This window comes from Spermophilus citellus, assembly GCF_964194105.1.
Source record: "Spermophilus citellus genome assembly, chromosome: 6".
Classification (NCBI taxonomy): Eukaryota; Metazoa; Chordata; class Mammalia; order Rodentia; family Sciuridae; genus Spermophilus; species Spermophilus citellus.
The window spans coordinates 7,542,715-7,677,636 of NC_138187.1; the positions used below are offsets into that span (position 1 = coordinate 7,542,715).

General features: G+C 51.7%; 12 protein-coding genes across 25 annotated transcripts in view; 7 read left to right on the forward strand and 5 right to left on the reverse strand.

Annotated features, from left to right (window-relative positions):
• The first annotated feature begins 2,023 nt into the window (after positions 1-2,023).
• On the forward strand, positions 2,024-14,383 carry ZNF598 (zinc finger protein 598, E3 ubiquitin ligase). Of its 2 annotated transcripts, none has more exons than XM_081299650.1 (12): positions 2,024-2,301; positions 8,708-8,820; positions 9,284-9,413; positions 9,711-9,922; positions 10,021-10,238; positions 10,711-10,819; positions 11,163-11,347; positions 11,525-11,603; positions 11,777-12,537; positions 12,973-13,129; positions 13,233-13,383; positions 13,476-14,383. In XM_081299650.1, exons 1-12 carry the CDS (start codon positions 2,080-2,082, stop codon positions 13,827-13,829), a joined length of 2,691 nt encoding a protein of 896 aa, XP_081155776.1. In that variant the 5' UTR covers positions 2,024-2,079; the 3' UTR covers positions 13,830-14,383. The 2 variants fall into 2 exon arrangements, with proteins under 2 accessions (XP_081155776.1, XP_081155777.1); XM_081299651.1 differs by having other exon boundaries at positions 2,065-2,301; positions 10,711-10,828.
• Positions 14,384-20,299: 5,916 nt separating this feature from the next.
• On the reverse strand, positions 20,300-25,481 carry SYNGR3 (synaptogyrin 3). Of its 2 annotated transcripts, XM_081299517.1 has the most exons (5): positions 25,118-25,481; positions 23,936-24,451; positions 22,049-22,286; positions 21,689-21,831; positions 20,300-21,603 (listed from the first exon to the last, which is right to left on the reverse strand). In XM_081299517.1, exons 2-5 carry the CDS (start codon positions 24,407-24,409, stop codon positions 21,394-21,396), a joined length of 1,065 nt encoding a protein of 354 aa, XP_081155643.1. In that variant the 5' UTR covers positions 24,410-24,451; positions 25,118-25,481; the 3' UTR covers positions 20,300-21,393. The 2 variants fall into 2 exon arrangements, with proteins under 2 accessions (XP_081155643.1, XP_081155644.1); XM_081299518.1 differs by lacking the exon at positions 25,118-25,481 and having other exon boundaries at positions 23,998-24,235.
• Positions 25,482-27,168: 1,687 nt separating this feature from the next.
• GFER (growth factor, augmenter of liver regeneration) lies at positions 27,169-29,659 on the reverse strand. Of its 4 annotated transcripts, none has more exons than XM_081299659.1 (3): positions 29,361-29,659; positions 28,775-28,938; positions 27,169-27,893 (listed from the first exon to the last, which is right to left on the reverse strand). In XM_081299659.1, the coding sequence occupies exons 1-3, from the start codon at positions 29,619-29,621 to the stop codon at positions 27,827-27,829; spliced, it is 492 nt and encodes a 163-aa protein (XP_081155785.1). In that variant the 5' UTR covers positions 29,622-29,659; the 3' UTR covers positions 27,169-27,826. The 4 variants fall into 4 exon arrangements, with proteins under 4 accessions (XP_081155785.1, XP_081155784.1, XP_081155783.1 ...); XM_081299658.1 differs by having other exon boundaries at positions 28,775-28,971; positions 29,361-29,654; XM_081299657.1 differs by having other exon boundaries at positions 27,169-27,898; positions 29,361-29,651.
• A 411-nt stretch (positions 29,660-30,070) lies between these two features.
• NOXO1 (NADPH oxidase organizer 1) lies at positions 30,071-35,532 on the forward strand. Of its 4 annotated transcripts, XM_081299655.1 has the most exons (11): positions 30,071-30,615; positions 31,550-31,660; positions 33,031-33,156; positions 33,297-33,597; positions 33,691-33,771; positions 33,921-33,996; positions 34,085-34,262; positions 34,399-34,580; positions 34,660-34,773; positions 34,927-35,044; positions 35,125-35,532. In XM_081299655.1, the coding sequence occupies exons 4-11, from the start codon at positions 33,532-33,534 to the stop codon at positions 35,348-35,350; spliced, it is 1,041 nt and encodes a 346-aa protein (XP_081155781.1). In that variant the 5' UTR covers positions 30,071-30,615; positions 31,550-31,660; positions 33,031-33,156; positions 33,297-33,531; the 3' UTR covers positions 35,351-35,532. The 4 variants fall into 4 exon arrangements, with proteins under 4 accessions (XP_081155781.1, XP_081155780.1, XP_081155779.1 ...); XM_081299654.1 differs by having other exon boundaries at positions 33,297-33,771; XM_081299653.1 differs by having other exon boundaries at positions 33,691-34,262.
• Positions 35,533-35,687: 155 nt separating this feature from the next.
• TBL3 (transducin beta like 3) lies at positions 35,688-42,061 on the reverse strand. 2 transcript variants are annotated; one of them, XM_081299229.1, is made up of 22 exons: positions 41,926-42,061; positions 40,143-40,194; positions 39,962-40,057; positions 39,829-39,876; positions 39,589-39,730; positions 39,417-39,501; positions 39,164-39,334; positions 38,990-39,065; positions 38,810-38,903; positions 38,546-38,727; positions 38,314-38,455; positions 38,167-38,225; positions 37,975-38,078; positions 37,420-37,567; positions 37,103-37,333; positions 36,961-37,031; positions 36,724-36,880; positions 36,592-36,650; positions 36,332-36,435; positions 36,166-36,237; positions 35,894-36,052; positions 35,688-35,818 (listed from the first exon to the last, which is right to left on the reverse strand). In XM_081299229.1, exons 1-22 carry the CDS (start codon positions 41,964-41,966, stop codon positions 35,700-35,702), a joined length of 2,412 nt encoding a protein of 803 aa, XP_081155355.1. In that variant the 5' UTR covers positions 41,967-42,061; the 3' UTR covers positions 35,688-35,699. The 2 variants fall into 2 exon arrangements, with proteins under 2 accessions (XP_081155355.1, XP_081155356.1); XM_081299230.1 differs by lacking the exons at positions 39,829-39,876; positions 39,962-40,057; positions 40,143-40,194; positions 41,926-42,061 and having other exon boundaries at positions 39,164-39,284; positions 39,589-39,728.
• Positions 42,062-42,164: 103 nt separating this feature from the next.
• RNF151 (ring finger protein 151) lies at positions 42,165-46,754 on the reverse strand. The gene is made up of 6 exons (XM_081299241.1): positions 46,457-46,754; positions 45,621-46,216; positions 45,232-45,469; positions 44,774-44,919; positions 44,397-44,493; positions 42,165-43,729 (listed from the first exon to the last, which is right to left on the reverse strand). Exons 3-6 carry the CDS (start codon positions 45,232-45,234, stop codon positions 43,247-43,249), a joined length of 729 nt encoding a protein of 242 aa, XP_081155367.1. The 5' UTR covers positions 45,235-45,469; positions 45,621-46,216; positions 46,457-46,754; the 3' UTR covers positions 42,165-43,246.
• A 146-nt stretch (positions 46,755-46,900) lies between these two features.
• RPS2 (ribosomal protein S2) lies at positions 46,901-48,838 on the forward strand. Its single transcript, XM_081299240.1, has 7 exons — positions 46,901-47,103; positions 47,183-47,272; positions 47,497-47,604; positions 47,838-48,011; positions 48,093-48,252; positions 48,483-48,574; positions 48,721-48,838. The coding sequence occupies exons 1-7, from the start codon at positions 46,927-46,929 to the stop codon at positions 48,799-48,801; spliced, it is 882 nt and encodes a 293-aa protein (XP_081155366.1). The 5' UTR covers positions 46,901-46,926; the 3' UTR covers positions 48,802-48,838.
• Positions 48,839-48,910: 72 nt separating this feature from the next.
• Positions 48,911-51,040, reverse strand: NDUFB10 (NADH:ubiquinone oxidoreductase subunit B10). The gene is made up of 4 exons (XM_081299242.1): positions 50,818-51,040; positions 49,459-49,597; positions 49,148-49,287; positions 48,911-49,064 (listed from the first exon to the last, which is right to left on the reverse strand). Exons 1-4 carry the CDS (start codon positions 50,963-50,965, stop codon positions 48,961-48,963), a joined length of 531 nt encoding a protein of 176 aa, XP_081155368.1. The 5' UTR covers positions 50,966-51,040; the 3' UTR covers positions 48,911-48,960.
• A 2,994-nt stretch (positions 51,041-54,034) lies between these two features.
• RPL3L (ribosomal protein L3 like) lies at positions 54,035-61,076 on the forward strand. 4 transcript variants are annotated; one of them, XM_081298571.1, is made up of 10 exons: positions 54,035-54,186; positions 54,520-54,712; positions 56,558-56,726; positions 57,728-57,863; positions 59,074-59,260; positions 59,350-59,510; positions 59,636-59,767; positions 60,318-60,413; positions 60,633-60,752; positions 60,951-61,076. In XM_081298571.1, the coding sequence occupies exons 1-10, from the start codon at positions 54,184-54,186 to the stop codon at positions 61,005-61,007; spliced, it is 1,254 nt and encodes a 417-aa protein (XP_081154697.1). In that variant the 5' UTR covers positions 54,035-54,183; the 3' UTR covers positions 61,008-61,076. The 4 variants fall into 4 exon arrangements, with proteins under 4 accessions (XP_081154697.1, XP_081154698.1, XP_081154699.1 ...); XM_081298572.1 differs by having other exon boundaries at positions 59,666-59,767; XM_081298573.1 differs by lacking the exon at positions 60,318-60,413.
• A 110-nt stretch (positions 61,077-61,186) lies between these two features.
• MSRB1 (methionine sulfoxide reductase B1) lies at positions 61,187-65,540 on the forward strand. Of its 2 annotated transcripts, none has more exons than XM_081298577.1 (4): positions 61,187-61,621; positions 62,990-63,138; positions 63,447-63,561; positions 64,679-65,540. In XM_081298577.1, exons 1-4 carry the CDS (start codon positions 61,567-61,569, stop codon positions 64,708-64,710), a joined length of 351 nt encoding a protein of 116 aa, XP_081154703.1. In that variant the 5' UTR covers positions 61,187-61,566; the 3' UTR covers positions 64,711-65,540. The 2 variants fall into 2 exon arrangements, with proteins under 2 accessions (XP_081154703.1, XP_081154704.1); XM_081298578.1 differs by having other exon boundaries at positions 61,215-61,945.
• A 9,862-nt stretch (positions 65,541-75,402) lies between these two features.
• On the forward strand, positions 75,403-81,321 carry HS3ST6 (heparan sulfate-glucosamine 3-sulfotransferase 6). Its single transcript, XM_081297228.1, has 2 exons — positions 75,403-75,960; positions 80,570-81,321. Exons 1-2 carry the CDS (start codon positions 75,548-75,550, stop codon positions 81,183-81,185), a joined length of 1,029 nt encoding a protein of 342 aa, XP_081153354.1. The 5' UTR covers positions 75,403-75,547; the 3' UTR covers positions 81,186-81,321.
• A 36,602-nt stretch (positions 81,322-117,923) lies between these two features.
• MEIOB (meiosis specific with OB-fold) overlaps positions 117,924-134,922 on the forward strand; it is a 34,322-nt gene continuing 17,323 nt past the window's right edge. Inside the window, exons 1-5 of the mRNA XM_081300133.1 lie at positions 117,924-118,039; positions 126,369-126,444; positions 128,165-128,222; positions 130,778-130,909; positions 132,395-132,467. Coding sequence (XP_081156259.1) covers positions 126,376-126,444; positions 128,165-128,222; positions 130,778-130,909; positions 132,395-132,467 — 332 coding nt within the window. The 5' untranslated portion in view covers positions 117,924-118,039; positions 126,369-126,375. The remainder of the gene's footprint in view (positions 118,040-126,368; positions 126,445-128,164; positions 128,223-130,777; positions 130,910-132,394; positions 132,468-134,922) is intronic.

Consider the following 134,922-nt stretch of genomic DNA (forward strand, 5'->3'; position numbering starts at 1 on the left):
CAAGTTTGAGGCAACCTCAGCAACTCAATGAGGCCCTCAACAACACAGTAAGACCCTGTCCCCCCCCCCCAAAAAAAAAGGCTGGGCATGGTGACACATGTCTGTAATCCCAGCAATTTTGAAGGCTGAAGTAGAAGGAATGCAAGTTCAAACTCAGCCTCAGCAACTTAGGGAGGCCCTGAGACCCTGTCTCTAATAAGACATGGCTTGCTGGCTAAGTGCCCCTGGGTTCAATTCCTGGTACCAAAAAAAAAAAAAAAAAAGGCAGGGATTGGAGATGTAGTTCAGTGTTAAAGTATATCTGGTGGGGGCTGGAGATGTGGCTCAAGCGGTAGCGCGCTCGCCTGGCATGCTTGCGACCTGGGTTCGATCCTCAGCACCACATACAAACAAAGATGTTGTGTCGGCCGAAAACTAAAAAATAAATATTAAAAAATTCTCTCTCTCAAAAAAAAATTCTTTCTTCTCTCTCTCTCTCTTAAAAATAAATAAATAAATAAATAAAGCACATCTGGGGTTCATTCCTTAGTACCAAAACAACACACACATTCTTTTGAGGGTTTCCTCTATCTCTTTAGGTCTGTCTGTTTTGGTAGTGTCTTCCACTCTGCACTCTGCTTTGCTTATGAGTCTGCAGGGCCTTGGCTCTACACTCGAGAAAACCCTACAATACTGAATGAAAGTACTTTTTGTGGGGACAGAACTTGCTGTCAGTAGATGGGTAGCAGGCAGCTTTTCTAATGGGGTGGAGCTGGTCCATTTCTCCAGCAGAAAATCCTCCCCTAATCCTAACCCTCTCCTACTGAGGGTAGGTGGATACAGAGAGAAGGTTGGGAGGAGGGCTCAGGTTCCCAGCTCAATGCATAGACTTCCATATACTCCTGCTTGCAGTCCCCCACTTCAGCCCACCTCCATAGTTCTGAATGAAACTTCTCATTAGGGCTCCCCAGGGGATGTTAGGATGCTCTGTAAAATAAGTCACTTTCCTTCATCTTTTGTCATTCCAAAAATGTGTTTATATCCTTCTCTGTGCTGGTAGAGTAATAGCTTTTTAGACTGTATCACTGTCCTTTTAGTGGGGTTTTGTGGAGGTGAGATGGTATCTGCATGCAGCCATTACTCCTGGTTTAATTGGTATGGTGACCTACTTTGCAAATGAGGAAGTTATTGGTCTCAGAGAGCCAACCAAGGTCACCAGAGGACCTCAGAAGTGGCAGAACTGGGGTTCAGAGACCATTTCCGTCTGATTCCGAGTTCATTCCCCCACAGCTGCTCTTTTCTTGACAGGTTTGGATCTAGACCTGCCTCCCTTCATTGCAAAGGCAGGGAGGAGGCCCCCCCCAAACAGATGCAGAAACCTGAAGCCCCGGACTTGCCACCATCCATTCAAACATTCCCTGCACTAGGCCCCAAGCCCTGCTAGGTGTGACGAGCTACCAAGAGGACATGAGATCCCTTCTCTAGTGGAATGGCTTTTTGAATAGGGATCTGCCTCTGCTTAGGAAGTTGGGGCGGGTGCCAAGTGAGAAGCTTGGGTGTGTTCCTGCTGGAGAGAGGTGGTGGGTTCCTGACAAGGTTACTAAATTAATTAATTTATTTATTTTGTGTTGCTGGGTATCTAACCCAGGGCCTGGGCATTCTAGGTAAGCGTTCGCCTCTGAGCCAGAGCTAAGCCCTGGTTCTTAGACTTAAATAAAAACACAGGACCCCCAATTAAATTTGGATTTCAAATAAACACAGGCTTTAATACTTTAGTACAAGTATGACCCATCAGTATTTGAGCGATACTTACACTAAAACACTCTTCGTGGTTGGTGTGAAACACGCTCGGCGTCCCTTGCATTGGGACCCTCGGTGGGGAAGACCGACGGGCAGAGGTCCTCCGAGCAGCCAGCGCTGGCTAGAGCGGCAGGCGCTGGAACGACGCTCTAGCGGGCGCCTGGCCTAGACGGAAGTTATGGAGCGCACTTCCGCCGGGCGGGGCGGTTGCCGGGCGGGGCGGTGACGTCGCCCGGAAGGGGCGGGCCCGCCGGGAGCCAGGCCGCGCCGCGCCGGCCGGGAGCGGGCCGGAGCCGGGCTATGGCGGCGGCGGCGGGCGCCGAGGGGCGGCGCGCGGCCCTGGAGGCGGCGGCGGCGGCGGCGCCCGAGCGGGGCGGCGGGAGCTGCGTGTTGTGCTGCGGGGATCTGGAGGCCACGGCGCTGGGCCGCTGCGACCATCCGGTGTGCTACCGCTGCTCCACCAAGATGCGGGTGCTGTGCGAGCAGCGCTACTGCGCCGTGTGCCGCGAGGAGCTGCGCCAGGTGCGCCGGGGACCGTGCGGCGAGGCGCGGCGGGAGGGGCGGCCCCAGGGCTCTGCCTTCCCGCTGTCCGCCGCTCCCCGAGGAGGCCTGGGTGCCGCCCGGGCGGGGTCGCGACCACCCGGCCGACTGTGGTGTCTGGTGGGAGGTAGGCGGAGGCCGAGGCGGGGATTAATAGCGATCCGCGTGGGGACCGACCCTGGGTACTTTCCCCCCGTACCCCGTCCGCAGGTTGGGGCAGGATCTGGTCGAGAGCGTCCTGACCCATCCGTCTATGGGAGTTAAGCCCTCTGCAGGTCTCAATGGAGTGAGGACAGTCAGGGGGAGCCTCCAGGGGTAGGCTCCTGCAAGCAGATGACCCTGGAAGCAGAGGCGTGAACTGTGGGCATTTAAAACCTCGCTGGGTTTATGGGCCCCATTGATGATCCGAAGCCAACTTCTAACACGGACGTTTTTCATTTGTAGAGTGGAGGTGACCTGACTCCTCCCGATGCTTGGCTGTTGGGGATAAAAGCGCTAGGAAGTTTTCCCCTTCTTGCCAGTTCCAGCTTTGAGGCTTTCTTTCAGAGTGGAGGGGAGATGTTTCTGACTATGTGCAGACTTGGAAGCCCTCTAGGGGTCAGAGGCCACAATCCCAGAAATGCCAGCTGCTGTCTGGGAGCATCCGGCTGGACCTCCCTTGGTTTGATGCCCTTAGAGATCTGTTTGCTTTCAGCATTGTGAAATTCCCCTGGTTTGTTCATGGAAGGCTTCAGTTGGTGACGTCTGCCAGGGAATCTGAGTTTCTTTTCCTTAAAAGTGACACAGACAGCAGTGTTGAGGATAGGTTCTTTTCTTTTTAAAAAAGGCATTTTCTCAGCCTGGTGGTGCATACCTGTAATCTCAGCTACTCAGGAGGCTGAGGCAGGAGGATTATAAGTTTGAAGCAGCTTGGTCAACTGAATGGGGCCTTGTCTCAAAATAAAAAGAACTGGAGTGTAGCTCAGTGATAGAGCACTTGCTAGCGTAGATGCGGCCCTGGGTTCAATCTCTACTACTACCAAAAAAAAAAAAAATACAACAAATGCATTTATGTGAAAGGAACCAAAGAGATGCTGGAATCCAGTGAGCAATTCCCTAGACACCTACTCTGCCCAACTGGAAAAAGCATTGGGGAATACTGTTAGTCTCTAATGTGGTGGAAAGAGACAGACACAGATGGGGAAAGATCTGGGGTGCGGGAAGAGTCAGGGAAACCCTTGTCCTGTGGCTTACTCAGAGGATACTTCCCAGTCTTGGCCAGGTTTTCCTGTAGCTTCCTTCCAGGAAAGAAGGCACTGTGCAGATCTTTATACATGAGGTCCTAGCCTTGCTTTGGTCTTTGGAAGTGAATGAACACCCACATATGGCCACTAAAGCCAGCATCTGTCCTCTCATTCCTATGGGCCCCACACCCTTCAAGAGATTTGTGGCAGGGGCTGTTGACATGAGCTGTCAGCAGGCCCTGGCTGGGTGTGGTTTGGCACAGGGTACCCCTCTGCAAGCCTGAGCTTCCTCTGGTCTGCCCCACATTGCTGGGGGTGGGGGAGGGTCCTGGGAACTTTGCTGCTTGATGCCACTGCCCAGCTTGCTTGGTCCTCTCTTCTCCATCCATCCTGTTTCCTACCTACTCGTGGACTAGAAGCTTCACCCTCACCTTTCCTTTTTCCTTGCTTATCCTCTGAGTATGTCCTGTGTCCTGGGCCTGCTCAGGAATCCCACAGTGACCCTAAACCCCTGAACTCTGCTCTTGATTGGCCCTCCCTTTTGGGACTAAGTCTGTGAAAACTGGGAAGAAAGCAAGCCTAACTGCTATGTGAAACCAGCAGGCTTGACTTTCTGGTTAATTCCGGGTATCTTTACCTTCTATGTACAGTCCCTGTTGTTGGAGGGGGCCTACTGGGAGCAGCAGGGAGCAGATGCAGCACAGCCTGTCAGCTACTGGTCATCTGGGTGTGTGGCAGGTGCTTGCAGTGGAAGCTGAGGTGGGTTGCTGTTTGATGAGACAGCAGAAGCCCAGCTTTTTGTGGGTGATGAAGCCCCTCCCTGAGTTCTTGTCCTTCCTTGGATGCACCTTTTTCATGGGCCATTTCCTGCAGTTGTGCCTCACTCTCCACCTTGTCCTGTCACTGGTGTTGTTACAGGAGTCCTAATGGCCCCTCTAGGCCACCAGTGCTGCCACACCCCCATCTCACAGGCTGGAAATGGGAGGGAAGGGCTAAAGGCCAGCCCAGGTTTACCCCAAGGCCCAGGTCAGCAGGCAGGACCTGATGACTCAGATTATACTTTTCAGTTGTTAGTGCTCCTCCTTGTAGTTCTGCATTCCTGGCCTCTCTGTAAGGTTAGCCCTGCTCTTGTCCCCAACTAGGCTCCTTGAGGATTTGAACTCTTCAGGTGGTCTCTGAAGTGATATCCAGCAGCCTCCACCTTTTCGTTCTTCTACACTTGGGGTTACCCTTTCCGGGGGCTGGTCCCTCATCATGCTTCTTCCTGTTTGTACTTGTATCATGTGTCCTTTTGTCCGCTCTTCACTTTTTTTTTTTTTTTTTTAGTAGTAAGGATTGAACCCAGGGGCGTTTAACCACTCCCCAGCCCTTTTTTATAGTTTATTTAGGTCTCACTAAGTTGTTTAGGGCCTTGCTAAATTGCCGAAGACGACTTTAAATTTGCAATCCTCCTGCCTCAGCCTCCTGAGGTGCTGGGATTATAGGCATGTGCCACCATGCCTAGGTTTCTCTTCATTCTTTAATGAATGCCCACTGCATTCTGGGAATGAGGAGTCACAAGGCCCCCAGGCAGACACTCTGATCCAGAAATCCCCGCTTCTCCTCAGTCATTTATTGCATAGCCCACCCAGAGCTCCCCAGAATGGCCCAGCCTCATCTCTAGGACTAGCCTGACCACTGTCCTCACACCCGTGACCCTCTCCCATGGGTGATCTAGAGCTGCCATCTCCCTGCCTTGTTTCCTTCCCTTTGAAGCCCCAGGCCAGTCATCTCCCACTAGTTTCCTTGTTTCTCCGACCCCAGCCTGGCCTCAGTCAAGTATCTGCAGGGATGGAGGGTCTTGCAGGTTAGATCCCTGGTATATTCCTGCCTCTCCCTGGCCTAGCCACTGTGCCCTTGTGCTTGTCCTTGTTCAGACACTTGCCGCCTCCTCCCCATCTGCTAGAGATGGGGATTCTGGCCACACCAGCTGCACTGTTGTGCCATCATTCACTCATCAGGTCTGTATGGCCAATCCTGATCTCCCTGCTTGTTGGGGTGGGGGCGTGGCAGGTCTTCCTATCTCTTTCCTATAGCCTTAACCACAGCTAGCTTTTCCTTGTGGCATTGTGGTTCCAGATCTGCTAGCCCTTATTCTCCAACCTTGGGCTCGAATTACCCATGGCCCCTTTCTCAAGCCTTTTCCTGTGGTTCCAGTCCATGAGCCAAACTAGTGCCCCCTTCCCCGTCTTTCAGCCTGGTCAGGAGAGCTGAACACTCTGGGATCTGCTGGACCTTTAGTGCTTGCCCCCACCTGCTCTGCAAATGGACCCTGCATGCAGACTTTGCTCAGGGGCCTCTTGACACCCACCACTCACTTTGTTGTGCTACTTGGTCCTGTCACCTGAGTGATATGAGGTGGTACGGGCCTGATATCCTTGTACATGCACTGCAGTCCCTCTACCCCAGAGACTTCACAAAGGGCACTGTTGGGCTCCTGGTCCCATCTTGTCCCAGGCTGCCATATGGTCTTTCTGCCTCTCCTGACCTGCACCTTCCCTGGCCTCAGAGGCTATCCACAGAGCTGTTTTATGGGTGTGCTGAGGGCCAGCATTTTAGGGCATGGATGCCACGGTGTGCACCATGGCAAGGATAGAGAAGTCAGTCCCCTCAGTGTGCCCTGGTGCCATCAGCACATAGGCAGTACCCTAACAGAACAGCAATAGAGACTGGCTGCCCAGAAAGGGTGCCCACAACCTCAGGGCAGATGGGGCTCTTCCATAGGAGCCTGAGATGCCATCAAGGACAGAACTGAATGCGTAACTGAGGAGGGTGCCAGAGTGGATGGGGGCGTCCTGGCGTGGCTCTCTGCTGGGGAAGGAAGTCATTTCTCTGCTATGTCTGTTGGGCGTGGATGCTTTTTGGCAGCCTCAGGGAGTTTCCTTGGGCTGCTCTTCTGGCTGCCTTGTTGAAGATAAAGACTTCTAGATCTGCCTTGTGTGCTGCCTCAAGAAGCTGAGGGGGTGTGACCCTGCCTGGTGTCCCGGAGTCCCCGCAGGCATTCACAGGAGCTCTTATTCTGTCTGAGCGGCATCTTGGGGGCCCATGGTCACCTGCACCTAGTGGGTACTTGTCTTGAGATGTAGCCTGGGAGCATTTAGAAGGCAGAGCAAGGCACCAGCTGCACCAAGGCAGATTGCAGGACACCAGCCAGCACAGGGCCTGGGGACCTTCCCACACAGAGCCTGAGGACCTGCCAAGGAATGAGAAAACTAGAGATATAAGGGGACCCTGCTGTGATTTCCAGCTTTTGTGATTTGGGCCTTTGGGATGGATCTGTGACTACCACTTAAAGATGGTTGCAAGAGGCTATCTGCAGAGAAGGCACCAACCTGGGCTCAGCACATGGCAGAGGACACATAATCAGGCTCCCACCCAGCCTTCCCCTGTGTAACAAGGAGAAGAAAAGCCTCCTGTTCCCCAGGATAGGTGGGGTAATGGGGCAGACCTGGTCTTGGTGTCCTCTCCTTTAAGTGTGTCATGGCAGAAGTGGAGTTGAGTTCTTCTGGCTATCCCCCAAACTTTCCAGGGAACCAGCTTGGTCACCCTAGTGCTGGTGGCAGTATATGGCCATGAGCCTGCATGGGGTTCATTCTCCCTGGCAATTCTGAGCTGCCTGGAGTTCATGTCCATTCTGGTCCCAAACATTTTCCTTAGTTAAACCCCAACATAACAGGGATGACCTTGATGTGGCCTTTCCCAAGATGAGGATGTCTCCCAGGTGCTGGTAAGGCCTCAGTGTTAACAGGGCTAGGCTGAGGTGCATAACCAGCACCTGGCTCAGGGAGCAGTGGCAGAGAGGAGACACTTAGAGAGTGTGATGGCAAGAGTCACTGTGGGGCTGGGCATGGTGGCGCACACTGTAATCCCAGTGACTCAGGAGGCTGAGATAGAAGGATTGCAAGTTCAAAGCCAGCCTCAGTAATTTATTGAAGTGCAAAGCAACTTAGTGAGACCCTGTCTCTAAGTAAAATACAAAAAGGGCTGGGGATGTGGCTCAGTGGTTAAGTGCTCCTGAGCTCAATCTCTGGTACCTCCCCCCCTAAAAAAAAAAAGTCACTATGGGAGTGGACCACTAAGGGTCCTCACCATAGGGATTTCATGAAGGAAACAGGGAGTCAGGGAGAGAGGCCTAAGGCTGTAGAGGACTGGGCCATGCTGGTTGAACTGGGATTAGGGTCTCACCATCTGGTTGTAGTCTGGTGCAGAAGGCCTGTGGAGCACCATAAGGCTAGTGACTTTGCCCCCAGCCCTTACAGGAAGGCTGGGGATGTGGCTCAGTGGTTAAGTGCTCCTGAGCTCAATCTCTGGTACCTCCCCCCCCAAAAAAAAAAAGTCACTATGGGAGTGGACCACTAAGGGTCCTCACCATAGGGATTTCATGAAGGAAACAGGGAGTCAGGGAGAGAGGCCTAAGGCTGTAGAGGACTGGGCCATGCTGGTTGAACTGGGATTAGGGTCTCACCATCTGGTTGTAGTCTGGTGCAGAAGGCCTGTGGAGCACCATAAGGCCAGTGACTTTGCCCCCAGCCCTTACAGGAAGGGAGAGGAGAGGAGTCCTCCAGCAGGTACTGGTGACCCCTGAGACTTGGCCTGATGCAGAGGTTCCACACCAACCTGCTGGCCATGCCCAGCTCTTCCCTGTTCCCAATTCAGCCCCTAATGACAGGCAGGTGCTTTGAGGCTGTGGCTAGGGTGGTGGGTTTGACATGTCAGTCCCCTGGGAGCCCTTTTCCCTTGATATTGAAACATGGGGGAGGGTTGCTGATGGAGGATGACCAGGCCTTGACACTGTTGCATCCTACTCCAGCAATTTTCATTATTTCCTTAGTTACTGTCTGGAACTTATTCTTCCCTGCTCCCTGTCACAGCTATTCAATGCTCAGCCTTCCTGAGTCCCTGTCCCTGTTGCTCTAGGGTGCTATTGTGCTGCCTCCTGGTGGAGAGTCTGGGTATTGTGTCGTTCCTGCAGCATCCTGAGTGGCTTGGGATGGGAGAAGAGGCTAGGACTAGCCTGGGAACCCAGGCTGCTACCTGCTTTGGGCCCTGAGGACTAGCCCCTGTCTGCTGCATCCACAGACATCCCATCCAGGTCCTGCTTAGCACTGTCTCACTTTTGTCTGTAGGTGGTCTTTGGGAAGAAGCTTCCTGCCTTTGCCACAATCCCCATCCACCAGCTGCAGCACGAGAAGAAATATGACATCTACTTTGCAGATGGAAAGGTGTTTGCATTGTACAGGTGAGGCATCCTTAGCCAGATGGTCTGCAGCTGCCCTGTGCCTGTGTGGCCCTTTGTGGTGGGGGTGGGTTTTTCCCTCCTGTTCTCTTCACATCCCTGAGGTGTAGCTGATGTCAGGGCCAGGTCCTCCAGGGGTCAGCTGAATGATGTTGGGTAGGCTGCTTCCCTTTCTGAAACTGTGAGAGGGAGCTCCCAAATCCCCCACCTAGTTTGGCAGTGGAGATGGCAGGGGTGGGCATAGCCTCTGCTGCCTGGGGGCCATAAGAGTGCATGCAAGTAAATTCCTAATCTATGGCACTAAAACTCATGAGAGTGGTCCCCTCCCTGGCCCAGGGCTGGAATTAAGCATTGTACTCCAGGCTCATTGTCTTTCTGACTGCTAGATGGGGGCCTGGTGAGTGGCCCTGCTCTGGGCAGCAACAATGAGTGCCTGGCATGGTGGGTGGCTCTGGTGTCTCCCTAGGCAGCTGTTGCAGCATGAGTGCCCGCAGTGCCCCCAGCTGCCGCCCTTCGGCCTCTTCGGGGACCTGGAGCAGCACATGCGGAAGCAGCATGAGCTTTTCTGCTGCAAGCTGTGTCTGAAGCACCTCAAGGTGTGCCTGCCCTGGGAATGGGGCTGTCCTGGTATGTGTGTGGGGCGGGTGGATGGAGGCCAGACAGCTATGCCGGATCCTCACTGGCTGCTGCAACCCAGGACAACTTGACCTCCCAGAGCATCAAGGCTGCCTGGGCAGGGAGGAGTGCCCATCGGGTCCTTGGATCTGCCAACCCCTGGTGCTTGGGACTTTGGGGCCATTGGGGCCTGCTCTTTGCCTTTGCTCCTCCACTGCTAGCCAGCAGGAAGAGGTAGGCCGAGCTACCACCCCATGCCCAGTCCCTGTTCTCTGCAGATCTTCACATATGAGCGCAAGTGGTACTCACGCAAGGACCTGGCTCGGCACCGCATGCAAGGGGACCCTGATGACACATCACACCGTGGACACCCACTCTGCAAGTTCTGTGATGAACGCTACCTGGACAATGATGAGCTGCTGAAGCACTTGCGCCGAGACCACTACTTCTGTCACTTCTGTGACTCGGATGGGGCCCAGGACTACTACAGGTGGGCACACAAAGGTGCCCCTGGGCCCAGCTGGGCATGGCTAGTGCCTTCAGCTACTGGAGTTCTTGCTGACTCCCCTTGCTCCCTGTCTCTGGCAGCGATTATGCATACCTGCGCGAGCACTTCCGGGAGAAGCATTTCCTGTGTGAGGAGGGCCGCTGCAGCACAGAGCAGTTCACCCATGCCTTCCGCACTGAGATTGACCTCAAGGCGCACCGGACTGCCTGCCACAGCCGCAGCCGTGCTGAGGCGCGCCAGAACCGCCAGATTGACCTGCAGTTCAGCTTTGCACCACGGCACTCACGACGGAGCGAGGGTGAGTCAGACGCCTGCAGGCTCCAGCTTGGCCTGGGTGCCCTAGGGTGATCCACAGGGCCTGGCACCTGCTCTGGAGGCCTCAGACCCAGGTTCCCATCTGACTCACCATGTTTCTGCTGGGGATGAGGGACATGCCCACTAAGCATCTATAGCCTCACTCACCCACAGTTCCTGAGCACCTGAGACCACTGTGACAGCTACTGCCCTTGGGGTCTCTAGGTCGCTATGGTTCAGTCCTACCCTCTGTGGATCTTGCCCTGGGGCTGTGGGGCATGGGCCTCTCGCTGTGCTGTTTGCATGACTTGGCACTGCATGCTGGAGGTGCCTATCCCCAGACTCATAACTGTGGGGGCTGGGGAAGCCTGTGCCATCTAGGCCAAAGCATTGGTCTCAGTGTGGCCTGGACAGCAGGTCTTTCAATCCTGCTGCCTGCCAGGGCCCCAGATACTGACAGGCTGTGCTGACCACAGGGGTCGTCAGTGGTGAAGACTACGAGGAGGTGGACAGGTACAACCGCCAGGGTCGAGCGGGCCGGGCCAGCGGGCGTGGAGCCCAGCAGAACCGCCGAGGAAGCTGGAGGTACAAGAGGTGGGAGGATTTGCGTGCCGCTGACTTTCTTCTGCCACCATCCCTAGGTGGTGGCCATGGCTGGCAGCCCAGATGGGAGTAGGCATGGGATCAGGGGACTCTAGCCAGAGGTCCTGGGGGTCCTGAATCTTTCAATAGGGTCCACTCAGCATCCTCAGTGAGCAGTTTCTTTCTCTTCCCTTCAGTGTTAGCCAGAGACACCCAGAACAGGTGTGGTGGAAGTGGTGAAAGGGCCTGTGTCACTGAGGAAGTCAGCACAGTTGGGCCAGGAGGGACCCTTACAACAGGCTGCCCCTGGGCCTCACCCAGCCTGAGGCCACCCTCGCCATCCTAGGGAAGAAGAGGACCGAGAAGTGGCAGCCGCCATCCGGGCCTCAGTGGCTGCACAGCAAGAGGAGATCCGCAGGAGCGAGGACCGGGAGGAGGTTGGCAGGCCTAAGAAAGAAGAGGCAGCAACGCGGGGGCCTGAGGAGCCCCGCGGCCCCCGACGCCTAACCCGGGCTCAGGGTGAAGGCCCAGGTAAGCCAGGCCAGCCTGTTGGCAGGCCCAGCCCTAGGAAGGGAACAGGTAGCTCCTGGCCAGCGTGGAGCCCAGGACTATGAGGGCCCTTCCCAGGGGGTGGGTAAATATTTTGTGTTCTCCATTCCTTCAGAGCCACCCCTACATCCTGACCTGGTGTCCTTTCCTGTCTCTTAGGCCCCAAGGAAGCCTCGACAAATGGTCCTGCGAGCCAAGAAGACTGCCCAGGCCCAGGCCCTGGGCCTACCCCTCCAAGGTGTATATGGGAACTGGGATCGGGGGACTCTAGCCAGAGGTCCTGGGGGTCCTGAATCTTTCAATAGGGTCCACTCAGCGGGGGGGGGGGGTGGAGCGGCACCTGTGGTGGGCAGTGCAGGGCCAGCCAGGACCTGCTGAGCCACTAACCACCGCTTCCCTCCCTGGACCTAGCACCCTCCTGCTATCTACTCCAAAGCTCAAGGATGAGGACTTCCCCAGTCTCTGTGCTTCTAGTTCCTCCTGCTGCACAGCGGCAGTCCCAGGTCCTGTGGGGCTAGCGCTGGTATACCCTGGTCCCGCCAGGGGCAGAAACACCTTCCAGGAGGAGGACTTCCCTGCCCTGGTATCCTCTGCATCCAAGCCCAGCACCGCCCCGCCAAGCCTCATTTCTGCCTGGAACAGCAGTTGCAGCAAGAAGGGGGCTCCACCCACTCCAGGGGCCCAGGCTGCTGGCGGGAGTAGCCAGACCTCTAGGAAGGCTGGGAAGGGGAGCAGGGGTGGACGAAAGGGTGGCCTGCCCGCTACAGAGGAGGAGGGCAGTGGCCTTGTTGCCCAGGAGCTGCGGAACATGCCCACTGGGGCAGCTGCCTCTCTGCTGGGGCCAGCCTCCACGCAGACTTCCACCAAGGTTGGCAAGAAAAAAAAGGTGGGCTCTGAGAAGCCTGGTGCCACACCATCCCCACCATTGCCCTCTGACCGTACTCCAAAGCCTCCTGGGGCTGAGCAGGTCCCTGAAGCTCCTGTGAGTAGAGCAGAAGGGCCAGTAGCTGTCATCGTCAATGGACACACAGAGGGGCCGGCCCCGGCACGGAGCACCCCCAAAGAACCCCCGGGGCTCCCAAGGCCCCTGGGGCCCCTTCCCTGCCCCACGCCCCAGGAAGACTTCCCAGCGCTGGGAGGCCCCTGTCCACCCAGGATGCCTCCTCCCCCAGGTATGAGCACCCAGCCCTGGCCAATCCCTTGGGTATCTGGGAGGGGCCAGGGTAGTAGCATCAGACTGGAGGCAAGGAACACAGTCAGGTGTGAAGTGTAGAGCAGATGTCCAATTGCCCAGTGTAGAGAGCCTGTGCGTTGCTGTCCAGCTGTCTGGGCCCAGTCTGGGTGTAGATGCACCATCCCTGACCCAGGTCACCTTGAGTTGCCACAAATCACTACTTAACCTCTTTGTCCCTTTTCTTCCTGTGAAATGGGCCTTGTCATGCTGAAAGCCCATGAGCCAGGGTTGCTACTCAGTGAGCCCACAATATGTGGGCCTGTTCTAGGGGGAGGTGTGGCCTGTGGACAGGGTGCTCAACCAGTGGGCTAGGCAGTCTGAGGGAAGTATGGCCAGCAAGGGCCATGTCCTGAGATCTTGTGCCACCTTGCAGGCTTCAACACTGTGGTGCTCCTGAAGGGCACACCACCCCCACCCCCACCGGGCCTGGCGCCTCCTGTCAGCAAGCCGCCCCCTGGCTTCTCCAGCCTCCTGCCCAGTCCCCACCCAGCCTCTGTCCCCAGCCCCACCACTACCACCACCACAAAAGCGTAAGTGTGCTGGGCTGCCTGGCCTTTTGCCACGGGGATGCTGGCAGAAGGTACCTCCCCCAGCCACCAGAAAAGCTGAAGCCTCCTCCTGTCTTGACCCCAGACCCAGGCTGACACCCACACCACGGGCCTATTTGGTCCCTGAGAACTTTCGGGAGAGGAACCTGCAGCTCATCCAGTCTATCAAGAATTTTGTGCAGAGCGACGAGGCCCGCTTCAGCAAGTTCAAGAGCCATTCGGGGGAGTTCAGACAGGTAAGGTGGGTGAGGGGGTGACAAGGCTAGGCTGTCTTCATCTGGACCTGGGCCTGGGTGGAAGCCACCAGCTGTTGCTCTCTGGGTGGCAGGGGATGATATCCGCAGCCCAATACTACAAGAGCTGCCGAGACCTGCTTGGGGAAAACTTCCAGAAGATCTTCAGTGAGCTGCTGGTGCTGCTGCCTGACACAGCCAAGCAGCAGGAGCTGCTGTCTGCACACACGGACTTCCGCAGCCGTGAGAAGCCACCAGGCACCAAATCTAAGAGGAACAAGAAGAGCGCGTGGCAGGCCAGCACCCAGCAGGTGGGCCTGGACTGCTGTGTGTGCCCCACCTGCCAGCAGGTGCTTGCACACGGCGACGTCAGTAGCCACCAGGCGCTGCACACTGCCCGGGACGATGACTTCCCCTCCCTTCAAGCCATTTCCAGGATAATCACGTAGCTCCTGCCAGTGTAAGCAGGAGCTGTCACACCTGTGCACCTCTTTCTCCTTCATTCTTCCTCCTGGCTGCTAGGCAGCCAGGTAAGGCCCTGGTGAGGCTGCTGCTCAGGCCTCTTGGTTGGCCAGGCCTGCCCAGGGGGTCACCAGGAAGGTCCACCCTGTGCTGTCAGCACACCATCATGCAGAAGTTCCATTCCCTGCTCAGCAGTGGGCTGTTCTTGGTTTGTATTCTTGTGCTTTTGGAAAGTGCCAGGGGAGGGAAGGGCTGGGATGTCAGGACCTGTGTTTATGGTCACAGCCAGAGGCCTTGGTGGCCCAGACTGGGCCCTGCTGAGCCTAAGCTGAAAGCTGTGGATCCCCGGTGCTGGAGCTGGATGTCGAGTGTGTCGTGTGAACAGTTCATAATTCAAGAGTGTTCGGGATTAAAAGCAGACAAAATTGTGCTATTTGAAGTTGAATCTTTGTATGAGACAAGCTGAATCTGGGATCTCAAGTTGCCTCTGACCTTTTATAAGACAGTTTATCTTCAAATAAATTTATTTTGCAGTACTGCACATGGCTGGTGTCCCAAGCTTCTCTGCCTTCTGAGCATACCCTGAGGCTGGGGCACTCAGACTCAGGCCAGCTACTGAGCACAGATGTAGAGGAAGGCCCACTGGGGAGAGCATGAAATCGGGATTTGCTGATAGGAAGATGCCACCAACCCCAGCTCTAATTTGGGGGTCCAGTATGGCCCACACCTTCCAGGACCAAACATGGTCATGCTTGATGGAACACTCGAATACCTAGTGAAACTGATCTTCAAGAATGGCTTGAGCTGTATTTGGTGGTCCACGCCTGTAATCCCAGCCACTCGGGAGGGTAAAACGGGGCTCATGAGTTCAAAGCCAGCCTCAGCAAAAGTGAGGCACTAAGCAACTCAGTGACACCCTGTCTCTAATAAAATACAAAATAGTGGTTGAATGCCCGAGTGAGTTCAATCCCTAGTATCCACCACCCCTCCGCACCCCCCCAAAAAAAGAATGGCTCCAACTGGGGAAGGTAGTTCAGTGGTAGAGTGCTTGCCTAGCATGCATGAGGCCCTAGGTTCTATGACCAGCACCAAAAAAGAAAAAAATCAAGGGCTTGAAGTTTACATCCACAGGCCAGTGCGAAAAAAAAAAAAAAAAACTATTAAAGGTAAACCTAAACAAGAAGACATATTTAGGCTGGGCATAGTGGCACATGCCTGTAATCCCAGCAACTTGGGAGTCTGAGGCAGGAGGATCAATAGTTCCAGGCAAGTCTCAGCAATTTAGCAAGACCCTGTCTCAAAATAAAATAGAGATGGGGATGTTGCTCAGTAGTTAAGTGCTCTCTGGTACCTTCCCCCTCAAAAAAAAAAAAAAAAAAAATTCCTACTCAAGATGGGTCTTAGCTGTGTTTCATTCAGCCAGAGGAATCTTTTTTTTTTTTTTTTTTTTTTTTAAAGAGAGAGAGAGGGGAACAGAGAGAGAATTTTAATATTTTATTTATTTTTTCTTAGTTCTCGGCAGACACAACATTTTTGTTGGTATGTGGTGCTGAGGATCGAATCCGGGCCGCACACACGCCAGGCGAGCACGCTACCGCTTGAGCCACATCCCCAGCCCCCAGAGGAATCTTTTTTGTGTGTGATGCTGGGGATTGAACCCAAGGCCTTGTGTATGTGAGGCAAGCACTCTACCAACTGAGCTATATCCCTGGCCCAGCAATTAGGAATCTTAATCTTAGAAAATAAATGTGTTTAAGACTAAAATTCCAAGAGATGGGTTCAGAAGCAAGCAGAACCAGTTGGGGAAGATCTCCCTAGGACGATATGGCAAAGGATGGAACCGAGGAGAAAGGAGAGCCCATGGAATGGGGCTCTGGAAGCTCAGCTCTAGGAAGAGTGATGAAAGGGAACTTTGGAGAGATCATGACAGCTTTCCCAACACTGAAGAAGGGGAAAAATAACCAAGCACTGAGCAGGATGAATACTTAAAATTCCACATCTGGATATATCAGGACTCCAATGATGATGATTAAAAAGAACACAGAGCCAAGCATGGTGGTGCGCAAAAAAAAAAAAAAAAAATTACGCACAAATGGATTTCATGGTCTAGAAGATATTAAGATAACAATGTACATTGGTCTATTTAGTATGATATTGCTATACCAACAAGGGAGGGACTGGGAGAACAGTGAGAATGCAGTCACAGATCCATGCATTTATAAAATCCTTCATTGGGGAAGGATGCTCTTTAAGTTACTGAGATTGAAATAACTGGACTTGGGCTGGGGTTACAGCTCAGCGGCAGAGCACTTGCCTTACACATGTGAGGCACTGGGTTTGGTCCTCAGCACCACATAAAAATAAATAAAGATATTGTGTCTGTATAAAAAAATCTTTTTTTTTAAAAAAGAGAAATAACTGGCCTTTCTTCAGTGGATAATAAATTTGTAATGATGGGCTGTGGCTATGGCTCAGTGGTAGAGCGCTTGTCTATCATGCATGAGACATTGGGTTTGACCCCAGCACCACATAAATAAATAAATAGGTAGATACATAGATAAAGGTATTATGTCCATCTACAACTAAAAAAATTTTTTTTTAATTATGATAAAAACAGCAGTTATAAGCTGAGTTAAAGGTAGATTAGAGTTCTAAATATGAAGATCCCAAATTTTAACATTTTAGGAAAAGGAATGTGCACACACACACCTGCTTTATATGCACAAGCTGTCCCTGGCAGGACACATGGGGCCCCCAAGACAGGGGAGCTGTTGTCGGGGATGGTGGGGACATATTTCATCCCTCTCCATTCAGACGCTGTGGCATGTACATGTATTAACATTCTAGAGGGAATTAAAGGACTGGGAATGTGGCTCAAGCAGTAGCGCGCTCACCTGGCATGCGTGCGGCCCGGGTTCAATCCTCAGCACCACATACAAAGATGTTGTGTCCGCCAAAAAATTTTTAAAAAAATAAATATTAAAAAAATTTTCTCTCTTTAAAAAAAAAAAGCTTAGAGGGAATTAAAGAAGCTGGAAAGTAGTTTTCCATTTTTTAAAACTAAACATGCACTTACTGTACAACCCAGCAATTGCACTTTGGGGCATATATCCCAGAGAAATAAAACATGCTCAATCATGCAAAACCTCGTCCCTGTCATAGCAGCATTCTCTGTAACTGCGCTAAAACTGGAACAAACCCAATTCACCCTTCAATGGGCGAATTGCTGAACTGTTGTGTACATCCTTGCCTTGTACATCCTTGTGTCCATCTATAATTAAATATATATATATATATTAAAAAAGAGAGCACTAAGTGCAGTGGCACATGCCTATAATCCCACTGACTCAGGAGGCTGAAGCAGGAGAATCCCGAGTTCAAAGCCAGCCTCAGCAATAGTGAGGCGCTAAGCAACTCAGTGAGACCCTGTCTATAAAATACAAAATAGGGCTGGGGAATGTGGCTCAGTGGTTGAGTGCCCTGAGTTCAATCCCTGGTATCAAAAGAAAAAAAAAAAAAAAAGGAGAGAGAGAGAGCAAGTGCTCAGAGCCCATGAACACTGGGATCCTGCTAGAATAAACCCTGGAGAAACAATGACCCTGAGCAAATCAGGAGCTCCATGCAGCACTGTCTTCAGACAACCAAAATGCTGGGAACACCTGGCAACCATCTGTGAGCAGACAGGGCGACAGGGCGAGGACCTATCATAGAGCTGGAGAACGATGGGCCACAGCTAAATGTGACAAAGCAGACACTCCCCAAAATACACGGGAGGTAAAAAAAAAAAAAAAAAAGTGCAACATGGTGTGCTGATAAAAACCCCAAATGGTATATTTTTTGTGAATGCACATACAAAGTATTAAAAAAGAAAGGCAGGTTTCAAAAGGGTAGCATCGCTGGGGATGTGGCTCAGTGACAGAGCACTTGCCTGGCATGTGCAAGAACTTGGGTTCAATCCCCAGCACTGCAATCAATCAATCAATCAATAAGCCCAATACTAAGATATTTTTTTTAAAGTGTACAATTGATCCAAAAGTTACCATATGACCCCATAATTCCACTCCTAGGTCTATACCCCAAAGAATTAAAAACAAAACTCAATGGATATGGATATGCTCACCAGCACTATTCACAACAGCCTAATCGCCTAAAGATGAAAATAACCTGAGTGAGCTCAACAAACAGATAAACAAAAGGGTCCATCCGTACAGCAGAATGTTACGCTGCCATAAAAAAGGAGCAAAGCACCAAAACCTGCTATAGCACAGGAACTTGAAACAACACTCAAGAAGCTGGACACAAAAAAAGACAAATATTATGGTCCCACCTAATGAGAATAAACTAGGTAAACTCATGGAGATGCAAAGCAAGCTAGAGGTTACCAGGGACTGCAGGGAAGGGGACTAGACAGTGACTTTTTGATGGGTACAGAGCTCCTGGTAAGGTAATGTAAAAGTTTGGAAACACACAGTGATGATGGGTGCACACACTGAGAGTTTAATTAATGCTATTGATCTGTACTCTTAAAAATAAAGCAGTGCCAGGTGTGCTGGCTCACGTCTATAATCCCAGCAACTCAGGAGGCTGATGTAGGAGGATCCAAGTTGGAGGCCAGACTCAGCAATTTAGTAAGGCCCTAAGCAACTTAGTGAGACCCTGTCTTAAAATTAAAAAAAACAAAAAGGGGGACTGGGGCTGTAGCTGAGTGGTACAGCACTTGCCTCACATGTGTGAGGCACTGGGTTCGATCCTCAGTACCAAATAAAAATAAAGAAATAAATAAAAATATTGTGTCCATCTACAACATATATATATATATATATATGTATATGTATGTATGTATATATATATATATATATATATATATATATATATAGAGAGAGAGAGAGAGAGAGAGAGAGAGAGAGCGCGGGGAGGGGTGTCAGGTGGGGCTGGGGTTGTGTCTCAGTGGCAGAGCTTGCCTGGCACATGTGAGGCACTAGTTTCAGAACAATTACACCTCAGCACCACATAAAAATAAATAAACAAAATAAAGATATTGTTTCCATGTAAAACTAATATATATATATATATATATATAAAAGGGTCAGGTACAGTGGTGCATGCTTATAATCCTAGCAATTCAGGAGGCTGAGGCAGGAGGACTGCAACTTAGTGAAGCCATAAGCAACTCATCAAGACTCTTTCTCTAATAAAATATAAAAAAGGGGGACTGGGGTTGTGGCTCAGTGGCAAAGTGCTTGCCCAGCATGCATGAAGCACTAGGTTCTATCCTCAACACCACATAAATACAGATAAAGGTATTGTGTCCACCTAAAACTAAAAAATAAATATTTAAAAAGGGGCTGGGGATGTTCCTCAGTAGTTAAACCCCTCTGGGTTCAATCCCTGATTAAAAAAACAAACAAACAAAAAAACAAAGCAGTGTGTGTGTGTGGTGTCAGGGGCGGGGGGGGGTGTGTGCTGGGGAATGTGGCTCATTGGTTAAGTGCCTCTGGGTTCAATACCCAGTACCAAAAATAAATAAATAAAATTTAGGCTATATTCTCTCTCTCTCTCTCTCTCTCACACACACACACACACACACACACACACACACGTGTACTCACACAGATGCACATGCAAATATAGGCCAAATTTCTTTTTTTTTTTTAAAGAGAGAGTGAGAGAGGAGAGAGAGAGAGAGAGAGAGAGAGAGAGAGAGAGAGAGAGAGAATTTTTAATATTTATTTTTTAGTTCTCGGCGGACACAACATCTTTGTTGGTATGTGGTGCTGAGGATCGAACCCGGTCCGCACGCATGCCAGGCGAGCGCGCTACCGCTTGAGCCACATCCCCAGCCCCTAGGCCAAATTTCTGAGGCATGGGGGAGAGAGACTGTGTGGAGAAGACATGGAAATGAACTTGAGCTTCAGCAGTAAAGTCCACTTTCAAAGAGGGACTTGTGTCCCAGGAAGTACTGCTTTTATAAGAAAGGATAAGGCAGGTGCAGTCCTGTAATCCCAGGGACTGGGGAGATTGAGGTAGGAGGATCCCAAGTTCAAAGCCAGCCCCAGCACTTAGCAACTTGGCAAGACCCGTCTCAAAAATAAAAAATAAAAAGGGCCACAATTGAACCCCTAGGTTCAATTCCTGGTTCAAAAAAAAAAAAAAAAAAAAGAAAAGGGGGAGTCTCCCTAGCACCCCAGCATTCCAGAAACTGCTGTGAACAGCAGGCTTCCACCCAGACCAGTGCGATCCACTGGAGGGGCATGGGCCTGAGACTCCAGAATCTGCTCCTCCTCCTGCTCCCTCCTAGCCTCTGAGTCCTGGTACCCCCCAGTCCTGGCACCAAGAGGAGCAGGGGCTAGAAACTTTGCCAGGAGTGTAATGATTCTAGGAGCAACCAGATCACGGTCAACGCATTTACAGTCTTTATTGTAAAGAAGTTGCACTCAGAACATGAGACACCGAAAATACACAACCATGGATTATTCTTTCATAAGAGGAAGGGAGAGATCCATATATACAAAAATTGTAAACATGTTCACTTAAATATTCACACATAATTTGGTCTATGCTACAATGTACAGGGTTGTCACTCAACTGCAACTCCCGAGGGAGGCATCTGTCTGTAAGAATGAAATATGGCAATGAGTGTGGTTTTGATTTAATGTGAAAAGCCAGCTTCAAGCAATGCATGAGTAGGCAGCTACACACAAGGACCCCCATCTGGGGCTGGGCCTTACATAGGGTGCAGGGTGGAAAGGAAGGGTCTGAACCAGGATGCAGGGTAAATCAGTTTGCAGGAATGGCTGTTTCCAGGGGGCACTGTGGGTATATGTGACCTCTAGGCCTCTCTCCTTGTGAGATGCTTTTCTTGCCCAGCACCCAGGTACCCTGTTCCTACCCCTGGGCTAAAGGGTTTGTACCCAGCTCCATACATAGCTTTCTTGTGCCTTCCTGACCAGAACTTCCTATACCTGGGCAGAGGCCACAGAGAGAGGTGCAGCTTGTGGAGCACTATGAGATGAAACCTGTAGAGTTGACCACAATCACAACACAGACAGGACTAGGCTGGTCAAGTGAGCCTGTGAGAGGAAATGAAGGGAGGCTCTGGACATGACAAACCACCACAATAGGAGCAAGAACAGTCACTACCCACAGGGACCTGGGATGCAGAACAATAGCCACCATCCCTGGACTCAGGATGGGCCAGTGTCCCTGGTCCTGTACAATCCCTGCACTGAGCTGTGGAGGGCAGCTGGACCTCTGAATTCAGAGTGGACAGTTGAGCTCCCGGTCAGTTGGTCCATGAAGGGAATACCTCTCTCCCAGGATAGTCCACTCCAGGCCACATTGTCTCCTTTTCAGGACCTTAGGCCTACAAGAACTTGATGGGGACAGCCCAGGCACTCCAGGGGTGCTATCCCCTCCTGGATCGCGAGGCCCACAGTGGCCACCCCTGCTGTCCCTGGTGCTGGGCCTCTAGGACTCCAGAGAGGCCCCAGGAGGACTTGGGACCTGTATTGGTGGGGTGGCCTTCGGGCCCTGGTCCGGGATTGTCAGACACTAGTAGGCGGGCACCTGGTACCCTTTGGGACTGGTTTCCAAGGTCTCGGTGAAGGGTGGGCTCTGGTAGGTCTCGGTGCCCTCCACACCGCTGCCCACCGGGTAGCCAGGGTAGGCTTGACCGGCCCCAGAGCCCAGCTGTTCTGTAGCGAAGAGTGACATGTCGGTACCCAGGCGGAACCGCTGCAGGGCCTTCACGGTGAGCGCCACCTGGGCGGGGAGCCGGGGTTGGCAGGGGTCAGCCGGGGCCTGCCGGGGCGACCCCCGCCCCGCAGCCCACGAGGCCCGCACTCACCCAGCTGAGGATGGAGAAGAAGCTGAAGGCGATAGCTGCTCGAGCCGCGTCCCCCGCCTGCACCGTGCCTGGCCCGGGTGCAGTGCGCTGCCACTGATTGGTGAGGAAGCAGAAACCCACGAACCACAGGAAGGCCCAGAGCCCTGCGGGCGGCCACTCGCGGTCAGGCGGCGCCTCGCCAGGCCTGCGCTGGGTCACAGGACCGCAGGTCCTGCCTCCACTCACCTGGGAACCGCCCCGCCCACCACCCGCCGCCGGCTCCGTCCCGGAGCAGCCAGCCTCGCTCTGGAGCAAGCCCCACCCCTCAGGGAGCGGCTCTCCCCGCCCCGGGCCACGCCCTTTCTGCCAGGCCATGCCCACCTGAGAAGCCCAGGTCCAGCAGTACTGCGCGGCGGCGGTCGCGGACGCTGCTGATCTGCTGGAAGCGCACGTCGAGCACCAGGAACGCGGCGCAGGCGAGGAAGGCCCCGAGACCCAGCGCGACGCCGAAGCGACAGGCACCCGCGTTCCCGTTGAAGACGCAGCGCAGTTCCGGGCCGCTGTCCGCGTTCACGTAGCCCTCGTTGACAATGGGGCCGAACACCGCGATAGAGAACACCTATAAGCAGCCGAAGGCTCTGAAGGCCCTGTGCCAGGCCCCTTCCTACAGCCCAGATCCTGGGCTTCCGCCACCCACCGCCAGCACCCACACCTCAAGGCCTGCTCCAGCATTCCCCCTGAAGCATGGGCGCATATTTCCCACCCCTCACGAATTTAGTAATTACTGGCTACAGGAACCATTAGTGAGCATCTAATAAGTCCTGGCACTGTGTTAAAAGTGCAACTTTATATACCTTTGCTCACTGAATTCTCTAACCCTACCGAGGTGTCATTATCCTTATCACTTTTATAGTTGGGGAAACTGAGCTCCAACAGGTGAAATGACTTATCTACTAGGGTCACATGGCTCATAAGAATCAGGGCTGAGACACAACCCGGCTTCTCTGTAAGGATGGGGCCCCCCAGAACCCATTTGAAAGTGTGGAAACAGGAGCCATTACTGGATAGTGATTCCAGGGCTGCATTTGTTAGAAGGGATAGGGAGGAGTGGAGCCAGGAGAGGGTGGTTGTGGCTAGAGGGGCAGCTGGCCCCACAGTGAGGCCTGCCCTCTAGCAGGCCATATGGGGTAAACAGGCTGGTGCCGAGTTCTGGTCTTGTTCAGTACCAGAACTCGGTTCCAGCAGTGGTGGGCACTTGAAAAAGAGAGGAAGGCCCCCATCTGTGATCATTAATTTTACTGATGAGTTTTTGAGCTCAAAGGGTGACCCCACTGACCTCTGGGGTTCAGTCCAACTTCAGGACCTCCTCCTGCCCACCAGTTGGGAGAGGAAGGTAGGAGGTGGACCATAATCATTTTTAAATCAGACACTGTTCTTGGGCTCTGGGCAGCCTGGGTTTTCGAGAAAAGATCTCCCTTCTCAACTTCATCATTTCACTCCTTTCCCGCCCCAGTTCTGAGGGACCTGATGAGGGGGTAAAGCCGGGGAGAAGCCTGGTTCTTGCTTCCTGGTCTGGTCAGTCTCTCCACCGGGAAGTCCAGGGGCCCCTGCCCCACCCCGGGCACCGCCTTCCTCAAAGACAGGCACGGAGGTGCGGCAGGCTCCAGCTGGACAAGACCAGAACTCGGCACCCACCTCCCATCTCTCTTCTCTTGAGGGCGAGAAGCAGCAAGGCATGCCCCAGTGGGCTAGACTGCCCCCAGTTGCTCCTCCCGCACCACCTCCAGGAAGCCCTCCAGGAGCAGAGCCCTTTCCGGTTGCCCCAGCCCTTAGTAACCCCTCCCTCAACTCACAGCTGGATCTGGGGCCTGAGAAGTGTCGGGTCCCTTCAAGGGGGCCTGGCGGATGTGTGTTGGGGGGAGAGGGAGGCTCCTGCAGCCCCTTCTTCCAGCCAACCCTGGGCTGAGCGCTCAAGCCCCTTGGCAAAGCTCGTTCCCACCCATGTGCCCACTTCCAGGTCGTGGGAACAAGAAAAACCAAGAGAAGGCTAAGGAAGGGAGTTGGAGTCAGACCACTGGAGAAATCGGGGGTGGGGGCAACCGGTGGTGACCTCTCAAGGTCCCTCAGTCCCTACCAGCCCCTCCCCCGCCCGCAGGTGGGCGCGCCCAGCCCGGTGACGTCACCCCAACCTGCGGCGGGGGGGGGAGGGGCCGGAGGCGGAGGAGGGTGAGGGGTGAGGGGCGAGGGGCAGAGTTTGGGTGGGGGTACCTCGGACGCGTGTAGAGGCGGGGCCCGAGACCAGAGCGGGAGGCTGGACAGGGGCCACTCACCCAGGACGCGACCCGCAGCAGGGTCTGGGGCCGCCGCGCAAAGCTCACGGGGTCCAGGGCGGCCCCCGCGCGGCCCGCGCCGAACGAGGCGCCCTCCATGGCTGGCCCCGGCGGCCCCGCGCCCCTGGCACCCTCTGTCCGTCTGTCCCGCGGGCCCAGCCCGAGGCCGCCCGCGGCTGCTGCCGAGGATGCTGATGCTACGGATGCTGCTGCTGCCGCCGCCGCCGCCGCTGCTGCCGCCTCCCGGGAGCGCGCGCCGGCCACGACGGGGGCGCGCGGGGCGGGGCCGAGCCAGCCCCCCCCACCGGGTCCACGCGCGAGGCCTGAGCTTCCGTCCGCCCCGCCCACCCTTACTTGCGTGACCGGGTCCGAATTGGAGACATTCTCTGGGGATTGACCGCCAGATTTCCATGGGGCAAGGGGAGGCTGGCACTGGTCTCAGATTTTGCAGTGGCTGGGAGGATGAGCCAAAGGACAAGGATTTGACCCTGGTCCTCTGAGCAGAGAGACCTTTGGTGAGTGCGAAAGGGGAACGGAAGCCCAGCATCTTACTCCCTGGCCCTGTTCCCAGAGGACCAGAGATAGTTAAATGGGGTCCTTTAGCGAGACACCTGCCCCCGCCATTGGCACCTAGCTTCTCTTTCTGAAGGTTCTAGCTTCCCTGACAGGGACTCCTGAAGAGAGCTTGTCTGGAGGACAGTGCTGACGGCCAGCATGCGGGGGTGTTGAACATCTCTGCTCCTGTCCTTCTGCAAGAGCCCTCCTGACACCTAAGTCTCCCTCATTGACCTGTCACTGAAGTACTTACTCGAGTTGAGGGCATGGAGAAGTAGCAGAAGGGGGGCTCAGGCCAGCTGGTGCCTCCTTGTCGTGCCCCTAGTAGGTCTCCCACAGATTCCCAGCTCAGTGACAGGGCTCCTTCCCTTGTGTTCCTTCCAGACCAGCCTGGCGGGAACCTGAATGACTCCTATGTTGCTGGCCTGAGTGGGTGCCTTTCCCTGGACAAACACCCCCTAATGGCAGAGGCCGTTCTTCCCTCCTGACCCTCCTGTTAGGGGGTCTAGAATCTTATGGAGAATCAAGTTTGCAGTGGGGGGTCATGGAAAAGCCTCCCAGTCACCTGTTTCTGGTCTTCTGGGACCAGGATCAGGAATAAGCAGTCTGTGCTGACTGAGCAGGTACAGTGCCAAGTGCTTCATTCATCCTGTGCAGGTAGGAGTATTAGTCCATTCTTCAGAGGGCAGTGTGGGCCACTGTGTCTGGATGTTACACTGTATCCAGACCTGTGGGAGACACCTGTGCTGAATGTTTGGCATCTGCATCCAGTCCCACTCTCCTGACTGGCAGGCAGCAAATAGTCCTGTGTTCTCTATTTCCCCATCTTCCTCCATTGCTTGTGTCAGCACCCAAACATGCTGTACTTTTTTGAAAAGAATCTACCCACTTCCTTGCCTTATCCCAGCCCAGCAGCCAGGACTTCAAAAGGCACATTACTCTATGCCATTTCTCAGCTCTTGTTCCCACTTCCCTCCAGTTGCTTCCTTTAGCAGTAACTTGAGTTGTCATCTTCTGCTTTCAATACCTGTCTTCCCTTTTCCTCTGAAACCGAATATAATCAAGCTTCCAACTACATCTGGACTGAAGGTGGCCCGTGACCTCCATCTGCCAATCCTAGGGGAAAGTTTGATTCTTCCAGTCCCTCCCTCCAGGGCACACTTCTTTTTTTCTTTTCAAAACAGATTCTCTCTAAATTGCTGAGACTTGGCCTTGAACTTGAGATCCTCCTGTTTCAGCCTCCTGAGTCACTGGGATTACAGGTCTGCACCACCACTACCTCCAGCCAGGAAGCACTTCTTAGTCACCCTCCTCTTATGCTCCTGTTACATCATGGGACCATTTCTTGGGGTGTTGGGGATAGAACCAAGGGCCACAGGCATGCCAGGCAAGCACTTTACTACTTAGTTACATCCCCACTATCACAGGCCCCTCTTGGCAGCCCTTTTTGGGCCCCTCCTCTTGCTGGACCTGTTACCTTTGAGCCTTAGGGACACAAGGTGTGTTCCTTGACTTTTCTCCCTCTGTACTGGCCCCTTTTCTGTAACAGCTCTCAAGTGCCATTAGAAGCCAGAACCTGCCCTTGCACAGGTTCCACTTGTCTTGGCCTGGATGCCCTTGAAAACAGTCTGAGGCAAACTGACATTTTATTAGGAGGTGAAATTCTAGGGAGGCCAGTTAGGGAAAAGGGGAAGTGAGGCAGGGAAGACTGGCACATAAGTGTCCTGAGCTGAACATAGTTTCAGCAGGAAACCTGAAACTGGTTCCCAGCACATGTGCATGTATCATTTCTCTGCTGCCTTGGCAAATGACAGAGAAGCTCCATGCCTGGCAGAGGAAGGAGGAGCAACATCTCCCACTTCCTTTGACACTTGGCCTTTGGGTAAGACCTTCAGAAGCCAGCTGCATCTCTTCCCCTAAAGGCACAGAAGATTATGCCACAGTTGGCCCTCAGGGGTGAAGTTGCCTGAGGCTTATGATTACTGGATCTGGTGTCTGGCTGTTCCAATTGGAAACCAAGGGTGGAGCTGAGCAGATCCAGGGAAGCCCAAAGCTGGGACCAGGTCCCGCAAGACTTGCCACACACTCTTAGCCATCTCCATTTTACTGACGTTGAGCATCTCCAGCTGACCTGGCCAAACCCTGAAGCCCATCTCCTCTAGCTCCTTTCTCACCCTGGGAATTCTCTGGCTCTACCTTCCAATATATCCAACATTCTCTTCCTCTCTAAGGAGCCTCCCTTCAGCTGTTTTCCTACCTACTTCCTTGCCTTATCCAGCCCAGCAGCCAGGACTTCAAAAGGCACATTACTCTATGCCATTTCTCATCTCTAAACCTTCCAAGAACTTTCGTCATAGGGGCTGGGAGCACATGCCACATCTTGACTGGGGCTCTTCAAGACTCTATGCCATCTGGCCTCACTGCTCCTCAGCTACTCTGGCTCCCTTCGCCCCTGCCACTGGGGCCTCCCTGCTATTCCTGTAATAACCCTGGCCTGCTGCCACCTCAGAACCTCTCCCTGCCAGTTAGGAGGGCCCACCTGAGCATGGGAGGCAACAGCAGGCCCTGTCCCCCCTGTAAACCCCAGCACAAAGCACATAGACACCAAGTCCTTAGTCAGTTCTCCAGCATTTTATTTTGGTCTTATTCTGAGGAAGCTGTCCCCAGGATCCCCAATGATGGAATCTGAGAAAAACTCTGCCTGGGCTCCTCCCTGTGGGGACTGAGCACAGAATTGAGCTCAGCCTCAAGCCTTTTCCTACAACAGCACAGCATCACTGAGGCCACAGCACTGAGGTGTCCACAGCACACAGTGGGAAGGCAACAGCCTGGCCTCCAAGAACAGGAAAAAGAACCCGTCAGACCCACCGCCCTCCTGTGTGGGGACTAGGTCCAGAACTTGGAGTGGATGGGAGGCTGTATCCTGAATGGCAAGGGGCAGTGTGGGCTGCTCCTGACTCCCTTACTTGCAGCTCCACGGGGCCTCAGGGGAAGGCCACGGGGTGCCTGCAGCAAGCACCTTGTATACTCAACTTGTCGGAGGAGCTGCATTCTGGGGACCACCCAACTGAAATACAACAAGCTCCGGCTCAGAGGCACTTTAATCAGCACTCCATCTCTAACCAGCCAGGCTGCGCCCATAGGCCCTGTCTGGCCACTCCATGGGCTCTGGCTGGCCATCCTCTAGTCACAAGAGCCATCTTTCCAGCCGTCACGCCAGCGTTCATCCACCTGCGAGCAGTCGAAGTCAGGCTTGCCCAGCTTGTGGTTCACTTCATTGTGCAGACGGCACAGCCACTGGGTGAAGGTTGCCCGGGTGCGAGTATCTGGCTGGTTCTTGCCTATCCTGCAAGAGGGAGCACAGGAAGGATGTAAGGAGGTAGTGGCTGTTCTGTGCTAAGGGAGAGGAGGTGGGGCACTGCTGTGAGCTACATTTGGGAGTGCCCTCATGCTCCAAGAGGTAGGAATTCTGAGAACAGAGCTGACCAAGAGGTTTCCTGAATGCAGTGGATTTCCAGGGCTGCTCCCACACCCACCCAAGGAGCTTGGCAAAGAGCCTAGAGGAAGACATTAAAGCACAGACCAGGTAATTTTACAATCTTATAATAATAATAAGGCCGCTTCACTGGTGTCTGACCCCAGGCAGTGTGTGGAAGGGCAGGGCAAGGCACAACCGCAAAACTGTTTGCAAAACTGTTTCTTAGCACCTGCGGCCTGGTACCCAAATCAGCAATACACCTTTTTAACTGTTTAGGTGTCAAACAGGAAGGACAGCTATGCCCCACACATCTAGCCTAGAAATGCCTACAGGGGAACAGGCTCAGACTCTTGGGGGCCTCAGTGAAGAAAATGTGACTCTTGGAAGCAAAAGCATTAGGCTCTCAAGGTCTTAAAAATAATAGCAATTCAGCTCCTGAAGTTAGGCAACCTAGCTAACCTGGGGGAGCATCCAGGAGTGTTGGGCAAGGGACAGGCCCTACGGAAGCCCTTCCCAGGAATCTGGCACAGCTGTATCCAGCAGTAGATCCTGGCAGTCTGGCTTTAGAGAAAGGAAATGTTCACATGACACATTCCTGCCCTGTTAGTAGCACCAGCTCCTAGGCAACCCTCTGCCACCTCTGCCCTGTTTTCCTAGGCCCCTCTCTATGACATCAGCCAGGGGGCCGGGGCCCAAGCTTCAGTCCTAAGGCACTGTTGCCTGTAGGCAGCTGTCGAAACTCACCTCTTCCTTATGTCTTCAGCACACTCCTCACACGGGTAAAACTTGGAAAATAAATGTATGAACTGGGCCATGTCTTGCTGCTGTTCTGGGGTGGGCAGGTCCGGGTAATAAGCAGCAAGGGTGTGGAGGACAGCCCAGCTGTGGCGACCCAGTTCCTCGCGATCCTGTGGACAATCCTCCCTAAACTTGCTGTCCCGCTGCAGAAGTAGGCCGACCATAGGTCAGTTCATTCTACCCCAACCAGAAGCCCATAAAGCTCCCCCTTCGATTCAGCTCAGCGGTGGTGCACTGGCATGGCATGCGCAAGGCCCTGGGTTCTTAACCCAGCAACGCAAAATAAAGAAATTAGCTCCCTCCTTTTCAGCACCAGCCAGCAGCCAGCAGCCCAGACTCCAGACAGAAGCCCTGTAGCTGATTCGGCCCTCCTGCTGCTGACAGCTCAAAGTTCAGGTCTACCTGGGGGTGGGGGCAAAGTTTGGGCACAGCCACGCCGCGGGCCCTGGGCCCTCGAGGTCTGGCAGAGGCACCCTAGAAAAAGGTGTGGGCCCAAAGGCCAGGGCTGGGAGGTCGCGCGGGGTATCTGCACCTTCTGCTGCGTCCGCATCCACGTCTTGAAGTCCACGCAGGCCCGGCACGGCTGCCTCCGCGAAGCGCCCTCCGCGTCCTGCGACTCCGGGTTGGGCGCCGCGGCCGGCGCTGGGGCCGAGGCGGCGGCGTCTCTGCGCCCCGCGCCGCGGCCCCGCGCGTCGGTCGCCAGGTCATCCGTCACCTCGGAGCGCGCGCCGCCGGGCAGGAAGGAGAAGAGGCTGCCGCGGCAGAAACGCGCCTGTTCCCCGGGCGCCGCCATCTTGCCCGCGCACAGCCTGCCGGGCCAACCCGGCCTCCAGATGGGCCTCCAATTCGGCCTCCAGGCCAGCGCGCGCGCCGCCGCGAGCGCGCGCCCGCAGGAGCTGGGGGTGGGGCTCGGGGAGGTGCCGGGGGCGGGCCCGGGGGCGGACCCCGAGGCGGGCGCAGGCGCCGGGGGAGGGGGGCAGGTGCTGGGCGCCGCGGAGCCGGGGGGCCGGGCGCCGGAGGGCTGGGCGGGGCTAGGCGTCTGCGCTCTGTTGGCGCCCTTGGGCCTCCCTCCCCGGCCCGGGACTGGCGTGCGCCTTCCGTGGCGGCGCTCGCGCTTCCTCCAGTAGAAGAGCAGTGTAGTGTGGAAGCCGCGCCGTGTCCGCGGCCGCGTTGAGCTTTCGGGCTGGGGCCCAGGCGAGGTCTGGGATGCGGCCCGCGTCGCCCCCATCGCTTCGCTCGGACCGCCCCGCGTGCCTGCGGCCAGGCTCTGTGCCCTCGGCCGAGCGGGACGCCCATCCGCCGGGCCTGGCGCCGGGCAACGCGTGGCGGGGCGTGACCGCACAGAGGTGGCGCGCTAGGGCCCGGGCCTCGGCCAGCGTCACGGCCACTAGGCCTCGGCGACGCGGTGTTGGGCCGCGGCCGCGAGTCCGGAAGCGCCTGCCTACTGTCCTCCGCATCCTATGGCCTGGTTAAAGGTTGCTTTGTTTTGCTGTACTGGATATTGAACACAGGCCCTCCTGCACGCCAGCGCTGAGCTGTACCCCTGCCCTTTTCATTTAGTGACAGGGTCTCCATAGATTGGCCAAGCCAGCCTCGAGCCTGCGATCCTCCCGAAATTTCAGGAGTGCACCACCGCGCAGGGCTTGCAAGAGGGATTGTTAAAACAACTTGGCAGCGGCCTCGGATATTCCCTTATCTCCATGCGTTCATTTGTTCATTCCACAAGTATCTGCAATACCTACTCTATCCCAAGCACTGATCCAGGAGCCGGCAGGATCCAGAACAAGGTGCTGTTCCTAACCTTCTTGGCTTACAGTTTAGTGACCAAGACAGGAAAAACTCAAAGAGTCACACCAATAAATGTTCACTTGCAAACTGTGTGGTGGGCCATGCATGTTGTGTGGGAAATATGGAAAACCTCCCTGAGGTGGGGACCCTTAGGCAGAGGCCTGACTGGTGAGAAATTAGCTGAGCAGCCTCTTCGAGGACAAGACTGGGATTTTGGCATTTTGCAGGAGAAGAAAGGCCAGCAGAATGGGCCTCTAGGGAGGAGGAGGTTGAGGGAAATCTGCTGGTGGGCCAGGGTCAACCAGGTTTCTTGTTGGCTGTGGTGGAATTGAGACTTATTTTAAAAACCAGTGGGAAGGTGCTGGGAAGGTGCTGGATGATTCGGCGCAGGGCACTTTGATCTGAACTCATGTCTGTTTGACAAAGATTGGATTTCCTTCCTCCTTTTCCTCATCATCCTCTTTTTTTTTTTTTTTTGGTGGTCCTGGGGATTGAACCTAGAGTCCTCTGTTCCTGGGCTACATCACCATCAGCCCCTTTTTATTTTACAATATGTCTTGCAGGATTGAAGGGCACTATGCTATTGAGCTGCATCCCCAGCCCTTTTTTATTTTTAGACAAGGTCTCACTAAGTTGCCCATGCTGGACTAGAACTTCAGTTCCTCTGCCTCAGTCTCATGAGTTGCTATGATTATAGGCATGAACTATGATGCCCAGAGGAGAATAGATTTCTTAGAAGTGATGAACCCCTTGCCATCCACAGTGATGGGAACTGTTATAGTTATCCAAATGAGAGAAGGTAGGGGCTATAGGGAAGAAAAAGGGGAGAGGGTCCAAAGTTGGTGGGAGTGTGCAGAAGGAGGGCCTCAGAATCCCTCAAGGTCAATGGCTGTGAATACTCTGCACTTCCCCAGCTTCTCTGTTGTGTTCCAGGATGTTTTTGAAAAATCTGGTTACTAAAGACAGAGTGCTGAGACTGAAGAAAGAAGCAGACAAATCTATGGCCGAACCACCATGAATGTACCTGATCTCCAATCTAGGAAGGTAAGTGGGGTCAGGCCTGCTTAGTTCTTGGATGGGAGAGAGACAAATCCAGGATTTCACAAAGTGAAGTTTGTTAGGGACTGACATAAAAAGCAAGACAGGAGGATTCCCGCACCCTCAGACAGAGGAAAGGGTTTAATATCCAAGACAGCAAAGATAACCCAAGGCCAATTTGAATGTATCTGGGCTGTCTCAAAAATTTTCAAGCATTTAAGAGATAGTCCAGGCCTAAGTGCCTGGCAGGAAACAGATTGTTTTTTTCCTGGTGCTGGGGATAGAACCCAGAGCCACTCTTATCACTGAGCTACATCCACAGGCTTTTAAATTTTTTTTGAGATAGGATCTCATTAAATTACCCAGACTGGCCTTGAATTATAATCCCAAAGATGGGATTACAGATGTGTGCCACCATGCCCAGTTTTGTCCATTTTAATGATTTCATTAATCCTGTAGGATTTGGAATATATGACAGTGTTGTGGGGGAGGAAAGATGGAGTTAATGACCAAGATGGCTGTAGTCACGTCAAGCTGGATTCCTACACAGGGGAGCAGGAGCTATCCTACCCTGGACCCCACTAGGCCAGCATGCCCTCAGCTGAGGTTGAAGGGAGGGTGACAGCCGAGCTGAAGGCACTCCGCCACTGTCACATATTCATTGCCTGGGCTAAGACTAGGAAAGTTTCCAGGGGTTCAAAAAGAGCCCTAGTGGGATGAACACACAAAGACCCTTTATTGAGGCCAAAATAGTTTCATAGAGGGATAACCCAGAAACTAAATCTCTGGAGGGCCTGGAGTAGGGGAATCCTGATGCCAGCACCAGGAAGAACCTCTGTGCTTCAGAGTGGGTCAGGCTCCGGAAATCTCCACAATAAGGAAGCAGCCCAGAGAGGTAAGGTTCCTGGGTGAGCCTTCTGTCCAGGGATTATAGGGCTTCCTCCACCCCAGCTGATAGGGAAATAGGCCTGATGACAGAGATGATATTTACAGTAAGTTGTGACATGGATTCAGAGATGGCTCTCAAAATAGTCCTGGTGGGCTGGGGATGTGGCTCAAGCGGTAGCGCGCCCGTCTGGCATGCGTGCGGCCCGGGTTCGATCCTCAGCACCACATACAAACAAAGATGTTGTGTCTGCCGAAAACTAAGAAATAAAATATTAAAAAATTCTCTCTCTCTCTCTCTCTTTAAAAAAAAAAAAACAGTCCTGGTGACCATTTCCCCAACACTCAAGTGAAGTCACCAAAAGATGGACTTTCTTTATCTTGCCCCAAGTCTCCCCACTGTAAGAGAACCCCTGGGCTTTGGCTTATGAGGTCTGTCCCTCCCTAAACCTATTCAGAGAAACTCATAGTAATTATCCATTTATCTTAAGTTTCCTCTTCTGACTTGGGAACATGGAGACCCTTCCTTCTGCCACATTAAAATTAAGCCAGAGAATGCACTTGAAGCCCTAAGCACCGGCTTTTTGATTCCAGACTACAACTGCAGAGCTCCACAGGTGACTCAAAGAGAGGGCTATTGGGTACACCCTGGGAGGGGAGAGGCCGAGTGGGCCAGGGGAGGCGGCACTTTGATGAGTCAGACTCAGGAGGGAGGGTGCCAGGTGGCGGTCCTAGCCCCTCCAACGCCCTTTTTCAGGTTTTGTCCCCTCCCCCGGCCACCCTCCTTCCCGCCTTGGGCTTGGGAGACAACCAGGAAAGCGGAAAGACCTGGGGAGAGGCGTGGCAGCTCTGCAGAGACCAGGCTGAGAGCACCTGCGGTAATTCCCCTCAAGCCAATCTTCCGGCTGCTGGAGCCCCTTGAAGGTCAGGTAGGCGGCGCGATCCTCTGCTCTCGCTCTCCACACTCCGGAATCACGCCAGGCGAGCCAGTAATGGCTAGCCCTCGGCACCCGTTGTCTGTGCGCGCGGTGGCTCTGGTGCAGGTGCAGCGGCTCCAGGTACGACCGCATTGGGTCTCCACTAGTCCTAAGGGGGAGGAGAAGCTGGGGGTGTCAGGCCCAGCTTCCGAGGTACCCACCTTTCCTCCCCAGACGTTCGCGTTTTCCGTTCGCTGGTCTGATGGCAGCAACACCTTTGTGCGCAGGAGCTGGGGCGAGTTCAGACAGCTCCAAGTAGGTGACCTGGGCAAGAGGCCTCTGGGCAACCACCAGAGACCCTTCCTGCTCGTTTTGGGCTTCCAGCCCTGTGATCCCCGAGAGGGACCCCCCCAACTTCCCAAAGACTGTGCTCTGGTAGTCTCATGTCTCCCTCTTCCTTGCAGAAGACCCTCAAGGACACCTTTCCGGTGGAGGCGGGCCTGCTGCGGAGATCTGACCGCATTCTTCCTAGGCTTCCTGGTCAGGCCGGCAAAGGTCCCAGGGGAGTGGGGAAGGCAGAGCCTGGTGCAGGACGGGACACCACAGCGCATACTTCTTGTGCCCACAGACACACCACTGCTAATGCGAGGGGGGCGCACGGGCCGCGGCCTAGCACGCCTGCGGCTGCTGGATACCTATGCACAAGCGCTGTTGGCCACTGCTGAGCGGGTATCTAGGAGCCTGGCACTCACCAACTTCTTTGCACCGCAACCCCTGGACCTGGAGCCCGTGCTGCCTCCTGGAAGGTGCCTAACCTACCCCCACCCCACCCCCACACACCCATGTTGGCAAGTCCTTGAAGAGGCAGGCCTGGAGGCTGTGTTGACTGGTTAGGGTGTCAGGCCCATTCCCACCACTCAACCTTTGGGCTACCTTTCTCAGCCTGGTGATCCTGCCTGCCCCAGAGGAGCCTTTATCACAACCCGCCAACAGTCTTGCCATCCACAGCCTGGAGGCTCAGAGGCTTTGCTGCCTGCAGCCCTTTCACACCCAGGATACACAGGGCAGGCCTTTCCTTGCAGGGGCCCAGGAAAGCCTGGATGTGCTGCTGCGACACCCCTCAGGTAGGGCCAACAGGAACCCGTGGCCTTCTGAATCTGAGTGGACATTAGGATCTGATCCCCTCCCTCACCTCTCATGCAGGTTGGTGGCTGGTGGAAAATGAGGACCTACAGACAGCCTGGTTTCCAGCTCCCTACCTGGAGGAGGTGGCCCTAGGCCAGGACAAAGAGGCAGGCCTGAACCTGGGAACCATCGGTATGAGCCCAGTTCTCTTCCCCCAGGCCCACCAATGATGGACCATGTGTGGCAAGGGCCCAGAGTGTGCCTGGTGCCCACAGCTAAGCCCACAGGAAGGTAGGACTCTGATTGCTGCAGCTTCAATGACCCATAAATAACACTCATCCCCAGGGACCCAGTTCTGTGCTTCCCGTGCCTATGAAGGCAGCCGTGATGATGAGCTCTCAGTGCCTGTGGGGGCACGAGTTCGTGTGCTACAAACTTCAGACCGTGGCTGGTGGCTCTGCAGGTGTGCAGGGGAAAGACTTTGGTGGGCCCAGAGTAGCAGGGACATCCCACTCCCTGACCAAGCCCTGTCTTCCTTTACAGATACAGTGGCAAGACCGGTCTGCTCCCAGCAGTGCTGCTGCAGCCTGAAGGGCTGGGTTCACTCCTGAGTGGGACAGGGATACTTGGTGAGGACACGGCAGAGAAGGCCATTACTACTCCCCCTGCTGTGCCCACCCGCCCACCATTGAGTGCCATCCAGAGCCGCTGCTGTACCATTACCCGCAGGGCACTAGGGAGGGCTCCAGGACCCCTGGGCCCTCCTTGAGTGTGTATATGACCCTGCCAGGAGACTTGCAATGTACTCTAATCACAGTCCTGGGCCAGATGATCCAGACCCAAAGAGTGGCTGACAGTAGTTCCCCAGCACTGGATAAGTAAGGGTGGATGAGGGTGGGACTCCCAATCTGGCAGGTCTAGAGAGTCCACTTTCCCATTTCCTTTGAGTAAAAACTTCTGAATGTCCTAATCCAGTCTCTGTTTGCTGAGGCAGTAGAGGATCTGGCTCAGGGTTGAGACCATCAGGGGCTAAAGTGCATCCCTGGTTAGTCAAGGTTATAACCAGGGACCTTGGAAATGACAACTCAGATCCACACGCAGGATAGAAAAGTACACCTTTATGTGTCTGAGAGGGCTGTGGGGGTAGCAGAGAGAGGGGATAGCTTCATGTTGTGCCACAGGAAGTCCAAGAAGGTGGCTGCCTGCAGAGTCCGGCTAAGCCTCTGAAAGTGCCGTTCTGGGGAGGACAGAAGGAGGTCAGAAGGTCCAGGCACCCACAAGACCTCCCCTGGCTCTGGCCATGCCCACATACCAGTGTAGGGCAGTAGGGCCTCCAGTGCAGCACGCACGCCCTGGTAGGCCAGCAGCTCTTCAGGAGGTTCGTGTTGCAGTAGCACACCCAACACAGCCTGGGCTTCATGGCAGTGCCGGGAGTTGGTGTTCCAGGTGACACAGAAGCGCAGCAGGGCCTCTGTGGGCATCAGGGACAGTCATACTCTGACTCCCAAGCCATTCCACCCTGCCCTGCTCCTGCCACTGCCCAGCAGGCCACCCCCAACTGGCCCTTTCCTGCCCGCTCAGGACCTTTCTGGTCTCGCCTCAATCTCAGCATGGTGGCTTCCAACTTCTCACAGGCCTCAGGGTCTCTGCGGATGGCTATGGGAGGAGGACACTCAAGTTCCAGAAAGGGAATCAATAGTCATTGGAGTCTCATTTCCCGCCCCCTGCCCTTGGAGCAGCAGGTACTGACCCTGGATAACAGTTAGCACAGTATGGGGCCGATCCAGGGAGATGGCCAGGCCTAGGGCCCGCAGATACCGCTTCTCATGGAGCAGGTTGTCCAGCTCTTGCTGCCTGGTGGTAGAGGGAAGGACAGGGCCACTCAGGGACCTTGGCTGGGACTGAAGGTGGAGTTAATAGGCATGGGCCTGAGTTCCCACTGGAGTGAACCCACCTAGCCTGTTTCTCTGTGCCACAGAGCAGGGGTGCTGGGACTGGGTCCCCACTTACTTAACCATGTGTTCCTCCCGCTTGGCTTGCTCCTCCGCCTGTTCTGCCTCAGTCACATCCTGGGATCAGATGAGGGTCAGACAAGCCCCCAAAATGGCCCCCAGCCCACCCTTGCCCCTCAGGGCCCACAACCTTCCACAGAATGACACAGGAGTCGCTGGCCCCAGTGAGGGCGCAGTCATCCAGCTGGCTGCAGTGCAACCCCCAGACCTTGTCTTCATGGGCATCCAGTGTCCGCACACACTCGTTATTCTTGATGGTCCAAAGCTTCACAAGCCCGTCAGAACCACTGGGTTTGGGATTGGGAAGGGCTGAGTGTAGGGGCCTGCCTACCACCCTGCCCCACCCCACCTGTGCCCAGTGTCTCACCTAGACAGCAGCTGTGTGCCACGGCTCACAAAGGCTACCTTCAGTACTGAAGCATCATGCCCCTCAAATGTCTGTGGGGAGGTGTGGGGAGGATGTGAGGTTGCAACAGATGGGAGGGTCCAGGCCAGGGGACGCTACTTACCTTGAGACAGCTAAAATCCTGCAATGCCCAGAGCTTGATGGTACCATCAGCTGAGGCTGTGGCCAGCACCTGGTCCATGGGTGAGAACTGGACACACCAGAGGCCACGCCGGTGGCCAGAGAAAACACCCAGTAGCTGGCACTGTGGCAGAGCCCATAGCTTGGCTGTGCGGTCCTGAGAGCCTGTGGCCAGCAGCTTGTCATTGGGGGCGACAGCCACGCTGTTAATGTCCTGGTGAGAGAGCAGGTGGCAGCAGCTCAGACCTCTACCATAGCAAGGGTTCAACCATGTCTCCACCCAGGGTCCAATGTGGTCACCTTGTCATGGCAGCGCTGGGTGGCCTGGGCCTGCAGGAGAATGGAGCTACCATCTGGGGCAGTGCTCTTGGATAGCAGAGCTTCTGAGAGGGGCCACAACTTCACGGTACAGTCCTGGCTGCCTGTCACTAGGAAGGATTCCTTTAGCCTAGAGCCCAGCAGGGGAGAGGAGAGACACCTAAGGCTGGACAGCACTGTCTGCCAGCACACCACACAGGTCTGGCCTGCCACACCAAGGCCCAGAGTAGAGGTGGTCCCAGGGCATTGCCCCAAATACCTCTAGTCCTCCCCCTTGCAAATGGACCCCAGTCTTAAATGCTGGATCCTTTTCTCCACTCACTCCCTCCTTGGTCCACTTTGTCCCAAGACTACTACTGAGGATTCCCTGCCCATAACAACCTGGGGTTCTCTGGACCTGATCTCTATTCCACTTCTGGCCTAGAATCTCAGAGTAAGGTCAAAGCCACCACCTTCCCCTCCCTGAAATGGAACCCCATTAGTAGGCCTGAGCTTCCATCTCCTCTAATATTCCTGGATCCAGCCCTGTCCCACTACCTGGAGCAGCAGATAGTGCCCACACTGTGTGTGTGCCCAGAGCCCTGGGCCACACAGGCCACCTGGCCAGCTTTGTTCATCCTCCAGACTCGGACACTTTGATCCTGGGATGGGAAGAGTTGAGGAAAGAAGCTGGGCTGTGGTCCTATTGCTTTGGCTTCCCCTGCACCTCCACATTTCAGGAGGCCTTACCTTGGCACAGCTGGCAAAGAGCCACCCCTTCCGGAAAACATCCAGGGCCAGGACAATGTCTAGTGGGAAGAGTGGTCAGAAGTCAACATGGCAAAAAGGCAGTAGAGTAAGGAGGCAATCAAACCCAGTATCATGAGCTCCACTTGCCTGTGTGGCCATGGAGGATCTGGCAGGCTGATGTCTGCAGCTCAAATACTTTTAGGCAAGGGCTATTGGAAGCCACAACAATGTGGGAGTCCTTGGGCCCAAGGAACCGGACATCCAAAACCTCCTCGCTGTAGCCAGCAAACTGTGGGAGGCAAGAACATAAGCTGGGACTTGTGTGGAGTGGAGAGCTGCTTGGTGTCTCCAGCCCTGGGCTCCAGGGGCAGGCACTCACCTGCTTCTGCAGCTGCAGGGACTGTGCCTCATAGAGTAGTAGGTTGTGGTCGGCAGTGACACTGAGGAGTAGGCCAGCAGTGCGGGCCAGGGCACAGTGGGTCAGTTCCTGCCCAGGGCCTGGCAGCTGTGGTTGGGTGTATACACACTGCCCAGAAGCTGCCTCCCACACGCGCAGTGTGCCTGTGCAGTGGGAGAGGGGCTGCTATCAGTTTTGCAGGTCTCCCCTAGCTCTTGTGGTCAGCCTGTGGCCAGCCCCACACACCTTGGTCACCAGCAGTCAGGAAATGCAGGCCTGAATTCTTCATACCCAGTGTAGGAACTGGCTCCTCAGGCAACAGCACAGCAGCCTCCACACTCTGGGGATGAGCTGGGTCAAAGACTGCTGCCATTCCCCCATCAATCCCCTGTCCAACTCACTGGCCCTCTCTACAGGTGCCCCCACCTCAAACACTGGCACAGTCCTTGTGGCCTGGTAGCTGTGAAGGTCCCAGAGAATGCAGATCTTGTCACGTCCAGAGCTGTGGAGAGAAAGCCCCTTTAGTTCCAGAGTCCATTCTCAGTTCCCACTGTCTTGAGCCCTCACTTCCTCCCAGGGCTTGCATGGTCTGCCACTGACCTGAGCATGGTATGGCCATCAGCACTAAAGGTCAGTGAGGTGACAGCACTGTAGTGGGCAGTTAGCACAGCCAGGCACGAGCGGTCCTGCAGTGACCACACGCGGATGGCAGCGTCTGTGGCTGAGGAGAAGAGCAGCAGGCGAGTGGGATCCGGGTGGAAGGCCACCAAACTGCAGGCAGGTGGGGGATGGGTGAGCTGTGCTGCCCAAAGGTGGTGCCTCTGTCCACCCACTCTGCACTGCCCCAACTCACTGCACAACTCCAGGAGAGCCCCGAAGGTGGTGTGTCCCATAGTGCCGTACAACATCCCAGACACGCACAGCCCCATCGCAACCACCTGCAGGAACATTTGAAGTAAGGGAGCTGGTGTGTCCAAAGCCTCTGCCCTGCGCCCTCCGGCCCACCTGCCCAGCTGAGGCCCTACCTGTGGCTAGCAGTGTGGAGGTGGGATCAAAGGCCATGGTTGCCACAGGAGCAGTGTGTACTGCCTTCCATAGGCGGGTAATGCTGCCCTCTCGCCAGGCCCACTGAGCCAGCAGCAGTGCCCGGCTGGCTGTCACCAGCACCTGGGGAATGTGCAGTTCAGCTGGCAGGTGAGCTTTCTGTCCACATGCAATGTGGGAGGGAGGCCACAGAGCTCACTTCCCACCCCTGCCCCACGTGCCTCATCATCCGGGCTGAGGTCAAAGGCAGTGATGTCTTCTTGGTCCTCCTGAGGGAAAGCACAAGAGCACACAGCACCATGAGAAAGGGCTGCCCCTCCTACCTCCCCCTCCCACCTGTTTACCTGCCCTTACCTGCTCCAGGCTCCTTAGTACAGCCCCTGAGGCCACATCCAGGATGTTGACTCTGGTACCACAGACGCAGAAGAGGTGCTGGCCAGGCTGGTCCAGCTGGACACAGGGGTCTCAATCAAGGCAATGCTGGGCACCTGCTGCCTGCCCCATCCACCACCCCACCTGTCCCTGGAGCTGGTACCTGTACTTTCCCGCCCTTGTAGAAAGGTTCCATCTTGCGCTCAATAGCATAGCTGGAAAGAGAACCAGGTGAGTAAAGAACTGCCACCCCCTTAGCCCCCAGTGCCTAGCCCTGTGCAGGGTGCTGTCCCAAACCCCTTCCCTTGTGAAACTCCTGGGCATCTTTCTATGGGTGGGTATTCCTACCCCTGTGTTATAGACAGGTTGAGACCCAGCACTTATTAGTGATCCATGTGGGGTCCTGCAGCATGGAGAGGTGAGCCTGACTCAGGTGAATGCAGCCAGGCAGCCCAGTCTCCTAAGTAGGGGCCTTGGGGGTCCCCTGCGGGTTGTAGGACCTAGGGTGCCATCTCTCCAGTCTTCATTCCTGAAGTTCAGCACACCCCTTCTCCATCCTGGATCCCTTCTGTAGGCCCAGCCTCACCTGATCTCACTCTCCAGGCAGGTATCACTTCTGTGACCTCGCTCATGCTGTCTTCTTCTTTCCCTCTCTATGGCCTCCACCCTGGTCCAGGGTATTGCAGTCTCCCCTGGATAGCAGTTCCAGTCTCTTTTCTGGGCACCCTACCTACTCTCTCAATCATGCTGCCAGTTATTCTCCCATCCCTGTAGCACTGGGAGAGCTGATCCCAGGGGCACTCTACCACTAAGCTACATTCCCAGCCCTTTTTATTGAGACAGGGTCTCCCTGAGTTACTTGTGATCCTCCTGCTTCAGCCTCCTGAATTGATGGCCACCATGCCCTGATGCCAGTTATTGTTGTCGTCGTCGTCTTCATCATCATCATCATCATTTTTCTTCTTCATCATCATCATCATTTTTCATCATCATCATCATCATTTTTGGTATTGGGGATTGAACCCAGAGTCCACCACTTTTTATTTTTGAGACAGGGTCTCATTAAGTTGCTCAGAACCTTGATAAGTTGCTGAAGCTGGCCTCAAACTTCCAATCCTCCTGTCTCAGCCTTCCAAGTCTACCACTGTGTCTGGTGATACCAGTTATTTTTTAGAACAACCGATTATGTCACAGCCCTACTTAAAACCTTCTTTTTCTTTACATGTTTCCAAACCTTGCTCCTGCAAACTTTTCCTCTCACAGTCCACACTGCTGCCTCATTCTCCTGGCCCAGCCCTTGGGACAGGTCCTCTGCTTCTTGCATATGACCAGGGTCCCCCCAGATTCCAACACGCAGCTAAATTCCCTTCTGGGAAGCCAGCTTGACAAGATGGAACCAATCCTATTCTCTGAACCCAGATATCCCCCAACAGAAGTGCTGACAGCACAGCCTTTCCCTTGCTGGTGCTTGTCACAACTCAATCCCCTGAGGCACGGATGGAAATGATCTGTGCCATGAAGCTGTGTGTCACAGGCACTGAGCTCTAGCTGTCGCTGTGCAGCACAAGCTGGGGAACTGAATGAAAACCGGACTCAGGGACCCACCTCCTGTCTTCCGGCTCCGGGGAGAAGCCGGATCACAGGTGGTTCCCGTCTCCCGTGACTACCCGGCCCTGCGCCGACAGGCGCTCAGCTCGCCCCTTCCCCGCGGGGCGCCTCGTCCCCACTCCATGCCCCTGAAACTGGCTCCTCTTTAGATACCCGACGCTCGCTGCGTCCGGTCTGCCGCCCTTCCCTATGGCAGGCGGTGCCGACCGTCCTGCTACCACCGCAGCCTGGCCCGCGACTCCACAGGCAGGGTGCCTCTCCGACCCGAACGCGCGCTCGGCCCGCCGCGGACGCTTCCGTTACTCCGGCAGCGAACCCGTCTCCCGCGCTGGGCTTACTTCGCCTTGAAGCGGCTCACTCCGGACGCCGCCTCAGCCATGTCGCCGCCGTCCCTGCCGCCAGGACCCGCCGCCGCCGCGTGAGGGAGACCGGCGCGCCACTCCTCACTTCCGTCGCGCTGCTGATGGTGTCACCGTCCGCGACTACTGTGACGCCATCAGCACAGCGCACCAGACGCCATCTTTGCCGTGGGCAGTAGCTGCTGCTGCTGCGTCCGGAAACGGAAGCCGGCGAATTTCCGGTCTAAAGGGTGGGGTGTGGAGGGGCGCAGCCCCGGCAAAGGAAATAGGTAGTGTGCTCCGGTTGCCCGTGACGTTGCCTATTTATGCAAGTTTATTTTTTGGTATTGAGGACTAAGAAACTTCCATGGCTGGGCTCGGTGGCACATGCTTGTAATCTCAGCGACTCAGGCAGAGGCAGGAGGATCGCAAGTTGGAGACCAGCCTGAGCAACTTAGCGAGTAGGGCAGGCATTTGAAAGTGTTTCCTCCCCTTTTTTTGGATAGAGCCAGTTTCTGCACGGTGGACTCAATCCATATAAGTGCACCGGATAAACGCACTAATTGGGTAATTCCAGAGACATTCAAATATTTATTGAGTACCTTCTGTATGCAAAACACTGCCTTAGGCCCTTGGAGACCCCAGGAAGAAAAATTTCCTGCCCTGGAGTAGCTCTCCAGTGGGCAGCAGTGGGGGCAAGGGCTGGTCTGGGAAGAAGGGGATTATTACACCAGTTTAAAGGCTAAGGTTTTGCAAATGTAGGTTAGCAAGGGATTAGGCAGAGGGCAGAAGTGCAGTTTTAAATGGGGGCAGTGCAGAAGGCTTCATTGAGAAGGGGGCACCAGAGCAATTGAAGTAAAGCAGTTTTTTTGGAGATCGTGTTTCTGACAGAGGGACAGCCACTGCTTAGGGGTGCAGAGGTCAGTGTGGCTAAGGGAGCCATTGCACAGGAGACTGTGGTGCTAGGGATTGAATCCAGGGCCTACCGGTGCTAGTTCACTGAGCTATATTATATCTCCAACCCCAGAGGATATTCTTAAAGGACAGGAGTGCAGAGAGGGTGCAGGTCCTCCTGAGCTATTGAGGAACTGGCTTTTACTGAGTTAACGATTTTGAGCCATTCATGCTACAGGCTACAAAACTGGTAAAACAAATTGATAGGAAGCAACTGGAATTGAGATTGGGAGAAGAGACATTGAGAAAAGAAATAGACAAATGAAGAGCAAGGGGGCCTGGGGATTGGGCACAGGGTATGAGGCTAGCAGGCACAGAGGCGGTGAGATAGGCCCGGCCTGGGCTCAGCATTTATTTGCCCTTGTATTTACAAGGCATGCTGGCCCTGTGACCCCCACACCTCAGCGTCAGTACTGCCCACTGGGGTGGCCTCAGTCTCCTGCACAGTGCCCAGGAGCAGGGCGTCATCCTCCTCCAGGAAGTTGCCTAGCTGAGCCAGTTGCCGCCGGATGAGGTTGGTGGTGCGGTGCACCCGGCGCACACGCCGCAGCAGACTTAGCAGCAGAGTCCGGCTGCGCTCCTGGCGCTCGCTCCAGGCCTCGCGTAGTTCTCGGTAGCAGTTGTGGCGTGCACGTTCAGCTGGGCCCAGGGTGGCCCCGCAGCCCAAGAGGCAAAGCTGCACACCACCTTGCTGGCAGTGCTGCTGGTGCTCAGCCAGGTCCCCACGTGGCACTCGCGCAGAGCAGCCCTCGTTGGGGCAGGCCATCAGCTCAAAGGGGCATGAGTCCTGATGCCCCTTGCGATGGGCCAGGGGGCATGTCACCAAACAGCCAGCCTCAGCGTTCTTGCACTGGGGGTGTGAGAGACCTCCATGTGAGCGAACCTAGCTGGGCCCTGCCAGACCAGGCCAGGCTGGGAATTTGCCAGCTGGCTCTTCCCTGGCCCCCACCCTTTCCTCCCATTCGGTATCTGACCATTGACCAAGAACCAGGAGACTAGGAACCTCCCAAGCTTTTCTGCTTCCAGAACAGATGGGTAGGTGGGAAGAACTTCTGTGCTTAGAGGAGGGCCATAGGCCATAGGGAGGTGTATAGCTGGGTTAGTCTGGTATGTTTGCCACACTTTTTGTTTTGTGTGGATGGTAGTGGTGCTGGGGTTTGAACCCAGGCTTTGCATATGCTGAGGAAGCACTCTAATACTGAGCTACATTCCCAACCCGGGGCATTTTTTTTTTTAAAACCTTGGTTTCCTCATCTGTAAAATCAGGGGTTGGAGACTAAAGCCCATACACCTGGCACTTCACTGAAAATTCTCTAGAATCCCCATTTTATAGTTGAGGCCCCAAGGGCTCAGAAAAGTTAAGTAAATTGCCCAAGGTCACACAGGTAAGTAGTATATGACTCAAACTTAGCCAGGTCTGCTGATGCCTGGGCTGCACTTGGTTTTCTTTGAAGATGGCATGCTTGGCCCTGGCTTTGCCCCACCCAAGGGTGATGGGAGTGGGTACTTTGAGCTACCTTGACTTCTAGGCGGCCAATGGTTTTCCGGAGTTTATTCACATGGACCATCTTTTTCCTTTTCACCTCTTTCCTGCAGCATGGACAGGTGTTTTGTCTGGAAGGAGGCAAGTGTGTGTGAGGTGAGAAGGAAGCAGAGTGACATGACCGTAGGGACAGATCTTCAAGGGGTGACCCAAATGGTCTCTAGCTGGAGGAGGTATAAGGGGGTCCCCAAGGCTGGGACCTGTTAACACTACAGGGTTAGGAGACCCACACATTTTAGCATCTTGTGGCTATTGGAACCCAGTGTTCAGCCGACTTAGGAAAGTCTGGGCTCTGGACCACAGGAGTGGCTTCACACCTGCCCTCCCAGTCCCTTGGGTTCCCAGTGGCACCTGGCTAGCCACCGGAGGATGCACTTTTTGCAGAAGATGTGGCTACATGGCAACCTTACTGGCCTCTTGAGAACCCCATGGCAGACGGAGCACAGGAAGTTGCAGTCGGGAGGGCTGGCAAAGAGGTTGAGATCATACCCGCCACTCTGCAAAGGTCAAACCAGTATCAGAGCCTGGCAGGCACCAGGTTCTGGCCCCCCACTCCACATACCCAAGTGTTTGGGTGGGGAGGTAGGCCACATGAGAACTCTCTTCATGTAGAAGATAGCCATGAGGGTCAAGGTTTCCCCAGGACCACCAATCCCTAGCAGAGATGGCTCTAAATTTGACCCAGAGGTTTCCTCATTCCTTGTAGGGGCTGTAACCCACTGCCAAGCATTTTTGATTGAGGAATTGGGTCAATCCCTGATAGCTTGGCATAAATCTTAGGGCTGGAAAAAGGAGGGCCTTAGGCTTACCATGATCTGTATCTGGACGGCAGCTCCACTGATGCCCGGGGCTCGGGAGCCTCCATTTCACAGGAGGTGTGGGTCGACATCACAGTGGCATTGTTCAGCTCAGGCCAATCAAAACTCTGGTCTAGAGCTGAGGCTGTGGCTCAGTGGTAGAGCTCTTGCCTAGCATGTGAGGCACTGCGTTTGAGTCTCAGCACCATATTATGAATAAGTAAGATAAAGGTACTGTGTCCATCTACAACTAAACATATATCAAAAAAAAAAAAAAAAAAAAAAAAAAAAAAAACCACAACTCTGGCCCAGGGCCTGCTGGGAAAGCAAGTAGCCCTGTACTGCCCAAAGTGAATGTAAACACTAGGGCAGCCCCAACTCAGGTGTGGACACCCACTGACCCTCTATGTTGGTCAAGGCTGACATCTGGTCCCAGAGCAGGTTTACACAGAGAACCTAGACTCTTAAGAGTTGTTTCCCCAAGGTCAGTAGGATCACAGGGACAGCTGCACCTTTCTCAGATGGTGTTGCCCAGGCACTGAGAACTCCAAAAGCTTAGGGTCTTCATATGTTGATCAATTGGTTCTCCATAGCAGAGAGAACTAAATCACCGGCAAACAGCTAGTTCCCTTCCAGTGTTTATCATCTGTGCAGACCTGAGAAAAGACCTAGAGATACATGCTCATGTAGGTTGAGCACCACTGTTAAGGACTGATAAATTCACTCCACTGCACAGGCAGACAGACCAGGGTCCCAATCTGGCTGACACTTAAGACACGTGCCTAAGCCCTACATTTGTGGTATCCGAAAGCAGTTTGGCTAGCCCGGGAAGAAACGCACTACTAGGGCTCGATTTTCCGGCAGGTAGGAGACCCCAAGAACGTCCACACATCCCGAGTTAAACATCTTTATTTGAAACGCTGGGACCACCGATCTCTGCCACGACCCCCCAAGGTCCTGACGGCGTTGGCCTCAAGTTCTCCGGGAGATCCGTGTCCTGCGGAGAGAGAAGATGGGGTCAGGGATGATTGGACAGGGATATAACCGCGCGAGTAGCCGCAGCGGGGATGTCGGGGCCTGGGTTTCGCCTTCCCACACCGGTAGTGGGCGGCGAGCTGAGGCCCCTGGAGGCTCTGGGCGCCGAATCTCACCCACGGCCACCGCCAGCGCCGAGGGTGATTTTCAACCAACGCCGGTCTCTCGGCTACCTGCGGACAGGCTAGCAGATAGGACCTACCAAAGCGAAGGAAAGCACGCTGTCCCAGCATCCGCGAAAGGCCGCGGGACGGAGGCGCGTGCGTTTATACGGATCCGCCCAGCCGCCCGCCGCGCAGGCCCGGGCCGTGGCAAGAGCCGATGCGCAGGCGCACGCAGAGTGCGGCGAGGGCGGGGCGCCGCGGAGCCAATCGTAGCCGCTCGAGGTGCTAGGGCCACTCGGGGCGAGGCTCCCGAGATCTCGCGGTTTTTGGCCTGTTATAAAAGCTCCTTCCGAGACGGATTCTTTCTTCTTCTCTGGAAAAACACGTGAGTAGTTTTATTAGCTATGGCGGGACGGGGCGCGTGCGGTGGCAATCCGCGGACATCGGATGGCCAGGGCCAACCCGCACGATCTCATCTTCAGACGCGGTGGACCGTGTCTGGATTTCCCACGCCGCTACAGAGGCAGCTCCCCGCTAATTGGCTGGTTCTTGTTTCTTGGTGCAGCAAATGGCGGATGACGCCGGTGCAGCGGGAGGTCCCGGAGGTCCCGGGGGCCCCGGAATGGGTGGCCGGGGCGGCTTCCGCGGAGGCTTCGGCAGCGGTCTCCGAGGCCGCGGCCGAGGCCGTGGACGGGGCCGGGGCCGTGGCCGCGGGGCTCGTGGAGGCAAGGCCGAAGACAAGGAGGTAGGCCCGGGCGCCGGGCGGGGCGCGTTTGGGGACGGCGCCGAGAAGGTATTCCTGTTGACTGGCACCTTCCCCGCAGTGGATCCCGGTCACCAAGCTGGGCCGCCTGGTCAAGGACATGAAGATCAAGTCCCTGGAGGAGATCTATCTCTTCTCTTTGCCCATCAAGGTATTGCGCTGAACGACCAGCCTCCCGGAGCTTAATTTGGTAGGGGCTGGGAGCGTTGCACTTTGAGCCTGTGGTTGCGCTTGTGTGGGTCCACCTTTGACATGGGTTGTGGCCGGAGGTGAGGTGGCTTCGCTTTTATAGAAAAGGATGCCATCTCGGACCTGGAGTCTAGGTGAATCAAGGGCTAAACACTCAACTTTTGCACACCGGTTCTTTTGTTGTAGGAGTCTGAGATCATTGACTTTTTCTTGGGGGCATCACTCAAGGATGAGGTTTTGAAGATCATGCCTGTACAGAAACAGACTCGTGCTGGTCAGCGGACCAGATTCAAGGTATTAGGGTTGTAATGCACTTGGCTGGTTGGGCAAAACTCTCCCCACTCTGCATGGTCACACTAAGTTTTGCCCGTGTGACTTTCGTACAGGGGAGAGAGAGGAAAGAGCCTCTCTGGACCTTGGATTGGCCTCACAGTAGCCTTTTCTTCCTTGAGAGGCACAACAGGAACTAGGTAGTGTGTATGGATGTTGTGGAGGATCACCAGCCGCCTAACATAGTTTTTTCCCAGGCATTTGTAGCTATTGGGGACTACAACGGTCACGTTGGACTGGGAGTAAAATGCTCCAAGGAGGTAGCAACTGCTATCCGAGGGGCCATCATCCTGGCCAAGCTCTCCATCGTTCCTGTGCGGAGAGGCTATTGGGGGAACAAGATTGGCAAGCCTCACACTGTCCCTTGCAAGGTAAGCTGTGATGGTTATTGATGGGCCTGGGGTGGAGCATATTTTCCCTCTGGCCCTGTTATGTGATTCTGCTTTTCTTAGGTGACAGGACGTTGTGGTTCTGTGCTGGTACGGCTCATCCCTGCCCCCAGAGGTACTGGCATCGTCTCAGCTCCTGTACCCAAGAAGCTACTGATGATGGCTGGTATTGATGATTGCTACACTTCTGCCAGGGGCTGCACTGCCACCTTGGGCAATTTTGGTAGGTGGCCCCTAAATGAATCACCAGTGAACCCTCTCTCAGCTCCGCTGAATCACACAGGTGCAGTGTGTGCTTGGCGTATTTTAAGGGAGAGAGAGGAGGGCCCTCCTAATGCACGGCAGATCTGCCCCTAAGTGGCCTCTCTGTTCCTAGGAGTGCAACAGCTTCTGTAGGGGTGGAGGGCTTCTCTGCTATTAGCCACTAACCCTCTCCTGTTGTTTGTTTTGAAGCCAAGGCCACCTTTGATGCCATCTCCAAGACATATAGCTATTTGACCCCTGATCTCTGGAAAGAGACTGTGTTCACCAAGTCTCCTTATCAGGTATTTCTGGTCTAGCTAGTGAGATTTTACTGTTCTTACATCATGGCCTATCTTATCAACAGGTTTTTTTTGGGGGGGGACAGAAACACCTTAATTTTGTAGGGGAATGGTGTTCCCACTATATAACTGTTGACTTTTCTTTGTAGGAATTCACTGACCATCTTGTGAAAACCCATACCAGAGTCTCTGTACAGAGGACCCAGGCTCCAGCTGTGGCTACAACATAGGGTTTTTATACAAAAATAATAAAGTGAATGAAACCCATTAGTAAATGATTCTGTCTTCCATATAAACTGGTAGCTGGAATTTCGGAGGGGTTAATGACACCACCAGAAGTAGAGTTAAATCACTTTATTTCAGCAATGCAGCAGGTTACTTAAGAGGCCTCAGGCTGCAGCAGCCTCCTTAGCAGCTTTTCTCTCTGCCAACATTCTCTGCTTCTGCTTTGCCAGGCACTTTCTGGCAGAATAATGGGCTCCCAGGTCATGATCTGAGAAGGAGATGGTGGATGGATTGGCTAATAAGTTGGGTAAGAAAAAACAAGCAAAAAAGGGTGGGCAGGGCTCAACTTACAGCGGTCCTGGTAGGCCTTGGCCACCTGGGCAAACTGTTCCAGTTCCATGGCACAGTTCTGCTTGTAGCTCTCTCCTTCCCTCTGCTGACAGGCCTTAAGCCTCTCCTGGATGATGTTGACAATTTCTTGATCAACTTTGCTAAAAAGGAGCAAGTACCCAAAGGATTGAGTGAAAGCCTTGTCTTCAAAATCTGAGCCAACCCCAAGAGATATACCCACTGGATGAGGCCATCCCAAGGAATCCCCAGGAAATAATGGGACAGTAGGAAGTGGTCTCGTACTTTCTCAACATTCCCTGCTATACACTTACTAGTCCCTTCTCCATTGCATTTCTGCCTCAAAAATGCACAGGATATCCTTCTCCTTGCACTCTGTGATGTCTGGCACTCGGCGGTATTGCCGGTGGTAGTAATAATATCTGTTCTTGGCATGCTGCTGCTCTATAAACTCTAGAAAGGAAACCAGATAATATACTTGTCAGTTTAGATAGATGGGTGGAGGTATTTCCTAAATGTTAGCTTTTACAGAAACAGCAAACTGGACTGAGTCTGTAAAGGACTAGGCTACAAGTGGTGATATCTCCAGTTGCATCATCACAGGTTGTGACCAGAACAACCCTTTGTCTTCACCAATGAGACTGAGCAAGGCAGGATTCAGAACCCAGTTCTACAAGTCCACCTGTCCCACAGCCCAGGAACAAATAAACTGGGGCTGGGGTTGTGGCTCAGCCTAGAGCACTTCCCTAGCACATGCAAAGCCCTGGGTTCGATCCTCAGCACCACATAAAAATTGTAGTTGTCCAACTACAATTAAAAAAAAATATATATATATATATAATTTAAAATTAAATAAATAAATAACTTGCTGGGAGTGGTGGTGCACACCTGTAATCCCAGGGATTTGGGAGGTGGAGGCAGTAGGATCACAAGTTCAAAACCAGCCTCATCAACTCAGCGAGGCCCCATGCAAGTTAGCAAGACTCTGTCTCAAAACAGGGGCTGGGAATGTGGCTCAGTGGTAAAATGCCCCTGGGTTAAATCCCCAGTGCCAAATAAACACATAACCCCCAAACCAGTAATCCCCAGAACTTGGAAGACCGTAATATAGGAAAAAAAGGAAAAAAAAAAACCCACTTGAGTATGCTATGTACCTCAAATGTCTTATGGTTGAACGAATGAGCTGCTTAATTGTAACAAGGCAGAGCAAGCGCTTGCTGCTGACCAGAAGGCTGGCAAATAGGACCACAAAGAGTTGCATGGAACATTTTCTAATTAGGACCAGAGACGGCGAATTTGGGCATTTCAGCCATTACACTACAACCAGTTGTCACTTGCATTGCAGGGGCCTGGGACATAACAGGCCCAAGGACTCAGTTGATTGCGAGAGCAAGCACCCCCCACACACACCCCGGTTTATGACGGAGACCAGAGACTAAGGGAGCCTCTCAAGCGGCAGAGACGGAGAGCAAAGAGGGGTCCTGGTATAGAAGGCACAGGGCGCAGCCAAGGGAGTGGCGTCCCGGGGAAAGGTGGAGCGACCCGGGGGGCGGGGGAGGTCCCGGGGAATGGTCCGCGAAGCAGTGGGGAAGCCAAAGGGGGCGGCGGAGCTCGGGGACCTCGGGTGTGGGGCACCGGGGTCCCCGCGAGCAGGCAGAACCCCGAGCTCGTACCTCTCACGAGGGTCACGGGTCGGTCCACCAGGAGGTCGAAGGCCTTCGTGAAGTAGGTGATGGGGTTGGGCAGCGAGGTTTGCGGGGAGGGCGCCGGCGTGCGGCGCGGGGGGTCGGGGTACACGTCCTTGTCCCAGGGGTCGGGCATGGCTCACAGGAGTCCGCTAGCTGGGTGCCGGGTACGGATAACCCTGCGGAGGTCGTCGGGGCAACTACGCCTGCGCGGGGCGCCGTGGAACGATGATGCGCCTGCGCGCAGGGCGATCACTGCGCCTGCGCGGGGCGAGCACCACATGCTGTGGTTGGCCGCGGGCGCCCCCACGTGGGGTCTGGAGCCATCGCACCCGAGGCAGGCAGAGAGCAACAAACTCAAAGAAATGATTCCTCCCGAACCTACTGCAGGCTAGACTTGGTGCTAAACGAGGTGAACACGACCTGGCTTTTATGGAGAACATCGACTGGTAGAACACACACAATAAGTCAAGAAATCGACAAAGAGTATAAGTCTTGATCCTCCAGGAATCTTTTCTGGATTGCCTAGTCCCTACAACCTTCTCTGGGCTCTGCTGTCTTTGTCCCTCAGGAATGGACTGGTGACAGTGAGTTTGGGGACCTCCCTGGGGCAGAGCAGGAGGAATGAGTTGTGCCCCAGCCCAACGCATAGAGATTGGGGCTCCCATCATGGGCACAGGGCACTCTGGCCTATGGCAGCTGGTTCCATCTCAGCTCTGAGCACTGTAGTGCCCCATGGCAGCCATTGACCAGAGCCACCATGGCCTTATATGTAATGTGCACACCTGGCTGGCTATCCAGGCAGGGTGCTAGTCATTTCCTGTCCAGAGGCAGGGGCCAGGGACATGGAGCCAGCAGCTAGGGACCCACAGAATCTAGAATTGGAAATGTTAAATCTTCAGATTATGAACTCTTCCAACCCAAAGACTGTATTTTTTTTAAAGAGAGAGAGAGAGAGAGAAGAGAATTTTATTTTTTTAAAAAGAGAGAGTGGAGAGAGATAGAATTTTTTTTTTAATATTTATTTTTTAGTTCTCAGCGGACACAACATCTTTGTTGGTATGTGGTGCTGAGGATCGAACCCGGGCCGCACGCACTCCAGGCGAGTGCGCTACCAGTTGAGCCACATCCCCAGCCCCAAAGACTGTATTTTGGTAGCATGCTAGAATTTTGGCATCTAGTGATGCAAAATTCACATTCTCTTAGGGACATCTTACACCTAGAGAACTTTGTGATTAAAGAACTTTATAACGATAGCCAGGCATGGTGGTGTGCATACCTGAAATCCCAGCAACTTGGGAGATTGAAGCAGGGGGATCACAAGTTCTAGGCCAATCTCATCAATTTAGTGAGATGCTATCTCATAATAAACAGTAGAAAAAATTGGGGATGTAGCTCAGGGATAAGGTACCCCTGGGTTCAATTCCCAGAAGAACTTTATAACCATAGAATCTTGAAATTGGAAAATAAGGTAGCCAGGTGCAATGGCACACACCTGTAGTCCCAACTACTTAGGAGTTAGGCTGGAGGATCACTTGACAGCATAGTGGAACCCTGTCTCAAAAAGGAAAAAAAAATACCTCCTCAAAAAAGAAATTATTTAAGTATCAACCTCTTTTCATTCAAAACTTTCTTTTTTCCCAGTACCCAAGGTGCTCTACCACTGAAGTATGTCCCAGCCCTTTCCATATTTTACCCAGGCTGGCCTCTAATTTATGATCCTCCTGCCTCAGCCTCCCTAGGATCACAGGTGTGCACCATCACCCCAAGCAGGAATCACTATCTTTTTTTTTAATAGACATATTTTATTTAAAAATACATATAATATTACTTGTTTGAAATTTTAATAAAATTGGTAAATAATTACTATGCTGTTTTTGGCTGTTTGGATCAATCACAGTTCTACAAATAAAAGCTAAACTGCTCATTAAAATAATGAAAAAAAAATGAATAGAATTTATGAAATAAACTAATCAGTTGGAGAATAAGGACTAAAACTGTATTTCCCCCCCATGTTATTTAATATAATGTTAAAGTCTGTAAGCTCTTGGGAACATTCATGTGGAATCATTCTATTCAAGGTGAAAGGGACAATAGATTTTGTCCAGGAACAAAAAGATTCAGATGGGGGCTGGGGAATGTGGCTCAAGCGGTAGCGTGCTCGCCTGGCATGTGTGCGGCCCAGGTTCAATCCTCAGCACCACATACAAACGAAGATGTTGTGTCCGCCAAAAATTGAAAAATAAATATTAAAAAGAAAAAGATTCAGATGGTGTAAAAGAGGAGAAAGGAAGTGGCAGAAAAGTATTTAAATACTTAAATATTAAATACTTCTTATGCACAAGGAATTAGGGATTTTCCATTCAGCTCTAAGGAAGTGATACTCAGCCTTAGTTTATATGATTAACTTTATGTGTCATTTTTGATTGGTTTAAGGGATGCCCAGATAGCTGGTAAGGAATCTCTATCTTGATGGGCATGTGGTCAACCCTCCCTGTCCACCTCTCGCACCCCTATGTGTGGAGAGCCATTCTGACACGTGATTGGGTGACTCCCGTTAAGGGCCTGAGGCGCTCTGGCTGTGTCGGAGCTATCCCGACCCTTTCCTGATGAGAGAGCCCATCCGTGTGGGGGTGTGCGTGACCACTGACCCCGGGGACCCAATCACTGACCCTGACCTTGGAGTGCAGCCCCCCCTCAACCTTCATTGGATGGAATTCTCCCCTGAATCTCTTGTCCCCCAAATAAAAGGCTGCTCCCAGGCGTGTTCACTCTCTCTCTCTCCTGCTAGCCCAGAGTAATCCTCGCTGCCCTGCTGGGCGGCTAGAGGCGGGAACCAGGGAGGCGAGCCGTCTCGGACCTAGCAATGTAAAATAAGGTACTGGCTTGTGTGTTTATTTTGATCTCTTCTAACTAACTTAATGCCTAGAACCTCATTAATGAAACCACTGCACAGGCCGCGTGGTAGACCTATGTCCAGCTCAGTCTTAATAGCCCTCAGGACAGGAAACCTAAAAACTCAACAATCTAGGCTCTTCTTAGAGGAGCCCCCAACTAGGGTATGTTGTTCCTGTCAAGCCAAGTTGGTCTTGTCCTGGGAGCGTCATGACTCAGTGCCAGGACATGGAGGAATGGGGTGCCAGCCCTGGCTCCAGGTATCCCCATCACAGGCTGCCTGTCTGATGCTCCGCCCCAGTCTGCTCCTGGCACAAGAGACCCTGCTGGCCACAGAGGAAGACCGAGCTAGTGCCAGGGGCTAAATCTGGGATCTGGTTGCTACGTGTCCTGGCCTTGCCACTCGACCTCTGGCGCCTGGTGGGGACGCCCCATCCTGGCCTTCCGGAATCGGCCACCATGGTCAGTGGGCTGGGGCTGGAGCCTGAACAAAGAATAAGCAGGCATTCCTGGGGAGGGGGGCAGGTGGGCGTCCCCCAGATCTCCCCCAAGCTTGGAGAGTTCTCTGGGCTGTAATGATGGGCAGTTGAGAAGGCAGCAAGGGGCCAAGGCTGGGCTCCTGGGCCTAGAAGGGGCAAGAGATGGGAGATGGCAGTATCCTCCTGTGCCCAGAGCACTCTGCCTCAGTGCTGCCCAGCCCTCCTGGATCCCAACAGGCTGAGCCCACCAGGGCGGGCAGATGAGGGTGTGGAGGTCCCATCCCTCAATCTCCACCCTTCACTCTGCTGCCCCTAGTCCCACCGGAAGTTCTCTGCCCCTCGGCATGGACACCTGGGCTTCCTGCCCCATAAGAGGAGTCGGCGGCACCGGGGCAGGGTGAAGACGTGGCCAAGGGATGACCCCAGTCAGCCTGTGCACCTCACTGCCTTCCTGGGCTACAAGGCGGGCATGACCCACACCCTGCGTGAGGTGCACCGGCCAGGCCTCAGTGAGTCACTTCAGGGGATGCGTGCGGGTGGGGGTCGGGGGGAACCTTCAGAGGCTGGGAGCCAGGGGTTGCTCCTACATCCCAGGAGTGGCTACAGTCTCAGAAAAGATGAGGCCCTGCTGAAGGGAGGCAGGGTCAGGACTGTGATGGGCTCACGCTGCCCCTCATCAGGCTCTGGCCACAGGCAGTGCTCAGGTGGGTGCTGCCATTGCCTCCAGTTACAGTGAGTACACTGAAGCACTGAGCCGCTAGAACCCAGTCCAGCCCAGCACAGTGGCGTAGGCTGTAGTCCCAGAGACCTGGGAGGCAGAGGCAGGAGGAGCACAAGCTCCAGGCCAGCCTGGGCTGGGGATGTAACTCAGTGGTTAAATACTCCTGAGTTCAATCCCCAGTAACCCCCCCAAAAAAAAGAAAGAAAGAAAGAAGCTGGTCCAATTAGTCTTCTTGAGATGAAGGAACTGGGACTCAAGGCCATGCCAGGACATCTGTACTTTTTTGGCCATGTGTGGACCATATTATCAACTGTTATTTAGTATATTCATATAGTTGTGTATATGTATACTTTGTTTTTTTTTTTTCCTTTTTGTACTGGGAATTGAACTTTGGGGCACTTCACTCCTGAGCCACAACTCTAGCCCCTTTTTAAAAAAATATTTATTTTTTATTTGTACACAATACATTTATTTTGTTTATTTATTTTTATGTGGTGCTGAGGATTGAACCCAGGACCTCCCACATGCTAGATGAGCGCTCTACCACTGAGCCACAACCCCACCTCCTAGCCCTTTTTATATCTTATTTTGAGACAGAGTCTCACTAAATCACTTAGGGCCTCACTGAGTTGCTTCAGCTGGGTTTGAACTTAGGATCCTCCTGCCTCAGCCTTCCCAGGTGCCAGGATTACAGGCGTGCACCACTGCACCCGACTGTTCTTTGTTTTGCTTTGAGATAATTGTAGATTCACAGGCAGTGGTAAGAAGTAACCATACTGACATGGATGTGATCACCCACAAACTAGGTTTCTCTGGTTATGCATGTGCTAGCACACTCAAACAGGTACACAGTATGCACTTTTGTTCCCTGGGTAAATTTGGGCACCCACCACTTAATCCTCCCCTGAGGGATCCTTGGGTGGCCTGTGCAGTCATATTCCTCCTGCCCCTTCCTGACAACACCCATCTGTTTTCCATCCCCCACCTTCTTATTTATTTATGTATTTATTTATTTATTTATTTTTGTACTAGGGATTGGACCCAGGGCAACTTACCACTGAGATAAGTCCTCAGCCCTTTTTAATCTTTTAAAAATTTTACACAGAATCTCACTAAATTCTTAGCTGAGGCTGGCCTTGAACTTGTAATCCTCTTGCCCCAGCCTCCTGAGCTGCTGGGGTTTCAGGCATGTGTGCTATCACACCTGGCCCTCTTTTATTTGTTATTGTGGCAAAGTATGCATAATACAAAATTTAGTACCTTAATCTTTTTAGGTGGCATTAAGTACCAATGCATGTTCCCCCCCACCACCATAGGTCTCTTCCTCACTCCCTCCATTCCTTCTTTCCTTTAAAATATTCTTAAAATGTATTTTTTTTTTTTTTTTTTTTTTGCACGGCAGCCTAGACAGTGGTATCTGTGCGATCATGGACTTTTCTAGGTCTTGCTGGAACTTATAAAAATACATTTAAATTATTAAAAATAAGAAGGCCCAACCCCACCTTGCAGGAAAGCTGCCCTAACCACTGGCTACATGCTGTCCTGGCCCACCCTGTGTGGCCATCTCTTCTGCTCCCTTCCCCATGGGCCTCAGGAAGTCTCCTTCATCATCCTGTCCCTGGGTCTCATCTAGAAATTTCCAAACGGGAGGAAGTGGAGGCAGTGACAATTGTGGAGACACCACCCCTGGTTGTGGTGGGCGTGGTAGGCTACGTGGCCACCCCTCGAGGCCTGCGGAGCTTCAAGACCATATTTGCAGAACACCTCAGTGATGAGTGCCGCCGCCGCTTCTACAAGGACTGGTGAGGGCCACACCCAGTTCTGTGCTGGAACAGTGAGGGTGGGTGGCTAAGAGGAGAGGTGTCAACATCGAGTAGAAGGTAGGAAACTGCAGGTGCTTCACTTCAGTAAGGGATGAATATGTTTTAAAGGTCTGGAGAGGAAATCAGGATTGAGGAAAACAAGGAAGCAAATATTATAATACCCAGGGTTAAATACAGGGCTAACTTGATGGAATATCAGAGTTGCTCTGAGCTTCGGAGCAGCCAAGGTGAAAAGGGATACAGCCAACCCAGAAGCTCCTGTGCATAAAAAGGTACTCTCAGGCTCAGATCTTCCATGCACTAAGTCCTGTGCACCAGAACTTAGAGACACAGGCACCGGCCAGCCCTGAGGCTCTGTGGGAGATGATGAGCTTGGGCCCCAGGGTCAGTGCAGGATGTGGGACCAGAGAGGCTTACCTCTGAGTTCCTCTGCTGTAAGATGGGGCTGGGTGGTCCCTGTGTTGATGGGGTGGCTGTGAGTTCAGGGCTAGTGAAATGTGCCCAGTGCTTAGCACAGAGCAAGTGGCCAGAAAGTGCTATTTGTCCTGTTTTCACTGTTTCCAGTAAAAATTTGCCCTAATCTGAGAGTTTTAACTCCTGTGAATCCCAGGTTCTTCCTCTATAGAATAGGGATGATAATTTCCACCTTCCAGAGTTCTGCTGAGGGTTAGAAGTGATGTCTGCCCAGGGCTAGGGTATGGTGCCTGATTTGGAAGTGGGATCAGCAGCACAGAAGTGGGGCAGCTGGGGTGGCGTCCAGGTGCCTGGACCACAGGGAGGCAGGGAGTTACCCCGCTTTACAGGGAGAGGAGGAAAGCCAGGCCGGGGGTGACAGCCTGTGTTAAATTCAGACCAACTGGACCCAGTGCAGGAGCTTCAGGGAAGAGATTTCCTACTTGGGGAGCTGCAGGTGGGGTAGGGGCAGGACTGCTGGGGCCACCCTGGCTGGAGCCTCTGAGCACCTCCTGTATGTGGCTCAGGCACAAAAGCAAGAAGAAAGCCTTCACCAAGGCCTGCAAGAGATGGCGGGATACTGACGGCAAGAAACAGCTCCAGAAGGACTTTGCCGCCATGAAGAAGTACTGCAGAGTCATTCGGGTCATTGTCCACTCCCAGGTCAGCCCCACCCCACCCAGCAAAGCTCACCCCTGGCCCCCCTCCCCTCCAGCTTTGAGGAGCTGTGACAAATGTCAGCCTAAAAATACCCAGAGTCTCAGGCACAAGGCCAAGGGCTGCCCAACTTCCTGGCTGGACACCTGCAGCCAGGGCTAGGGCACTGACTGTCAGTGCCCTCCCAGGGGCTGTGGGGGCATTGGCCATGCCCCAAAGTTCTCTGAAGGGCCTGAATGTTCCACCAAATGTCCAATTAGGAGGGCTGGCTGCCCGCTCTGGGTTCTGGTACTTCGTGTGTGATTAGTGCTCTTCCCTGGGCTCTGGCTTGGTGGCTGACAGGTAACCAGCACCCTCTGGCTTGTTCTGGAATAGTTCTTGGTGTTTTATCTTCAAGGAAGTTTCTTCTAGGCCTGAGAAAGGTTGCCCTTCCACTCCAGAGCCTCCCATAGCCTACTGAATACACGCTCTCCCCAGGTACTCTCACACCCACAGTTCATGGGTGAGTTGTTGGTTAATGCCCATCTCCATCAACAGACCTGAGCTCTTTTGGGCAGAGGCCATGGGGCAGGATCCTCACCTGCCTTATTCATTGTCAGGCCCCAGGGCCCACACAGAGCCTCATATGCAGTAGGTGCTTTACAAATATTTGTTGAACACTATGTTGTGATTTAACTGGTCTGTGTGTCCCCATAGTCTCTGGCTCACAAAGCATCAGCCGATGCTGCTGACTGATTGCGTCACTTGGAAGAAAGGCTGAGTTCCTTCCTATTCAACTTGTGTGGACCTGCCACTCTCCCTGTTTACCACCTTCTGGCCATATCCTTCTTTCTGTCCCACCAACTCTTGTTCCTGCCATAGGGCCTTTGCACATGATATTTTCTCTGCCCCAGAAACTTTCAGATCTTTGCCTAATGGAAAGATTATTGATATGATCTCCACAGAGAGGCCCTCCCTGACAACTCCTCCTGAAGTATGTCAGTCCATCCGAGCACCTATCCCTCTCCAATAGTTGACTTGGCTTATCTGTCTCCCAACTAGATGGTGGCTCCCTGGGTGTGGGACTCGGCCTCATTCCATGCTGTCCCCACAGTGTACAGCATATAACATATAGCCGGGCACAGAAAGACCTAGGGTCCCTGGCTGGCCATGCCTTGTCTGCAGGTGGGTAGGGAGTGTGCCTTTCTGGGAACTGAAGGCTGCACCATGCCTGCAGATGAAGCTGCTGCCCTTCCGGCAGAAGAAGGCCCATATCATGGAGATCCAGCTGAACGGCGGCACGGTGGCTGAAAAAGTGGCCTGGGCACAGGCTCGGCTGGAGAAGCAGGTGCCAGTGCACAGTGTTTTCAGCCAGAGTGAGATCATCGATGTCATTGCTGTCACCAAAGGCCGGGGTGTCAAAGGTAGGGCCAAAAGGGGATGTTGTCTCCAGGAAAGGCTGCGTGGTAGGGACCATACTGGCTTCTCAGCCACCAGCCCTTCCTATCTGCAGGGGTCACAAGCCGCTGGCATACCAAGAAACTGCCTCGGAAGACCCACAAGGGGCTACGCAAGGTGGCCTGCATTGGTGCCTGGCACCCTGCCCGCGTGGGCTGCTCCATTGCACGGGCTGGGCAGAAGGGCTATCACCACCGCACTGAGCTCAACAAGAAGGTATGTCCATGGCTTTGGGAAACCTCAGTGGGTGAGTGCGTGACCCAGACACTGCCTGCATGGTTAAATCCCCATCTGGGTCTGAGCACGTGTGCTGATGGATGTGGACATGCCCCTGGTTCTAGAGCCTGCCTCTTGCCCTCTTCTCCTGGCAGATCTACCGTATTGGCAGAGGGCTGCACATGGAAGACGGAAAGCTGGTCAAGAACAATGCATCCACCAGCTACGATGTGACTGACAAGTCCATCACACCCCTGGTGAGGTGGGAGGCCAGGCTGGCCAAGGAGCATGTAGGGGGCAGTCAGGAGCTCAGGTTTGTGCCCCACAGTGGGATGCACTGCCAGGTGGGCAGTAATGTGGGCCCAGTGAACTAGGGAGCAGCCATTTGGTGGCCCCCATCCCTGCAGTCTCCTTCATTCTCCAAGCCTCCTCTGAAGAGCTTGCACTTAGGCTGCTTCACAGGGATGAAGTGCAGCAGTGCTGTTGTGGACTGAAGCCGAGCCCAGCCCAGCCCAAGGGGCTGCAGCTAGAGCCTGCAGCAAGAGACTCCAACCTTCTGAGCTTCAGTTCTCCCCACAAAAATGCAGACCACTAAATGAGCTAAGACACAAAACAACTTAGCATATGCCTCAGATGCTGCCCTGATTAGTGATGCAGGATGAGGATGTCACCCCCTCGCCTGGGGGCTGGGCATGGGGCTCCTTCCATCACAGCCCTGTGTGTAGGAATTCCAGGTCTTCCAGCCACACCCACCTCCTAATACAGCACCCCTTCACTAGCCTGGCCTCTGACTTGCCTCCCCCACAGGGTGGTTTCCCCCACTATGGGGAAGTCAACAACGACTTTGTCATGCTGAAGGGTTGCATTGCTGGTACCAAGAAGCGGGTCATCACGCTGAGGAAGGTCAGCACAGCATGTGGACAGGCGGTCCTGTCCCCCATGGGCTGTCCCAGCTAGCCTGTTCCATCCTCCAGCCTGCTCAAAGTGGGGTAGGGGGGTGGGAGCTGAAAGCGGGGGTCTGACAGGAGTGGGGTGAGCAAGACCTTCCTGGTGTGCATTTAAGGTGAAGGGCGGGGATGGGAACCCTCTGGCCTTGACACCTCCTCTCCCACCCATTTCCAGTCCCTCCTCGTGCATCACAGCCGCAGGGCCCTGGAGAATATTGAGCTCAAGTTCATTGACACCACCTCTAAGTTTGGCCATGGCCGCTTTCAGACAGCCCAGGAGAAGAGGGCCTTCATGGTGAGCTCAGCCCTCATGTTCTCTGGGGGCTCAGACTCCATATTTCTCCTCCTCTGGGCCAGGGAAACTGGTGCAGAAGGAGCTGGCAGGGCATCTCCCTGCCTTACCCACAGGAGGGCTTTTAGGGTCAGCAGGGCAGCCATTGGACGGTATCCCTGGACAGACTCCTGTGACTAACAATCCTCCTGTCCTCCTCAGGGCCCTCAGAAGAAGCATCTGGAAAAGGAAAAGCCAGAGACCTCGGGAGACTTATAAGCTACGTGGGCCTGAGATGCACACACCCCACCTGCCTCTTCTGTCCAATAAAGACCGGGGTCAACTCTTCCCAGTGTTTCAGAGAGTTGAGGGCGCGAGAAAGGCCGGAAGGGCCGGTCGGTGGCTCAGGGCTTAGCTCTGGAGACAGGGCGAGGGGATGCGGGTCCGTGTGCATCGCCATCCCACTCTGGAGCCTGGTCGCAGGAGTCTCCAAGATCCCCTTGAATCCCCAAGATCCCGTTGAAGCCGTGTGACTCTGTGGCCTTAGGGACGGGACGGGGCGGGCCTTTGCGCGGCAGAGGCGGGGCTTCTGGGAAGCGGTTGGGAGTGGTCGGTAGGAGACACCGATGGGCGAGGCCTGCTGGAAGACAGGATCCAGCCAGTCTTCGAGAAGGGGCGGGGCATCGGGAGGCGGGCCGGGCGAAATTCTGGTGCCCCTCTGATTGGTCCTTTTTAGGGGCGGGGCTGGGGCAGCTGCAGAGTGAATGGTCCTCCGGAAGGGGAGGCGGGCGCGGGCCGGCTCCCTCCAGTCTGCTTTTTAGGCTGTCCCGGCGGTGCCATGTCGTTCTGCAGCTTCTTCGGGAACGAGGTTTTCCAGAACCACTTTGAGCCAGGTCCAGCCTGTCACCCCTGCCGGGAGGGAGTGGGGTGGAGGGCGTGCATAAGAAGGGGAGTCCCCTCACTCCGAGTGACGGTGGAGTCCGAGTCCGGGAATGGGACGTGTGTGGCAGCTGATGAGAAGCGATCGAAGGCAAAGGGGGTCGAGGAGGAGGAACACCGGAGGTCCTGGGAGTAGGAGGACCCCAGGGGAGAACTGGGAGAAGCCGTGGGTCCAGCTGTGTAGCGGGTGGTGAGGAGGCCGTGGTATACTGGTCTTCTGAACAGCGCGATGGAAAATCTATCTATCCCAAAGGCAGTTCGGGTTCCCTTTTCGGCTGGTGAGTGAGCAGGCACAGAATAAAAATGTGCCCGTCTGTGTCCTCCCCCACCTGCCCATGCCTTCCGGGTTGGGTATCCAGGGGTGCAGTTTTTGGCAGCTGTCCGTGAAATTTGACAAGTGACTAAATGGATGCGGTAGTTTGGGGCATACCCCAACCTCAGTCCTGGCCCCAGTCTGTGAGAGGCCCTGGTAAGTTCTCATCTAGCTGGTTGGACTCCTGATAATGGACTAATTTGGTAAAAACACATCCACAGGAAAGACTAGGGCACAGGCCTCCCTGGTATGGGATCTGTTGAGTGTTAATCCTCTAGGGGACTGGTTTATGACACTGAGCACTATGGGACCAGCTGTGACACAGGACCATGAGGGCAAAGCTGTTCCTTGAGACCCTCTGGCTATGCGACCCCGCTTGTCCTATGCCAAGGGAAACTCCATTCCATAGCATCTTCTAGTTCTTTGCTTCCTGCTTGAGTTCCTGGTAAAGGCTGAATAATTCACAGACTTCAGGGGAGGCTGTCCCCAGATAGGTGGGGAGTGATTCAGTACCCATGGAGTTTCCTGTTTTGAGTTCTTCAAATAATCTGCAAGTCGGTTTTGCAAACTTCTCTGCCCCTGCCCTCTCCACCACAAAGTGATCTTTTGGGGATGGGTTGAAATCTGTCCTCCGGGCCCCTGTCTTTCTGGGTTCCCTGTCTGCTGGAGGCCTGTTCTCTGGGACTATCTTCTTCCTCCCTGGAGAGCAGGCCAGTGGGTGGGTGTCCAGTTCAGGGCTTTGTTGGGTAGTAGGATAGCTGCCTGAAATGGGAGTGGGGCCAGGTGGTCATGTTGACCACTCAGGGCCTCTCTCTGTGGGTTCTGCAGGGTGTGGTGAGGTGAGTGCTCTGTCCCTATCAGATTGACTGGGCTTCTTCCTGGCCACATACCTCACTGGATGTCCACAGTACCAAGCCTCAACTTCCTCATCCGTAAAATGGAAATGTTAAAAGATTCCAAATCATGCGGCCATTGAGATTTCTCTGCCTTTACTTTCTCCACACTCCAGGCATCTATGTGTGTGCCAAGTGTGGCTATGAGCTCTTCTCCAGCCATGCGAAGTACGCACACTCATCCCCATGGCCAGCATTCACTGAGACCATCCACGCTGACAGTGTGGCCAAGCGTGCGGAGCACAATCGACCTCAGGCCTTGAAGGTGGGTGACAGTGACCAGAGTTGGGGGCTTGTTCAGGGAGAGCCCGAGAACCAGTCACATCTTCCTTCCTTGCTTCCCCCACAACTCTTGGAAATTCCAGGCTGACTATTTGAGGCTTCTGGCCTCAGCAAGGGGACTGCCACTCCATACCTGGGGAAAGCCTAGTGTCCTGGTGGAATGCGGGCATCAGGGCAGTTTCCCTACCTAGGTCCCCAGGATGAAGGTCAGCCTTCCACAGTAGGACTGGCTTGCACCAGGGCTGTCTGATGGGCCAGAACTGACATGACTACCTTGTGTGGGCTTCCCAGGTGTCCTGTGGCAGATGTGGCAATGGCCTGGGCCATGAATTCCTGAACGATGGCCCCAAGCCTGGGCAATCCCGATTCTGAATATTTAGCAGCTCGCTGAAGTTCATCCCTAAAGGTAAGCTGACCTTCTGCAGCTGGAGGACAACTACACACACTACAGAGGTCTGGGGCAAGGGAGGACACATCTGTGCTTATTCACTTTCTTTTTTCTTTTCTTCTTTCTTTCTTTCTTTCTTTTTTTTTTAAAGAGAGAGAGAGAGAATTTTTTTTAATATTTATCTTTTAGTTTTTTGGTGGACACAACATCTTTATTTTATTTTTATGTTGTGCTGAGGATCGAACCCAGCACCCCACACATGCCAGGCGAGCACATTATCGCTTGAGCTACATCCCCAGCCCCTGCTTGTTCACTTTCTATGGCAAAGTATCAGGGGCACCAAATCACACTGCCCACAACCTTCCCAGGGTCACCCCAAAAAGTGGCTGCAAATTTTAGCTCCCTCTGTGTGATCCAGAGGGGGCATCTGTGGGAGGGTATGACAAAGGGTTTTCTCTGGAGTCCTGGCCCTTCTTATAGCTATAGTCAGTAGTTGGGGCCAGCAAAGCTGAGGACCTGGGTCATGTGCTGCGTGTCCCTGTGGTCGTGATCTCAGGCTTGCTTCTCAGCCTCTAAGTTTGCCTCCTCCTCTGTTTAGTGCCTGTGATGGCAGAGCCTCCTTCCCAGGGCCGATAAGAACGGCTGCATGGGATGCAGAACCCTCGGGCCTGGTACCTGGTGCAGTTCAGGACACCTGTGCCACTGCTGGTGGTGTTCTTGGCTGTGCACTCTGCCAGCTCGGCTTCCTCTGTCTGCGGCTCACCTGCTCACAGGGAACCTTGTGCCTCAGCAGTCTGTCTGCAGATGCAGCTGCCTGTCTCCTTCCCACACTTTAGTTCTCATCTCAGTGTTCCCTGGCTGTCACCAGGACCCCAGCCATTCCCTTCATCTCTGTTTCATACCCTGTGGAATTGGGCTGTTGTCTTTAGCACATGCCACACCACAAGCACAGTGGGGTAAAACAAGCACCCTCTGAGGGCCTAGTGCATGATTAGCCTGAGTGGTGTTTCTGTCCTTTCATCATCTTTGTCCCCTGTCAAATAGACTCTCAGGGCCCAGGCCTCTGGGCCTTCCAGCTCAGCTGGTGTCTGAGGCACAGTTTCACAGTGGCTTTCTATCCTCTCCTTTCTTTCAGGCAAAGAAAGTGCTGCCTCTGAGGGGCACTAGGCGAGCTGCCACACCTACCCCAGATGTATGTGCGCCATGGGCACACTCTGGCATCCCACCTTGGCATTGGAATCCTGGAAATTCAACAGGGAGGTAGTGGCAGTGACTGAGACACCAGGAAGGCACCCACGGCCTGAGTTCTGGGCTGGACAGCCTTGGGCAAAGCACTTGTCTGCAATAGTCCAGTCTTCTGCCAGAAAGGGCCTTGGGGGTCGGGGCTGAGCTGCTGGCTGTCTTGGCCTCCAGCTCACAGTCTCTGGGCTTATCTTGTCTTTGAATGTCATTGTACCCCCCACCTTCTCTTCTTCTTGACCTTCTGCCCATTCCCTGGCTGTCTGGACCCATGTCTGTGGAGCCCTGGGTCCTCACCTAAGCTGTGCCCCTCTTCCCCAAGCTGTACTGGGAGGAAGAATGCAAACAAGGGCTGCCCTGGCCTGCAGCTCCAGCCCTGGTGACTCTATGATCTACTCTGGTAAAAGCCTTCTAAGCCATCCAGGGTGGTGATGATTTGTGACCCACTAGGAGCGCAGGCTGATGTGACAGACTCTTGACTCTTCATCTCCTGATGAGATGCCTGGACCCTGTTTCCCAATCTGTGGTAGAGCTTGCTTCACTGGTTCTTGGGAAAGGGGCTGCTGTTGCACTGCTTCACCCAGTGTAGCTGGGGCTCTGGGGTCAGTCCTTCCAGTTCAGACCCAAATGCGGTCACCTTACTGTATGAATTCAAAAGCTCTTGCCATCTAAGAGGGCAGATGATTCTTAAGCCCACCTCCTTATCTTCCTGGAGTAATCAGGAAGAAATCAATAAATAAATGACACCTGCCCTGCTGTCTCTTTTTTTTTTCCTTCAGCGCTCTACCACTGAGTTACATCCCCAGCCCACTGCTTTCGGTAACCACATCAAGGATGCAAGCACTTGGATGTCAGGCCTTTGCACAGTTTTTTTTTTTTTTTTTCATTTATTCCACAAATACTTAGTGCTTGGTGCTGGAGATGCAGCTGTGAGCAGGAGAAAACGGGGCCCTGCCCTCAAGGTCTCATGGGAAACCCAGGAGACAGACGGTAATAAGTTAATTGGCAGGTGCTCATGTGGGCAAGAAAAGCAGAGTAATGGGGCTGGGGATGTGGCTCAAGCGGTAGCGCGCTCGCCTGGCATGCGTGCGACCCGGGTTCGATCCTCAGCACCACATACCAACAAAGATGTTGTGTCCGCCAATAACTAAAAAATAAATAAAATTTAAAAAAAGAGCAGAGTAATGGCGCTAGAATGTGTGAAGGGGGCAACTAGGGGACTGCCTGCCCCTTTGCCCAGTGGTCAGGGAGAAGGACTGTGAGGAGGGGGTCATCTCAGCCAGCAGTGGCAGGTGAGAGAATCAAAGAGAGTTGCTTCCTGGGCAGTGAGCACAGCACATACAAAGGCCCTGAAACCTGTCCCAGGCTGAGGTACAAAATGCCCCCATGAGAGAGATGATATGCTCCATAAGAACTACACGGCTTTTCCAACTCATATTGTCAGGCGCCTGGGGTAATATGTGGGAATGGGTCGCTCTTCTCCGGGTCAGGTATTATGCCTAAGTTTCCAGACTGGGAAAGCTCAAGTGCAATGGCAGTCATTGGAACTGAGTAATGCCCCTCTGTCAATCAATCTCTAGGCTGGGGTCCACCACGTGGCCTGCGCAATGGTTTCATTAATGAGGTTCTAGGCATAAAGTTAGCTAGATGAGATCGAAATAAAACACACAGACTCAGTTACCTTATTTATATTGCTAGGTCCGAGACGGCTCCCCTCTCTGGTTCCGTCCTCTAACCGTCCAGCAGGTCAGCAAGGATTACTCAGGGCTAGCAGGAGAGAGAGAGTTTGAACACGCCTGGGAGTAGCCGTTTATTGGGGAACAAGAGATTCAGGGGAGAATTCCATCCAATGAAGGTTGAGGGGGGGCTGCACTCCAAGGTCAGGGTCAGTGATTGGGTCCCCGGAGTCAGTGGTCAGGCACACCCCCACACGGATGGGCTCTCTCATCAGGAAAGGGCCGGGAAAGCTTCGACACAGCCAAAGCGCCTCAGACCCTTAACGGGAGCCACCCAATCATGTGTCAGAAATGGCTTCCCACACTGGGGCCAGTTTATAGATGCAGAACCTCTCAGTTGAAGGGGAGCCTATGTCCCTTTGAGGAAGGACCCCCCCTCCCAAATTTATCCTGTTAATCTTTCTCTCAGCCTTCTCTAAGAGGATCCACAACTTTTTGTCTATGCACTTTGGAAAAGAAAGTATTCAGACCTTTTGAGAACCACTGAATACTGATGCTAATTCTGAACTGATGTGAATTCTAGGAGGCCCCAATGTCACTGCCAGTGTAGGGGCTCAGGAGGTTGGGTTTTCAGTGGAGTGTAAGCTGTGGTCTTTCTCACAGTGGGCCATCTGTGGTTATTTCACTAGTTCTGGAATGTATGATTGGAATAGACATAATCAGTAGAAGGCACATGCCCCCCCCCCCAGGGGAAGGGGCAGAATCAGCAGGTGCACACAGGTAGAAGAGGGAGAAGCCAGCCTACATTACTCACCTTTCCACCTGCTCAGCCCAGCCCGGGGGACCTGTCCTGAAGTCTCCTCCCTGTCCCAGGCCAGGGCTGTTTGCCCTAATGTGGAGTCAGTGTGTCATGCTAAGTAGCCTGTCAGGTCCTCTGGGGATACGTGGCCCCCCTCTCTACTTCACCCCATGTGAGAAATAGTGGCTCTAGGAAGGCTGTGACTGCCTGTTGTGCACAGCCTGAGGGCAGCAGGCATGTTGAAGGAGACTCCCGCAGGGATGAAGGCAGTGGGCTGAGTGGTTGGTAGGAATGCCCAGACCCCAGGGCCAGTGTGGATCTTGGGTTGTGCTCACTTTCCCCAGTACCCTCAGCTCTGCATTCTGGTGCATCATGTCCCTGAGACTGGACTTGGGCCCAAGAGCAGGTGGGTGTCCTCCTATAAGTTGGGTCAGTGAGTCCAGGCTGAGCTCCTAGGACTGTTTCCTTCTGCTCAGACTGGTGGCACACAGGCCTGTCAGCTGGGGATGGAGAGCTGAGGTGGGAGTTGCCTGCACCCCATGTGCCCCATGCTCATTTGCACAGCTATGTTAAGGGGGTTAGGGAGCAGGGAGATTGGACTGGGGAGGCCCAGTGGGGGCCGGCAAGTAAGATCCTTGGAAGGGAGGAGACACAAGAGTGAACCCGAGGACACCAGGACCCAGGACAGGGTTGACCATGGGCAGAGTGTGTCTGTAGAGTGGCTGGGCGAGGGAAGACAGCCTTTCTAGTTCTAGCATCCTGCAGGAATCACCAGTCACTCTTATACTGTCCCCCTCCTCCTCCTAGGTTGCACCACAACCTCTAGTCACCACAGTTCTGAAGAGACAAGAGCACAGGGCCCTCTTCCCCCACCTCTGCCCCTTCCTTGCCAGGCAGAGCCTGGGGGAACAGCCTTAGAGTCAGGGTGGGTGCTCTGCCAGCCACAGCAACTGCAGCTCGCAGGCCTGGGCCAGGTGGGTGAGTAGCCTGGGAGGGACAGTGGGAGCTGACCGGAGGAGGGCCCAGGCCGGCTCAGATGAGTATCAGTAGACATTTGCACAATGAGTGAGTGAAGTAATAGTGCTTAGGACTTTTGGACACCTCAGGTTTTCCTTCCCCGCCAAATGAGTGGGGTGTGGCCTGGGGCTGGTGGAAGGAAGCAGGAACCTCCTAACCATGGAGGGGGAGGGAAGGTAAGAAGAGGAACCCGGAAGTGTTTGCGAAGGTCACCGCCAAACCAGATAGGGCCATCATATCCCCCACTACCATCCAGCACAGGTCTACAGCCTACCGGCAGGGGGCGCGCTCGTTCCGTACGGCCCGTGAACTGGGCCTGGGCGCACAGGCGCTGGAGCTTGATCGGGCTGCAGTTCTCTCCAGCGCCGCTGGGGGCGCCGCGACTGGCTCCGATCACTTGCGGGGATTGCAGCGTCCAGCCCCAGCCAGGGACCCAGCGGCTGAGTGCCCAGAGGCACCCAGTGGTCGCTGCGCAAGTGTCTCGGCCCCTCGTCCACGCCCGCCCAATATGGCAGTGCCAGGGACGCAGGCCGAGACCTGTGCGTCTGAGGCTGGGCATCATCCAGGTGGTCCCACATCAGGCCACCGGGGCTCTATAGCCAGGTATGTCCCACTGTGCCCTTGGGATGATCCCCATGTACTGAAAGGCTACTGTGAACATGTCCACAAGGAGCAAGAAGCCTGGAGGCAGGCTTAGGAGCCCATGCTCTGAAGAGGACCCAGGAGCAGGTGTGCCTGTGTGTGTGTCTGTGCAAGTGCAGGTGGGCACAGGTAGGTGCAGGTGGGCACAATTGGAAAGCCTTGCAGCCAGGCCCCAGTCACCTTCCCCCAGAGTGGAAAGCCCCAACACTGACTTGCACCACATGCCAATGTCAGGGCTAGTGAGCCCATTCTGAAGGTCAAGCCCAGACTGGCCAAGGACAGGACCCTTAGGGAGTGCCCCACTCCATCCTCAATCTCCTGGGGAAGTACCTTCATGCTAACAGTCAGCCAGACAGGCATTGGGCCAATCATGTTCAGCTCTGTGCTTAGGAAGAACCCAGAACCCAGGCCAACCCCCACTACTTCCTGGCCCCTTCAAACTTGACCGTCACCCCCTTCTGAGAGAATGGTAGTACACACATGTGCTACACTGTCTTCTCTCTAACTCAGTGGTCCTACCCTCTCTAACTCTTCCCCAGGCACACAGGGGCTCCATGGGCCCAAGTTCCAGGGTCCCACAAAGAACCCCTGGACTAAGAGATTAGAAAGCCTCTGGACCCTGAGGTGGGGGAGCCCAGGGCCAACAGGCTGAGGCCACAGGGCCCTGGCACCCACTGGCTCTGTTCCTCTCTCCTCCCAGTGTCATCTGCCCCTCTTCTGCAAAGTGCCGCCAAGCCCTTTGAAACCAAGACTCGCAAATATCCTGGTTGGAGATGAAACATCATAAGATCAAAGCCAGGGTTCGAACCATGGACATCTCCCTAGTTTTACAAGGACACAGACACTGGGGGTTGTGAGGGATTATGTGCAGGTAACCCTCAGTACCCTCCCCTTTAGGCTCTTCACTGGTCACTCTTGGGGCCCCCAAGCTACATTAACCAGAGCCCTAGTACCCAGGGCCAGGAAAGGGGGGCTTCCAGCCAGCACCCTAGAGCCCTCACCACGCCTGCCGTTCCCACTGCCTGCCCATCCCCTATATCCCAGATGTGCCGTTCAGGCTGACTCAGGAAGGGGCACCTGGGCCTGGACTGCATAGGTCACTCTGCAAAGTCCAGCAGATGGGTCCCCACTTGACCTTCAGAATGGGCTCACTGGCCCTGACATTGGCATGTGGTGCAAGTCAGTGCTGGGGCTTTCAACCCTGGGGGAAGGTGACTGGGGCCTGGCTGCAGGGCTCTCCACTTGTGCCCACCTGCGCCCACCTATGTCCACCTGCACTTGCACAGACACACACAGGCATACCTGCTCCTGGGTCCTCTTCAGAGCATGGGCTCCTGAGCCTGCCTCCAGGCCTCTTGCTCCTGACATGTTCACAGTCACCTTTCAGTATAGGGGATCATCCCCAGAGCACAGCAGGACAGACCTGGCTATAGAGCCCCAGTGGCCTGATATGGGACCACTTGTTAAGTGCTCTACCGCTGAGCTACAGCCCCAGCCCATCCCCCTCCATAGTGCTGAAGGGCATACATGTCCAGAAGTCTGGCTTGGGGCTATGAACCTGGAGGAGGTGGGGATTGGGGGACAGGGAGAGCCCTGTCTCTATGGGACCCTCCTCTCATCCCCCTTGGGAACAAAGGCTGTTGCCAGCCTCCTCTCCTTAAGGTGGGACTGCCAGCCTGTAAGAAGGATGGCTATGGGCTGGGGCTGTAGCTCAGCGGTAGAGCACTTGCCTAGCATGTGTGAGGCACTAGGTTCCATCCTTAGCACCGCATATAATAAATAAAGTAAAGGCATTGTGTTCTTATACAACTAAAAAAAAAGTTGTTTTTTTTTTTTTTTAGATGGCTACATTGTTATAAATTGAGCTGGGCCAGGCTGGTGGGTATACAGCTATGAATTGTGGGCACCTGTTCCCTGCCCTAGAGATGCAGGGACCAGTAGCAAATGGCCCTCGATCTGTGATGCTTCCTCCAGGAAGACCCAGGGAAATCAGGGAGGATGGCTGGAAGCTGGCTGGAGCCAACCCTCTGAAGGAGTGGGGTCTGGTTCTTTCTGTCAAACCCTACAGCTATGGGTGGACTTCCTGTAGGCATGACCCCTGGCCGTGACTACTGAGATGGGGACCCCTCACTTCTCTCTACTCCTGCCCAAAGGACTTTTTTCCATATCTCCATCTGACACTGGGAATCATGACACTGGCATGACCCTTCTCTGTCACAGTGTCCTTGAGTCAGCAGGATCAAGACGCCAGGTTCTGGCAAGTAAGGCCAGGGAAGCCCTTCCCTTCTGGTCTGGTGCCTAAGAGAGACAGATGTGAAGTACTTAGGTCCCCTAGGGTGGGAGCAGCTCTGGGTGTTCTTTCTAGTGCTGTGGTCACTGTCACATGTCCTCAGCCCTCCGCATCCTTATCGCTAGGAGCTGGGCTCTCAGGGGTGGTGAGATCACCTGTTGAAAGGGGCAAAGAAGGCTCCTAAAGCCCTTGCTGTTAACAGTGCCCTGTCCCTGTCGGTTCCTGTCTGCCTTACCTGGCTTAGGCCACTAGGGTGAACCCAGAACAGTGAATCGAGAACACGGGGCTTTGGGATGGGTGGGATGGGGGATCATCCTGTCTTAGGGGCCTCTTCCCAGAAGGGAACCACATCCTCTATGTGCTCGGGCAATCCACCATCCAAAGTGGAAAAACCCCACACAAATCAAGGACAGCTGGGCCCACCCTCTGGCCACAGCCCCTTCCCTCCTTTCCCCTCACAGGCTCTGGTTGCGCAGGCAGCAGGAGTGGGTCTGGGGGGTGAAGGGTGTGGTTCTAGGGGAGGGAGTTCCTGGCGCTCCTGACTGTGTGCCCCCCCACGGCCCCCCACAGAGGGAGGCACAGTGACATTAATCCCATGCGGGAGTGGGGCAGATGCTTACATGTCTGGCCTGCTGATGTGGGGCCCCAGGCTGGGGTGTCCACCCTGGGGAGGGATAGACTGGGAAAGAGAAAGGTGTGGGAAAGGGACACAACCAGATTCAGACCAACAGATAGCCTCAAACATTCAATGGGTCTCTCAACAAGTGCTCATGATCCTGCCAGGGTCAGGTGTGGAGCCTCCAAAGGAGTCACCACCGAACCAATTGCTGCCCTTGTCGAGCTCATGGGTAGCTGGAGACACAAGAGGAGCAAAATCACCCATAAGAAATAAGTGGTCTGAAGGTGGCACAGGTACAGCTGGGCAGCTGGTGCCCACGGTCTGCAAGGCCGGTGGGGCCTCCCTCCAGCATGACTTTGCTCCCCAGGGCCCCTTCCTCCACTTCCCCCGACTTTCCATTTGGCTCTGACCCATGTCATCTCCCCCAGGGAAGGTGTTTGCTGGCTACAGCCTGAGCAGCTTGTCCCCTCGCCTTCCAAGTCCTCTCCTCCCAGCCACCACACCAGGCCTGACTACCTGCATGCTGTCCCTCCAGTGTCAGAGGGCCAGGGTATGGAGGGCGGACAGATCCACCATTTGCCTGGCCATTCTACCTTGACAGGGGGTCCATGAGTTTGGGCCATGAGGGACCCTTAAAGATCTCCCCCCAGGGAGATCAGCTGGGCAGAAGGAACTTGTTGATGAGCATTTCTGGGTAGAGGAGATACAGCCAGAGAGCAGGAGGTAAGCGATCCTCCCAGGGCCTTGTGCCTTAGAGAGGGGGACCCACCATCCCTAGGTCACACAGAAGTGAGCCAGCAGGGAGCAGGAGCTGGGCCTTGAGAGCAATGCAGGGAAGGAACAGAATGGAGAACCTGCTGAGAAGTCCTGGGGGAAGGGAGAGAGGGAGCCCTGTCTGAGGAACCCTGGGAGGAAGTTCCTGAAATTACCAATTTCACCTTCAAAGGAACTCTTCCTAAAGGGTTCAGCATAGGGTTCCCATAAGACCCAGGAATTCTACTCCTAGGCATATATACCCATGAGGAATGGGACCATGTCACACACAGCCTAGTCCATGACTATTTATACTAGCATTGTTCATTATAACCCCAAAGCAGAAACAACCCAAATGTCCTTTGACTTCTGAGCAGATTAACAAAATTTCATCCGTCTATACCAAGGAATAATATTTAGCCACAAAAAAGGAACAAAGCCCTGACCCTGCTACAACATGGATAAGCCTGCAAAACATTTATGCCCAGTGACAGAAGACAGGCATGGAAGAACAGATTTGGCAAAGAATGGGCAAATCATAGAGGCAGAAAGCACCTGGGTGGTTGCCAGGGGGTTTTGAGGAGGGGAAAATAGGGAGTGACTGCCAGAGGGTATGGGATTTCTTTGGGAGGTAATGAAAATGTTCTGAATGGACTGTGGTGGTGATTGCACAGCACTGAATGTACTGGAAGCCCTTGACTTCCATGCTTTAGGAGGCTGAATCCTCTGGCATGTGGATCACACCTCGATAAAGCTGTTACTAAAAACACTCTGCACTCAGTAAAGGCTCCATTCTACAAAGAAGGACCTGGAGGCTCAGGCTCCTGGGGCCACGCGGCTAGAGCAAGGCGGGCCGAGGCCAATGTCAGGTGGACTCTAGGCCTCTAAGGGAGGCTTGAGGCTCCCTCTCCTTCCTTTGCCTGCTCTCTCCTCTTCACCTGGTCACCATCTCCAGAAACCCTTCCCTGACCTCTCCCCATCTACCTGCCTATGGACTGCACTATTGAGTCCATGGGATGTGGGCTCTGGGTTGGTGCTGGGGATAGCTTGAACAAACGTGCCAGGGATGCCATCCTGGGCATCCCCAGATTTGTACCCACTCCTCACCAGAAAGCCAAGCAGGAGTGGGGAAAGAGAGGTCCGTTTCCAACCTCCTGGTGCCTGGACCTCCACCTCCTGGCTTCTGACCAAATGCCTCCTGGACGTCTCCGTCCTCAGCAGGTGAGGGGATTGAGGAAAAGCTATCCTGGCAGGGGGAGGGACAGAATCAAAGGCAGGAGTGGGGAAGGCTACCCAGTGCTGGGAAGGGAGATACGGGGTCACCAGAGAATAAATGTGGGAATCAAGTCCTGCGTGGTAACTGCTCAGATTAGGTGGGTGCTGCAGGGTGTGGTGCGGCCCTCTCAAGAGGGCTCTGAGGAGAACCAGTCAGTCTGGAACACATCCCGTTTTAAGCTAGACCAGAAGAAGAACTTCCTAGGATCATGCATGTGTTAACATGCTCCCCAGACAGGGCTGTGCCAACAACCCGCCCATGGAGCTGCTGGCCGAGGCTTGCCCTAACAAGCAAGTGCAGCCCTGGCATCTGGAACCTGAGTCGGGGGCCCAATCAGTGGTCTTCAGCCCATTGTTCCAGTGTGGTCCCCTTTACCAGGGCTGCCCTGGACATGTGTGTGGGTCATGGAGGCCTCTACCTCTCAGAGGCTACCTGGGCTACTAGGACCTATTCAGATGCTCATCAATGAGCAGAACCCAGGACAAGGGCCTTTCCAAAAGGACTGGAGAGAGCCTGGGCATCTGGGTGGTGGGGTGGAGATGGGGGCTAGCGCCCACCCTATGGCCAGGAAGGTTGGAGCAGAGGCAGGAGGAGGACCTAGGCCCAATTCCATTGCTACCCTGGGTGAGTTGCTCACCCTCTCTGAGCCTTGATCCTGTCCCCCACCTTCCTTGCATGCTGAGCCTGAGCTTGGTGAAGGTGGTGGTTGTGAAGCTCTGCAGCGTCTGGGCCAGCAGTTCTCATAGCTCTGAGAGCTCCCTGGATCACTCCACCCTCAGAGGGAGCTCCTTGGACAGGATTGGGCTTCCCCTTTACCCCTGTTGCAGGTCTTCTCAAATTCTTCATGCCTCCAGAGGGACCCAATCTGCCAGCTCTCCAGATGTGTTACTGACATCTGGGGACCACCAGGTGGATGAGGCTGGGCAGACAGACCTTGTGACTGGGTAGAAGAGACTGAGTCAGCTCACTAGGCTGCTGGAAAGAGCACATGACTTCTCTGAGCCTGTCTCCCCAACTCGACTTGTCTAGCCCTCTCAGGAAGGCAGGGTTCCAGCCCTGCTGGATGGCTAGGCCCACTGCCAGTTGCAAGTTCGAGGCGCATCGCAGGCTACTTGACCTCTTGGAAACCCCTCCGCGCACTAGACTGCCTGGCTGGCTTGTTTTCCTTCTGCAGGTGGGCTCCCAGGCTATCCACGCACTTCTTTGGTCCACATGGCCCAGTGATGAGGCTCCAGCTCCCGGAGCCCAGAGGTTAACTCATATACTTGCTGCCCCTGCCCGGGAGGGGCCAGGATGGGCCTTCTAAGAATGAGTCCTGAGCAGCTGAGAAGCCCTGTCACTACCTTGCGTCCCTCCCCTGCACCGCATCCTCCCCACCCCCAGTGCAGGAGTGAAGACACGAGCCAAGCTTGCTAGAGCCAGGATCTCCAAGCAGGCGCGTCGGGGTCGCCCCGGTGGCCACCGATCGCACCGGGAGTCCACCGGTGTCTGTGTGTCCCAGGCACAGCCCGGGCCGGGGGTAAGGGGAGGGGCGTCCCGGCCCCGCCCCAGGTCCCGCCCTGTGCCCGCGCCCCGGCTGTCCCGCGTCTGGACTCGGAGCAGAAGCCGGGCGCTCGCGGGCTGAGCGCTGCGCGGGCCGGGATGTGCGCCTGCCTGCGGCCCCGGCTCCCGGGCCTGGGTGTGGCGTGGCCTTATGGCAGGTAGCGGCGGCCTGGGCGGCGGGTCCGGGGACGGCAAGGGCACCGGGTCCGGGCAGGGGCCCCCACTGAGGGCGCCCCGCGCGCTGCTGGCGCTGGTGGCTCTGGTGCTCGGCGCCTACTGCCTCTGCGCCCTCCTCGGCCACTGCCCGCCAGCCGCCCGTGCCCCGGCCCTGGCCCCGGCGCGCATAGAGTTGACCAGTCCTGCCCGTCGCCCTGGAGCGCCAGGTCTGCCAGTGGCCAGCGGTTCGGGTCTCCGGCGCTTTCCGCAGGCGCTCATCGTGGGCGTGAAGAAGGGTGGCACGCGCGCACTGCTCGAGTTTCTGCGGCTGCACCCCGACGTCCGAGCTCTGGGCTCGGAGCCCCACTTCTTCGACAGGTGCTATGATCGCGGACTCGCTTGGTATCGGTGAGCTTCCTACCCATCTGCTTGTCAGCTTCTATGGGCGCCCCAGCTGGTGCCGTACAGGGAACGCAACAGGAGGAGTCCTGGGACATTGGGACTGAGACCAGCCTGTTGGGGGCTCCAGCTTGACCCCATGGATGTAGCTCCCAGAGAAAAGGTGGTACCTGGTCACGGGTCCCAGGAACTTAGAAAACTCTGGGAAAGCCCTGTTGGAGTCTGTGGAGGGGCTCCAATGATTGTGGTGGGGATGGGTGGGTGGGTGTATGATCCCACTCAGGAAGCAATTTCCAGGCAGTGGGATCTTAGAGTCCAGTGGCACCCTGTGCCCCAATCATTACTCTGGGTATGCATGGCCAATCATCTCCTGGCCAGTTACCTTAGAAAGGGCCTTCAAGTTCCCTCTGGCCTCCTAAAAAGTGCTCTCACCCTAGGGGGCTTTTTTGGTCTTTGGTCTGGAGAAAGTTAGGTCTGGGTGTAGGAAGGAGAGTGCTGCCCTCCAGTACCTGTCCAGGTGGGGGATTGGGACCCAGTCTCCTGCACAGGGCTCTGTAGCTGCCCTGCACCCCAATTGGGGTGCGGCAGTGGAATGTGGGGTGCTCCCTGCCTCAGCTGAAGCAGGCTGCTGAGCTTGGCACTGGAGGCTAGAGCTAGGCCCTGCCCTCTGCCTCCTGCAGCTGTGTCTGTGTCCAGAAGTCTCCCTGTCCTTTCCTGTGGGATAATGAAGATTCACAGAGGGCTCTCGCCTCTTCCCCAAGCGCAGGCCCAGTCTAGGTCACCTGGAGAATTAGTGGGGGATGGCAGCACCCAGTCTGGACCCACATATGCACACCAGTTTCTCTGTTCCTAGATCCTCCCCTCCAGCATGCATTTTCTGTTTGCCTTTTGCACTGAGATGACTGGTAGGTGGGGCGGGGTGGTGGTGGTGGTGGAGAACAGGGGAGCTGGCTCCTGACCTCTGAAGGGTAGTGCTGGCCTGGTGCTAGGGAAGTTGGGCATGGTGAGGGAAGGTATTCCATCTCTGGGCATCCTCCCAGGTCAGGCTCCAGGGAAAGACCACTGGCCCATTCCTGGTGCAGGGAGGGGAGGAAGAGCAGAAAGGAGAGAGGGGCCAGAGGTCAAGGGAGCATCTTTTAATGACACACAGACTTCATGTCCGCCACTGGCCCCATGAGCTTTGACAGGAGTTGAGGGGATCTGTGAGGTGAAGAGGAACTGAGGAGAAGCCAGGAGGGTGAGATGGGTAGGTGCTGAGAGGTTCTCAAGGTGCCAGGATCCCAAGGCCCACCCAGGTGTGCCCTGGCACTAGCTCTGCTTGGAGGGAAAGTTCTGGGGAGGGCGAGGGGTCTGAGAGGCAGCAGGGACCAGCCCCAGGGTGGGGGTCATACCCTCAGCCCTAGGGGGAATCTTAGGGAGACTGACATGTCCAGGAGAGAAGTGGGGGGCATTCAGGACAGTGTGACCCTGCTGAGAAGAGACTTTTTACTTCCTCGTTTTAAAAACCCACCTCCATTGAGGGTTGTGGAGGGGTCAGGTCCTGTGGCCACAGTCCCATTAATCCAGGACTGTCCCTTGGGGTTGGCCAGCACTGACCCCTCTGATTCAGAGCAAGCCACGTGTGAGCTTCTGGACGGTGTGTCCCAGTGTCTCAGGCATGGCCGTATGCTGAGGTGTGCAAATATGGCGCCGTTCTGCTCATGAGTGCCACAGCCTCTGTGCTGGTCTGTTCTTTGGACCATCATGAAGAGGCCCCCAAGCTCTGAAAATGCCCACTCTTGCCCCAGTGTTCCCAGACACAGGCCTGGGTGGAGCCCCCCAGTTCCCCCAGGGCCCTGTTCCAGGTGCAGGTTGGGGGAGGTAGGAGAAGCAGTTCCCTCAGCTGAATTTCTGGAACACTGCTCCACTGAGAACTGATCCACACTTACCCCCAACAGTGACCCTGGCCATTCCCTGGCCTTGGTAAATGGGTCCTGGGTTGCCCATGGTCACACTGTTTTCCCTTCCTGGATCTCCATTTGCTCATCTTTTGAATACTTGAGCACCATGGCCCCAGAGAGTCCCAAACTCAAACAGGATCTGCTTCCTGTTCACTCATCATTGAGCACCCACTGTTTGGCAGGTGCTGGAATCACACAGATACCCCAGGAACTCCATCTGGGGGCAGGTAGGAGCCAGAGGGATTCCAGGGAGAACCTCGTTAGTTCTCGGAATGCAAAAGCAGTGAATGCAGAGGGGGTATGTGTTTGTAGGGAGGAAGGGGCTTCTATGGGGCCAGTCCTCCCCATCCTGTGGCTGAGGACAAACCCCCCAGTACTTTCTGGCATCAGGTTAAGAACAATAACTGGTTTCCACTGGGTCCCAGACTCTGCTAGATCTCCCAGGCGAGGTATGGGACACAAAGGTGGGGGTGCTGAGAAGGGAGGAGGGAGAGTGGCCCAGGGCTGGGTGGAAGCCACAGGGAAATGCAGACCAGATGAGGTGGGCTCGGCGGGGAGGGAGGGTCCTCTGAACCGCCTGTCAGAAGTTTGCCATGGACAGTCAGAATTCTGCTCTGCACATCCTCCCCCACCCCGCAAAGTGCTCATCCCCCACCCCAACATGAGGCCCAGGGAGGCCTCAGAAATCATTGATCCCAAAGATCTCCCATCTCAGAGCTGACTTGTGGTGGGATGAGTCTAGGAAGTACTTGTCCCCAGTCCTCCTGCTCCCTTCCTTGACAGGGGGTCTGGGAGTTACTGCCCCCTTGGAAGTTCTGCTTCTCCAACTGCCTGGAAGAGAAAGCATGGAGGGAGAGCAGTCTTCCAGGCCTCCGCAGGAGAAGGGTCAGAGATGTTCAGAACCAGGTGTCTAGTCTGGGAAGGAAAAGGGCTGGGCCCCTGAAGTCACTTGATGTGGGGAATGGGGTGTGGTCAGGGCACATCAAAGATGGGAGGGGATGAGCTAGGGATGGGGCTCCAGACGGTGACTTCTGGTGAGGCCATGTGTCCTCCCTTCCCGGCAGTGAGCTGAGTGAGGGGACACTCCCCTTCTTATGACTCCCCCTGGGGCGAGGGGGCAGACTGCAGCCAGGGTCTCTTGGAGCTCTCCCTGGGGAAGTTGGTGCTGTCTCCAAAAGGATCCCCAGACATACAGGGAAGGTGGTGGGAGTCAGGGGCTCTGGGAGGAGAGGACATGCAGACCCCACTTCCCAGGTGGGCCTCAAGGAGGGCTGAGGGTCAGCATCCATCTTCAGCATGTCCTGCTTCCTCTCTGAGCCTCAGTTGCTGCCTATCAAATGGAACTGGGGTAGAGTGAGAATGGTTTTTGCTCACAAGCCCTGGTGACTTCTATTGGCTAGCTGAACCCTGGACCTTGTTTTGAGGGATGGGGTGGCTCCCCCACCATACTGCCCACCCAACTGTGTTTTGGCTATGGTTGGTGCTGGGGAGCCTGGCATCCTGGGTCTCCCTCTTGCCTGTTTGGCATATGTTCGTACCTCCTGTCCCACCACAGGCAACTGCATTGTGGGGCTCTGTGCACCTGTGTCGGCCTGACAGTGTCCCTAGGGGTCTGAACAGGGAGAGAGGACACAGGTCTGTGGATCAGTTAGGCTGGCTGAGACTGGACTTGGCCCTGTGTGTCCCCCTCCTGGCTGGACCAGTCCTTGGGACTCTTGGTGGGAGCAGGGCTGGGCAGAGCTGGGCAGAGGTGTCTCCTCCCTGGCACAGGCTCTTTGTTGACCTAGTTCCCAGCCCGCCCTTGGAGCTGTTTGCTGAGCTGACCTGCCCTGCCCTGCCCAACCTCACCTGCACTACCTGGCTTGCAGGCACTGCCTCAGGACACCACTTGGGGTGCCTGGGCCTGCCCAGCCTGGGGGCTTAGGATGGGCTCCCCAGGTTTGGGAAAGTCTGGGGGCCATGGTCAGCTGACTCCCTCTGAATCTTGGAGTCTCAGAAGTGCTGAGTCCTTGGCCTGGCACTCTGGGACACCTGCAAGGTCTGGAAAGCCCCGGGGTTGGGGGTCACTGCCATGTCACTAATTTCTCAAATGTTCGGTTTCTGCTGGTGGCTCTTTGGCATTCTGAGTTGGGCCCAGGTGGGTGAATGAAGGCCGGGGGAGGGTATAATTAAACTACAGGGCATGGGGGAGAGGCCCCCTGCCAGCGACTCTTGTCAATAACAATAATTGATGACCTAATTCAGGGACGCTGTCAGCCATCAAATGAAAGGGTGACCTCAAGTGATTGGAGCACAGAGGCCTGCAGGCGACAAGGCCAGGCTCGCCAGCTCAGGGGCACTTGGTCTGGGGTGAGAGCAATGTCAAGGTGGGGGCCAGCAGCTCTGATGGGCGGGGTTGCCAGGCCTCGGAGGAGCAGACACTTGGGCTGAGGGGTCCTAGAGCTTGCCCAGGATGGCCAATGGCTGATGAGGAGTTCTTTGGCCACACTCTCCCCAGTGACCATCATCCTATTTTCCCTGGGCCCCCTCAGTGCACCTCCCGTCCAGCTCTTCAGGAACTGGGTCTGAGTGGGAGGGAGGGTGAGCTTCAGGTCTAACCTGGGGACAAGGCTTCACAGCCGAAGCACTCACCCATGCCCAGCACCCACTCAGGCCACCCCTCTTCCCATTGTCCCCAGGAGCCTGATGCCACGCACCTTAGATGGCCAGATCACCATGGAGAAGACCCCCAGCTACTTTGTGACACGGGAGGCCCCCCGCCGCATCCACAGCATGTCCCCAGACACGAAGCTGATCGTGGTGGTGCGGAACCCAGTGACCAGGGCCATCTCTGACTACGCCCAGACACTCTCCAAGACCCCCGGCCTGCCCAGCTTCCGTGCCTTGGCTTTCCGCCATGGCCTCGGCCCCGTGGACACGGCCTGGAGCGCCATTCGCATTGGCCTCTATGCACAGCACTTGGAGAACTGGCTGCGCTACTTCCCTTTGTCCCATTTTCTTTTTGTCAGTGGTGAGCGCCTGGTCAGCGATCCAGCAGGAGAGGTCGGGCGCGTGCAGGACTTCCTGGGCCTCAAACGGGTTGTCACGGACAAGCATTTCTACTTCAATGCCACTAAGGGCTTCCCCTGCCTCAAGAAGGCCCAGGGTAGCAGCCGCCCCCGCTGCCTGGGCAAGTCCAAGGGCAGGCCCCACCCCCGTGTGCCTCAGGCTGTGGTCCAGCGCCTGCAGGACTTCTACCGGCCCTTCAACCGCAAGTTCTACCAGATGACCAGCCAGGACTTTGGCTGGGACTGAGCAAGACCCAGGCAGATGTGTCCTGGACACTCAGTAACTGTATTTATGTTTGCCCATCTGGTCAGATGCCTCCACATGCTAGGTTGAGAGTATTTAAGGAATAAAGTCTGGATGGGTATCTTCCACTTGGCCTTGAGATGGGAAGTGCTCACACAGCTAACTACAGGCACTGACTGCTCAGGTGTCATCCCAAACCTGCTCCCTAAGAGTTCTTGAAGGTGGCACGCACTTGGTCACATGTCACAGATGAGTACATGAGGCTCAGAGAGGGTTAAGGCTTGCCTAGTGATGCACAGCTTAACCCTGGTGGCTCTGGAGGCTCTAGTCGGCCTCTCTTCTCAATCTTGGGAGGATGAGCAGGGTTGTCTCCATGTCTCCATGAGCAGGGCTTCCCCTCAGTGGTGGACAGGATTGATGTGGGGTCTGGCCAACTGTGTGTGCTGCACCCACAACCCCAGCTGATCCTGCACCCAGTGCCTGGGGCTGCTCCCTCTTGGCAGCCTCCTGGAACTGCCAGGTGGTGAGTGGAGATGGCTTCCAGCCAAGCCCACAAGACCCCACCCACTCCCCCAGGCCCTCACTGCCCCAGCCAGATCGGCTGCTTTTATCCTGTGCCCTTCCCCCAGGACAGGACAGGAATCAGTGCCCATCTGCAGCCCAGCTGCCCACTCCTAACCAGGGAGGCTGGGATGCTTGTCCACCCCTCTCCAGGGAATATGAGGCCCCCTCGGTAATGACTCTCACTTGCTCCCAGCCGTTTACTCGCTGCCAGGTGCCTACCAGCTGCCCTGATAATGACCTTGAGGCTGCTTGGGCCCAGGCCCAGCATGCCTGTGCTGTCCCAGACCTGTCACGGGGCCTGGCTGTGTTCCTGGCTGTGTTCAAGGCTGCTCCTTGGATCTCATGGCCTGTCCTTGGCCCTGATGTGGCCTTTCTACTTCTCAGTTACTTGGGCTTCTGTGTCCTGGGTCCCAGGGATGCAAGCAGTGAGGGATGGTTTGAGGGGCAGTCTGTCAGCCTCTGTCCCTCTCTGACGGACTGGCAAAACTCACCGTGAGCTAGTGGCTCCACCAGTCACCACAGTCACCTCTGTCTTTGTCACATGATCCCATCATGTTGTGGACACAGGGTCAGTTCATATTGATGTTCCAAGAGGCTCAGTGGGACGGGGAGGTAGATGGGGACATCTGTCTCTCTCCAGCTATTAGAGACCCCTGTGCTGGATTTCTGTTCTCGCAACTAAAAGGCTCAGGGATTACTCCAGTTAAACTGGGCTAACTGGGCTGCAAGAAATAACCACACAAGAGACACAATACCTTTTTCTTTGGGGTCACTATGACGGCTCCTCTGACCTTAAGGGTCCGCAGAAAGAGAGAGAGCGAGAGTACGGACTGACCCCTTTTATTGAGGAGAAGCTATTTAAATGAGGCAAGGGGTCAGGTTTCAGGGGGCTGAGTCTATCTTCATGAAGTTCACTGTCAGCAGGTTGACTGACACCTGGGTAGGCCACACCCAAGGGCACAGTAAGAGAAGGGGACACACACAAGGCACTTCCATGGAAGATTCTATCCTAAACAGGGCAAGGGGTTATATTACAAAGGAACAGGTGAGCATAGCTTCACCCAAGGGGGTGTAGCAAGACACACCCATGCACGAGACACCGACCCTCGCACCCAAGAAGGGTGGGGAAAGCTCTGCTACATTTCCGCGACTGAGTGCCTCAGCACCCAGCTGGGGAGTGTGACTTAGTCACGTGTAAGGTTGGCCTCCCACACCCCTGCTCCTATTACTCTGTGGGCTCAGTGGAGCTGGGCTGAGGGGCTGGAACTGTCTCCAGGCCCCTCCACCCCCGGCAGGGTTGGGGGTGGTTACAGGCTCCCCTCCTGGCACTGGCTGGGCTAGTGCAGTTCCAGCGTGGTGGGCAGATGTGGGCCCAGATGTGAATGAGATGAACCCATAGCTTTCCCCAGACTCGAGACTGATGTGGTGAGGGAAAGGGCTGGACAGTTACAGGGGCCAGGTAAGGAAGGGACAGAACCCTAGCAGGAAAGGCCCTGCTAGGCAGTGAGTGCTCAGCGTGGTGTCTATGTCCCCTCCTCTCCCTGAACATGCTAAGCTTGCTATGTCTGGAAGCCCTGGGCCCACACCATCTCCCCCCTCCTTTGTTCTCCTACAGGGAGCTCTCTGAATGGCAACTAGAGGGATGTCCTCAGAGGAAGGCAGATTCCATTATTTTAAAATGCTCCAATCCCAGCCCTACCCCCACTGCTTCTAGGATGAAGACCAGATGCCTGCCTGCAGCTGTGAGGGCCCTCGAGGCCTCTCCCCACATCTGCCTGCTCCCCTCAGCCCTACTTTCCTGCTTGCTAGCCCTGGCCAGTTCCTCACACCTGCTATGCTCTTTCCAACCTCACAGACCTGGCACATGCTGTTCCCTCTGCCTGAAATGCCTGTCCCCACAGAGAGTGTGAATGGAGGTAGAGGTGGCCGTGCTTCTGCTGAGCTTATCCAGGTGACCCACTTTCCCCATCTAGGGCACAGAGTTGTGGGGAGCACTAGTTTACCTGGCTTTGAGGCCTGGGCCCAGGGCTCAAGGGACAGATTCTGGAAACAGAGAAGAGAGAGGGTGGGTTGGGATGTCCCTCTTGTCCCCCCCGCTGGGAACTCAGCCTGTGGGCCTATGCCCAGTGCAAGGTGCCCAGCTGAGCTCCAGAACACACTGTGTGCAGATGTGGTGGGTCCTACAGGCTGCGTGGGGGTGGTAGGGCTCCTTGGGGGAGTCATCGGCCTTTAATTAAAGTCCTTAAATTGTTTCCCCAGCTGCTCCATGGTTTCCATGTTGGAACGTTCCAGAACGGGTGAGAAGTGCTGATTCAATTACCTTCTTCCTGTCCTGACCAGGAGAGGGGCCTGGGATGGGAATGGGCAGGGATGGAGGTCCTCACAGCCTTGGGGTTAAGGAAGGGGCTAGGAGAAGCCTGGGGAGGGGGCCTCTCTTAGCCCCAGCCTCCTGGTCACATGTGGTCCAGGGTGGGTCCTAGGAAGAGTGGGTGGGGGGCTGAGTGAAGGTGGTGTTCTCGCTCTGGGCCTTGAACATAGCAGACGCTGAACCTGAGCAGGCTCTGGCCTTGGAAACAGGGAGGAACAGGATCGTACTCTCCACTGGGAGGCTGCATTGGTAACCGGGAAGCCCCCTCTAGAAGAGGAGACCCAGAAAGTGCCCGTAGCTTTCCCGTCCTCCTCCTTCCTGTTGGCACCCCTGCAATGGTCCTCACCATGCTGTCCATCCCAAGGGACATACTGCCTGCCTTGGTGTGCCTGACCTCAGGGACAGGTCAAGGCAGAACCTGGGATCAGAGCATGGCTGGGGCTGGGCCTGCCGACCCCTGTTCCTCCAGAAAGAGCTGCCTGAGGCCACTGGTTCTGGGTGACCCCTCTGATGAGGGCTGAGCTGGCCTACTGTGGTTAGAGCCGATGGGACTAAGGGGTGAGTGTGAGGCAGCCTCGGGCTTGTTCCCCACTGGACTCCTTGGGACTGTGAAGGGCAGGTCTGGGGAGATAGAGGGAAGCTGGGCCCCTGGGGTGCAGCTTGGACTGGGAGAGTCTGCTTTGGGCAGCACCTGTGGGTTCCTTTGCCCCAGAATCAGGGGTACTTTGGGAAAGGCCTGATCCTCCTGGTCCTTGTGGCTGGTTTCCACATGGGCCAAGTCCACATTCCAGCCTCGTGCAGTGGCTGTTCTCTGGCTGCAGGAGGGGACCACGCCACGGGTGAGACAAGGACTGAGTGACTTCAGAAAAGTTGAATCCCCTCGTAGCCCCTGCCCCCATGCCTTCCTGCTCCCCTTCCCATTTGCCAGCCTTGTCCCCTTCCCAAAGGCTCCTTGTCCCCAGGAGCTGCTGAACTATGGTTTCCTAGGGGTCCATTTGCGGTGACTTCACCAGGGAAGGGATGCTTGAAGGCCTGGACACTTTAGTCTGGGCAGTGCCTCGTTTTAATCCAAGCTGCCCGTGCCCTCTGTTCCCGTGGAGGCTGGGAAAGTGATGCTGTCCTGAACCTGGTGTCTCGTTCCATTCCAGAAGTTTCCTCTCAAGTTGTCAAGGGCTGACTCTTGAGGCCAGATGGTAGGGGCTTAGGGATGAGGAAGGTTCCCTGTGATTTCCTTTTATCCACCTTGTCCTAGGGGCAGCTTTGGGCAGCCAAGAACCATCGGCAGGAGCCCTGCAGGAAGCCCCTTGCTCCTGAGGCCCGACTCCCTCTGTGCCTCCCTCAGGCCTTCAGGCTTTGAACTGGCTCTTTTTCTCTCTTTCCTGCATGTCAGCCTCATGCTCCCGGTTAACTCCTGAACTTCCTTGTCTCTCGGGCCTCCCATGGGCCAGGATCAAGGTTCTGGATGTCAGTGACATGCTGAGGGGTCTGGAGAAATGGAAGGCAGGGCAGCGACAGCAGCTGATAGGGCCTGACAAGTTCATTTATTCTCTTAGCCCACAGGTACTGAGGACTCTGTGATGGACAGGGCAGTGCTGACCATCTGGAGTCACCAAGAGGCCAGGGAGACCAAGTGAGCCACCAAGCAACTAGGAGAGTGGAGCACTAAATACAGAATGTGACAGGCACCAGGAAGCAGGGAGCAAGGGGGAAGGGGGCCATTCCAGAGGGAGGTTCCCTGAGAGAGGAGACCACCTTGAGGGCACCAGCTGTGCTAGGGCAGGGCAGAAGGTGCCTCAAGCAGGGGACACATGGGCACATTAGGTGATGGAGGACTAGGTGAGGAAATCCTGACTTTAAGGGCTGGGGTTGTGGCTCAGTGGTAGATGCTTTTCTCTTATATATAGGGCCCTGTGTTCAATCTCTAGTACTAGAAAAAAAAAAGTAAGAAAGAAAGAAAAACAAAGAAAAAAGAAAATTCTTGGCTATGAGACAGGTTCTGCACATACAACCCAAAGTCTTAAGGATAGGGATTTGGACAGATACTCACATACCTGTGTTCCTGGCAGCTGTATTTAAGTAGCTGAGAGGTAGAACCTGCCTGAGTGCCCATCAGCAAATGATCAGGTAAACTAAATGTGTGCATGCAATGGGCTATTATTCAGCCACAAAAAAAGTAATGATTTTTTTTCCATGTAGGGAATCAAACCCAGGGCCTCATGCATGTGGGGCAAGTGCTGTACTCCTGAGCTACCCCAACCCCAGAATAATGTTCTGATGCCTGCTTCTGTGTGGATCAACCTCAAAAACATCTTGCTAAGTGAAATAAGCCGGCCAGGGAAGTTATATCTTGTATAATCATTTGTATGAAATGTGCAGAATAGACAATCCATAAAGACTGAGCAGCTTGGTGGTGGCCAGGGCTGGAGGGACAGGGAGTGGCTGCTTAGCGGCTGCAGGGTTTCCTCTCTAAATGATGAGAACATTCTGGAACTGAATTGAGGCCTCGGTCACACAACATTTGGAATTCACTAAATGCCATTGAATTGTTCACTTTAAAATGGTTGATTTTGTTGTGTGAATTTCACTTCGTTAAAAACAAAAAACAAAAAACAAAAAAACACCTCCACAGAAAACTCAGCAGCACAGGGATGTGTTGGGAGAGAAGATTCTGAGAGAGCTTTATTAGTTCTGTTAGGACACAAAAGATTCATTAGGGAGGCACACAGCTGTATGGGACAGATGCCACAGAAGAAAGGATTCAGGGCACAGATCCCTCAGAGGCTGCAGGGACATGTGCAGGCGGAGTCTGGCTGTGCCGCTGGGGCAGCGGGTCCTGCCAGCCCTGTGTGCTCTCCCAGGTTCCTTCTGACCCTTCAGATTGCTCCTTCCCTAGAATGTCTCCTCCACATCTGCTCCATCTGTCCTCGGTGCAAGATCTGGGGACCCTCTGCAGAGGATGGGGCTCTGTGTGGCTCTCCTCTGGTTCTCCATCACAAACTCTAGTCACCTTGGTGTTCTGCTGCCCAACTCCATCTCTTCATTGGCAGGAGTCCTCCAGCTTGGCCTCGGTTCCCCTCCCTTCCTTGCAGCTTAGAAACCATGTCCATGCGCCATCTAGAGTGGACATGCCTCACGGCTCCCTGTGTCTCTGGGGCTACTGTCCTTTGCTGCCTGGGGTTGTATCCACAGCTTTGTATATTTTGTCTTGTTCTTTGCTTGTTTTAGGAGGAAGGGTCCAATTCTTGTCACTGCATCTTGGCTCAAAGTAGAGAGAAGGCTCTTATGTCAGAGAGAAAGAAATGTTAAAAAGAGAGAGAGAAAGAAATCTAGTGGGGTCACGTTTCCTCCTCTGGCTCTCACAGGGAGTGGGACTAATGTACCTCTGTCCCCTCCTGAGCATCACCCTGGTGCACAGAGCTGGTCAGGATCCAAAAATGCTTCCTTGGGCAAGTCAAACCACTCTGGCCCAGAGGTGGGGAGGATCTGGGTGTCCTCCAGACTGCTGCTGCCCCCCCACCACCATCCAGCATTGGCCAATACGTGTCCCCTGCTTGTTCCCCTCCCTAATGGCAGGAAGGGCATAAATGGATCCTTGTTACCAAAGCGGAAGGTAGCATACCATCACAGCTCCCAGGGGAGTTGGCTCAGGAGGCCCTGCAGTGCCTACCTGGACCAGAGGTTCTAAGCAAGATGCCTCCAGCAGACTGGCCTTCAGGTGGAGGAAGGACAGGCAAGGGTTGCTCAGTTCTGGGAAGAGGCTCTTGAGGCTTTAGTTCAGGAAGTGAGGATATAGGGTCGATGCTGGGTGGCAGAGTGGCCCTAGTGCAGGGCCCACATGGGCTGCTGGTGTAAGCACACAGCTGTCTATATGTTTGGGAACCACTGGCACACTAGGATTTGGAGTGATATTTCTATTTCCTAACTTAGATTTCTCTCTAGAAACTGCCTAAAGATTGTTCCTCCTCCCAACTCCTGTGAGGTCCTGTAAAGATCCTGGGCCTGCAATTAGGAAACCAGTCAGAGAGCCAGTTTGCAAACCAGCTGTCTCAAAATGTACCCTCAGGATTCTTACTTTATGGAGCTCACTAAGTGATGATCCAGAGGACCACAAGGATTTTATTACATTCCCTGAGAGGAGGGGCAAGGCACAACACCTAGGGCCTCAGGGGAGGCACCAGGGACCAACAGGGGCCAAAGGAGCAGGGGAAACTGGTCTTTTTTGGAGTCTCCGCCAGGAAGGTAGAGCCCAGGTCTCGATAGTGTGAATAATGCTGGGGGCTTTGGGCGGGGCTGGCATCCCTGGTTGGCCTTGAGTGGTTCAGGTCAGGGTCAGGAGCTCTTGAGAGTTGGATAAGGAGCAGGTCAGATGTGAGACTCTGGGTAGCAGGGCAGATGGAACAGGTGGCTGTTAGTTTGGCCTGTGACTAATGGATGTCAGAGAGAGAAATACAGAACCAGAGAGAACACAGAACACCAGCCCTTGTCCAAGGCCGGGCCAGGAGCTATTTCCTGTGGAGCTGCAGATCCTCACTGAGCCATGGAATGCAGCCCCATCCTGGGGACTTGTCTCACCCTGGTTCATTCTGGGTCGGAGGCTGCTGGTACCTTGGGCTGGGCTGGAACAGCAGTAAGTCCTGTGGTGACCCACTTCAGAGACTCTCTGGACTCCTCCCCAGATAGGACAGTGAGTCCAGAGGAGATGTGGGACAAGCTGGGAATGCAGTCCTTGCTGGCCCTGAGCCATTGAGGATGGACAGGCTAGGCAGGGCCCTTGAGGGCTCCTGGAGGCCAGTTGGGGTCCTGCCTCTAGATCCTACCCTCTGGCAAAGGGGACAAAGTACTATATCTCCAGATGGGCTGTGGGCAGGGTCTGGCTGAGAACCCAGCTAGAGTCCTGGCTTTCAGGGACATGGTGTGACAGCCACCAGGGAGACTAGATGGGCAGGAGCCCACCAAGGCCAAAGAGACTTTCAGGTAAGCCAGGCCTCAGAAGACATCCCTGCCCCTGAGCCCACTGCCTGGGGACATTTGTCCCCACTTTCAGGAATGATGAGACCTGTCTAAGTCATCCCCAACAGCAGGCACCGCTGAGGCTTCTGGACATAAGACGAGGATCCCTCTCCTGCTCCAAGCCAAGCTTCCGGCTTTGAGGTAGAGAATTCCTTTCATACTGCTTAATCTGAGCCATATTGTGTGTGATTTCTGTTGGAAGAACCTTACGAAAACAGTCAGTCAACCAAAACAGTTAATATGAAACTGTTGCCAGAGGATTTCATACACGAGCCTTCTGATTAAGGGGAAAACGAGATCTCCAGCCGGGCCATCGAGAACAATCAGAGATCTTGTTCTCACTGTCTCTCAGCTCCCACCGCTCCTGGCTGGGCCCCCTTGCAGGGGGGAGAGCGGCCTACTCCACAGCCTCCCACGGTCAGATCCTATCATCTCTCTTCCGTCTCCCACCAGGGAGGACGGGATATCTGATGGGAAGCCGATCTGGAGAGAAACGCTCTGACCGCTGCAGGGAGAGCTATCTCCCACAGAGGGTCTCAGCGGCCCCGTGGTGGGGGAACTCCTGCCAAACATGCCAATTTTGGGAGAGAAGCATCCGGAGACTGTCTGGCCCCTAGCTTCACTGTCTGGACTTGGATTGGGGGGAGGGGGCAGGGGTGGTGCAGGGGCCATGCGCTTCATTGCTGTCCAGTCCTACTGGGGGCAGTAGGGGAGGAAGGAGGGCAGCAGGCTAGGCAGGGGGAAAACAAAAAGACAAGGTAGACTCTCTGGCCCCCAGGAGCTCTCCAGCCCCTTTGTGGTGTGCTCAGGAGTGGCGGGAGTTAGAGAGAGATGGAGGTAGACGATGTTACTGCTGGCAGTGCGGGCCATGACCCTCGGCCCGTGTTCCCTGGAACTTGCCAGGACTTGAGCAGGGTCAGAATGAGACCCTGGGTGTAGCCCAGCTTTATTAAATATCATAATAAGCATACTAGGCACATGCAGGTTCCTCTGCTGTGGTGTGGGGCTCCCGTGGAGCAGAGGGAGGGGTGCCCCTCAGGTGGACAGGTGTAGGACAGATCTCCCAGGACCTCCAAACTCTGGTGTGCAGATCCTCTAAGATCCTGGCCCTGAGGGGAGGGACCTATGGATTGGATGGATGTCACTCCTGTGATTCAGCAACTGGTCACTTGAGTTCCTCATAAGGAAGGGTCTCCTGGGCGAGTCTAACCAACAAAGTGGGCTCTAAACAGGAGGTCTCCTCTTGGGGTGATGAATATGTTCTGGAGCCAGGAGAGGTTGAGACTGGCAGCCTAGCTCAGGAGGACTGCCTGGGGGCTGGCTGGCTGGATCTGGCTGCCTGCCTGCAGGAGATATAGGCAAAAGATGGAAAAAGGAAAAGTAAACTTGATGCAATTTGATCAGCTCGATAGCTTCTCCCTGTCAGTCCACAGAATGTCACAGGACACAGAAACAGCAGGCAGGTGAACATACAGGATGATGTGGTTGTCCTGCAAAGGGACAAAATGGGACAGAAGGCACACTTACGTAGCTCTCCTTAGCCCGCCCTGGGCAGGTCAGGCAAGGGAGCCCTTCAGCTTTCCCTCAGCCGGAGCAAGTAGCTAGCTCCTGACTCTGACAGGGCCCCAGACCCCGCCTGTTGGGGCTGAAGCTCAGTGCTCTGATTATAGTGAATGCCGCTGTAAATGTTGGCTCTGTGTGATATGAACACCACCTGTGTAAAGAACAGAAGGGGTCTCTAGAGGGCAGAAGTAGGAGAAGGTAGACGGTCCTCCTGCTGGCCTGGCAGAAAGCAAGCAGCTGCAAGGTGACCTTTTGAGGCCTATGGAAGAGCTGAGAGTGGCCCCAGTCAGTGGCCTTTAAGTAGACAGACCCAGTCCTTCAAATGCACCCACACCCTATGGATTCTGCCCACGGCCTGTAAGTTTGGGAGGACCCTGGACTTTAGATGAACCCCCCACCGTGCTGCCACCTTGGTGCAGCCTTGTGAGGCCTGGGCAAGGATGCTGCTCTGCCCTCCCAGACTCCTAACCCACAGCACTCTGATAATCTAATGGGTATTGTCTTGAGCTGCTGAATTTGTGGTCATTTCTGACGCGCATAGAAAACCAATACAATAGGGCAAGCCAGCCAAGAAGAATGTTCTGGAAGAGAGGGTTAGAACTCAGACAAGGTTGTGCAGCATTTGGCTTCTGGATTTCGAGGTGTGGAGAAGAACTAGGAAGCTCTGGGATGGTGGATCAGCTCACACCAGTGGTTTCCATCCAACACTCTTCCCCAAGAAACTGGGAAGGCTGACACCACTCAGGATGAGATCCTGGGTGCAGCCCAGCTTTATTAAATATCATAAGCTTGGTATTAATTCCTGCTGAAACAAACATTCAATTCCTGTCCTGTTATAAACAGAAATGCTTTAAAATCAGGGTCCGTGGGTCAAGAGGGAGAACTAAAAGGTTCTTCGAAGGCCCTGTCCCCATGGTGGAGCCTCTGGGCTGAAACTGAGGTGCTCTAAGTAGTGCCCCTTCTGGAGGATCCAGGGGAGGTCCATTTCCCTGCTCCCTGGGTTGCTGGGAGAATTCAGGTTCTTGTGGTTTTGGAGTTGAGGTCCCTGATTCCCTGAAGGCTCTCAGCTGAGGGCTGTCCCAGCTTCTAAAAGCTCCTTGACTGTGGCTTTCCTTATCTTCAAAGTCAGCAGCAGACAGCTGAGTCCTTCTCAAGCACAGGCCTCTCTGTGATCCCAAGCAACTGTGATTACAGCCCTACACCACTGTAACCGGGTCACATCTCTAACTGCAGCCAGAAACAAGTCTCCAGGTGGACTCTCATGATTCCACTGAACCCCTCTGGATAATCTAGGCCACTCCCTCATCCTTAATCTTTATCATATCTGCAGAGTTCTGCACGGTACCTATCTATACACAGATCCCAGGGGGATTAGAGCATGGACATCTTTGGGGGGCCACGACTCTGCCAACCACAGACACCAAAGCAACTAGCCCTGGAAAAGATCTCAATTCTAAATCCAGTTTCTACTGAATGTGTATTGTTTTCACATTGTAAAAATCATAATTCAGCTAGTGAGGTAGCCAGTGTTACAGCATTGCCTAGAAGGCATGGGGCCCCAGAGTCCATCCCCAGCACCACACGCACACATAAAAAAGTTTTGAACTTCTTCTTCTTCTTCTTCTTTATTTTGGTACCAGGGATTGAATTCAGGGGCACTCAACCACAGAGCCACACCCCCAGCCCTATTTTGTATCTTATTTAGATACTGGGTCTCACTGAGTTGCTTAGCACCTCGCTTTTGCTGAGGCTGGCTTTGAACTCACAATCCTCCTGTCTCAGACTCCCAAACTGCTGGGATTACAGGCATGCGCCACCACACTTGGCTTGAACTTTTTAAACGTTTCTTAAGTATTTGTTCTTTTTGATATTATTACTATAAATGGAATTTTTCTTAATTTTATTTTCTGTTGTTCATTGAGAGCATATGGAAATAAATTGAAATTTTTGTCTGTTTATCTTGTATCTTGCAACCTTGCTGAATTTGTTTTTCCAATCAATTTTTAGTGGATTCCTTAGGATTTTTGTCCTTCTAAACTGGGGATGGAACGATGCAGGGGTGCTCTATCACTGAGCTACATTCCCCCCGCTTTTTAAATTTTTTAGAATTTGAGACAGAGGGTCTCATTAAGTTGCTCAGGCTGGCCTCTAATTTGGGACCTGTGTAAAGAATAGAAGGGGTCTCTAGAGGGCAGATGTAGAAGAAGGTAGACGGTCCTCCTGCTGGCCTGGCAGAAAGCAAGCGGCACATGGTAACCTTCTACCTCAGCCTCCCAAGTAGTTGGGAGGTATGGGTCATTGCTCCTGGTTAGGATTTTCACAGTACTAGATATTGAACCCAGGGGCCCTCTACCACTGAGCTACATTCCCAGTCTTTTTCTTTCTTTTTTTCTTTATTTTTCTTTCTCTTTCTTTTTTGTATAAGGGATTGAACCAGGAGCACTTAACCATTAAGCCACACCCCTAGCCTGTTTTATTTTTCATTTTGAGATAGAGTCTCACTAAATTGCTCAGGGCCTCACTAAACTGCTGAGGCTGGTTTTGAAACTGTGATCTTCCTCCTGCCTCAGTCTCCTGAGCTGCTGGGATTATAGGGCTGCACCATCATGCCTGGTTTTGCCTAATTTTAAAAATAAAATAAAAAGGACTGGGGGTGTAGCTCTGTGGTAGACTACCCCTGAGTTCCATCCCCAGTACCACCACCACCACCAAAAAAAAAAAAAAAAAAAAAAAAAAAAAAAGCTTGGCTCCTCTTCCTCTCCTTCTTCCTCCTCTCTTCCTTTTCTTCTTTCTCCTTCTCCCCGCCCCCTCTTTTCTCTTTCTTTCAAAATTATCAAGACTAGCCTTGAACTTGGAATTCTCCTGCTTCAGTCTCTTGAGCTTCTGGGATTACAGGTGTGGACCACCATGCCCAGCTCTCCTCTCCCCTCCCCTTCCCTCCCCCCTCTCCCCTCCCCTCCCCTTCCCTCCTCCCTTTCCCTCCACTCCTCTCTCCCCTCCCCTACTTCTTTTCCTTCCCCTCCCACCCATCTCCCCCTGCTTTCCCCCTCTCTTCTCTTGCTCTCCTCCCCTTCTCTCTTTCTAAACTACCAAAAGTGGCCTTGAACTTGGGATCCTCTTGCCTCTGCCTTCTAAGTCACTGGGATTACAGGTGTGTGCCACCATGCCTGGCCCTGGATAACTTGTTTCTTTTCCTTTTTTTTTGCCTTGTGCTAACTGGAAACTTAAGTACAATGCAGAATAAAGCTTGTGGAGTGTCCAGGCAGGATGATGCACAGCTGTGATCCCAGCCACTGGGGAGACTGAGGCAGGAGCATTACAAATTCAAGGCCAGCCTATGCAGCTTAGTGAGACCCATCTCAGAATAAAATTCAAGGAGGACTGGGAGTGTAGGTTAGTGGTAGAGCACCCCTGGGCTTGATCCCCCAGTACTGTGTAAAGAAGAGTGGCAAAGGTGGCCGTCCCTGTTTTGTTCCTGATCTTAGGGGGAAAAGTGCTGTCTTTTACCAATGAGTTAGCTACGGTTTTCCTAGATGGCCTTTATTATGCTGAGAAAGTTCCCATCTACTCCTAGCTGTTGGGTGTTTATCAGGAGAGTTGTTGAACTTTGAAAAATGGTTTTTTATGTCAGTTGTAATGAAATGTTTTTATTTTTATTTATTTTTTTTATTGTTGATGGACCTTTATTTTATTTATTTATATGTGGTGCTGAGAATCAAACCCAGTGCCCCCAAAATGCTAGGCAAGTGCTATTCCACTGAGCTCCAACCCTAGCCACAACTTTTTTTTTAACCTAAAGGATATTTTATACCAACTGACTTTTTTTTTTTTGTACTGGGGATTGAACCCAGGGGTGATTAACCACTGAGCCACATCCCCAGTCCTTTATAAATTTATTTATTTCATTTTTTTTTAAAATTTGAGACAGGGTTTCCCTAAGTTTCCTAGGGCCTCTCTAAATTGCTGAGGCTGACTTTGAACTTGTGATCCTTCTGCCTCAGCCTCCTGAGTTGCTGGGATTATAGTTGTGTGCCACTGAGCCCAGTACACCAATAGATTTAATTTTTTTTTGTTTTGTTTTTTAGTTGTAGATGGACACAATACCTTTGTTTAATTTATTTATTTTTATGTGGTGCTGAGGATGGAACCCAGTGCCTCACATGTGCTAGGCAAGTGCCTTGTCACTGAGCTACGACCTAGACCCCTTATTTTTTAATGTTAAACCAACCTTCCATTCCTGGGATAAATCTTAACCCTTTGGACACATTGCTGAATTCAGCTTGTTAGTCATTTACATCCATCAGAGATATTGGTATACCATCACTTTTCTTGTCATGTCTCTCTCTTTTTTTTTTTTTTTAGAGAGAGAGAGAGAGAGAGAGAGAGAGAGAGAGAGAGAGAATTTTAATTTTTTTTTTTTTTTTTTTTTAGTTTTTGGCAGACACAACATCTTTGTTTGTATGTGGTGCTGAGGATCGAACCCGGGCCACACGCATGCCAGGTGAGCACACTTACCGCTTGAGCCTCATTCCCCAGCCCTCTTGTCTTGTCTCTATTTGATTTTAAGCAGGGTACTGGCCTCATAGAAAGGGTTAGGAGGAGTTGCATTTTGAAAAAGAGCCATCAGAAAACCAGGTGAGGTGATGTACACCCATAGCCTTAGCTACTTGGAAAGCTGAGGCAGGAGGATGGTTTGAGCCCAGAAGTTTGAGGCTAGCCTGGGCAATAGAGCAGGACCCAGTCTAAGTAAGTAAATAAAAATAAAACAAAAAGGAGTCATCAGGGAATGTTTCACTAAGCAAAAAAAAATTTTTTTTAAGAGAGAGAGAGTTTTTTTTTATATTTATTTTTTAGTTTTCAGCAGACACATCATCTTTGTCTGTATGTGGTGCCGCACACATGCCAGGCAAGCACGCTACTGCTTGAGCCACATCCCCAGCCCATAAGCAAAATCTTAACGGAATCAAGCCATGCTGATATCTGGGGAAAGAACCTCCCAGAGAGGAGCCCATCAGATGCTAGGGAATCGCTGGGGTCATGGAGATGGAGCCAGCACGGGTCATGGGGGAGTGGGAAGTGTGACCACTCCTGGAAGACTCCACTTTCATGCAAGATGGGCAGGCAGCGGGCCGTGGGGGTGCAAAGAAAGTGTGTGGGGGGGATGTACAGTATTGGCCAACAGATTGCATTTGGGGTTTAGCAAGAGATGTGAGGAGGGCTCCAAGGTTTTGGGCCTGAGCATTTGGGAGGACGGTGTTGCCAGTGTTGGCACAACTACAGCCATCATCCTTTCCCCCATTTTATAGATGCTGATCTTATTAAGAAATGACTACCTGTTTCTGTTTCTGTTTTGAAAAATAGAAACCTGCCCGTTTCTGTTCTTGAGAAACAGGAACTTGCTTGCTATTCCTGTGTTCCAGAAAGACTAACCCCACCACTAACAGAACCCCCCACCCCTTAGCCATGACCCTGCTAACAAAAGGCAACTCTAAGAAGGAAGCTGCTGTCGCTGTCTCCATGCGAGGCAGCCTCTCAGGTTCCTGACAGTAAACGTGCTTCGCTTGTCCTCAGTGTGTCTGTGTGGTCAGTCCTGTGCCCAGTTTCCTTTCAGCCAGGGACCCTGGCAGGAAGCTGTGGAAGCAGATGTGGGGGCCTGTGCAAGGGGATCAGCTCTGCTTCTGACATGTTAAGTTTGACACCCCACTTGCCAGCAGAAGCATCCAGTGGACGGTGGGGCACGCAGACTTCAAGAAGTTTAGGAGAGATGCCCTGGCCAGAGATGTTAATTTGGAAGTCACAGTGAGTGGGAGTATTTTGAGCCATGAAACAGTTGGCACAAATCCAGGGAGTGATGTATATAGTGGACAGAGAAGGAAAGAGGATTGAGTCCTGAGCCCAGCATTTAGAGGTGGGACAAGGTAGCCAGCCATGGGGCTGTGCAGGAGCTCCAGAGGGAGAGTGCTGCTCTGGCATCCACTTGGGGGAGTCTCAGGAGGGGTGCTGGGGTTGGGGCTGCACAGTTGTTTGGTGTGGGCTGTCCTGTGCATTGTAGGATGTTTAGAGGATCCCTGGCTGCTACTCCTAGGGACCAGTAATAGCTGCATTCATGACAGCTAGAAGTGTCTCCAGACATTGCAAAGTGTCACCCCTGGTTGAGAACACAGGAATCAAGCAGATTTAGCAACATGAAGCCCTGTTTCAATCACTTCTCATTTAACCACTTGGTATCAGAGGGTTCCATTCCTGGGGTAGCTGGATGGTGGACCACCTGGTACCTGACATTGAACAGGTGAGATTGATGGCAGTTATTAGTCACATAGACTCATGGGCCAGGGAAGGACACTGCACACTACATGGGGCAGGCCTGAGGGGTGTGAGGAAGAGGGCAAGTGCCCTTAGTTTCTGAGAGGGGATGTGATGGGCTTGTGTGGTTATTCTGTGGGCTGGATAGTCACTGAAGCCCACCTCAGGTACAAGCAGGTGCTTGGATTCAGTGGGTAGCTGGCTAGGGATCCTGGCTCAGACACAGCCTGGGGACAGCAAGTTGCAGTAAGGTGGCTGGAGGCCCTCCTGGTTTGGCATATCAAGGCAGCATCTGGTCCTGGGTGCACAAGGCCACTGAGCACCTCTGAGAGAGCCAGGCAATGGGATCAGAGCTCATATGGCTGGCTCAGGGGCACCCTGGCGGGTGTGCTGGATCAATTGTAAATGCAGGCTCTCCCCCTCTGCTGCCAGGGCCTGAACTCTTTGGGGGTCCTCCTCTCCTCTCTCTCTCTCTTGAGGCTGAGTAGATACCTTCCCTAGATTGTGTTCACCTGTGCAAATATTTGTGGTTGGCCCAGCCAGCTCCTGCCAAGTCCCTTCCTTGCTGCCTGGGGTTGCCGTAGGCGTAGAGCTGTGTCTTGCCAACTCCCCTATCCCTCCCCCAGGTCCCCGGTGCGGTTTCTGCTCACCTACCCAGAACGTGAACACGGGCTCTGCTTCAAGAGCGATTAAGAATGTCATCAGGCAGGACTGTCATAGCTGGAAGGTGCCTCGAGAAGGCCATGCGCCCCAACAAGACACTTGCTCAGGCTGGCCTCCACCCAGCCTCCCAGCCACCTGCTGCCTGCAGATGCAGGACAACAGAACCTCCCAGAGGCTCTTGGGATTGAAAGCATCTTTCCTTTCTCTCTTGGAAGTTCAACTACAACAACACCAGTGTAGTGTAGAGGGGATGTCTTATCCTCCCCCTGGGGGGGGGCAGCCCCCGGTGGGGAGCTCAGGGCCAGGGGCTGCCTCTCCGGCTCTGATCCCTGATCCCGGGCTGCAGGCAGCTTACCCATGTGTGCCCAGGACAGATGGGCAGGAAATCAATGGTTTTGCTCTGCTGACAAACTCCAGTGCAGGAGGCCATTAAAATACCACGGGCACAATTGTGTACCATGAAGGTGTAGCTATTGATTTCACAGTTACGGGGACGAAAGGTGGGAGGCAAGTGACAATTGAAGATGATGTGCTGTCTCCAGAGTGGCCCCCTGGCATGCATGTGGCAGCTGAGGTGGGGTACAGCTAGGGTCGTTTTATTTATTTATTTAAACATTTAAAAACTTTGTTGTGAAGGAATTTTACAGTTAGTGAAGATTTGAGAAGAAACCCAGAGAGATTTCCCATAAAGCTCTCACTGGACCTTGTCCCAAAGGCACAGTGACAGGGTGGAAGGGATGATTATCTGTCACAGGCCACCATCTATCTACCTGCAGACTTAACCAGGGTTCCGGCTGTGGATGTCCTGCCGCCCAACATGTTTCCCTTTGTGATTAATAATACTCTGGGGGGGACGCTTCTGTCATCCTCACATTCTGTGTCTCCTTGAGCTTTCGCCCACTGATCTTTCCTTCACCAGTGGGTAGGGCATTTGGTTTGAATGCTGGAGGTTCTTGGCACAGCCTCGTCCACACTGTCAGCCTCGAGCCTCTGAGGATCGGGGTGACTGAGGAAAGCTGTCACAATGGGGCCACGTCTAAGTAGAACCATGGTGCTGACCAGGGGCTCTGACAGACTGCCCATCCGGATGCTCCTGAAAGGGAAGTGACCTTTGGGCTCTGCTGCACTGGCCGCTCTGGTCACAGCATGACTTTAGATAGAAAGGCACTCTTGCTGTCAAGCCCATGTTGCTGCCACCAGCTTGTCACTTTCATCAAGAGGAATGTGTGCAATTAATAGAGGAGGCAGGGCTGCTGGGAAACCAATTATAACAGGCATGTCAGCTATCGATGGCACAGCACAGCCCACTTCCCATTGATTGGCGCCCATCATTTTGGCATTAGTGCCTCTCAGGTCCTGTTTTCTACACCTTCGGGGCCCTTGGGAAATGTCAGTCTCTGGGCCTCTCCCATGTGCTCTGGCCGTGTTTGCTTTGCCACGCACCTGGGTGCTGTGTAAAGAGAACCGGGGTGTATCTTCTGCTGCTGCTGTTTGCTTTGATCTGACTCTTCTCTGGAACATAACGCAGGGCTTTAAAAAACAGCACACACAGGAGTAAAATGCCAAAGGCAGGGCCCAGAAAAGAAGTGATGGTATTGTCCTGTTGCCGGTGCTTTGTCAGCTCTGAGGCTGGTTCCTGCCCACAGCTGCATGAGGTCCTGGCAACTCAGCTACAGGCCAACTGGCCTGGTGGGCAGCCCCCAACTAGCTGCTAGCACACCTCAGAGATGGGTCCCTCACCCCAGAACTTCCCAGTGTGGCTGGTGCCATGGCCACCCAGGCTGATCCCAATTCCCAACTTCCCCTGGGTCTGGGTCATCCCCAAGAGTCTTGCAACAGTCTCAGCCCCTCAGCAATGACCTAAGGCCTTATCCTTGTCCTTTGTCCCCAGATCCCCACATGGGTTGTGACTTAGAGTTTGTGTCAGGAAAGCTTAGTTGAGTCCTGGCATGCACTGGGTGGGGGGGACTTTGGCAGAGAAACACACTTGAGACCCCAGACTATGCAGGGAACCTGCGACATGCTCCACATTCACTCTGCTGATGCTGAGCAGAGACTTTCAGTGTCTCTGAACAGTGTTCCAGGTCAATAAAGCACTTGGCTCAGGGCCACTTTGGGAGTGGTAAGTGGCCTATGTGGCCTATGTGGCCAGGGCAGCCCACAGGCAGACCTGGGGGTGGGAACCGCTGGTGGCTGGATGGGCTGAGCACAGGTGTGCAGATTCTTCCCCTGCAGAAAGGAAGTGACTGGAGACGGGGACACCGAGTGTCATCACAGCAGATTGCACACCTTCAGGGAGGCATTCAGGTGAGGAACTGGATGTTGTTTGACTTAGTTGATGTTGCTGAGGTGGGTGTGGAGGGACACTGGACAGTGTGAGGGAGCAGTAGGCTTTCATGGCTGGACCTGTGCACTGAGACATTTTTCCACAAAAAGTAAAGCTTTTGAGTTCTGGAGGCTCCTCCTTTTGCATCAAACCCTAGAAGCCAAGAGGTCTCAGGAGCCCAGAAACACAGGCTCCATTAACTCACCAGATCCAGATTCTCTCTCACACACACACACACACACACACACACACACACACACACTACATATAGATTTATATATGAATTTACTTATCTATTTTTAACATACCTTATTTTTTAGATCAGTTTAAGGTTCATGGCAAAATTGAGTGGAAAATACAGAGCATTGTTCTGAGGTTTTTTAAGATGGCCGAATAGAGGTCACTCTCCTTGTCTGCTCCATGGCATGAAACCAAGAAAACAAATAGGTGGCTTCTCAGCGAGGTGGGTGAAAAATAAGAAAGTGCAGAGTTGACATAGACCCAGTTTCCCCTACACAGGATGCAGGGCTAAGGATGGGCCCTGGGGTCTTGTGCATGGTAAGCGCTCTAGCACTGGGCCACATCCCTGGCCCCACAAAAGCAGAGTTTTAAGATGAGAAAGAGCTTCCTGACATATGCAGAAAACAGAGCATTAGAAGTACACAGGATATTCCAGGCAAACAGCCCCCGCATCATCTCCCTCTAGTTCTTAGTCTTGTGCTGTTTGTACCTGTTCTTCTGGCTCTTGAATCTCACGAAGCCCTTTGCTTCACATTGAAGACCGTACCAGGGGCCCTGATTTGGCCCACTGCCATCTCCCAAGAGTGACTGGGGCAGTCTCAGCCCAGAAACCTGTTCTTGAGGGTTTTTTGTTTGGAGTCAATAGTTCCAAGAACTCAGGCCTTTGCAGGGCCTGAGATTCCCCCTTGCTGCGGACACCAACTCTGGCCTGGGGCTTATTGTGGGGACTCTGGTAGGCATGAGGGTGAGGCAGAGACTGCTATGGACACAGAGACCTAGTGGCTCTGGTTAATTCATTACTGGTAATTTTCCAGTCTGAAAGGTCTGATGAGAATTCATAATAAGAATAATGTAGCCAGTGAGGAACTGTGGTTATTTCCATGGCTTTAAAAACACCATTGATGAACCCATCCTGAAAAAGTTTTCAGACAAAATGTCTCTAAGGATAATGATTAAGCCTGTTTTTTCCAAGAGTTGCTGAATATTCATTTGATTTATGAAAGTGTATGGACATACTTTTCTTTTTCTTTCTTTTTGGTACTGGGAATTGAACTCAGGGGCACTCGACCACTGAGCCACATCCCCAGCCCTATTTTGTATTTTATTTAGAGTCAGGGTCTCACTGAGTTGCTTAGTGCCTCGCTTTTGTTGAGGCTGGCTTTGAACTCATGATCCTCCTGTCTCAGCCTCCCAAGCCATTGGGATTACAGGTGTGTGCCACCACGCCCCACTGGATATACTTTCATAAAGGAAAAAAAATCTCAACACAGGACACATAGTTACCCTGATATATATGTATCTTTTTCAACCAACAACTTCAAAATGGAGAAATTCAATAATTCTGGAGTAGACATCAGTGTTTTTATAAAACCTCATGAGTGGCTTTGATGCACCCCCTGACAGTTGAGGATCTCTGGCCTGGAAGATGCAAGATTCAAATTAAAGAAATGAGAGTGTGGTCAGAGAGCATTCTCAGTGGTAATTGAAATTGGGACCAAGAAACTCAAGTCTGTTGTTGACAAACATCTGACAAAGTACAGCAGGGTGCTGCTGAGTACAGGAAACCAGAGAACCATGTCATGAGAGCTTTTGATGGTGGTGGCACTGGGAATGGAACCCAGGGGCACTCTACCACAGAGCTACACCCCTAGTCCTTCTTATTTTATTATTATTTTTTAAAATTTGAGACAAAGCCAGTTGTGGTGGTGCATGCCTGTAGCCTCAGTGACTCAGGAGGCTGAGGCAGGAGGATTGTGAGTTCAAAGCCAGCCTCAGCAACTTAGCAAGGTCCTCAGCAAATCAGTAAGCAAGACTCTAGCTCCAAATAAAATATATATTAAAAAAGGGCTAGGGATGTGGTTAAGCACCCCTGGGTTCTATCCCCAGTACAAAAAAAAAAAAAAGAAAAGAAAAGAAAAAGAAATTAATAATTAAAAAAAATAAAATTTGAGACCAGATTTTGCTAAGCTGCCCAGGCTGGCCTTGAAATTGTGATGCTCCTGCCTCAGCCTCCTGAAGCACTGAGATTACAGGCATGTGCGACCATGCCCAGCAGTGCTTCCTTTTCGAGGCAGGAGAGTATGAGATGTGAACTATTATACTGACCTTTACCAACAGCCCTGGGAAGCCATCAGAGGTGGTTAACACTTCATACGTGTTGTGCATGATCCACACCCGTGACCTACTTCTTAAGAAATCAGTGTTGGGACCCATCCAGAAATTCTGGTCTGATGGGTCTGGGTATGGCCTGGTGTGGCAGTTCAAAGCACCCAGGTAGTTCTTATTCTCAGCCATGGTGGAGGCCTGATCCTCAGTCTGTTTCTGGGAGTCCTGGAGGGCAGAGAGCGGGAGATCAAGGAGGGCTTCCTGGAGGAGGAGTGAAGAGGGGACCCAGAGCACTCTAAGCTGAGGGGAAACCTCAAGGGAAGAATAGGAGAGAAAGCAGCACTGAGGGGCAGGAAAGAGCAGGACCCATGTTCCTGGATGCCACAGCTGGGATCTTTTGGGTGCAAGTTTGAGAAAACCCAGCCCATGCAGGCTCAGGGACAAAGCTAGTTTTCTGGTGTCAAAATTGCCCTGCCTGGGAGCTTGTTCGCAAAGCTGGACCTCTGTCTCCTCCCAGCTCCCCCCAATCAGAACCTGCATTTAAAGAAGATTCCTGTGTGATCCATTGCATATTAGCCTCTGAGAATCCCGGCTTGATGAGAGAAATGCAGTCTAGAGCAATCCAGCTGCCCTGGGCGTTTCTGCAACTGGTCCATAACCATCAGCAGAAGGTGCTTCCCTGACGTCCAGGCCACTGTGTTGCCCAAGGCCTTCATCCTGCCAGGGTGGGCCTGCGTCAAGGGCAGGGAACTGTCACCATATTTTCTCAGCTTTATCCTCTGACAGGGACAACTCATCTTCTAATCTCCGGTCCTGTGTTGTAGGAGGATTGAGGCCTGGGAAGATCACTACAAAAAGAAAATCAATTTGCAATTAGCCATTTGGAATTGTTTATTTTTGTACCTGGCTTCTGGGTCCATTTTAATGAACTATTCCTTCCGTGTGTGCTAAAGCTGTAGCTGGCTCTCATTATTCACAGCTACTTAATGCTATACTTAGGAGCTTGAATATCCCCCGAGGCTCCTGTGCTAAAGGCCTGGTCCTAGCCCGCTCTTGTTTTGGGGAAGGAATGGTGCCTTTAAGAGGTGGGACCTGGTGGGAGAAAGTGAAGTCGCCTGAGGTATCCTGGAAAGGGGTGTTAGGACGGCCCTTCCTGCTTCTCCTCAGCTCTGTTTCCCAGTTGCCTTGAGGTGAGCAGTTTTGATCCACTGTGTTCCCACCATGATCTGAAGCCTTGATCCAGGCCCCAAAACAACAGGTACCAACCCACCATGGACTGAAACCTCTGGAAACATCAGCCCCAATAAACCTTTCCTTCTCAGACATTTGCCACCATGATGGTAAGTTGATGGACGCGGTAGGACCGGGCAGTACAGGGAACCTGGAATTAGCCAACGCTGCACCAGTGCCCCTGGGAAGCTCAGGGTCAGCTTTCTTCCAGCCTCCTGGCACAACGTCTCGTCTCAAGGAATCAATACATAACCTTGCCAGAGCCAAAGCTGTGTAAAGATGGCCTTTAAAATCTGTGTTTTTGGTTCACGGTGCTGAACTGGCGGCCAGAGCACTGTACTCCCGCCTAAACCAAGCTTCCCTGCACACTGCCTTCCCAGCGCACACTGCCTTCTGGTACTTAGAAGCAGCAGACAGCACTTCTGTACCTGGGACCTTTTATTTTATTTTATTTTTTATTGCTGTCCTGGAGGTTGAACCCAGGGGTGCTCTACCACTGAGCCGCATCCCCAGCTTTTTTTATTTTTTATTTTGAGACAGGGTCTCACCTACTTGCTGAGACTGGCTTGGAATTGGGATCTTCCCCTGCCTCAGCCTGCCAAATCACTAGGATTACGATGATGTGCCCCTGCTCCTGGCTTCTGGAGGGCTCTTGACTTAGGCCACTGAAAAGAATCTCAGGATGTGTCAAAAGCAAGGCAAGCAAAGATGAATTCAAGTTTAGCTAAGCAAAGGTATACACACCCCAAAGGCAGGGTGCACATGCCCCTCGCCTCTCAGAGAAGAGGAAATGAGCATCCAGCCCAGCATTGAGCTCTCTGACTCCACATGGGGCTTTCCCAGGATGGAGAGTACAGGTTCGGAGGCAAGTGTTCGTGAAGATCAATCCTCTGTCAACCACTTCATATTGGGGGTCAGGTGGTTTCTTCCTGGTTAAGCAGTCTAGCTGTAAGTCAGCGCAGGCACACTGTATAGTTCTTTGAATCCGGTGACATTTAAATGGATTATGTTTTTGTCCTGCTTGATCTGGTGCAAGCACATGCTCAGATGTTGTTCAGCTAACTGAAGAGACAAGCATGGCTGGTCAGGCTCAGAGATCCCGCCTACCTCTAGTGAGGGTCTCTTCCTCTCCCTGAGAGCCCACCACCCATCTCACTTTGACCTCAGCAGGGTTGAGAGACTCCAGTTCATCATTGCTCTGCACGTGTCTGGGAATGACCAAGAAAGTGTCTCAAGTGTTAATCTTGGGTCACAAATACATTTTAACAGTAGGCAGGTTCACAAGTACGGATTCTGAGAAGGAGAATGGACTGTTGGGCGCATTGTAATCCTAGGAGACAGAGGCAGGAGGATTGTAGAAGAATGTGCCGTGTGCACTTGAGGGGATGAACGGGTTTTCATTGTTGAGAATTCCAACAAAAGGACATCCAGAACTGTCCTGGGAGGCTTGTCTGTCAGTTGAGCGTGATGTTTGTACGCAGTTCAGTACGGCAATCCTATACATGTATGAGACGTGTGGGGTCCAGTCGGGGAGAGGCACTTTCTCTCCTCAGACACCTCCCACTTGTTGGGGGGTGGTGTGTGACACTCTTCTGGAGCTGCAGCCACCCCATTGTGCTACAGAACACTGGGGCCTGGTCTCCCTCTCCAGCGCCTGTTACCCATCTTTCTTCCTCCTGTCCACAAAGCTCCTCTTCCACCCTCTGCCTCCATGGAAGCAATGTATGTAGTGTCCATATCAGGGGGGACCAGCAGTGTTTGTCTCACTTAACGTACTGTGATTCTTTTTGTGATGGATAATTTGTGAACATAAACGTTGATAAGTTGGAAGTGGCATTGGAACAGGTCCTGTTGCTCTATCACTGTTGCTCTTTCCTGACAAGAAGCACATGCATTCCTGGGCACCTCCACCAGGTGGAAGCTACCCTCCTATCCAGCCCCAAGTTCCTCGGGATCAGGCCAAGCCAGCTCTGGGGAGCAGGTGATGCATGAATGAGTTTATGAATGAGTGCAGGTAACCTGTCGGCACGGGTGTCAGTTTTCTGAGCAGTGGGGAAAATTGCAACAAAAGAATTTTTTTTAAAGAGAAGGAAAAAAGGAAAAAACGTCCCCAGATCGCTTGCCTCATTGACTATGTCTCCAGAATAGAATAGAGTGCATTGAGATTCAGAAGCCTCTTCTCTGAAACCCAAGGTCCAAGAGGGAGCGGAAGGTCAATTATCCTAAAATCTGATAAAATGGTCTAATAATCAAAACAGCACAGCTCTGTGCACCGTCTCAAATGAAGACACAGGACGGATGCCCTCAAGATAAACCGAGATTGTTCCGTTATGTAAACGAGACACTAATGCTTTTGAAGAGAGATGATGTTTGACAGATGATGATTTCCTTTTCTTTTTCCTTTTTTTCTTTTTGGTGGTATTGGAGGTTGATCCGCAGCTCCACGAAACCCCCTGTGCTGGGGACTCTCCTCTGCCCCTCCTGCCTCCTTTACTAGCGAATATTTTTTAATAAAATGTTTATTCTTAAGTTTTAGGTGGACACAATATCTTTATTTTACATATATGTGGTGCTGAGGATCGAACCCAGTGCCTCGTGCATGCTAGGCGAGCACTCTACCTCTGAGCCACAACCCCAGCCCTTAAATTAAAAAAAAAAAAAATTGGGACAGGGTTTCACTAAGTTGCCCAGGTTGGTCTTGAATGCACGATCCTCCTGCCTCGGGGTTGCTTGGCTTACGGACACACACTGCCACGCATGGCAGCTGACCACTTTCTGTCATCTGAAGACTCAGTCATTCTCTAGTCTTGTTAAAAGCCATGCATAGAAGCAGGTCCTTCATCAGCACTTGACAAATCTGGGGACACATACGGAAATCCCACCCATCTTCTCCTTCTCACAGAGCAGAGAGATGCCTCTTGGGCAGGACCCAAAGAGAAAGTCCAGTCTTCCATTCAGGGATCCTCTGATCACCAGGAGCAAGAGCTGTATTTGCTGGGCTGAGCCTTTGGTCAAGAACTCAGCTCCATCTGCACATAAGGAAAACTGAATTTATATTCCAATAAGACTCAGCAGGGGGGCTGGGGATGTGGCTCAAGTGGTAGCGTGCTCGCCTGGCATGCGTGCGGCCTGGGTTCGATCCTCAGCACCACATACAAAGATGTTGTGTCCGCCAATAACTGAAAAAATAAATATTAAAAATTCTCTCTCTCTCTCTCTCTCTTCCTCTCTCTTTAAAAAAAAAAAAAAGACTCAGCAGGGGCTGGGGTCATGGCTCAGTGGTAGAGCTTTTGCCTAGCATGTGTGAGGCAATGGGTTCAATTTTGAGCACTGCATTTAAATAAATGAATAAAATAAAAGTCCATCAACATCTAAAAAAAAGGACTTATCAGGATTTCTTTCTACAAAGACCTGTAAAACTGGGGTTGGTTAAAAGAGCCCACAGCGGGGCTGGGGCTGGGGCTCAGCAGTAGAGCACTCGCCTAGCACATGCGGGGCCCTGGATTCGATCCTCAGCACCACATAAAAATAAATAAAGGTATTGTGTCCTACCACAACCAAAATAAATAAATAAATAGATAGATATTTTTTTAAAGAGTCCAGAGCAGATATTGTCACTACCTGTGATGAAGTCAAACAGTACAGAAGACGCCGAAGTAGCAGAATCATTGAAAGACAAGACTACAAACTCCCCCTGGAACCTGTCCCCCAGACACTGAAGCAGGTGGGGGATATGTTCTGACTATGGAAGTTGCGGGGAGTCTGGTGTGCATCTGCGAGTGTGAGTGTGCCCATGTGAAAGCCTATATTTTCTGAGGTTACTGTCAGCCCCTCCCTGTTCTCCTCCTGTCTTCCTGAGGGGTGGTGGGTGCTAGACCCAAGAGTAGGGAATGTGATTTTTTAAAGATGAGCTATTTATAAAAAAAACACTGGTTATTTATAAAAGCCTAGAAGCAAGCAGCAATCTGCAAGCTCAGGCCAATCACATAGAGACTGTGGGCCACTGCGGCCACCAGCTCCTTTTACTAGGATTACCCTGGGAGATTTCGAATTCAGAACCTAACTCACAGCTCTGATTTCTCCCATAACTGTCACTCCCTTCCCTGAACAGTGCCTGGCCTTGGGCATGATGGCTTCACCTGGCTACAGTGAAGGCACCTCATCCAGTCTGTGTGGGGAAGACATCTTCCAAGGCTGGTTTCAGATAAGAAAGTAACCTGCAGGGCTGGGCTGTGTGGCTCAGGGGTGGAGCTCCTGCGAGGCCCTGGGTTCCATCCTCAGCACTGCATAAAAATAAATAAATAAAAATATTGTGTCTATCTACAACTGAAAAAAAAATTAAAAGAAAGAAAGAAAAACAAAAGTAACCTGCGGGACCAACTGTCCAGGTCAGGATTGCTGGAAACAGCCCACAGGGTTCCCTGGCAGCGTGTTCCGTGGGAAGGTTCTGGGTGTGGAGGAAGACATAATGAGAGTGTGATGCAATTCTAGGAATGAAATTGAGCCTCCCAAATCTCGGGAGTGTCTAACATATGCCAGAGCCCTGTAAGTAAAGCTTGGCTTCCCAATGAGAAGGACGGAAAATGAGTGAATAAGTGGCCCACATTTCGCCACAGGGGTGCTTTCCAGAATAGGAACCCCTCTGATGAGGGCCACCAAGAGGGCTTGACCTTTGACCTTGGGCAGCAGCTCCAGCAGGGTCCTTATAATGGAACCGTACTGTGACATGAGGCTGTTGGGCAGCGGCAGCAGAGTTGACCACTGATTGGCCTTGGTGGCCCTAGGGGCACCCTTCTTCCTCTAATTTTGGAAGCCTGTTGTGGCCTCTGGCCTTCTCTCTGCGCTGCTGATCGAGGACTGCAGTCGTGGTCCTCCGGGAGGTGGAAGGCGGAGTTTGAACTACTCCAGACCTGGCGTCTGTTGGCCCTTTAGGTGAAAAGGCATCGTAGCCTTTGCCGCTTTGCAGGGTGTGGCCCCCAACGTCCACGTCCACCCTCAGGTGCAGTGAGTTACGCCGGGTTTGTACTGGCCTGTGGTGGGCCCTACATCAAACGCTCCTGTCCCCATGAGAGAGCCGCATGGGGGCCCAGATGCCCACCACCTGCGGGAGCCAAGGGGCCGTGGAAGCAGAAGTTGGAGTCAGGCGGCCAGGAAGGCACCAGGGAGGGCAGGATGTACAGAAGCCTTGCCGGGCAGGGAGGACCCTGGAGCAGAGTCCTCCCATGCCGAGATTCCAGGCTTCTGTCTGGAGAGCCACGGGAGAATGGCCTTCTGTGGCTTTAAGTGGCCCAGTTTGTGGCACTTTGTCAGGGCGGCCCCAGGAGTCTAACTCAGAGGCCCACGGGCTAACGCAGCTCCATGAAGCTCCCTGTGCTGGGGACTCTCCTCTGCCCCTCCTGCCTCCTTTACTAGTGAAGATTCAAGGTGACAGTACTGGGGACGGAAGCCCCAGAACAAGCCATCAAGTCTATTTCCAGAATAGCAGGGACTTCCTATTTGTGGCTGCTTGTACAATTTCCATTTTTTATTGCTGCTGGGTCTTCTCATTTCACTGTATAGAAGCCTCCCTTTCCAAGTACAGGTAAGAATGACGCCATTTTTACCAGTAGGAACAGCACATGGGGTAAATATGCAGCACACAGATGAATATGGGTGACTTTGATCAACTTTTTTGTGTATGTGTGTGGTGCTGGGGATTGAACCCAGGGCCTTGTGCATGCTAGGCAAGCCCTCTACCAACTGAGCTATTTCCCCAGCCCCTCTGATGAACTTTTAAGGTGAAGATTTTACTAGGGAAAGTTCCAGAATAATTAAGATGGATTCTCAGAGAGCAGAGACGGCAGTGAGTGACTGTGTTGCCACTGTGCATGTGGGAAGGGGAAGGCCAGGTGAGCTCTCAGGAGACCGGTGGAATCCTGACATTTTACTCTCTGAATTCTGGATGCTTTGGGGACCCCTTTGTTTGTGTCATTCACAAAATTTTTAATTGATTCCATCCAGGAACATTATCTATAATAAGATGTTCTGGCCAGGCGAGCAGTACATGCCTATAATCTCCGCAGCTTGAGAGGTCGAGGCAGGAGGATCTTGAGTTCAAAGACAGCCCCTGAGTTCAATTGTTATAGTTAAAGCTTCATCCCAGGGTTTCATAAACTGACTTCCAGACCACTCACGTATAATCAAATCAAGCCTTTATTGAAGCACACCTGTGGCGGCTGACCAGAAAATAAAGCTGTTCCCCTGATCAGCCCCAAACAATTGCAAGGGTACTCCTTATAAGCCTGAAAACCGCAAAAGGGATGTTGGGGGCAGGGTCTAGCCAACGCAAGCAAGCCAGGTTACAGAAGCGAGACAGTGCAGTCAAGCGGAGGGAAGCCTAACCAATCACAGTTAGCCCAGTCACCCTAGTTACGGAAACAATACCCCATTAGGTAGTTTTGAGTTCTTAAAGGTTTCTATAGCAAAAGGAAAAGAACATCTTGCCCCAATCATGATTCTTCTACTTGACATGGTTGTTTTACAGGATGAAGTCATAAACAAAATGGAGTCACATTTGCTCCTACTATCACACAATCCCACAGACCAAAAAAAAAAAAAAAAAAAAAAAAAAAAAAAAAGTTCTGGACACAGGTATTGGTAACCTTTTCTTATTAGCTAAAAAAAGGTAATTTCTACTGGTTCCCTTAAATCACTTTCTCCTTGCACATTCTTTTGCCCTCTCCAGATTTGCTTAGATCTTCATGTGAGCTGGTGGACATGACCTTGTAATAAACATTTTAGGGTGTGGCTGCTGTAAAGTTGAAGCTTCGCTTGAAGAACTAAGTGGGAAAATCTGCTGAGCCCCCCATGTTCTTCCACTCCCAACCTGGGTGGTTGTTTCTGAACCTACCCAAGCATCAGCAGCTCCTGACTGAGGCCAGCTGTGAGTAAGAGAGATAGGAGTTCGTGGAGGGAGGACTGACATGCCCTATATCGAGGACTGACATGCCCTATATCGGGGTGTCCCAACCTTGGCACTATAGACATTTGAGGCTGGATGGTCTTTTATTGTGGGGGGCTACTGTGTGCACTAGGTGCCAGTAATACCCACCTCACCAAGGTGTGATAACCAGAAGTGTCCCTCAGTCTGCTTCCTGTTGCTATAACAAAATACCCAAGACCACATAGTTTATGAAGAATAGAGGTTCATTTAGCTCCTGGATCTGCAGGCTGGGAAGTCCAGGAGTATGTTGTCAGCCTCTGGTGAGGGTCTTGTGCTGCATCACAATATGGTACAGTGTATTACACAGCCAGACAGACTGAACTAACATGTTAGCTTGGGTCTTTTTTTTTTTTTTTTTTTTTTTAACTAGGGGTTGCTTAACCACTGAGCTACATCCCCAGCATTTTTAAATATTTTATTTAGAGACAGGTTCTCACTGAGTTTCTTAGGGCCTTTCTGAGTTGCTGAGGCTGGCTTTGAACTCGTGATCCTCCTGCCTCAGCCTCCTGAGCCGCTGGGATTACAGATCACCACTACGCCTGGCTAGTTTGGGTCTTTCTCCTTCTTCGTCTTCTCCTTTTTATTTAATGAGTTTTAGGAGTAGGATTTATCCAAGTGTACATGGAAATGAACTCTGGCAGGGTGAGAGGGAACCTGACAAGGGCTGCCCTTCTTCTTCTAAAGCCAGGAATGCCCTCGTGGGGGCTCCACCCTCCCGACCTCACCTAATTCTATTATCTCCCATAGGCCCCATCTCCAAATGCCATTAACATGTGGCTTTGGGGATTCAGTTTCCAATCTGTGTACTTCTGGGGACTCGTTCAAACCATAGCAGACTTCACACAATGTCCCGTGTCTCTTGGGGGACAGAATCTACCCCCATGAGACCCTCTGAACTAATTGCATCATCTGGAAGACTGTGAAGGCCATTCTTGGTTGTAGGGGGCAGATTTAGCAAATTAAAATATAGGATGCCTGGCTGAATCAGAGTTTCAGATAACTGAAGGATACTGTTTTAGCATGACTATGTCCCAACAATTTTTTTAAACTTTATTTTGTTTATTTATTTTTTTATGTGGTGCTAAGGATGGAACTCAGTGCCTCACATGTGGGAGACAAGTGCTCCATCACTGAGCCCCAGCCCCAGCCCATGTCCCAACTATTACGTGACATACTGGGCACCCTGTATTTTATGTGGCAACACCAGGAGGGTGTGATGGTTTTGCGGGAGAGGGTCATGCCTTGGGGAGAAATAGAACACTAAAGTTGACCCCCTTAAGGGACCAGCACTGTGCTGACAGAAAAGCTGCCGAAGGACCAGAGACCATTTCCAGGGGGCAATTCATCTCAGATCCCTCTCTGAGTTAGCTCCCTTATTACCAAACATAATGAGATGTTCATGAGTGAGGTAATCAGACTTAAGGCATGATACCCTTTTTTAGGTGGTTTGGAAAGATAATTCTACTGTAGGATATTCTATACTACTGCTGCCAGACCCGGTGGCACACTCCTATCATCCCAGCGATTTCGGAGGCTGAGGCAGGAGGATTGTAAATTAGAGGCCAGCCTGGGCAACTTAGCAGAGCACTCGAAATAAAAAATAAAATGGACTGGGGCGTAGCTCAGTGGTGGAGTACCCTTGGGTTCAATTCCCAGCACCCCTCCCCTAAAAAAGAAAGAAAGAAAAAACCCCACACAATAGCAACGATAATGCTAATTGTGGACAGAAGTAAAGTAAACACACTGGTTGGCTGGTTTCTTGTTTTTGTTTTTCTTTATGGGGGGCTGGGAACCACAAATGCTGGTCAAGCACGCCAAGACTGAGCCGCATCCCCAACCCCTGATTCACTGGTTTTTATTGTTTGAGCTCAGACTACTTTTTTAAAAATTCAGTTATTTGAAAATACCTGAGTGATTTTTTTTTCTTTTTTTCTTTTTAAAATGAAAACAGTTCAACATGATGGTTTAAAACAAAAGTAGAGCAATGCAGAAAAATACGAAGTGAAAAGCAAAAGTCCCCTTTCCTTCCGCCTCTGACTCCCTGGTCTCACCTCCAGAGGCAGTCATTGCCCGTTCTCCCAGGATTCTTCTACATATGAGCAGGTGCTTAAAGTCATGCCCTTTGTGCTAGGCAGCCTCCGAGACTGGACCCTGCATCTCTGTGCTGTGTCATCCCCTCCTGAGAGGTGGGGCAGTGACAACAAAGGGCAACAGAATGGAGGACCAGCGCCTCATCCTCCTCAGCTCCTCATCAGAGGAACACTCTGAAGCCATGCTGTGTTGGAGGGTCTCATGGACAGCGGTGGCCAGCCGGAGCTGACCCTTCCTCTGAATTCCACCAACAAACATGAGCCCAGAGGTGGCTTCTCTCCAAGGACATCCTTCCTATGAGACCTCAGGCCTGGACGACACCTAAGCTGCAACCTTATGAGAGTCCCCATCATAGAGCAGCTGCTGAGTCAAGCCCAGGCCCCTGATGGGAGAAGATGCCAGACAATGAATTACTCAGCCCACTACCTCATATCGTTTTGGAAGTCGCTGAGTCCTACATGATCATAGGGAGGTGAGTAAAACCCTAAATATTTTTCACGCCTTGCTACTCTATTAACTAATCAGAGCCAGCAGGGTTTTATCAGTGTTATCAGTTGTCTTAGAAAAAAAGAAAAACTGCCAAATAAAACGTTCTCATTTTATTTTGAAACTTTCTGGTTTTTTAACAAACAACCAAGACCAACAAAAGAGGAAGAAGAACATGTTGTTGCAAGTGTCAGAAAATCCACACGAGCGACTGCTTTATGGTGTCCCCTGCATGGAACCTGGTGACCATAGGATGTTTCCCGAAGGACCTTAAGGACAAGGAAGCTTATAGGAAGCACCCCAGGAGACTCATCTGTTGATATGTTGATAGTAGGACTCTGCTTCTCTCAGCAACAGAATCTCTACTTAGCTTAGGGAAATGTGCTGAAAGAGAAGACCAGTGAAGCCTTATCATTGCCATGGCGTGTGGCCTGTTTCATTAGGTGGCTGTCCATGTGTTCCACTGACGTGGCGGAAGACTGAGTGATGGCCTCCCAGGGCAGATAGGAGCCCCGTTGCCATTCTGTACAAGGCCACCAGGGTCTGAATAAAGGCAGTGGCAACTGTGTTGGAGAGGTGAGGACCCAGGAGATGTGCCAAAGGAAAACAGAATGTGGAGCCTGAGCAGAGAAAGGAGGTGGAGAGGGAGCCCCAAGGCCACCCAGAGGCTCTGAGCTGGAGTCACCAGATGCATGTGGGAGAAGCAGGCTGGCACGGGGTGACCCAAGCTGAATTTTAGACATATCAAGCTGGGTGGGGATGTGGTGCTCAGTCTGGCAGAAAGGCAATCAGATGGGTAGCAATACGCAGTGGGAGCAGGGTTTCTCAGGGGTACAGTGATGACAACATGGTGGCAAAGTCATATGTTTAATGTAAATGGTGATGGAACCTGCCCATGACAGCACTCCAGAGAGGGTCCCTGCTCTCTGTGCTCTGATTTTCCAGGGCAGGCCAGGAGCTGCAGATTATTCTCCAAACACCAATGCCCATGTTTTGTGTGGTCAGGACCTTCTCTTCTCCTCTGTGCCTGCCTCTAAGGGACTGGGATATCAGGCACCTGAGGCAAAGGCAACTCACCACAACACCCGGTGGCCCCTGAACTCATTCTGCAGACACTAAATTGCTCCACGTCTGGCTCCTTACTCCCTTGGCTCTCTATAGCTCTGTGCTTGGCTCTTTTTTTTTTTTTTTTTTTTCATACCAGGGACCAAACACGGGGGCACTTAGCCACTAAGCCACATTCCCAGCTCTTTATATTTTTATTTTTTAAATTTTGAGACAGAGTTTGACTAGGTTGCTTTCAGTCTCACTCAATTGTCGAGGCTGGCTTTGAACCTGAGATCCTCCTGCTTCAGTCCCTGGGATTATAGGCGTGCGCCTCCACACCTGGCTTCTGACTGGCTTTCCAGTCTTGCTTCATCCTGCACCCTTGCTTCCTGTGCCTAGGAAAGTGCCAATGCTTTTGTTCCTGGAAATCACAAGTTCTTTTTTTTTTTTTTTTTTTTTTCACAAGAGCCGCTTGGATTTGAGAGAAAACTGTTCTTCCCACAACTCCCCAAAGCCGGACTCCGCAGTCGGCATGCATTCCTGAAATTTTCCAGAACGTTCCTGGGTTCTCAGTCCTCAGGCTGCTCAAGTGTCTCTTGCTTTATTTCTCGTGAATTCTCTTCATTCCAGTGCTTCCTCAGGCTCCCATGAACCCAAAGCACCCGCGTCCTTTCACTCTTGACTATTTCCTCATCTCAGGCACTCCAGTGACTCTAAAATTACTTCACTTGGCCCCTAAATCTGATCTTCATATGCCATTCTTCCACCCCCCTCCCACGGGTTTCCTTGCTCTTCCTTTTCTATGCAAACTTTTGCAAAAATTTGTGAGAAACATCCATAAATGTTAACATACCTATAATCTATATACAGGTCAGCTAGATCCTGGGCAGAGTATAGCATGAGAAATGAAACTAATTATGGCAGTAAATAAACTATTGGTATTGAAACTCCTGGGTGGGATAACATAGTCTTGGAATTGACCTTAGAAAAGTTATTTTTGTCATAATTTTGAAAGGTTATCTTATAATTCATTAAAATACACGTTCATTTTTTTCCAACTGAAGCGTCTGTGTAAGATTTCTTGTTATATATATTTTCCCCTGTCACTGCTTTGTGACGTGCTCCAAGATGCTTTGACAGCTGGCAAGTTCCAGGGAGGTGGCTGCAGAGCCGACTAGCATTTCTTTAGCCAGACATGTAAGCTATTTCAGCCATGACCTTTGTGTGCTCACCCCTGACTTCTACACCAAGTGGCAGAGACCAGGCATTTCTGGTCCCTGTTTTTTTTTTTTTTTTTTTTTTTTTTTTTTCTCATTTACATCCAAAGTATCCTGAGAAGCCAATTCTATTGTTAAGAACAAACTGATTACACTGAATAGGGACACAAAATGGATGAAATGGATTCCACTCAAAAAGGGGAGTCCTAATTTTCACTGTTAACCTAAAACAATTCCACTCTTCTGGGTTTGTATTTGGAAGCATCTCATCTTATGAGAAGCCTGTTGTGTCCCAGTGAGGCTGATTCTGCTTGCTTAATCTCATGTGGTTTTTAGCAAGCATTAATTTGCAAAAGCATGAAAAACTATGAACAAAAATTTGAAATATGATCCCCCACTGAGACTCAAATTAAAAAAATGCATATAAATTATTTTTCTACCTTTCCTCTCTCCTTGAAAATTGACTTAGAATGTGAGCTCTTTCTTTAAGAAAGACCAAGACAATTCTTTTAAAGGCAGAGACTAAGACAAATATGGAAAAATCTGTTAATGTTCTCCAGCCAGACACAGTGGCAAATGCCTATAATCCCAGCAGCTTGGGAGGCTGAGGTAAGAGGATTGTGAGTTCAAAGCCAGCCTCAGCAACTCAGCGAGGCCCTTAGCAACTCAGCAAGACCTTGTCTTTAAGTAAAATATAAAAAAGGGCTGGGGATGTGGCTCAGTGGTTGAGCACCCCTGAGTTCATCCTCAGTACCCCCCCACTAAAAAAAAAAAAAAAGCTTTTCCATTAAATTTGAAATGGTGGGAATGCAGGTACTTTAATATGCTTTCCACTGTTTGTGGGATTTTTTTCTTAATGTGGAAAAATTAAAACTATAATTTGCAATAAGATAAAAATTGTAATATATGGCTGCATAATATCCAGCAGTTTTTTCCTCTTTAAGGAAGAAGTTCAAAAAAATTTAAATAGTGCATAGTAGTTGTTAGCAAATTTGATGAACTCAGTTGTTGAATCTTATTTATTTGCCCCAAGAGTACTCTATTGACAAAAACTAGTTTAATAAGCCATCAGACTAAAAATATTTCCATATGGTAGTAATTTAAAACATAAAGAGGTGGCATTTTTTTCTTTTTTTGGTCAGGTTCACTAAGTCCACTATTTAGCACATCTAAATGTATATATATATATATATATACATATATATATATATATATATATATGTATATATATATATATATCCATATTTGTGTAGGTATATATGTAGATATTTTCTTGGTGAAACTATATACCATGTATTTCATGACATATGCACAAAGTATTAACTATTTTATGTAATATTGTCGTATTTTGTGTGGTTACATCATACTGTATGTGCATCCACGACTTATGGGGAAGGTAATGAGGGAAGCTGCTCTCCGTTGCTGCACCAGCAGGTGACCCTGTCTATGCGCAGTACCCTCTCCATTTCCACAGTCCTAACAGCACACGTATTTCTCCAGTGCACGTTCTCCAGTGATTTAAGATAACAATCTCCGCACAGAGTCATATGCAGTTACTGGGCATTGGGCATCGTGCATCATGCAAAGAGAGAATCCTCCTACATTCTGTCCACGTTTTCTGGGCGAAAGAGCAGTGAACAGTGTGGCGCTGGCAACACACATGGTCTGCAGGTTTCACCCGCTCTCACTCTCAGGCGGCTCAAGAGTCTTGACTGACAGCACAGCCATCCTGCCCCTTGGACACCCAACAGTGTGACTGTGCCATGCAAGCGGTTTCTCTAGGAAAGAAGCACACCCAACCACACATCCCTGCCCTGCCGGATGCATACTAGAGAGAGACATCTGCTGCCATGGGAAGGGTCACACTGGCCTGGACAATGCACTAAGGGAGCGGTCAGCACTGCAACGGGGAGGTTGTGAGCGATGTGAAGGAGTGTCAGCAAGGCAGAGCTGGGGCGGAGTCAGAAGCAGAGGAGGTATCAGTGAGGCAAAGGGAGGGGCGGAGCCAGAGGCAGAGGTGCGGTCAGAAGGGCAGGGGCGGAGTCAGTGAGAAGAGTGAAGAGAATTTGGAGAAGTGGAGTCAGTGAGAGAAGAAGTTCACTCACAGGGGCCAGAGTCAGAAACAGGGCTGAGTCAGAGGACGGGGAAGAGTCAGTGCCTCAGTGGGGCAGAATCAGAGTGGGGCACAGCCACAGGTGGAGTAAGAGATGGAGGCGCAGTGAAAGCTTTGAGCAGTCAACCAACGGGGGAGCCTGTTGAGGGGCGGAGCCAGAGGGTTATGGGCGGAGTCACAGAGCTCTGGGACACCTTCAAGGGCCAGAGTCAAAGACAGAGGCGGAGTCAGTAAGACTGAGGCAAAGTCAGAAGGAGGAGCAAAGGAAGAAGGAAGGGAGGAGTCAGTGAGGGGAGGAGTCATAGTCAATGAGCCAATGGGGTGGAGTGGGTGAGAGGGCGGAGTCAGAGGGAGAGGGAGGAGTCAGCGAGCAAAGGGGCTGAAGGGGGAGGGCGGAGTCAGAGTGAGGGGAGGAGCCAGCGGCAGGGCGGAGTCAGCTGGGAGGTTATCCTAACGGTCAGTCGCCGCAGTCCTGACCTGGGCGCTGAGGACCGTGGAGACGCTGAGGTGTCCCAGGGCCTTCAGGAGCAAACACCGGGAAGCAGAGGGTGAGCAGGGCACCAGTAGAGCTACTGATGACGCTGGGCTCAGGCCAGAGCAGTGGGGCTGCAAAGGACAGGGGGCGAGAGGACCTGTAGGGAAGAGAAGGGCCAGGGAGTGTGAGACCATGGACGTGAGCAGGAGACCTGGGCGGGATGACCACCACGACTCCGAACCCTCTGGGTTCTACCCTACTCCACTCAGACTCCCTAAACCTCACTCCTCCTCACCCTTCTCACTCCTCCTCACCCTTCCCAATCCCTCCCCACCCCTCACCACCCATCTCCACCCCTCCTCACCCCTCCTCACCCCTCTTCACCCCTCCTCACTCCTCCTCACTCCTCCTCCCCATTCCTTCCCATTCCTTCTCACTCCTCACTCCTCCTCACTCCTCCTCACTCCTCCTCCCCATTCCTTCCCATTCCTTCTCACTCCTCACTCCTCCTCACTCCTCCTCACTCCTCCTCCCCATTCCTTCCCATTCCTTCTCACTCCTCACTCCTCCTCACTCCTCCTCACTCCTCCTCCCCATTCCTTCCCATTCCTTCTCACTCCTCACTTCTCCCCACTCCTCCTCACTCCTCCTCACCCCTCCCCACTCCTCCTCACCCCTCCTCCTCACTCCTCACTCCTCCTCACTCCTCCCCACTCCTCCCCATTCTTTCTCACTCCTCCTCACTCCTCCTCACCCCTCCTCACCCCTCCTCACTCCTCCCCATTCTTTCTCACTCCTCCTCACTCCTTTTCACCCCTCCCCACTCCTCCTCCACACTCCTCCCCATTCCTCCTCCACACTCCTCCCCACTTCTCGCTCCTCCACACTTCTCCTCACCCCTCCTCACCCCTCTTCACTCCTCCCAACTCCTCCTCACTCCTCCCCACCTCCACTCCTTCTCACCCCTCCCACTACTCCTCCCACTCCTCCCCACTCCTTACTCCTCCCCACCCCTCCTCACTCTTCCTCACCCCTCCTTACCCCTCCTCACCACTCTTCACTCTTCCCCACTCCTCCTCACTCCTCCCCACCCCTCTCCACTCCTCCTCATCCCTCCCCACTCCTCCTCCCCACTCCTCACTCCTCCTCACTCCTCCTCACCCCTCCCCACTCCTCCTCACCCCTCCTCCTCACTCCTCACTCCTCCTCACTCCTCCCCACTCCTCTCACTCCTCCTTACTCCTCCCCACTCCTCCCCAATCTTTCTTACTCCTCCCCACTCCTCACTTCTCCCCCACTCCTCACTCCTCCCAACTCCTCCTCACACCTCCCCATTCCTCCTCACTCCTCCTCACTCCTGCCCTCTCCTCCTCACTCCTCCTAACTCCTCCCCACTCCTCCTCACCCCTCCCCACTCCTCCCCACCCCTCCTCACTCCTCCTCACTCCTCCTAACTCCTCCCCACCCTTCCTCACCCTTCCTCACTCCTCACTCCACCCCACTCCTCCTTACTCCTCCCACTCATCCTCACCCCTCCCCAATCCTCCTCACTCCTCCTCATTCCTCCTCACTCCTCCTTACTCCTCCTCACCCCTCCTCACTCCTCCTCACTCCTCCCCACTCCTTCTCACCCCTCCTCACCCCTCCTTACTCCTCATTACTCCTCCTCACTCCTCCTCAGCCCTCCCCACTCCCTCTTCTCACTCTTCCTCACACCTCCCCACTCCGTCCTCACCCCTCCTTACTCCTCCTGACTCCTCCCCACTCCTCCACACTCCTCTCCACTCCTCCCCACTCTTCCCAGTTCCTCCTCACTTCCTTATCTCCTCCTTTGTTATTTAGTCTTTAAACTTTCTTGTTTTTGTTTTTCTATTTTCTTTTCCTCACCTATTTCTCTCTTTTTGTTGTTGTTGCGCCTCATGTCCTTGTGTCTGGACCTTCTCTTGGTAGTTTTTCTTTTCCATTTCCCATCCACTTATATCCACCAGTCCCTTGGAGGTTGATTGGTTTTCCTTTTGAATGGTTCTGTTGGTATCCCTTGTTGGGTCTTGAGAGAGATTTTAGAACATGCACACACTGTGTCTTTTTCATCCCATATCTTGGTTAGACCCAGGATATGCAGATGTCTTGAAAGACAATGTCACAGAATTTGTGCATCAAGTTCCTGGGTAATAAATCTATCAGTGTAGTATATGTGTTATGCATAAAAACACTTTTGTTATCCTTGTCTTCAATGTGATATATAACATTATGTGCCACATATATTTATACATATCCTATTGATTCACTCAGTTTTTTTTTTTTTTTTTTTAGACCAGTACTCTTTTGTTTCTCTTCTGCTATCTTGGTGTTCTGCACTCTGTTGGTTTGACACATGTATAATGTCAGGGACCCACCAACACAGGATGCCCTAAAGGGGCTCCGGTGCCTTAAAAATTCACATGCTTGGGCTGGGGATGTGGCTCAAGCGGTAGCGCGCTCGCCTCGCATGCGTGTGGCCCGGGTTCGATCCTCAGCACCACATACCAACAAAGATGTTGTGTCCGCCGAGAACTAAAAAATAAATATTAAAAATTCTCTCTCTCTCCCCTCTCTCTCCTCTCTCACTCTCTCTTTAAAAAAAAAAAAATTCACATGCTCCTCTGCTGTTCGTTTTCCCACACCCACTCTGGTCCTCTGGCCACCGCTGATGTTTTTACTGTCTCTGCAACTGAAACCACCAAAACACATTTCAGAACACTTAATGAACAAAGAGGAGAATTGCATGTCATCACAGAATTTTAAAGAGACTGCCATGTTAGATCTCTGTCAGAAGTTTCCAAGCTTCCACTCAGTGGCACCCGGCCCTGAGTGCCCCCGTACCCCCTTCCCCCAGAAAAAAAGAAGTAGAATTGGGAAGTTTGAAACTACATTGAAAGATTATTAGCAAACTTTCTTCTGTCTACACATTGGGGAATTCTCCATTGGGTTGACCCATTAGCCAGTTTTCTTTTTTTTTTTTTAAGAGAGAGTGAGAGAGAGAGAGGGAAAGAGAGAGAATTTTAATATTTATTTTTTAGTTCTTGGCGGAGACAACATCTTTGTTTGTATGTGGTGCTGAGGATCGAACTCGGGCCGCACGCATGCCAGGCGAGCGCGCTACCGCTTGAGCCACATCCCCAGCCCTAGCCAGTTTTCTAATGGACAAATAATTGTTAGGAAGTCAGCTAGAATTGCATAATGCAAAACTTGCCAAGCTCCCATTGAGGCAATAGGAATTAAAACATTGAATGAAACTGATCCTCTCCTGAAAGAAAATGGCTCTGGAGGCTGAGGCAGGGACAACTAAGTTGCCAGCTTCAGCAACTTAGTGAGGCAACTTAGCCAGACCCTAGCTCAAAATAAAAAATAAAAAAATTTAAAGGGCTAAAGATGTGGCTCAGTGGTTAATCTCCCTTGGGTTCAATCCCTGTACCAAAAAAAGAAATTGACTTATTTTATCAAAGTTTATCACAAAATCTATTGTTTATGTTGAGAGGTTATAGAGATTTCACTTTTTTTTTGAATGACCACATAGAGAAGATGTCCCTACAGTTTCCTAACTCAGAATTAGTCTTTAGAATAATAAAGAAAATCTTAGGATTTCTCATCACTGAGCTCTCTGGAAATCTCACTTGGCTAGATAGCAAGATGTAAGCCTTATTTATTCCCATAACTGAAATGAGTGGCATAAACTTAATATTAGGTAGTAATTAAAATTGTTATTTATCTAAAAAGCTAATTGTAGCAATATTATCCTCAAATCACGAATTGGATTATTTTTGGGATTTGATTAATTCGGCCAACAAATATCGGTAGCGAGTATGTGTAAGTCACTAAACTACCTAGTCACTATGGGACACAGTAGGGGCTAAGACAAGAAGTGGCTGTACCTTCACCAGCCAACCTTCTAATGAGGGGAAAGTTCACAAGCAACCACTAGGAATTAGGCTGATGAGAGGGACAGGCAGGGGAGAGTTGGGGTAGGATGGTTGGAAAGGCCTCTCCTAGAGACCTAAGGAATGAATGCAGCCAGCCCCTCCTGGGAAGGTCAGAAGGTGCATGGGTGGGGGCCTTGAGGAAGAGGGAGCTGCATCTGCCAGAACCCAGACCCATGGGTGAGGCCATGAGGGCAGTCAGAGGCACTGGAGACTGGTGGGGAGTGGGGAAGAGATAGCAGAGGCCAATCAGCTGGGCACTGGAGGCTGAGGCAGGAGTTTAGACTTTTTCATGGTTCAGTGAGAAGGGTTTTAAAGCAAGGGGTGACACGTTATGATCTAAACTTTAACTATTATTCTATCATAAATAACAAGAGATGGATGAGGTACCAAGAGTGGAGAAAGAGTAGCAGGGAAGTCAGGGGCACAGAGAGAAGTGATCAGGTCCAAGAGAGAAGCCGGAGGGAGAGCTGCTGAGTCTTGGCAAAGACAGGGTCCAGGCAGTGAGGAGAAGGAATGTCAGCCTGACAACATGGATGGGAATGGAATTTTCTGATAAGAAATTCTGAGGTACCACTAGGCCTCAGCACTCCACCTTTCCTAAGGGTAGCTGGATAATCATTATTCTAAAAGGAACACGCAGCCCACACAGGCACACACATACCATTCCTGGCTCTGGGAAGTACCATAGTCCACAAAGCTCATCCTGGATGTCCTTCCTGCCCCTCTGATTACAGTTCCTCTATTCTAGGCCCAGGTCTCAAGCTCACCAGATTGCTCAGGATTTACAACCATGGCCTCAAAATCAGAAAGTTGGCCTGGTGTGGTGGCTCACACCTGTAATTCCAGTGACTCAGGAGGCTGAGGCAGGAGGGTTGCAAGTTCCAGGCCAACCTGGGCAACTTAGTGATATCCTGTCTCAGAATAAATATAGAAAGGCTGGGGCTGTGACTCAAAGGTAGTGTGCCTCTGGGTTCAATCCTCAATACCACAATAATTTTTTTAAAATAAAAATTTAAAAAGTAAAGCAGAACAAAACCCAGGAAGTTACATGTTAAGGTTTTGCCTCACCTGTGAGCCAACCAACTTCTTAAAAAAGCAGCTAGCAGCGTCTTCCTCATCTGGGTCCATGGAGTCTCCCTTCCTCCAAACCTGAGCACCTAAGTAGGTAAGGGTCAAGCATGCAGCTCTCTCCTCTGGAGGCAAGCTCCAGCATGGGGCTTGGGGCCTGGGCCCTGCCATACTACACAAAGGGCTGGGAAGGTCTTGGGAGAAACCAGCCTAGTCAGCTGGACTCAAATCAGACAGGCATGCATCCTTCAGTGGTGGGAGTTGGGCACTGAGCTCAAGAAGGGCACTTCGGGAAATCTGTGTTGGGAGAGCTTTCAGATATGGTGATGGGGTTGCTGCTGTCTGTTGTGTGGGTGCATCTCATGTTAGGCACCCATGGCTTCAGTGCCACTGTCGAATGGGCAGAGTCCACCACTACTGCTTTCCCTCCACCCCGTGAACAGCAGTCTGGTGGCCACACACATAGGGTCCCACATCTGGCCCTCTGTGCCCATTGTGCCTCCTTAAGGCTACTGGGTGTACATGAAGGAGTTCCAGGGACCATCCTACAGCTCTGTCCCCCATCCTGATTCTGGACCTGACATGTATCAGATACTTGACCCGCGTGTGTTGAATGAATACACCGAAACCAGGCTATTGCAGCACTCTCAGGAATGACTTAGCCTTGAGCTGAGAGGTGGCATTGGAGATGAAGAAAAGGAGATGTTTTAAATACATTTTTTAATACATAAAGTAGAAGGGATAGTAGTTGCTAATGAATTAAGAAATGACTGAATTCCCATATTGAACTGTTTAGTTCACATTAATCGTGTATTTCTCAAAATGTCCAGGAAGAGAAGCAAGTCATATTTTTATTGACAAACACTATAAACTATATCACCATATAAAGTATATCAACATTTAATTTTAATAATTGTAGGAACTGAAGAAAATTCAAAGAGATCATGTGATATTATGTCAGTCACTGACCATCAAAAGATGCTAAGGGATAAAAATTTAGAGAGCTCAGTATGTAGGTGGGTTGTGTTTTTTATATAAAATCCAGTCACTTGAAAAGTCATCCTGTCCCACCTCAAATGTCCAGCACTTGACTTTTTAAATTTTTTTCAGTGCTGGGGGTCAAACCCAGGGCTTTTCCCATGATGGATAACTGCTCTACCACTGAGCTATATCTACAGCCTTTGTCTGGCACTTGACAGGCTCTTAATAAATGTTGGTCAGATGGATGAATAAATGAATTTGCCATAGTTTGGCAAGTATTTTTGAGAGTGAGATCGCATTCTAAAGCAGAACATATCAGGCAAAAGAAAGAATGAGAAATTTAACATTAGTTGATTCCTGCTTGTTTCTTCTGGCCCAGAAGGCCTTGAATGCAAAAATTGCTGCACCAGATAACATGGACAAGCAGCACCATCATACATTGAGAGCCTGCAAACACCAGGCACCTGTGCATACTCCAATTCTGATTGCAAGGTAGATATATCCAAAATTTAAGTATGAAATTAAGTAATGTCAAAACACAAGACACAAACTAGTGGTGCTGAAATTCAAAATCCTTGACCAATTCCACAGTTTCCCTGAAACTTTGGTGCAGAGGTGTACTAAAGCCTGTGGGTGAGGGCATTCAGAGTTGAAGAGGACATAGAGGATGTGGTTTTTTTTTTTTTTTTTTTTTTTTTTTTTTGGTACTTGGGATTGAACTCTGGGGCACTCTACTACTGAGCCACATCCCCAGCTCTATTTTGTATTTTCTATTTTGTTTAGAGACAGGGTCTCACTAAGTAGCTTAGTGCCTTGTTTTTGCTGAGGCTGGCTTTGAACTCGTGATCCTCCTGCCTCAGCCTCCCAAGCCGCTGGAATTACAGGCATATGCCACCATGCCTGGCTAGAGGCTGTGTTTTATAAAATGAAGTAAGTCAATCTGTTAGTGTGGTACACCTTGCAGTTTTTACTCCAGTAAAATCTTTTATAGTAATGATAATGAGACACAAGCTCTGATTCATCTGCTCTTCAGTGAGTTTTCTTTGTGCAAGGTAGCACTGAAACACACACACAGCCTGTGCTGGAGTGCAGGCCTCTAGTTCCAAGGCTTGGGGAGGGTCTGTGGTGGGAGGACCCCTTGAGTCCAGGAGTTGGATTCCAGCCTGGGCAACTTAGCAAAGATCCTGTCTCAAAATCAAACCTGGAAAGGCCTGGGGTATAGTTTGGTGGTAGAGCACCCCTGAATTCAATCCCCAGTGACAAAAAGGAAAAGAAAGGGAAAGGGTAGGGTGGAAAGGGAGGGAATAAAAGCATATGTAAGATGCCACCCTTGTCCGCATGGCGCTTGGCATCTAGAGGTAAGTTAAAATCACTCCCTGTCCTCACAGTGTAACCAAATGCATGATCTGAGGTGTTCACAGTAGAGTTTTGCTGTATTTTTTTAGGGACACTTGATGCTACTTAGAATTTAAAATTCCAAATGTCTGATTGAATTATCTCTCATAAAAAACTCTAAATTTACATGGTACTCAAAAACTGCTAAATTTTGAGTAGTTTTAAAAAATGAAAACTTGAAACCTAGTCACACCATTCACTTTTAAAAGTGAAAGTGAAGGGGTTGGGGTTGTGGCTCAGTGGTAGAGTTCTTGCCTAGTATGCATAAGGCACTGGGTTCGATCCTCAGCACCACATAAATATAAAAATAAGGATATTGTGTCCACCTAAAGCTAAAAAATAAATATTTAAAAAAGAAATTTTTGAAAGTGAAAATTGAAACCTAGCTATCCCATTAAAAAAGGGATAAATTTACATGTAACTTTAATAATTTGCAATTCAAAATTTATTAATGTTAAAAAATTGTGTTGTTTTCCTTAAAAGGTCAGCTACTTGCTAACTGCATCTTCAGTTAGAAAGTTTTGCTCAAGCTGGGCATGATAATGCACACTTGTAATCCCAGTGGCTTGGGAGGCTGAAATAGGAAGATGGAGAGTTCAAAGCCAGCCTCAGCAATAGCAAGGTGCTAAGTGACTCAGTGATACTCTCTCTTTCAATAAAATACAAAATAGAGCTGGAGATAGTGGCTCGGTGGTCAAGTGCCCCTGAGTTCCATCCCCCACCAAAATTTTTTTTTTTTTGCTCAACATTCTATGGGAACAACATTCATGAGATGTGTGTGTCTCTGGGCATTACTTAGCTATGTAATTCAAAAGGGTCATTTTGAACATATTTTCTGTAGGTTAAATCTGTGTTAATTTACATTTCATCATTATATCAAATTTTTCCAAAAATGAGTAAAATATTTAGTGCTTTCCCAGTTTATTTTTTTAAATTTTGTAATCTTCATGGTTTATTTTAGATAATTTATATATCTAAATTATATTTTCTACAATGCAGATTAAAAATGGCAAACTCCTGTGCATCAAAGACCTTCACTGCACTTTCAGATCTGCATCCAAATATGGCTAATCTGGTAGGTCTCAATGATGTGGTAATCTGATCGTTCTCTAATGAAGCTTGATGTGGTAAAATTTTGTTGTGCCAGCATTATTGATTCACTGGCACATATTTGTGTAGTTGACAAGTATGTGGACACTCTCTGCATTATCATTGTTAGGTATTAAGTATCCCTAAGCTTCTTTATATTTATGACAGTTAAATTTAAATTAACCTTTCTTTATCTATAGAGTAGGAGACATGATTGTCAATATAACTAGCAATTGTTCAAGTTGCTCCAAATGATCAAAATATTTGTGTTATTTTAATATAATATAAAGTGGTACATTCAATGAATGTTGTTTTAGCACTATAAAATCATTTTCAATAATTGCATTTTAATCAAATTATGCAAGTTATTGTCTTAAGCACTTGTCATTATGGTGCTTTTTATGACTTTTATGGGAGGAGTTGTAGGGGGATGATTTCTAACATGCTGAGACTGTTATTTATTTAAAGTAAGTCTGGGTGGAATCATGGAGGAATGTATTTATCATGAAGCAGTTACCAGTCATCCTTACCATCCCTGTCTTTAAGCAGTGTGCTGTTTACATTTGGTTTTTGCAAATTGGATTTCTTAAAATGGGATAAATTTACATATAACTTTAATAATTTGGAATTCAACATTTATTTGTATTAAAAATAATAATTGTTGTAGTTTACCTTAAACGTATAACAACAAAAAAGTTTTCCTTAAAAGGTAAATCATTTGCTAATTGTCTCTTCAGTTAGAAAGTTTTACTCAACATTTCCATTAGTTGTGTTTCTCCAACAAAATTCAGCAGGATGTGCATGTACATGGAATTTCAAAACTAATGGCAAGAGATGACTAGTTAACAGCTCAATTAGAATATGATAGTCTTAAAAGCTTGACTGTATTTTAAATGTCACAGATTATTGCAAGGTTAAAATCAGTTGCTAGTAATATAAATTTAGGCTTTTCCCTTCAGAAAAAAGATAATTATCTTTTATTTTTTAAAGCATTTTTAACATTTTTCTTTGGTAGTTGCTAAAGAGAACATTAAATATTTAAGAGGATGTTGATAGGTGTTAAGAGACATAGATGTTAAGATCCAGGATTTTAGTTAGCAGCAATGTATAAGTTATGTTACATTTTTTTAATATTTATTTTTTAGTTTTAGGTGGACACAATATCTTTATTTTATTTTTATGTGGTGCTGAGAATCGAACCCAGTGCCTCACGCATGCTAGGCGAACGTGCTACCACTTGAGCCACATCCCCAGCCCCTATGTTACAGTTTAATTAATTTTACTGTCCAACATGTTTGGATTAAGAAGCTAAGCAATTTTGTGTTAGAAAACCCTGTATAAAGGAAAGCTTTGAAGACCATGGCAAATTAAATTGTATCATACATGTGCTTTGGATGAATTCAGTAAGGATTGATAGCATAGGGCAGTTACTGTGCTCCATCTAGTGATGAGAAAAAAAAGTAGAACCATACTAAGTATCAAATTATATTTGTAATAGCAGTTAACTGTCTTATTGCTTTGTACTATTCCTTGTGGAATTGAACATTTATGAAGTTCTTTTAGATGTTTGTCTGGAATAAATACATTTAAATGGTTCCTAGTAAAAAATGTTTGTTAGAGCCAGTAAAATATAACAAGTCCATGAAATTAAATTTACATCTACATCTGTGTTTAATATTGGTCTTCTATACTCTTTTGTTTTTCAGAAAATAATCGGTATAGTTATTGGGAAAACAGATGTCAAAGGCTTTCCAGACAGAAAAAGCTGAGTTCTGAAGTTTAACTCTTTGCTTCATTTTTCATTAACTGTAGTTTATGACTGCAATGAATATTTAACTGAGCAAATTTCCGTGCCTGCTGACCTACTAAGTGTAATGGCCGTGTTCTCTATTGTATGGTCAAGGCCATGTGTGTGAGGACAAATTCTATTTTTAATGATTGTATGTGATGTTTCTCACATAATAGTTATTGATATAAAATGCTAAAATAATTAATTAAATTGGCCAGTTCATTAGCTTGAATGAATTTGTTTCCATGTGTGTAAAGGTAAAGTAGAAATTGTCTCATGATTTTAAGATATAATAGTGTCTGAGACTAGGAACTTGGAGTTAGACTGACTGGCCTCCCTTAGTCTCTAAGTGATCTGGGGTCTCCTATATACATGTGTGAAATGGGGATAAATAAAACCATGTGAGAATTAATTGGTTCTTTTGGGTATGAACTAGCACCATGTGGACCCATACTAAGAACACCGTGCTGGCTACCACTATGAACCTGTGCAGTGACAGACATGCACATGGATCTCACGTAAGACAAGATGATGACATTTTTGGAGCAGGGAGGTACCATTGTGATGGGTAATTAACCCAGGCCTGGATGCAAAAGGACACTGTCCAAGAGAATTAGTGCCTTGGAAAGGGAGAGTTCCCCTCCCCTTTCTAGCCAGGGAACCTATTTATCACCACTCACTCCTACCTTTCGGATTGTCAAGGACTTTCCCTAGGACCTACCTACTTTCCTTTGAAGTATAAATGCTCCTGTGAAGGCTGTGGGCCCAAGGCTAGATATTTATGGAAAGATTTGTAGGAGGAGTCAGTTCCCTCTCATCGCACTCTGCTTCTGGGAACATGATTCCTGCTTGAAAACTCTTATACTCAATCATATATTGTTTTTTTGAAACCCTGTGCACAATTATGTATCATTTTAGACTAGAAAATTTATGACACTAGATAGCCTATCAATGTTGTGAAAAACTGGTAAAGGGCACTTAGAATTTGGAGTGCTGATCTCCTCTGAGCCTGCTGGCATACAATAAAGTTTGATTTCTCCCACACTTTGAGTGCCCTTTGCTGCTTCTTGCCTGATACCCACCGAAATATCATGATAGACTAGTGCCTGAGGGAGAGATAAGTGTGGCAGCAGCATCTATGTATTTACTCAAACAACCCAACAATTCAGTGAAAAATTAATCTTTCATGTGTGAAAAAACAGTTAACTTTGAGCCAGGAGTGGTGGCTTGGGAGGCTGAGGCAGGAGGATTACAAATTCAAGGCCAGCCTCAGCAATTTATCAAGGCCCTAAGCAACTTAGTGAGACCCTGTCTCAGTCTCCCAAGTCACAGGATTATAGCATGTGCCACCACAGAGGCTCATGATGTAGTTTTTCACCAGTCAGACTGTGAGTGTAGCAGCACGTTTGTATTGTCTGACTTCTTTTCATGATGACACCTGTAGCACATCTTTCTTGGAGAAGGTATGCTTACCTACTTAAGAATTGCACATACAACAGATCATCATGTTTTCACAAAAATTTCAAACAGTACACAATGTCATAGAGTTGAAAAATAAAATTCTCCTTTCAGTTTCCCACTCTTCCTATCCTAGTCCTTTTTTTCTCAAAGGTAGATCAAGTAACAGTTCAGGATATACCTATAATTTTCTTATGTTAGGTTGTGTTACTTTTTATAAAAAAAATACTTGTATATGGACTTTATTTGTTTTTATGTGGTGCTGGGATTGAACCCAGTGCCTCACACTTGTGAGGCAAGTGCTCTACCACTGAGCTACAGCCCCAGCCAGGTACTTTTATTTTTCTTTTTGTAGATGGACACAATACTCATATTTAATTTATTTATTTTTATGTGGTGCTGAGGATCAAACCCAGCACCTCACATGCGCTAGGCAAATGCTCTTCCACTGAGCTGCTACCCCAGGTTATGTTACTATCTGATTACCAAAAACATTACTGTTCCAGTTTGGGAAAATGTGTACTTGCTGACCTCTAGTGGTCCTCCTTTGGTGGCACACAATTTGTTTTGAAATAGTTAGGTGTGAACTATGACTTAGGTGAAAACAATAGCCGTAAAAGAGAAATGGAGAGTTATTTCCCCTAAGACACACAATAACTGGGGAAGGGGCCAGTAGTGATGTGGACTAGCTACATTGGCAGAAGGAATGGCTTGACCATGGTCCTGCTCCACAAATACAATGGGACAAAAGACAGGATCTACGTGTGCAGAGTTAGTCAGAGAAATGCCTGTTTTAATGTTTCTGGTGTCTGTTTTCAGCATGAGGTTTGGGATGCAAAAAAAAAAAAAAAAGTTACCAGGAAGTCGCCCTTAACTTCAGAAGGAGTCTATTTCAAAAGCATAACTTATCATGGCGTGTACATATGAAATAACATTTTCTACCATGTGTTGGAGTATTTTTATCATCATAGTAATCCTCAATAATTGCTCATTTGATTAAACAAAAAAATCCTTGTGGAAAATCAAAACTGAAGTTTTCATTTAAAAAATAAAAGTATTGCTTTTCTCTTAGATATTGGATCAGAAAGATACACTTTCAGCTTTACCATTCGTGATTCACCGGCCCATTTTGTAAACACAACATCCTGGGGCCATGAAGATTACATCAGGTCACTCTCTGACAGCTTTAGGGTTGGTGAATGTGGTAAGTTAGTACCAGTTCTTAAACTTTCTCTGACAGTATTGTTCCCATGGCATGTGTGCGGCAGTGAGACTGAGGGAGCCAGGTGGAATAAGATAGTTGGTGATTCCGTGGAAGCTGACTCACGGGGCAGAGCAAGCAGACATAGTATCGAGTTTCACCAGGCCCTAGCCAGCTGTGGTCCTACTCCTGTTTCAGTGTGCTTCAGCCCTGTTATTGTTCTTATCACTTCCCTTTCTGCAGACATAGAGTGGGGCACTGATTGGAGTTTGATTAAAGTTCAGTGGGGTTTTTTAAGAATTTACTTTCAGTTGAGATACCAAATCTGCATCTTTTCCACACCCCAGTACCTCTCTGACAGCACAGAAAGAACAAGGCTTTAAAAACATCTATCTGGATTCAAATCCAACATTTATTTGTGTTGTGGCTTTGAGAAAGTTTCTCATCTTGTTGGGCCTCAAGTAGGAAACAATACCTCATCAGGTTCCTGTGAATGTGAGCCTCGTATTCAGTGCATAGTGTCACTCAGGAGATGATAGATCAGCAGAGCAAGAAATGAGAAAGCATGTATACCAGCTCTCTAGAAAAAAGAGAAGGGGAAGGGTAAGAGGTAATCAATCACTCTTCTCTAAGCAGGGACTCCACAGCCCTTCACTCACACCAGTCACTGTGTGCCTGAGTGCGGACAGCCTCACACATCAGCTCTGCAGTGGAACAAGGTCAGGAAGCATGTAGAGTATGGAAGATAGAACCTCACAAGCCTCACAGTCACAGACGTCAGTCATATAGAGAGATGAGCTTATTGCAGTATTAAGACCTAGGTTGATGGCTGTGAGAATGAACAAGAATAAGGGGTTTAAAAGCCCAAGATCTATGATGATCATAGATGCAGGTAGGATTTTAGTGTGGTAGAGTTAAAAGAGTAAAGAGTTTGAATCAGAAGAATTCTAATTCTAGCTCTCCCACTTTCTAATATAAAACTTCTAGTTACTCAGCCACTGATAATCACGGATGGTTGTGGGAGGAATGAACAAAGCAGAGCATGGAGAGTGCTGGCACAGGCCCTGGGGAAAGTGAAACCCTAAAGCATGGAGTTCACAAACATAAGCTCAGTGAGCTCCTCAGCTTTGAATGCTGTTCCACCTCCCTCCCTTTGTCATTCCCAGGCCAAGTGTGAAGTGAGCGGAGATGGATCAAAGGTGTGTTTCATTGAAGGGCATGTGGTAACCCAATCAGAAAGTGCAACTAAAATAATATCTGTAAGACTTATGTGTTGGGGCATAAAGGTAAAGCACTGGAAAATGTCATCTTGGGTCAAACTGATGGCTGCCCTCCAGGATTCTATTTCACAGTGACATGAGAAGGAGCCGGTGAAGGACACATGGCCCTAGCTTTAGAACTACAGCTTTAGTCCTTGTTATGCATGCTAGGTTTTGATTAATCCTGTGACTGTTGGGTCATGTTGCCATCCTTTGCCCTCTGTTGTAGTGGTGATTGAAAATCCCCTGATCCAAAGAAAGGAAATAGAAAGAGAAGAAAAGTTCAGCCCTGCCACTCCTAGGTAAATATCTATCTAGCTAGCACAGAGATCAACATCTTTGTGCCAGAAGGATCATTACTAATAATTTTGTATCAGATTAGCATAAGAGTTTAATTCTGTCTTACAGTATTTATTTTTGAGATAAGTGAGATAATTTATAAGATAATTTACTTTGATACAAAGTCACATGAAAAAGTGGCTTTGACTTTAGGACAGCTTTCCTTTGCATCTGTGGAGGATGAGTTCCGGGGCCCTGTAGATACCAGAATCCTGGATTCTCAAGTCCCTCCTAGGAAACAGTGTAGTGTCTGAGCATAACATGGATGTGTGCTCCCTATGCTTGAAATCATCTCTACACATAATACCTAATATAACGTATACGCTATGTGAATAGTCGGTATACCGTGTTATCTTTATTTGTATTTTGTATTGCTTTTTCCAAATATTTTCTATTTGTAGTTGGTTAAATCTGTGAATGCAGAATACCCAGATATAGAGGACCTTTATGATTACAAATGTTTGGCTTCAGTCACATTTAAACTGAGCAATTAGAAGAAAAAAATCTTATTTTGTATCCAGGTGTCACTCTATTCATGCCTTACAACCTCAGGTTAGGGTCCCTGGAAGCAGAACCTGGGAGATCAGTTCTCCTGCCAGTGGCTTGTTGAGGAGAGCTCTCAGGAGAACCTATCAAGGACAGAGTTGGAGAGAGGTTGACCAGAGAACTGGGCTCCCCAGGAGCCCCTGCTGAAGCCAGGAGGGTACTCTAGAGTGCAGCAGTGCCATGTCTACTGGACTGTGCTTCTGTGCCCTGAGCCAGTCCCTCGCTATAGTCAGCCCCCATGACTCCTGAAGGAGTGGAGTGTAATCTCCAAGGTGGTTCTGCCAAGGGCAGTTCTGGAGAGGAAGGTGCAGCTGACCCCTTGCTGGCCTGTAAGGGGCTCTTGGTGTATACAGCAGTCTACTGCATGGACACCTGTATCCATGGCCACTCCTCCCAACTGTTGTTCTGACCAGTTTTTTATCAGACCTTCAGGCTCATCTCTGCAGCCACAGTGAACTTCTTTCTGTTTCACGAACACCCTGAACTCATCCTGCACTAACTGTTGTACCTTCTATTCCCTCTGCTTGGAACATTCTTCTCCTGTCTGTTTGAATGTTTGCTGCTTCTTGTTGTGAATGTCTCCATAATGTCACCTCCTCTGCCCCCACCTATCTGCTCAGTGTGTAGTAGCCCCGCTGGGCAGGCTTGGCCCCGCCTATCAGTCATAACCCTGGTCATGCTGCGATGATTGACTAGTTGTTCTTGTGATTCCCCCTCACGCGTGAGCTTCAGGAGATCAAAGGTCTTATCTGTCTTCTTCGCATGTGTACCCCAGGCTTCATTTAAGGTCTGGCATGTAATAGATTCTCAGTAAACTTTTGTGGAATGAATGAATGGAGGGAGGAAGAAAGGGAAGAACATTCAAGTTCAAGCCGAGGGAACCATCAAGAACCTCTTGACCTTTTTAGATATATTAGGGGTTGAATCATATGAAACTGCCACATTGAACTGTTTTCCATCTAAGAATGTCAACCTCATAACCTAATAGTTGGCATGGCTCTAAAATGAGCAAGTGCAAGGGACCAGGAGGAAAAGAAGCCTGAGGGAGAAGCAGAGACGCTCACAGATGGCATGGCCTGTCATCCAGGTTCATTCCACAGAAGGTCCTTGAGCTGAGATAATGTTTCACATTTGTGGTTCAGGAAAACCACTTTGTGTGTGTGTGATGCATGGTGAGGAAAGTTTATTTAGGACTGAAGACAACAGTTTGGGAGAGAAATGATGAGGTGCATAAATAAGGCAATAGCAGCAGAAAGAGGAGGAGGGTTGGACTGGAGAGTTGGGGAAGTGGGCACGGTGGTGCAAATTTGCAGTCCCAGATATTCTGGAGGATATCTTGAGTTGATTGAGACCACCTGGGCAACATAGCAAAAGCCTGTCTCAAAAAGAAAAAAACAATTCTGTGAAGGACTTGAGAGTTGGAAGTAGGGGAAGATAAAGCACCTCAATTCAGGAGCACTGAAAAGATATTCTTCACCTATTCCATATAGAAGAGTATGTAAGTAAAATGTGGTCCTTGGTCTAAGGCACCTAAGCAGAGCAGCTATAGTTGTAGGAGAGAGAAATAAAAAGTGCTCAGGACTTATAACCCCCCAAACTCATGTCTTCACATCCCTATGTTATTGATCAGAAGACTGAAGCTCAGACCCTGGCACGGTCAGTTTGTATGCTTAGAACTCAGCACATATTGATCCCCAAACGTTTTCCTTATTAGAAGTATATGTCATTTCTCTGAAGAAATAATTTGAAGATTAAGATGAAAAAAGTACATTTTAGACAAAAATATTTTGCAACATTGTTCAGTGTTTCTAAGAGTAAAAAAATGTAGATTTTAAAATATAGTCTAAGTTACAACTGTAAAGTGATTGAACT

Excerpts from the sequence above, each read along its gene's own strand:
- ZNF598 (XM_081299651.1), top strand. The coding sequence starts at position 2,080 with ATGGCGGCGGCGGCGGGCGCCGAGGGGCGGCGCGCGGCCCTGGAGGCG. Across the intron at positions 8,821-9,283 it reads AAGGTGTTTGCATTGTACAG|GCAGCTGTTGCAGCATGAGT; the intron begins GTGAGGCATCCT and ends GTGTCTCCCTAG. Across the intron at positions 13,130-13,232 it reads ACTACCACCACCACAAAAGC|ACCCAGGCTGACACCCACAC; the intron begins GTAAGTGTGCTG and ends TCTTGACCCCAG.
- SYNGR3 (XM_081299517.1), bottom strand. The coding sequence starts at position 24,409 with ATGGAAATCTGGCGGTCAATCCCCAGAGAATGTCTCCAATTCGGACCC. Across the intron at positions 22,287-23,935 it reads CGCCTCTACACGCGTCCGAG|GTGTTCTCTATCGCGGTGTT; the intron begins GTACCCCCACCC and ends GGCTGCTTATAG. Across the intron at positions 21,832-22,048 it reads GCTGGACCTGGGCTTCTCAG|GGCTCTGGGCCTTCCTGTGG; the intron begins GTGGGCATGGCC and ends GGCCGCCCGCAG.
- GFER (XM_081299656.1), bottom strand. The coding sequence starts at position 29,621 with ATGGCGGCGCCCGGGGAACAGGCGCGTTTCTGCCGCGGCAGCCTCTTC. Across the intron at positions 28,972-29,360 it reads GGATGCGGACGCAGCAGAAG|CGGGACAGCAAGTTTAGGGA; the intron begins GTGCAGATACCC and ends CTACTTCTGCAG. Across the intron at positions 27,899-28,774 it reads GCTGAAGACATAAGGAAGAG|GATAGGCAAGAACCAGCCAG; the intron begins GTGAGTTTCGAC and ends TCCCTCTTGCAG.
- NOXO1 (XM_081299652.1), top strand. The coding sequence starts at position 33,532 with ATGGCTAGCCCTCGGCACCCGTTGTCTGTGCGCGCGGTGGCTCTGGTG. Across the intron at positions 34,581-34,659 it reads GCTGCTGCGACACCCCTCAG|GTTGGTGGCTGGTGGAAAAT; the intron begins GTAGGGCCAACA and ends CCTCTCATGCAG. Across the intron at positions 34,774-34,926 it reads CCTGAACCTGGGAACCATCG|GGACCCAGTTCTGTGCTTCC; the intron begins GTATGAGCCCAG and ends ACTCATCCCCAG.
- TBL3 (XM_081299229.1), bottom strand. The coding sequence starts at position 41,966 with ATGGCTGAGGCGGCGTCCGGAGTGAGCCGCTTCAAGGCGAA. Across the intron at positions 40,058-40,142 it reads ACAAGGGCGGGAAAGTACAG|CTGGACCAGCCTGGCCAGCA; the intron begins GTACCAGCTCCA and ends CCCTGTGTCCAG. Across the intron at positions 37,568-37,974 it reads GGCACTATCTGCTGCTCCAG|GCTAAAGGAATCCTTCCTAG; the intron begins GTAGTGGGACAG and ends GCTGGGCTCTAG.
- RNF151 (XM_081299241.1), bottom strand. Across the intron at positions 44,494-44,773 it reads ATCCTCCGGTGGCTAGCCAG|ACAAAACACCTGTCCATGCT; the intron begins GTGCCACTGGGA and ends GCCTCCTTCCAG. Across the intron at positions 43,730-44,396 it reads TTGGCCGCCTAGAAGTCAAG|TGCAAGAACGCTGAGGCTGG; the intron begins GTAGCTCAAAGT and ends TCACACCCCCAG.
- RPS2 (XM_081299240.1), top strand. The coding sequence starts at position 46,927 with ATGGCGGATGACGCCGGTGCAGCGGGAGGTCCCGGAGGTCCCGGGGGC. Across the intron at positions 48,012-48,092 it reads CTCACACTGTCCCTTGCAAG|GTGACAGGACGTTGTGGTTC; the intron begins GTAAGCTGTGAT and ends TGCTTTTCTTAG. Across the intron at positions 48,253-48,482 it reads TGCCACCTTGGGCAATTTTG|CCAAGGCCACCTTTGATGCC; the intron begins GTAGGTGGCCCC and ends TTTGTTTTGAAG.
- NDUFB10 (XM_081299242.1), bottom strand. The coding sequence starts at position 50,965 with ATGCCCGACCCCTGGGACAAGGACGTGTACCCCGACCCCCCGCGCCGC. Across the intron at positions 49,598-50,817 it reads ACCCGTGACCCTCGTGAGAG|AGTTTATAGAGCAGCAGCAT; the intron begins GTACGAGCTCGG and ends TTTCCTTTCTAG. Across the intron at positions 49,065-49,147 it reads CAAGGCCTACCAGGACCGCT|ATCATGACCTGGGAGCCCAT; the intron begins GTAAGTTGAGCC and ends TCTCCTTCTCAG.
- RPL3L (XM_081298571.1), top strand. Across the intron at positions 59,261-59,349 it reads CAAAGGCCGGGGTGTCAAAG|GGGTCACAAGCCGCTGGCAT; the intron begins GTAGGGCCAAAA and ends TCCTATCTGCAG. Across the intron at positions 60,414-60,632 it reads GGGTCATCACGCTGAGGAAG|TCCCTCCTCGTGCATCACAG; the intron begins GTCAGCACAGCA and ends ACCCATTTCCAG.
- HS3ST6 (XM_081297228.1), top strand. The coding sequence starts at position 75,548 with ATGGCAGGTAGCGGCGGCCTGGGCGGCGGGTCCGGGGACGGCAAGGGC. Across the intron at positions 75,961-80,569 it reads CGCGGACTCGCTTGGTATCG|GAGCCTGATGCCACGCACCT; the intron begins GTGAGCTTCCTA and ends CATTGTCCCCAG.